The following is a 144,179-nucleotide window of genomic DNA, read 5'->3' as shown; positions in this document are numbered from 1 at the left end:
TTTTTTTCTCTAATGAAAAAGCTTAATTTATAGTCTTATCACTGTATGGCTTTCTCACATTTAATAAGCGAATCCAATAAAATAGGGTGCGATATACCACACCAAAAATAAGTCTTAACTGATAGGAGCAGTAAATGACAAGATTTAATGATGTTATTTATACAAATGGTACATAAAATTTAATCACAGGAGCTGGCGGCGAGACAAAAGCGGGGATGTATTTCATCAGAAGACTAAAGCAGATGAGTGATGTGCCACTATTACAGACACAAGGACACTCGGATTGGTTCTAAAGATTTGATCCAAGCATGTAATATTAATTTCTACATTTTGCTTTATTCAAATTACCACCGAACGAGTTGTACATTTCCACATGTTTAATGCTTGAAGTAATCTTGAAATGTTACAAATCTGAGTCACAGTTAATTGAATTACTTTTTTGCTTTTTGAATTACCGATGCATGGCATGTTGCAGGAAGGGAAATGTGAGCTATTCACTGGAACGGCTATCACAGCAATGATGAATGAGCTGTCACATCCAATTGTTCCACAGTCTTGCTCTCCACAACATTCTTCACTTCCAGCTATCACCAGAGTGCCAGATCACACAGGGTGGGGTCAGAGGTCAATTTAAGGGGTGGCACCATCCCTTGGCTCGTCCAGAAATATTCATAATCTTTTTATGATTTATCCCAGTTTCATTCCACAATGCAGTATATTTATTTATGGCAATTTTTCTAATAAACTTACTTAACTAGTATTCCATATCATATTTTGAACAGCAATGAAAGAAATCACACTCATTATGCATTAACATCTGGCTAATAATAAAAGGATAAATGTATTTTGCCAAAACACATCAGATATATAAAAAACATGGGATTTCAGACATTAAAGTTTTTTTAAACAATTTATATGCAGGACAGTTTTTTTGTGTGTGTGTCTGAAAAACTGTATTAATTCAATCCATGACATACAATTATAATTAAATTTCATTTCCAAACTTTAACCTTTCAAAATGTGGGAAATGTCAAATGAATACTTATTCATGGCCCATTACTCACTTCTAACAGTGTCCTCTCCACTTTTTCTCTCACATGACCTTCTTTCCATCCGTAGATGTTCACTTATGATGTACTGTAAAGTAGGTTAGCTACATACAGTGTATACACAGGTATATAGCGCATTTCATTAAAGAAAAACATTCACAATGGCACCTGTGAATTTGTGGGATATACTGTATTACTGTAGGCAGCAGGTGAACAATCCGTTCTTGAAGTTGACGTGTTGGAAGCAGGAACAATAGGCAAGCATAGGTTAAGGATCTGAGCGAATTTAACAAAGAACAGATCGTAACGGTTAGATGACCGGCTCAGAGCATCTCTAAGACTGCATTAACAGCATTTGGCATTTTCAGAGCAACTTATATTTAATCTCATTTTATACAACTGAGCAATGGAGGGTTTAAGGCCTCGCTCAGGGGCCCAGCAGTGACATTTTGGTGGACCTGAGATTTAAACCCACAACCTTCTAATTGGTAGTCCAACACCTTAACCACTAGGCTACCAATTAGTGTGTAGCCTCAGACTGATCAGATTGTCCATACTGACTCCTGTCCACCGGCAAATGCACCTAAATTGGGCATTTGTTCATCAGTCCTGTACCATGGGGCAATGAAAGAAGGTGACCTGGTCTGACTAGAATGTTTTATTAAACATCTTATGGATTGCCAGGTGTATGTGTATTACTTATCTGGGGAATAGATAGTACTTGGAAGCACTATGAAAAAAAGGCAGTGCGAAGCTCTGGGCAAAGTTTTTCTGGGAAACCTTGAGTCATGCCATTCAAAATGTTGTTTACTACCTTAAACTTATTGCAGCCCAAGTACATCCATTCATGACAACAGTATTCCCTAATTCCAGTATTTCACTTCCAGCACCGACATGAGTGGCAGCCTGTCCAGTAGCTCTGTAGCTCTGTCTGAATTTCCTCCAAGCTCAATAAAGTATGTGTATGTACTGTATGTATGTATGTATGTATGTATGTATGTATGTATGGATGGATGGATGGATGGATGGATGGATGGATGGATGGATGTATCTATCTATATATCTATCTATCTGTCTATCTATCTAATGACAGTGGCCTGTTTCAGCAGGATAACCCTGAATTGTTCAGGAATGGTTTGAAGAACATGCCACAGCGTTCAAGGTGTTGGCTTGGCCTCCAAATCTTCCTAGTCTCAATCTAATGGTGACAGACAGAGACAGACAAAAGCAGAAGTAAATGCAATATAGAATGTCTCGACTCTTTCATAATTTTAATGAAGTTCTCAAGGCCACAGTGGACAGATGCTTGAATAACAGTCTTTAACAAGATTGTTGAGCAGAACATTCTTTCTACCCACAGCTTGGGATCTCAACATGGCCGTTAAAGTGCATTTTATTAAAAAGAGAGCAATTTTTCACTTGTCAAATGTGCAGTATAAGAGAGTTGACATGGGCCATACAATGCTTTAATAGGCAAAGAGGTTGACATTGTCAACAGAAAAAAAAAACAGCCTTTTTAATTATTAGTTGTGTAGCAAGACAGAAGCATTCGCTATAAGAGAATAGAAGTATATCCAAAGTGATATGCTTCTTTCTTTCTTTTTTGATAGTTCTTTTATGTGGTCTTTATCACCAATGGTATTTTTTGGAGGTGTTAAATAATGAAATCTATTGATTTCTTTGTATATCAAGATTTTTTTTATTTATATAAGATTTGATTCCAAATATCTATATTTTCCTAAAAATCTAAAAATATATCTTTCACCCCACAACTCATATCCTGGTTACCTGAAACTGCAAGACAATGAATATTTAAATTTTACACATGCTCACTTTTTTACACATTTATTCTGTAGACTCTATTATTTTACAGTGGACATTTGAGGCGATGAAAAAAGGTAGGCAATGATATTTTTCTTCATTAAAATGTCCTGTTTGGATGATTTTACACATTCTGATGACTGATGTGAACAGTAACTGGAGCTGAACCCGTACCTGCCAAAGGACTGGATGACTGGGTAAATAAATGATGATGTAACAGATCAATAGATGTCTAAGTATTTCTATTAAAGTGGCCAAGTGTCAAGTGTAATTCTAACTAAATTAAATCACAGGAAGGTTGTAACAAATTACTGCTATACTGTTAATTACAATGTTATGTTAATATATATATATATATATATATATATATATATATATATATATATATATATATATATATATATATATATATATATACTTAGAACAAGAACAGAATTACAAAATTGTGTACATATACAGACCAGCAAGGTTATTCACTCACTTCCTAGACAAGGTGACCTGCTTTTTAATTTGCCATGATTCATAGTACACAAGCTGAACATAATAACCAGAGGTTTTTGTGTGATTGTACTTTTTGTAGCCAAAATAAGCTTTCTAACAGGTCATGTGATATTAACTAGATCATTATCAGTTTGATTATAGGTAGGACCATCCATTTGTTATATTCAGTTTATTAGTAAAGAGACATCAGTGTGGCTGTCAAACACCTTTATGAAGAAGACGCATTATGAAAAAAAAAAAAAACCTGCCGAAAGTTGAGCAAGTCTTTGATTGGATTTGGAGTAGGGACTCTGTTAGTCTTGCCTACTCAGAGATTTTGCTCAAACAGTGCCTCCCAGCAATATTTCACCCCATTTTTTTTATGGTGATAAATGTGGGTCATTGTTCTGTGATAGTGATGATGGAGCGAAAAAAAAGCCACATCTGTGTTTTGAGAAACAGTAAATATGAGTTTTTATGTGTTTGCACAACAATATATATATATATATATATATATATATATATATATATATATATATATATATATATATATATATATATATATATATATATTCTAATCTCATATGACAAGTCATAAAAGGTGAGGGTTAAATAAAAGACAGCCAACTTATCTTAATGGTATTTACAAGATGCTGGATGCTGAATTCATTTAAATAAAAAATAGAAAAAAATAATTGAATTAGATGTGTGTTGTATAACCTTCACTACTGCAGCTGTCCTTTTTATATTCATTGTCACAAAGAGCAAAACTAAACAATTAATTTCTGAAATTATCTTTTACAGCTTCCAGACAGTTTCAGTGCTTCAGACAGAAATTCCTCGGCTTACACTTAACCACTTTAAACTGACCCAAAACTTCTGTGAAATGGCAGCAGTGAAGGCACCTGAGTCCTTGCTGCCAGACCAGATCCACACTTTCGGATACCTTCGGCTGAAAATTTGGATTCTACACAAACATTCAATATTTATTACTATTGTTTTACAAGTTAAATGTAGTTGCTGATTTACAGTTTTACAGAATGGTCATTTTAGCCCTCTGTAATAGTGCCATTCCAAGTAACTGACCCTTAGACTGTATTTCTAAACTAATATCCATACAAATATGATAAATATAAAGCAGAATTATCAGATTTCAGGTAGACGTATGATCATGTAATATTAATTGTAATATCAAATCAAATTCAAATTGTATTTCTTACATACATAACTATACACAGTGCTTGTAATATTTAGGTTATGCTGCCAATCTAGAGGTAATACTTGTCCCCTTAAGACAAAAATGGCACCGATGTGAACATTAAGACTCATAAAGAGTCAGTCAGCTTTATTGTCAATTCTGCTGTATATACAGAACATACAAAGGATTGAAATTGTGTTTTTCCTACAAAAAAGACGTACAAAACTGAGGGGAAAAAAAAAGGAAAAAGTGAAAAAGAAAATATAAAAAATGTATAGACACCCATTGTGTGTGTGTGTGTGTGTGTGTGTGTGTGTGTGTGTGTGTGTGTGTGTGTGTGTGTGTGTGTGTGTTATATATATATATATATATATATATATATATATATATATATATATATATATATATATATATATATATATATACACACATATTATATCTATAATAAAAATGTACATAAAGTTTGATTAAAGTATTTACAAATGTTATCAACAAAGCACACAATAGCCTCCATCGGAGGGATCAGGTGAAAATGATAAGCATGATCTAACATTGGTTTCAGTCCAGATTCCAGATTGATCAGAGATGAAACCATGCTTGATTTTAAGGATTGAAAGCATATTTATAGTTTGTAGTCTTAGATATTCATTAAAGAATTTGCCCGACTGATCCAGTCAACAGCAAGAGGAGGAGCTTGACTTAGCTAGACAAAAAAAAGCTAGGAGAAAAAAAAAGTTATTCGCTTGATAAATCTTTAACCAATAGCAAGTATCCAAGATAAAATTGTCCAATGTGATAGATGGCATTAATCTCTCTCCTGTCAATCAAAGTGACACTAGCCAATCATGGGTGTTTGTGAGCTCATGTGTTTGGAAGAGGGCAGTTAGCATATTGTACTGAGTGTATCACACCACACTGTGTTGTTGCATGAACTTCACCTCGTTTTCATGTGCCATCGAGGTAGCACATGTGAGCCTACAGCCTTCCTGTCGATAACTGTCATATGACATGGAAGACATGGCTGGTGAGTGGGAATCAACGAAGTCTAAATTGGGGAGAAAAAATAGGAATAAACTTAAAATAAAATTCAGAAAGTCAAACAATGAGGAAAACCGAGATATACAAGAAAACCAGGACCGAAAACAAGTCACAACAAGAGAAGCTGAATTGCTAATGATTAAGTTGTTAGGAAATAGGAAATACATTTTGTTGGGCTTTTTTTTTTAGTTTTCTGTTTAATCACTTTTTTAAAAATGTGATTTTTTTTTTTGCAAACTCAAAACAACATGTGGCCCAAAGGAATAGAAAATGATGTTCCATTAAAAAAAAATTGATGTTAGGTAAATTATGTTTGTTATTATGACTTTATAAGCTGTAATGTGGATTCCTGGTTTTATCCACCCCAAATCAGTGAAGTTTTAAAATGAATTCGAATTATATTCAGGACTTTGCTACATGGTATTGATGGTATGGAATATATTAGTGAGACTTGATCAGGAGTGTGTCTGGTCTGGCACACTAGGTTCCAGCAGCATGTTTGGAGGTTGGGGAGCGGTAAATTAAAGGTCTCAGGCAATCAGGTTGCCTCCATGCGTCACCACCGGCCTCCTGATTCCATTACGTTCCTGTGATAAAGTGCACCTAGCAGTAGCTGTACAGATTCATGAGCATCATGAAACATTTTTCAGTGGCCTCACTGTCGCCTGCTGTCACCCTTGAGGTGAAGGTTCATGTTGCTCTGCCTCATCTCTTGTTTGTGAGATGTGCCTAGTTCTGTCCAGATCAATAGAAGCAATCTTCATAATACCATTCTTCCTGTTTCTGTCACAGATTGTCCTCCACAGTCAACTAGCATATTGACTAGACCTGTATAAAACATCCTTCACCTCCAAGGCCACAATAAAATGCTGCAACTGGCGAATGAAGGACACGGCTTTAATGTTAGCAATAGACAAATGCAATTCGGTCAGACAGGACCATACCTAAGTGTTCTACTTAACACTGTAATCCCATTAGGGATCTGTGCTTGTCATGGTCATCTCTGCTACGCCACTTCACCCTGTCTTTTCAGATTATTGAGCACGTATTCATTATTATGAGTTTGATCTCATTTTTTGGCTTAATGCTAGGATTTGTATTAGTGTGGCTCATCCATCTCAAGCAATCTGTTATCCCACTCCTCATTGTTCTTATATATTTTGGTATTAATAATCATTTTGTCTTCAAAGAAGTTAATATTCAAAGATAATATTGCTACACATTGTCATATTACAGTATGTAGTATGTCTGGTAGTATAATCCTAGATGTTACAGCTTGACTCAAACCATTTACATTTGCAAGCCCATGTAAATGCATTTGATCATCAAAACACCATCATTTTGGTGACCTTTTATGCACTAATTTGTGCTGGATTCGCTTGTCTGCTGGTATCTTAATGAGCATGCTTTTTGAAGCACCTAAATTATTTACTGCATTGTTGTCAAATTGCTTCCTCATGTACCACCTTAGTCAGTCCATACACAGTTCATAAGTTTAAAGACCACACTAACAACATAATAGATTTAATGAACTTTACTGAAGTATTAATAATAATTATTTTCATCATCATTTCTTGACTCTCTGTCAATGCCGCTTTGCTTGTTGCTGTATTTGTCTTGACACTTATGGATATAGTACACTGGTCAGTTCCAATCTTCTTAGGTGCAATTTGGAGAATATGTTCACAGCTTCATCCAGGTTGCCTGTGTGCCGGTATTGGCCAATCACAAAAGTGCACAGCCAATATCACTGAATATCCCACTATGTTTTATTATTATAATTACGGTATATTTATATGGATATTATATTGTAGACTATTGAGTGGATAATAGTAAAATATAGAAATCCTTTTAATGTGGCGTGGTGGTTAGCACGTTCGCCTCACACCTCCACCTCAGGGTTGAGGGTTCGATTCCCACCTCCGCCTATTGTGTGTGGAGTTTGCATGTTTTCCCCGTGCCTCTGGGGTTTCCTCCGGGTACTCCGGTTTCCTCACCCTGTCCAAAGACATGCATGGTAGGTTGACTGGCATCTCTGGAAACTTGTCCATAGTGTGTGAGTGTGTGAGTAAATGTGAGTGTGTGTGTGTCCTGCGATGGGTTGGCACTCCATCCAGGGTGTATCCTGCCTTGATGCCCGATGACGCCTGAGATAGGCACAGGCTCCCCATGACCCGAGAAGTTTGGAAAAGCGGTAGAAAATGAATGAATGAATGAATATATATATATAATCCCTCCCCCCCATCATTCAGAGGCTATGTTTCACTGTTGCGTTGAAAAGTGTATTGCAAGAACGCTCTCTGAACTGCACGCGTGGCACACATACACACACACACACACACACACACACACACACACACACACACACACACACACACACACACACACACACACACACACACACACACACACACACACACACATCCAGCCACAATAATGTATCATATTAACTTTAAACAGCAACCTAGAATATTTGTCCCAAGCATTGATTAAAACAATGATGACAATAATCACATGAAAAAAAGCCGACTTAAATTCTGGAACTTTGGCAGTGGGGGGGGTTCATTCAAACCGCCCGAACCCCACCTGCCTACAGGCTTGCCTGTGATTGGTCAGGGATGTGTTGAGATGTTCACGCAAGCATGTCGGAGAGGAACTATGGTGTTGAGCCCTGACAGGAAAAGGTGTTTCAAAAAGTCTGGAATGTCATTTTGTTTTTATTTTTAATTTCAGGGTTCTAGCTAATTCAAGTAATAATGATACTACTTCAGGCAAAAATAAATAGATAGACTGAAAGAGTGAATTTTTTTGTGCATAAACAACTGTGGAGTGGATCCTTCTGTTTGATACCACGGGGATGTGGTAGCTCAGTGGTTAAGGTGTTGGGCTACTGATCGGAAGGTCATGGGTTCAAACCCCAGGTCCACCAAGCTGCCACTGCTGGGCCCCTGAGCAAGGCCCTTAACCCTCAGTTGCTCAGTTGTAAGTCACTCTGGATAAGGGTGTCTGCTAAATGCCGTAAATGTAAATGTAAATGTAAATGTAAAATAAGCTTCCCTCTAAAAAACTCTAATGGGTTGCTGTCAGGGACGCTGGGGTAAAAACAGACCCAAATGCAGGATAGTGTAAAATAAACAGGATTTAGTAACTTAAAACACAAAACAGGAACCAAGACATGACACAGGACAACATCATGACAACGACAGAGGATTCCACGCTGCCACGCGGTTAAATACTCATGACAATCAGCACATAAGGAACAGGTGTGCAGAGGCAGGGAGGAAGAGACAAGGGCGGGGCAGACACGTGACACAAAACATAAACAAATGCACATGGCAAAAGTCCGGGCTGAATTCTGACAGTTTGCACATACAGTAGTTTCAACTAAAATCATGATCCAAGTTGATGCAATGCTTTAAGAATCTTGGAATCTGCTAATTCTAGCACTAGACCTTTGATATATTTGCATCTGACTGGGAATGTGGTAGCCTAGTGGTTATAGTATTGTGTTACCAATTGAAATGTTGTGAGTTCAAATCCCAGGTCCACCATGATATTATTGCTAGGCCTCTGAGCAAGGCCCTTAGTACTCTACTGTATAAAATGAGACAAAAATGTAAGCCGCTCTGGATAAAGGAGTCTGCCAAATTCTGGAGGAGGGAAAAGTGAATGGACTTTTTGTTTAGGAAGAAAAAATTAATTACATAACATATCTAAAACTAATAGATAGATCAGTGGAACAGGTTGTTTTTTAATAGCAATTTAATCAAAATGACCTCCCCCTAGGTGCATGAAGGTTAACTTCATGTCTTGGACTACTGACTTAGTGGGATGGTTGGGTTTGGACAGAGGATGCATGGCATTCCAGTCTGGCTCTGCACTTTTACTTGTTCTTCAAACGAAATGGCTTAAGCAGCAGTGCAGCTATGAATGTTAATTAGTTAAATAATGTCACCCGTAGGTGGTATCATTAGCAAGCTTTCTATACGCTTGTTTAAAATAAATGTTTTCCCATGAGGGTTGTCTTTGAAACAATCAGGTATAAAAAAATATCAACAAATTAGAAGAAAGCAAGAAGGGTAAAAGTAAATTATTTTTCATGCCACTGTAGGAGGTCTAGGTTTGTGTTATATAATCTGTATATTTTTTTTAGGGTAAGGATTCTTTGTCCTCGTTGTGCACATTCATTTTCTTCTAATGATCCTGGTTGTTTTGTTGTGCTGATTAATTTAGCAGGTTCTTCAGCGTCCTGCATTTCATATGGATTTATTGATGTGCCATTTTTCTTTTATCTTATTTGCTTTGTCTCTCTGATAAATTTGTATTTCTGCCTGTAAAAAACAAGCTTGGAGATTGTAGAAACTATGTATTTCTGCAAACTTATTTGACCTGGATAAGCCGGCAGCTAAAGGCTTTAAAAGAATGATATCTAACAATGGATGTAATTCCTGGATGGTGCAATCACATCCACATCAGGGGGCTTTCATGAAAGTCCACTTGGTCACATAGGAATTAAAAATCAATTATTAAATTCAGCTTGAAACTGTGAAAACCTTTCGTGAATTTGGGTTTGATTACAATTCTTTCTGCTCCACTCTCTAATCCTTTCCTGCTAAATGTATGCAGCTGTTGCATCACTCAATCCTGGTTTTCATCCCCAGTGTCCTCATAGCCTCAGTATCTGTGATGTCTTGCATAATTCATATTCCTTTCATAACACTTGTATAGCATCTAGAGTTGTGTGTCATGTAGAAATAGATACTTTAATGGTGGCTCAGTGCAGAATTTGCGGTACTGTCTGTGTAGAGTTTCAAAAATTCTAATTCTATTCATAATTTTATTTTTCACAAACACCAAAATACACAGTCTGTCATGCAGAGTGTTAAAAGTTACTGGGACAGTTCTTCATAGACAGCTTTTACGTTTGTTTTTCCCCCTAAGTGAGTTTTTTGCCCTATTGGTTGTTCAACTGTTTCTTATTTACCCTAATGTTTTGCCTTGTGTATATCAGCCCTTCTGTATCTGTCTTTGTCAGTCAATGTTTTGGTTATGCACGGTACGTTCGGATGTCATTCCAGGTTCTCACATCATTGTTAAAGCAATGCGTAATTTGTTCTGTTTGTTGTATTTGGTGTTGTCCAGAAAATTCCAGTAAAGACCACTAGAGATAGTTATCTGTGTTGTCCTGGTTGATGGCCCACAGGAAGCAGCTTCTCCTCATTCTGTATGTGTTGGCCTTCAGTAAGCTGAAGCACTTCCCTGACCACATCAGGGAAAAAAATCCTGAAACAATCGTCGCTATCACAGTATTATAGTCTCCTTCTGTCCATGTGCTTTTTCTCTGAGTTCTCTGGTTTTCTTCTACCTTTCAAAAACATACTGTATTGTTAAGAGGACCGACTATGCTAAACGAATGTGTGAATGCCTGTGCGTAGTACTCTGAAATGTTTTTTTCCAGAACAAGCTCCAGATCACATGACCAGAAAAAAAGACAATAAGTTCAGATTTGGTTTTACAGACAGCCTTTTATAAATAACATGTATATCATGTACAAAACTGATCAAAAGAACATTTGTTTTTAATGTAAAACCATTTTTGGCTTTCATCTGTGTATATTGAAAAGCATTCAGAGAGGATTATTTGCCCACATGGTTTCTTTTTAATGGCAAGTTCCATAAAGTGAAATTCCACTGCTTTTTAACAAGAATTTAATCACAGATTCAGTTAGAACAATTAAAGGAAACTCGGTTCTTTATGATTCTACTTTGTTTAAAACCAGCATTGCTTTCATTCAGCCCCAAATTACATAAGATCTTCTTTGGCTTAATTAGTTAAGACAAAAACAACTCAGAAAAAAAATAATACTCCAGAACACAGGCAAGGAGTGAAGTCCTACATCTTCGACGGAAAAGTACTAAGCTTATTGACTTACTGATTTCAGTATATTCATATTTTCAAATAAATAGTTTACAAATAGATTTGAAAAATACAGATTTTTAATGCAAACAATTCATATTTGATAATTACATTTGTATATAGATTTATTATCCTACAATTGATCATTTATCAAGACAAATGGTGGAGTTTCCAGAAATACAGTAATCCCTCGCCACTTCGCGGTTCAAGTTTCGCGGTTCAAGTTTCGCGGCCTCAGTGCATCGCTGATTTTTAAAAAATATTCATCGGGGAAAAAAAAAAACGGTTTCCCAGAATGCCAGACAAAGAGACAAACTCTCTCAGAGAGTTTCCCACGGGAACTCAGACAAGGCACATGATTGGTTCCAGGCCTGAGATCTGAGCTGATTGGCTGCGCATCATCGCATCCTCTCCCAGCTTCTTCCCTTGTTGTATCTCGGCACTCTTGTTCACGCTGTCAACTGTGTCTTGCGTATTGTGTTCAAAATTAACTTTTCATTAAGCCCTTACAATGCCTCCTAAGCACCGTGCCCCTGCGAAAGATTCCTCTAGTGAGCCCAAGAGGAAGAGGAAGATGATGACCATTAGTGAAAAGGTCAAACTTAAGGCCAATCCTACTTCGCGGATTTTCACCTATCGCGAGGGGTTCCGGTCCCCATAAACTGCAATAAACGAGGGATCACTGTATTCCAAATGTGGAAATTTAATGCCAATTTATGGGAATTAATTAGAAATTTGGAGAGATTTATATAAACTGTATCATATGCAAACATAAATATAAACATTTTGCTTGGACATAAGCTGACATGCATTCAATCTAATACAGATTTTTTTTTAAAAATGACATTTTGACAACACTAGCTGAGGTGAAATCCACACATGAGATGGTGTGCGTGGCATAGTTCTGTAGGATAAGATCGGAAAAAGTTTGTAAAAACACTTACGCAATGCAATGCACAGATATATAAATAATTAGTTGAAAAATCGGAATATTTTGAAATAATAAACATTTTACAATCAATGCACATGAATATTTTACAATCAATGCACATGAATCCTCAGTCAGCATGTTTGCTAAAATAACCTAATTTATACAATATTTAAGTCAAAGGTTTGGACAAATTACAGTGTCTTATGTTTTTGAAATCTTATGCTAATTTAAACCTAATTTATTTGTTCACATATAAGAAAAAAACAGTAATATTGTAAAATACTATTACTATTTAAAATGTAACTTTTATTGAGGAAAAAATTCAGAAAAAATTATAACAGGTTATAAAAAATATGAGGAACAGGATCGTGTGATACTGAAGACTGGTGAAATGGCTGTTGAAAAATTCAGCTTCAGCATTATATTTTTAAGTATATTAAATCAGAAAGACATAGCTTGTCTGGTATTTTTGATCAAATGCAGGCTTGATGATCATAAGAGACTTCTTTCAAAAACATTAAAAATAGTAATGTGTCCAAACTTTTGACCAGTACTGTACTTCTGTAAAATAACAGAAAACTGGCTAGAAGAAAGGATAGAAGAAAGAGCATAACAGCTTGAGCTAGCTTTATGAGCTAGCTAGCCTCATAAACTGATGATGAATAGTGCTAGCTTACATTTAGCATATTTGATTTACTGGCTTTCTAGCTACTGTATAAAAACATTATTTTATTTGCTAAATAAACTTTAACACCATAGATAAAATATATTTACCAAAGTAATCTAAAAATTTACTTGAACTTATTTAATCCTCAGATACAAATGTAAACCTGTGGAATCAATATTTCTGTGGTAATCAGAGCCTGGATGGGGAAGGGTGTGTGTGTGTGGGGGGGGGGGGGGTTTATATTTATTATCTCCCCTAAATGTCTGCTCAGTCAGTGTATTTGTATTCATAGTGTTATCATTTTGTTGCAAAATAACTTACACAAAGCACAAGGGAGTTTTAAATCTAACTTTATAAAATATGTAAATTCCTTACGTAAATACTCACCAAGATGGACACTTTTTTGAAATTATTCAAGAAATGATCTGTGTTATATTATGCGGTATGGCCTCAATAGCCATGCAGTAAAAATTCAACTGAAATTGAAGTAAATCTGGTTGTTATAACTAAGATTATCCTGCAAGTTGTTTCCAGTTCAATTCCCAGTTAATTCCTAAAAATTCCAATATATATTCCCATTAATTCCCATGGAATGTTACCAGCTGTGAATATTCCCTGAATTTTGCAACCGTACTAATAATTGATTTGTTATTCATTTTTAAACATTGTCATTTAAGTAATCAGTAGCTACATTCCAATAGCTACATTCCTGCCCCTTATGCAACTTGATCTTTACAGGAAATATGGGAAAAATTCAAAAGTAAATAAAAATATTGTCAGTTTTTTTGTTACATCACTAGCAAAATCTGATTTTTTTTGTTCCTTTGTTAGTTATCTTTAGTAGCTTGAACAGGGTGAATCTGGTCGGCCAAGTCAAACCTTGTTCACGTCATGGCTGACTTGCATGCATTTTGCATTAAGACTTTGTTTCAGCTGCTGAACCGGGTTTGGAAATACTCTCTAGGCCTGGCTAGTGTGATCTCATTTTCTTTTAATGCGTGTTTGGCTGATAGTCTTCACAAAAGTACACTCTTTTATTCATGCGTTTCACAAAAATATTCCTTTTAAACACAGAAACTCAATCACCCTCCTTTGTAAATTGCATTTTAGCATTAAGCCTTAAATAAAAGGAGATGAAGATTATTGATGGAGTAAAGCATTGTTGAGATCTGCATTCAAATCACACTCATTCTTACAGCTTTTATATGATTTTGATCATGTCTAGCATTTCGGTCGGACCCTGAAATTGAAGACTTCTTTATTCCCTCTGGGATATTATGTGTGAAGTGATGGAGGAGTCTACTCAGCCACCTGTGGCCCCTAGAAATTAAAAAAAAAAAACACCTCTTTCATTCCTTCCAGTGTCCTGCTGTCTACACTTTACCCTGAAAAATGCCAGTAATACGTTCCCTAATTCTTAAATACCCCATTTGAAAGGGATGAAATAGTATCAGGCGCATTTTATAATAATTTCACACTGCCGTAAATCATGAATCATGTCCAAAACAGACCGAATTAAGCAATAATTTCTCCTCCCAAGGAACGCAATAACACAGCCATCAAAAGTGCATTCTTGCAGTTTCTGTTTTGTGTAATTCCCAAAGGCAGTGTGAGGATGCAGTAACTAACTATTCCTTGAAGACTAATAAATGGGACTCATAATAATTAGGTGCTGTGATAGCATGGTCCACAGTACATGGTAATGGGTTTCTCACCTCCCTGTGAGAAAAGATGAAACCATGGGCACAAAATTTCTCCATTACTGTCAAAGTTAACGAGTAGATCTGCCATTATGGAAACTGGTTAATCAGAGCTAGCACAAGCCATTTTTCCAGACGAGCTCAGTCGGCAATTTCTACTTCCTGATAGCTGATATTTCATGCACCAATTACCCCCCATGAGGAAATGCCCCAGATATTAACCTTGCCCTGGTGTGAAGTAAACTGAAATTCTTTTTGACAAACTTGCAGGCATTACAGCGGTGTAGGCCATCAGCAGGAAATGTTATCATCAATGGTAATTGACTGTTCAGCAGTCCAGTCGTGATAAATGATAAAGGGAGAAGGTGAAGAGACAAACACTAAACACTAAAGGGTCATCTTTGCACTCTGGTGAAAAACCTCCTGCACTGTGAGTCTGTCTCAGCTCCACAGACAGGGTGTAATGTGTGCATGCTGTTGAGCACCATCAGAGCAGATGTGAGGCGTCAAATGGAGTCGTAGTGTCTATAAATTCACAGCATCACCACACCAGACAACACAGGCACAGTATTTGTAGTGATTATTCTGTTCATCATTGCCTTTGAGAGAAATACACAAATACACTTTTTAATGAAAAAAAGGTAGATGGATAATATGGAGAATGAACACAGACATAATTTTCCTTGTAAGGGTCAGATTGGATCTAGAGCCTATTCTAGGAACATTAGGCATGAGTTAGGAATACAGTACAGTCTGGCAAAGCTGTAAGCAGACAAACTAAGGCCAAATTCAAAATTATTATTCAAATTGGATTAGACCACACCCATGAATGCAGGTACAGAATGAAATATTTGGAGCACTAAACAGACACAATATATGATATTTTTGTTGTGTTACATCCCTAATGCATACACACATACCTACCCATACCTACACACATACACATACCTACCAGCATATTTTAGGAGGCTCAGGATCCAACCGGGCACCGAAGAAGCAGACACATATGTACACCTAAGTACTCATGTACACTTAATAAAATTGCTAGAAAATGGTTATCTGGAGTTAGAGAAGCATTTAGTTTAGTTTATCTAAAGAACCTTAGTTATTTAGTCATTGTCTGTTGTTGCTACAATAATAATAAATGTAACAATAATACAATAAAAATCCTACAATACTAAATTTCCACCACAAAGTTCCTTTCAAATAATGGTAAATTTAAGGTGGGATGTATTTATTTATTTAGTTAGTTAGTTAGTTAGTTAGTTAGTTAGTTAGTTAGTTAGTTAGTTAGTAATTTATTTATTGATTTGTTTATGTATTTGTTTATTATTTTGCATGCTCTTGCAAATCTATTAAAAATCCATCAGTGAAAATGTTCTATTCATGCATGCTTTGCATTGATTGTGTACTTGTATAGCAGCATATGAAGCCTTGTGCTTCATTACATAATAATGAAACCCCCGTGTGTATTGCAATTGTAATGAGCCTGTCTGTGTTGCCCTGTTTCTGTCTGCTGTCTTGCCCTGCTGTTGATTGTTTTGCTCCGCCCACTTGTTGGTTACCATGGACACTAATTGTACTCAATCCTTCCCTTAGGTGTGTCGTCTCTGTCTCTCATTGTCTCTGCTTGGTGATTGGTTCATGTCACATATATATTCACTGTTTGTTCACTTCCCCGTCGCAAGTTGTTATACGTGTGCTTTTCTGTTTGCTTTCAGCCCAGTGTTTTTGCCTAGTCCTACCTGCCTGCCTGCCTGCCTGCCTACCTACCTACCTGTCTGTGTTCCTGTGTCCTGTGTTGTTCATTAAAAGGATTTGGATCCTCATTCGCCTTTGTTTAACCGTGACAGCAATATTACCAAGAGTATATAAAGATAATTATCAAGACATCATACAGTAAATGGAAATGCAGTATCTGAAAACCTCTGTTTTCTGTCATCCGCCCACACCTCAGAGCTATTTCCCTTTCATGTCATCATGCAAACTTTAAATCAGCTTTGGGGATAAAGAGAGAAAGATCAAGAAGCCAGCTCATTAGTACATTTGCATTCTCTCCATATACATTAGACACTGCGCTAGGTAAAGTAAACGATTTTATTAAAGTAAAAGATTTAGTTAAACACTGGTATATGCCTGAATGAAAATTCTAGTTAACGTGGCCAGGCAAAATTTGGAGTAACTCAAGACCCGGGGCAGTTTCTTTGACAGGTCAATTATAAGAAACATAGCTGATTTAAAAAATAACCCAGCTCAGTGTAAAGTCAATTAAAAAAATTCACTATGTAAGAACCTGTTAATACTTCCATCACGTCAACACTTGTACATGAGTGGAATATTTGAGTCAGACATGAAGGGACAGAAACATTAACTAGCTGGCACAGGAAGCCTTTGGTTTTGATAAATGTTATCAATAGGATTTTCTTCTCTTCTTGTGAATTCTTTAACCGTTTCCCATAACCATTTTAAAACTGTCCTCTGTGTTCTTCCAAGAATAGGACAAATGCTAATCTAAACTCCAGCATCCTTTTCAGTGATACAGAGCTTGCCACTCAAACCCAGCTCACCTTCCCCAGAGCGCAAGGGCAAAAGAAACATTAACCTCAAGGTCACAAATTTGTACTGCTATATTCCCAGGCAGCTGGAGCTAGCTTACCAAACCTGCACACTAAATGTTGCACGGTAGCTTGTTAAGAGGAAATTACTGGAACTCGCTCCTAGATTTCTCCAAAAAATATTGATTCAGGAGAAATTACAAGGTTAAATGTTAAAAAAAAAAGTGATACAAACCGAATGTAAAGGTTATGTAAATAACTGGACCATTAAATGGTTGCAAACTTGCAGAATCGTGAAGAAAATGTGATCTCAGTGATTTTGACCGTGGCAAGACTGGAAATGCGTAACCTAAACCTGATCAGTCATGATTTCTTCTGAGGCACAAAGATGATAGGGTCGGAATCTGTCAGCAGCATGAATCCATGGACCTAACCTGCCTTGTGTGAACAAGCCAGGTCAGTGGAGGTTGTTTAATTGTGTGGAGGGTTTCTTGACACTTTGGGACCATTAATAATAATCATTCATTCTTTAATTCAATTGATTTTATATAGCATTGCTTGTCTCAACACAGCTTTACAGAAAGAAACATAGTACAAAAAGTTTAATATACAAAGATTAATATTATACAAAAGTTCAAGATTTATATTAGACTTATATGTGTTTGTATTTATCCCAAAATAGCAAGTCTGTGGTGACTGTAGTGCCTGTGGTGAGGAAAAACTCCCCTTAGATGGAAAAGGAAGAAACCTTGAGAGGAACCAGACACTAAAGGGAACCTCATCCTCATTTGGGTGACACTGAAGGGTGTGATTATAAACTGTTATAAACACTAGAGAGCGTTTTTATGAATAATGTCCTTTCTACAGTCATATACAGTCTGACAATTGTGTATTGATGAGGAGATTGTTGTCCTCAAAGACCACATGGAGTTGGCATCTCCTCTCTGAATGTCCAAAATCCTCATGAAGCTAAATCCACCTGGAGCTGGTACATCTCTAGCTGTATCAGGATCCTCATAGGGTTGGCCTCTTCGCACTGCAGGTCTGAAAACTTCGTGAAATACATAGAACACAACTAAAGCTGGAGGTCTCAGCATGGGTTAAAAAAAAAAGCAAGTGAAGAGGAATTAGCGTAGCTGCTGTTTATAATATTAACCAGCACTATATAATAACCTGCATTTAATCATAAGTACTGGAGCACAAGGTTATGGAATGTATTATGCATATGCCTGGCTAAAGAGATATGTTTTTAATCGACATTTAAACTGAGAGAGTGTGTCTGAGCCCCAAACGCTGTCAATCAAACTTCGCTTGACTATCATAGATTACTTGAGTACTGTTGCTAAATATGTAGCATCTTCTTATGGCTACTTCTAGCATGATAAAATATCATGCCACAAAGCAAGATCTGCCTCAAACTGGTATCATGAAAATGACATTGAGTTCGGTCTTCTTCAGAGATCTTCTCAGCCACCAGATTTGAATCCTCACCTAAATGACTCAGCATGAAAGTGAAAAATCGTGCATGATGCATGTCATCATGTCAACATGAACCAGAATCTCAAAGGCATGTTTCCATATTTAAGATTTGTACCACAGAAAACTGAGGCTGTTTTGAGATCAAAGTGATTCCCTAACCAATATTACTACAGTGTTTCTAATGAAGGGGACATACAGTACACGCCTATACACACAAACACAATTACACACACACAAACTTGCTCAAAGAACACCCTCGATTCTAAGCAACATGGTTTCCAGAGTATTGGATACATACCTTAGCTCTAGTCCATGTCGACAAGGTTGCATCAGATAATTCCTGCAGATTCAGCTGTACAGTCATGCTGAGAATCTCCTGTTCTACCACATCCCTAATGTGCTGTATTTATTCAGATATGGTGACTTGGAAGCCCACTGAAGTACACTGAGCTCACTGTCATGTTCAGGGGACCAGTTTTAGATGGCTTTGGGGCTTAGGGGTATGGCACATTATCATTCTGAAAGTAGTAGACATAGGTAAATTGTGGCCATAAAGGGATTGTGTGGTCAGCAACAATACTCAGTACACAACAATAAACTGTGTCAATCACATTACCCTTCCATTACTAGTCATGTATTAAACAACACCCCTGAAATCTTGCTAACATCTTTGTTTTCCAATGAACTCTCCGATGAACATCTTTTTCTAGAGAGTCTCATCTCAGTGTAGTAAGATTTTAATTCTAATGTCATCCAAAGATTTTTGCAAATTTACACATATTTAATTAGCCTCATATGCATGAATAAATATCAAGGTATTTTATACAAAAATATCACCAATGTGCTGGAAAATACCTTTTTTTGTTGCTTGTTTGTTTTTAATTAAATTATTCGCCTGAAGTGTCTTGATTTAATAAGACCATACAAAGATGTTTAAACCTCGCCTGCATTAAAATAAATGGTTCCTGGTCTCATATCACCTACATGAGTTTCTTGGAAAGGACCAAGCAGAGTGAAGTAGAAATGAAAAGGTAAAAAGATTATATGAAAAAGAAAAAACAGTTATAGATCAGCTTACACTGTTAAAAACATACAGAAAAACCATTACAACATAACATCCTTGAATTGCTGCCTTCCCTGAAATTCTCGTTCCTATTTCTTGAACTTATAGTAAAAAAAAAAATCAAACTTCTTTCGTTCTTTCCTGTGACATCAATGCCTGAATGTAATTTAGGGTTGAATTAGCTAATAGAAATTCTAAGATGCAAAGTGGTGTGGGTTTGCATTCATTACAGACATTAGCAGCTGTGCAGGGACCATCTAATGAAAGCGTCTGTGTGAGAGAGAGAGTGTATTTTCATGTTTAATGAAGATGCCTCTGTGTGTGTATAAGTGTCTAATGAAAGTGCCTTACACGTGCATTTAACCCAGGTCCCTGTGTGCACTTTAAGCATCTGCATGCCCTTGTATCACGTTTGCATGTGCGTCCGCAAGCAAATCACTTTGGTGCGATTAGAACCGTATCAGTATCCTTAAAGTTTTTTTACCCCTGGCTATACAGAGATGGACTCAGGGACCCAGGAGAAACAAGGCTGACTTTGAGGAACCTTCACAAGGACAAAGGCTTTTGAAATTCCTGTACACACAACAGGTTCGTTGATATTGACAAGGCTGACCCATATGTGAGAGCAAGAGATAAATGAGGCAGGAGAGGTGTCCAATACCACTGACACCACAGATGATTTACAGTTTGAGGACGTCTTGATTGATTCAGAGCCGTGACTGCTTCTAAAGTAGGCTGAGACCAACAAACACTTCTCATCTTATCCAGAACTAACTGACATTTTGGAAGAAATGTACCTACATATTTTATTATAATTTTCATCCAGTGAGTGCATTTGTAATTCAAATGTATTCACTGTCTATAAATGATAGAAAAAAATTAAGATTAAAAAAAGATTTAGTGCATGTTTGACATAAATGTGACTAGATAAGTATTTTAATTGATTTAATTGCCTTAATCTATTGGCAATTCATTTAATCTACTTAGTTGTGACTTCCTTTTTCATTATTCTGGCCTGCAAATTATCTACTAGATTTATTTTACCACAGACAGAAGAGAAAGCAGCCTAAAAATATAGGCGTTCTGACAAGAACTCACTGGTTGTGTCTCAAACTAGCATCAACAATATGTCAAAGGGGTTGTAGGTCTTCTAATTGCAGACTTATGTGAATGAATATGAACCTTTCATTTAATAGGAAATGTGTTTACAATATGAGACAAACCAACTTGACTGAGAAATTCAAAAAGATTGGGATTAGAGTAAAGTGTGAGTTTTTATCTTTTCTAATATTTTCTTTTGTATGAAATCTCAAGAAATTCATGCCATAATGAACTATAATAAGCTACAGTGTCAGACTCTCCTGAAGAGTGTTGGCATGAGCAGCCATGTAACTAAAAAGGACTTTCAGGTTTTAAACTTGTTTTGACAGGTAAATTGTGCTTATACAGTACTGTTTCTCAAGACATCATTACATGGTTCAGTGTAAGAAGAAAAATGAAGCATAGATCTGCTCATAAAATGTCATTATTCTCCTCTTTCTATCATGGAAATGTAATAAAAGTTATGAATATGGTAAGATCAGTTTGACGACAGATCTTGCTCTAAATGATTAAAACAAATATTTGTAGTCATCCAGCATTCAAAAGCGTGAGCGTTTGCCACACTATTCTATCTAAATGTACATATCATGTGGTGATTTTATTCTGTATATTTCCTCAGCAATCTATTTTGACCAGGTTACACCTATATTCCTTACATACTGATTTAACTCCAAACCATAAACAAGCCCAAAACTGACATGTATTCCTATGTAGAAAGTTTTTTTTCCATGTTGTAAGAGTGAAAAAAGTGAAAGAGATAGAAGGACAGAGAACAAAGACGTGCTATGAATTCACCTTTCACTCATAAAGCTAGCAGCTTCCACCATCACCATTTCAAGCAGGTTGCTAGGTTACCAAACTTCAGAAACTGGAAACTCTTTCAGATGAAAGACTTTCATTTCACCCAGTTTTCTGCCAATTTTATAATTTCTAAGTTCTAACCAAACTAAACAATCACTAGACTCTTAAAGGAATGCGCTAACTGCCTTCTTCATCATACGTGAGCTACCATACACTCATGATTGGTTAGTGGAAAGAGTAATATTGATTGTTTCAGGGCCAATAATGGTCCTGAATATGCATAACATGCTAAAGTGTCATCATTGGGATTCAGACTTATCTCTCAGTAACGAGGTGAACATATTATTGTCTTTATTTATTTTATTTTTTTCGATATTTTTTAACCCACTCCTTGATTAAAGCGAACACTGAGCCAATTGAAATCATTAATTTAAATAAGTTTGAATTTAGGCACAAATGGTAAAGCTGGAGCCTATGCCAGTAATACTGGTGCATCACAGTGCACCATGCATGCGCTGATCCATCAACCTGATATTTACATCAGGGAGCTCAGATGAAACCCATACAGACACAGATAGTAAGCCAAACAGCCATACAGACACAGATAGTAAGCCAAACCCACTTGCTGCATAATTTGTAGTATAAAGGGGATTTGTTACCCAAAAATATTTTCTTTTACCATGAAAAATTTGTCGATTTTAGTAACCACTTAAGGAGTCACAGGAAATCCAGTGCCCAGCCAGTCTCTCTCTCTCTCTCTCTCTGTCTCTGACACACACATACAGTACACACAGACCTAGGGGCAATTTAGAGTCACCAGACCACCTACAAGCCAGTTGGTGACAGGTGGAAAGAAACTGGAGCGAAACTCAGAGCCCAGAAGTTGTCAAGTGGCAGCACTACCCACTACACCACTGTGCCAACTGGTGCATTTTTTTTTTTTTTTTTCATTCATTGTGTTAACCAATAAAAAGTATCTGTGGCGTAGAGAGAACTTTATGCTTATGTCTCCATGTCTATCATTAAGTGTGTTATCAAACTGAATTATATTTTTTAATTTCCCATTAGCCATGAAGTGACAAACCAATGCATGATGAATATTTGGGTGAAATCAAGCACAACTTTAATGTTTGATTTGTTTGTATGTTTGTTTGTTTGTTTACTCTTGTGTGCTTGCGGAAATAATTGCAAAATGACGTGGGGAAAGAATGTAGCAGCAAACCTAAATGATGTATTTAAAAACACTCACTGTGTGGAGAGATAGTGTACGGTTTAGGACGCAGCCAATGGAAGAGTGAAATGGGAGGGAGCCAAAAGTGCAAAGAAACCTCTCTCTCTCTCTCTCTCTCTCTCTCACACACACACACACACACACACACACACACACACACACACACACACACACACACACACACTCACTCACTCACTCTCCTTTTCTCTCTCTCTCTCACTCACTCTCCTTCTCTCTCTCACTCACTCACTTTCCTTCTCTCGCTCTTTCGCTCTCTCTCACTCACTCACTCTCCTTCTCTCGCTCTTTCTCTCTCTCACTCACTCACCTTCTCTCTCTCTCTCTCTCACTCACTCTCCTCTCTCTCTCACTCACTCTCCTTCTCTCTCTCTCTCTCTCTCTCACTCACTCTCCTCTCTCTCTCACTCACTCTCCTTCTCTCTCTCTCTCTCACTCACTCTCCTTCTCTCTCTCACGCTCCTTCTCTCTCTCTCTCTCTCTCTCTCACTCACTCTCCTTCTCTCTCTCTCTCTCTCTCTCACTCACCTTCTCTCTCTCTCTCTCTCTCTCTCTCTCACTCACGCTCCTTTTCTCTCTCTCTCTCTCTCTCTCTCACTCACGCTCCTTTCTCTCTCTCTCTCTCTCTCTCTCTCTCACTCACGCTCCTTTTCTCTCTCTCTCTCTCTCTCTCTCTCTCTCTCTCTCTCACTCACGCTCCTTTTCTCTCTCTCTCTCTCTCTCTCTCTCTCTCTCTCTCTATCTCTCACTCCCTCTCTCACCCCCCTCTCTCTCTCACTCCCTCCCTCTCCTTTCTTCTCTCTCTCCTGACAGCATCTCTTCAGGTCTCTGAATGGCAGGACGAGGGCAGGACGGAGAGTCTCACACAATAACCTTTAGGACGCCCTACAGGAGGGAAAACAAGACCTCTGAGTATGTAATTATCCCCGTAGCGGTTTTTCAGCGTATATCCGGGACGTCACGCAAATAATACTTAGAAATAAAATAAAATAAATAGTTCCCTCTTGCCGCGCGTGCGTTATGGAGCGGCGGCGGCGGGCGTCTCTGGCGCTCGCGCTCAACTTGGCGGCGCTGCTGCTGGCCGGGTGCGCGCTCAGCACGAGCTACTGGTGCGCGGGGAACCGAAAAGTACTGAAGCCGTTTTGCACCGGGCCGCTTCCTCCAGCCCACAGACACGCGCACTGCATCCGGTACAACAGCTCGAGCGCTAACGACAGCCGCCAGGTGCAGTACGTGTGGGAGACCGGAGAGGACAAGTTTGTCCTGAGGAAGTTCCACAGCGGTATCTGGCTGTCCTGCGAGCAGAATATTGACCTGAGTGGTAAGAATAGCTTTCTGTTGTCTTCGTCCCACATCTGTACATCAACATCTGTATGCATTTATAGCACTTCTGTTATCTTATTATATGTTTATTATATGTTTATTATATATGTTTAATTATATATGTATAATTATATATGTTTATTCCTAGGCACCTTTTATACCTTTAGTGTGCATCTTTACCTAAAAATATGCATAAAGGGTTAAGTCAATTTATGTCATTTAACTCCTTATGAATGCACTGTAGCTCCGCATTTCCAGGTGAAAGCTCTATAAATGTACATGAGATAAAGCTGTCACACCGTTTGTACCCTTTTTTATGGAAGAGTGTAATGTCTATTATTGGAAGCACCTTTAATCCATGACTCAACTTCAATCAGACTAATAAGATTGATATGATGTCATATTTTAGTAATTAGTTGGGTTTTTTATCCTTGGCTCCAACATTTTAATTAACACATGGGTTATGTCATAGCATTTCCACAGAGGATTATATTATTATATATAATACTGCTGACACTGCAACTTTTATTTGATTGTGAAAGGAATTTTATTATGAACATTGATCAATTTTAAACATTAACATGCATGTGTTTTGCGGTCATTGCTTCAGTGGTCGTTCATGGTCACAAATTCACCCAACGATGTCATGGACTAATGTACATCTTCGGGAAAATCCTTGTGTTATTTTGCATATCAGAAAGTGTTAAATGAAGAAGGAAGATTTTCTGTGGACACTGGAATAGACAGACATCATAAATTAGTTTTGAAATACAAATGATTTCTTTGGAACCTCAAACATGAAATAGTGTCAAAAAATGAAACCAAGATCAAATTACAATGTAAAGAAATTATTTAAAAAAAAAAAAAAAAACAATAAGAATTTTTTTAGGAAAAAAGGAAAAATATAAAGTTGTAACAACCTAGATGAAGAAGCATGCATATTCCTTAACTAATACATTGTTAAAGCACCATCTCGGGTAAGGTCGGCGTCTATCAGTGTTGCATGTCATAACTTGGCAATATTTTCCTACTCTTTCTTGCAGCAACATTATTAAAATAACAAATTTTTAGTTGGATTATGATCTGAGCTCTGGCTAGTTCATTCATAAACATTGAGCTTGTAAGTATGTTTTGGGTCATTGTTGTGCTAAAAGGTAAAATTCCTTTTCATCTTTAGCATACTAACAGATAGCTGTAAGTATTGCACTAAAATCAACTGATATTTGTCACAATTTGTGATTCCCAGTTCAGGCTAAAGAAAAGCAGTCCCAAATCCTGATGCCGCTGCCACCATGATGCACAGTATTATTGATGATCCAGTGGTGACTTTTTTGCACCAATCATATTTTTTGGAATTTGTGATTGGTTGTTACACCGGTGATCAATAAATAGGAACAGTGTTTTTTAGATACAATGGAGATCAATGATTGGCTTTTGAAAGCACTGGAGACCAATGATTTTTTTCTTTTATAACATTAGAGATCAGTGATTGGTTGTTAGGAACAATTGTGATCAATGATTGATCGTGGGGATAAAGTGATGGGACTTGTTGTTGGAAACACTGGAGATCAGTGATTATTGAAAACTGTTCAGGTTGTTAGATATCACAAATGTGCTGATAAAAGCACAACTTAGTCAGGCTTTACACCCTTGTGGTGAGTGTATCTGCTCCCTCAGCTCATATAACCAGCAGCTTTGATGTGAGCTGGTGAGCTTTGTTGAGTATTGGCTAACATTTGCTCAATTTGTCACTTGACTCTTCTTCGAAATAATGTCATTAAAGTTTTCTAAAAAAAAAAAAATAAAAAAAAAAAGGGACCACAGAATTGAGCTTATCAGTGAAGGGAGGGTTGTACTGTGTATTGTGTTTGAATTTAAAGCTAACTCCAACTACCCTCCACACAAATTACTGCTTTAACCACTTTAGTTACTGCTTCGTCACGAAGGTAATTATAAAGATTAGAACTGTATTTCTGGTTGGATTTGTGGTTTTGGTACTGGAATAACATTGGTGTGAAATGTATTGTACTCTCCTCTGCTAATCGAGACAAAAATGTTAACACGTTCGGTCTTCAGGGTAACGACATGTACGCACGAGTGATTTTATATTAACTGGCCATTAAAGCTATACTATTTCTGTTTACAGGTGAAAACTGCAGAAGTTTCATAAGTATTCCCCCTCCACATGAAAGAGGTAAGTCCTTATTGTTTGATTTCTGCAGTTCTTTATGAATATGCAAACATATGACATATAATATGTCTAAAATTAAATATACTACTTTGATTTTTAGTTCATTTACAGAAATGATGTCTCCTCTGTCAAAACTTTTCACGTTTGACACTCTGCTTTCTGCTTGTCCTTGATTTGACCTTTGGGTTGTAATGCAGGGCTTTTAACATATAACTATAATTTTCTTTGCATTTAGTTACTCTAGACCTGGTAACATAAATTCGAGACCACATCGCTCTGGATTAGATCATTTATTTTCTATATATAGTTCACCCAGTAGAAATCTGTACTTCATTCATACAAGCAAAAAGACAGACCTATCTCTAGTGTAGCAAGTGTCCGAACTAAAATATTCATCAGAGATAATAACATAGTGGTGTTGTCGTGGGAGCCTACTGAACATTAAATAATAAAAGAGATGATGAAAAAGAAGGAGAAAATATATAGTTTTAGCTCAACTTATTTTTATGTAGTCGAAAAGCATATTGGTTATTTTTTGTAAAATTATGTATATGTATATGTCACACTAGCAAGAAACATCCATCCATCCCTTTTACCCAAAATCTAAAAGAATCTTTTTTCTCTTTTTTTCCTTTTATTCCAATTTTTAACACAAACATTGGAATCAATAGTGTTATCTATATATGTTAGGTTTTGTACTGCCTTTTCTTTTCCGCAAGTCTGGTAAGAACTAAAATTGTGACTGTTGTGAAGTTGTGAGACCACATGCACCAAACAACTTACTGTAGAAAAAATCAGGCAAAATTCTGATTTTTATAACAGAATTAAGAAAAACTCCATTTACTCTGGTTTTCAGGGTGTCTCTGAAATCATGAAGGGGTGTTGAACTACACTTCAACCCTAACACATCAATTGTCTCAATCACATCCTTGCCTGTGTCTTGTTTCAACATTAGCATCACTATAAAAGTTCCTGTTTTTTAACACCTTATTATCAAGCTTTGGTTGTTGTTGTTGTTGTGTTTGTGTGTTTCCTTATGTCCAATGTCTCTGTCTCCTCCAGGGGTCTTATGGCTGTGCATCGTTGCAGAATGTTTATACATCCTTCTCCTTTCAACTGGTGGAATCCTCATGTCTATGGAAGTCTGCCAATTTGGGAACGTCATAGATGGACTCAAACTCAACGCCTTTGCCTCCATATTCACCGTCTTGTCAGGTAACCACGTTGATTTGTTTGAACCGTATTCATCAGTGTGATCGTGCGATCTGTTTCAAAAAGCGGCATGCCCAAGCCTCATCACGATTCAACCGAAAATGTCACATTTTGCATATCTCTGTGATCACACGGCTGTCTGTGGGGACAGCTTGGTGTGTTAACAAGCGCGTGCGGGAGCTTCAGGATGCTGTTCAGATCTCGTGTCAGAACTTTGGCTATGTCGGTGACACTTCTCTCCGAGGATGGCACTGTTTGTGGTCTGAGGAGAGTGAAAGATTTAGATGTTTGTGCTGCAGAAGGCTGGCCTTTGCTTTTTCTGTAGACTAGGCCTCTAAACCGTGATCCTGCATTCAGATAGCATATAAAAGACCTGATGCAAGATACTCTGTGACAATACAATACAATCCTTTGCCAAACTTTGCCATTTTAGACATTTGAAGCTTTTAAATTAAAAGCTTTATGGTAATACATTTCTGACATGTTGTAGACACTCTTATCCAGTACTTACATTTATACAACTGAGCAGGTCAGGGTTTTTATATGAATTCTTAACAAAATTTTAACAGTATTTCTGATGAAGCTTTGCCCACTCTTTGCATCCTATGAACCAGCTTCATGAGGGAGCCAAACATCAAGTTCCCAAATTGCCCAGGTGCCCAAGTATTTGTGCCAACTTCTCAATTTCTGTATAAAAGCTACTTGTTTAAAGAAACTGTTTAAATGAAACTTATTCAATGAAACAACATAGCTAGAAAAATTTTGTTTCAAAAATATATTATTCCTGGAAAGCAAACATCACTTCACCCTCTGATTAACAGCACATTTTGTCATTTTTCATTGTTTATACATGGACAGTTTCATTCTTTTAATCCTAAAACAGTTGAAAATATACATCTAATGCTCATAACGCATAGCACTCATGCATACAAGCTAAATCCTTATTATAAATCCTTATGTTTGTTTGTCTTGAATCAGTTGCATTATACACTATATTATTGGCTCATGTAGATCTACAGCATAATGTTTTTGTTTGTTTTTTGTTTTTGTTTTTTTGTCAAGTCTGCAGTATCACTTATTACATTGCTGTGTAACTTGTAGCTGAACTTAACTGAAGCTGATTTTGTAGCTGAACTTTACTGTAGCTAAACTTGTTCTGATGAATAGGGTCTGTTTCTCTGACTTCTCCTATGGCGAACGCATTTTGTTACACTATTTGTTTTTTATTTATTTGGGCCAATGTAATGAAATCCTCACAGACTAAATTTCACACCCTGCTGGAAGGACAGATTTATTCATTAATCAATAAGACAATCTGATGTGAAAGAGAGAAAGTAATTGATAGAGCTAGAGTGTGAGTCAGAGGAAGGTTGATAGCAGGGATGTAATATGGAAGATATACATGGAAAACATTGCTGTAATGCAGAGATAAGAGCATTTTGTCACATCTACATTACAGCACATTGAAATTCTTTCTTCCTTTATTCCAACTTTGGAGATTGGGGTCAGAGCATAGATTCAGCCATGATACAGCAGCCTGGAGCAGAGGGGGTTAAGGGCCTTGCTCAAGGACCCAAAAGTGGCAGCTTTGCAGTGTGGGGCTTTAACCCTGATTCTCAAGTCAACAACCAGGAGCCTTAACTGCTTGAGCCACCGATCACCTACAATATCACATGCTGCAGTCTTTACCATGTGCTTGAATGGATCGCTCTACTGTGCGAATGTCACCAGAACCGTTTATATAATGTCATGCTACCACAAGTAGATGCATTGTTCTCTCAAAATAATTGTTTGTGGTGAACTGTGCAGTTAGTTAAGGAGTATAATGATTTGGTTTGCCAACACTGTTTACAAACACATCACTAATGTAAATTATACTGTATGTTAAATAGTAGAATAAGTTAACACGATGGTAATACATTACTCAGCATTATAAAAGGGGTATGTGTATAAAAATTAGGGAAAGCCTATCCAGCATACCAATATGATTTTTTTAGCCTCCTATTCTAGCTCTAACCTTTGCTTCGCTCTTATAATAAGCTCCAATCTTCTCGGAAGACTTATGAAGCCTAACTATTAGGGATGTACCGATACCACTTTTTCTCTTCCGATCCGATACCAGAGTTTGCCAGTATCCGCCGATACCGATCCAATACCTGTGTTCTTTTCTACCTTTAAAACTAAAGAATGTATACAACTCGTTTAGTTATTAAGATTTATTTGTTTCTGGCAAAGAAATACAAAAAAGCCCAAAAAAATGAAAAAAAGGAACCTTAACAAAAGTATTAATGCAGTAGCAAATAGAACTTTTAACAGTTATTATGTTTAACGTGCTGAGGTAAATGGAAAGGACGCCTGCTTAACTCTCCTGTCTGTCGCAGGCGGTTGTGCAACATATTTCCTATAAAATTTATTATATTTATTTACATTAATGTAATTTAACATATAAGTGTATTCTTCTTATAAGTTCAAGCAATAGTTAGTTAATTGACATTATTCAACCACCACAGGCATGGGCATCGGAAGCAAATAAAAAGTGGGCGTGTCCTGTCCCACACATATATAATGGTTCCGACGCCCATGGATTTCAGGAAGCAGGAGCGTGGTCAATGCTGTAGGGAAAACGCGGAATGGAGTTTAATTTATTAGGGCATTCCTCAAGCGGAATGGATTCGACTGGCGGCGCTCTGAAAAGTGCGATACCCATGACCACGGGTATCGGATTTGGATCGGTCACGCACCACCGATATCCGATCCACTCAAAATGCTTGGATCGGCGCCGATACAGATCCAAAATATCGGATCGGTACATCCCTAGTAGCTATGGGGATTTGCCGATTCAACCATAAGAGCATTAATGAGGTTAGGCACTGACTGAGGTCTGGGGTTCAGTTGGTGTTCCAGTTCATCCCAAAGGTGCCGGAGGGGTTGAGGTCAGGGCTCTGTGCAGGACACTTCAGTTCTTCCACTATTAACAGTGATCTTACAAAATGGCATTGTTAAGCTGGAACAGGTTTCGACCTCATAGTTCCAGTATTAGGAAATTCATTTCAATTCAAGTTTATTTGTATAGTGCTTTTTACAGTGGGCTTCGTCTCAAAGCAGCTTTACAGAATATAAACATAGAACAGAAGTTAAACATAAGGAGAAAAAGAATTAATATAGTAAAAATTAAAATATATTTAGTTCACAGTGTGTATGTATGTATGTATGTATGTATGTATGTATGTATGTATGTATGTATGTATGTATGTATGTATGTATGTATTTATCCCCAATGAGCAAGTCTGAGGTGAAATTCAGGTCCTAAACAATTTTGTGCTTCCAAATTTGTGAAAAACAGATTAGATTAGTTCCACATATGGGGCCATGTAGTGTATGTGTATTTGTGTGTTTGCAAATTCACTATCAGATATATTTAGTATGAAAAAAGACCGGTGCTCAATAATTATCTATCAAGAATGAAAAATGTTCAGTTGTTTCTGCTTCTGTAGCTCTATGTTTTTTTATGCAGTGGATAGACAGTTGTGCTTCATGTAGATAGATTGCACTGCATCGTTTGCTTTTGACGCAAGTTATTTAGAAGATGAACACCAAATGACCTAATGTGTTTGACTTTGTGTGTCCTGTATTCCTTACTCTGAGCAGCACTTACTGAAGTCATTCAGGGCAGACGACTGGGTCTCCAAAAACATTTGTGCTCTGATTCCCTTCTGAAGTGCCGCAAAAGTAAATAAGTGATAAACAATTCTCTTCATTATAACAAAGTTTACATCAGGTCCCTAGCACCCTTTTAACTGGAAGAGCCTTTAATGATTACATATTGACTCTGGAGTGCACTGAATATTAGATAACTTGGATGTTTAGTTAAGTGGATATTTATATTGTTTAAATATGTAGTTGGAGTAAAGGGTGAAGAGGGAGGAGAAGAGGTGACTCTGGAAGGGCCTTGAATTTCAGCCATTTTCTAATCTAGGTCTCATGTGTTTATGTGGTTTAACACTGTCCCCTAATGGCAACCTGCAGTCATGTCAACATGGCAGACGATTGGTAAAAATGCCAAAGATGCCAAAGAGAGACAGAAGTGTATGAATGAACAGACAGATATGTATGTTGCAGGTTATATAAGAGAAAATGACAGCCAGAGAAATTACAATAAAATAATAATAAGTCAAGTGATAGTGTCAATATATGCCATTGATTTTTTGATGTTCGAAATGAATATGGTATTAAACAGTATAGAGATGACACATAGATTTCAGAAATTAGTGCCAAAAAATGAAAAAACTTAAATCGATTATAGTACATGACAAGACAAATACAAGACAAAAGGACAGTGCAGAACAAAAGACAGTGCAAACAAAAAATTACAGGCCAATACAAAAAAGACAATAAACAGAAACAGCACTGACCAGTGTAAATACTGTATGTTCAACAATATTGTGTGCAGTAATACTATAAAGAACACAGTTTCATAGCAGCAGGTCCCTGAGATAATGTAAAGAATTGTGCAAAACAGCAAACGACTGAAATGTTAGACAGTATGTGCAGTGTGCAAAAACAGCATGTAAACAGGTTGATAGAAGTATATTGGAAGTGTCTGTATTTGGTGTAGGTCTGTGCAGTCCATACAGGTGATGTGCGTGTGTACAGTATGTTGTGCTCAGTACAGTTCAGTTCAGTTATTAGGGAGTCTGATGGATTGTAGAAAGAATCTGTTACACAGTCTGGTTGTGAGGGCCCGAATGCTTCGGTACCTTTTCCCAGACGCCAGTAGGGTGAAGGGTGTGTGTGGGATCATCCACAATGCTGTTGGCTTTGCTGATGCAGAGTGTGGTGTAAATGTCCATGATAGAGGGAAGAGAGACTCCAATGATCTTTTCAGCTGGCCTCACTATCCACTGCAGGGTCTTAAGATCCGAGATGGTACAGTTCCCAAACCAGACAGTGATGCAGCTGCTCAGAATGCTCTCAATGGTTCCTCTGTAAAAAGTATTCAGGATGGGGAGAGGGAGATGTGCCTTTCTCAGACTTCATAAGAAGTAGAGACGCCGCTGGAATTTCTTGGTGATGGAGCTGGTGTTGAGTGACCAGGTGAAATTCTCCGCTAGATAAACACCAAGAAATTTGGTGCTCTTGATGATCTCTACAGATGATCCGTCGGTGTTCCGTCGAGAGTGGTCGCTCTGTGCTCTCCTGAAGTCAACAACCATCTATTTAGTTTTATCAACATTCAGAGAAAGGTTGTTGGGTCTACACCAGGTAGTTACAGTAGCTGTTGCACATCCTCCCTGTATGCTGATTCGTCGTTCTTGCTGATGAGACCCATCACGGTCGTGTCATCGAACTTGATGATATGGTTTGCATTGCTGCACAGTCGTGAGTCAGCAAGGTGAACAGCAGTGGACTGAGCACGCAGCCCTGAGGGGCTCCAGTGTTCAGTGTGGTGGTACTGGAGATGCTGCTCCCAATCCTGACTGACTGAGGCCTCCCAGTCAGGAAGTCCAGGATCCAATTGTTCTGAAGAGCAGAGGTTTTCACCTGCTTCAGAACCATTTAGAGCATCTGACGAATGGTCTGTATTCTGGAATTAGCATAACAGAGATGTGGCCTGAGTAGGCGAGGTGGCTACAATGTCCTATCAAGCTCAATCTTTTCCTGTAATGTCTAATAAAATCAGAAAGTCTTTTTTAAGGGAATCATCGTCTGCCTTAAAGCAAAACATTTCTCAGTTACTTTACTTAAGGTTGTGTTTGCTCCATCTTTAATTTAGACTCCAAGTTTTCAGTAGGGCTTTAATAAAGAGACTGAGATGGTCACTTTACAGCATTGATTTTGCGTAACCATTTCCGTGTTGATTTAAAGCCGTGTTTAATTAAATATCTAGTTGAAAGTGTTGTCTATGGCCAATTCTGAACCTGGAACAGGCATTCAGGTATCGGGATGAAATTGGTACCTCTGGCCACAAAACAGCTCTGAAAACCGTTTCAAAGGTCCACCTCTATGTTTTATCAGCTGCTTTTCCTTGTAGCCCTGTTTTGCCATTAAACCTGCTAATGGTGTGACCAAAAAGGTTGATTTTGGTCTCAATTTGCCATAACATATGATACCAGCTGAAGCTGAGATAATCCTTGGTAAATATCTGGGTTTCAAAGCTGATTTTGCAAGAATTTAATTGTGCAATCCTAAAACTGTAATATTTGTGCTTTTTTTTCTCTTCTTGTCCTTCCTCCTGACTCGGTGAAAAGAAAGCACACTCAGGGGTCTAATCGTGCTGAATTGTTGTAACTGCTAATGTGTTTCTTTATATCTGTTACATGATTTGTGCAGCTCAGCACTTCCACAGTAGTTGGAAGTTCTCGGTTTGTTTGTTTTTTCATACGACAATGATGATTTATGATAAATTATAGATTTTACAACCTTATTTTATACTCCAGGAAACACAATTGCGCAAAAATATCCCTCAATAATCTGTTCGATCATTAGTTTGCATTGACATGATTTTGTGATAAAATACTAATATACGTAATAATATAATATACTTTAATACAGTATACTCCTACTAACTCATTGCTTGAATGGACAATTATGAAATTATCGCATGTCATTTAAGGCCATACTTCTTGAGAACTTTGTATATCATATAGTTTGTTATATATACAAATATTTTAATTCAAATTTCTTTAATATCTTGTTAACATTCCGAGAGGAATTTTCTTATTGCACAAGACATAAATATCCTGTAGGACCACTTCTACAAGACTTTTTTTCTAACAGGATCCATTTGGGTTCCAATTCAGAACATACTCAGAAAAAATTCTATCATTTAAAAAAACATCTTTTAGGATTTCAAAAGTCCAAATGCACCCACTGTAATTTCCAATAACTTTCCAATAACATTAGTTTCAATAAAATGTTGTAGTAAGATTTCAAAAAGATGGTACCAATAGAAATCACATTTTCTATTGGTAGAAATCATATAAGATTCTACAGGACAAACTGGAGTTTGGACAATTGGACACGTTGACAGGGGTTTTGGTGCATTGTATACTTACTATAATTTTCTTTTACTTATTTATTTGTTTGTTTGTTTGTTTGTTTGTTTGTTTTTATATATTTATTTCCAAATAATGTATCTTGGGTGTTGTTCTGCAGGTCTTCTTGGCATGGTAGCACACATGATGTACACAACAGCTTTTCAGCTCACTGTAAGTCTGGGCCCTGAGGACTGGAAACCCCAAAGCTGGGATTACAGCTGGTCTTACATGTAAGTACCTTTTATGTTATGCTTTTATTTCCTGGCTGCAACACGTTCTGAGTATCTGTGTGTTCTTTTTTGCAGGTTGGCCTGGGGATCTTTCACGGCCTGCATGGCCTCCTCGGTGACCACCATCAACAGATACACAAAGACTATCCTGGAGTTCAAGCACAAGCGGAGGAACATGGAGAAAAACCTGAAGATCAAGCAGCAGCTCCTGGAGCTGGATTGCCCAGAGCAGATGTGGGACATGTATATCAGCTCTGTGCCCAGCACGGCCGAGGAGCTGCTGGAGATGTCCAGTCCTAGCCGTAAGCTGTCCAGTCATGACATGGGTGATCAGCAGGGGGAGGAGTACTGCTGAGGCTAGCGTTACACCTTGTTTACTAAGCTGTGTGGAAATTCCATGTTATAAAAATATTTTTGCGAATGTGTTAAACTGGTGGTGAAATATATTTGCAAATGGCATTGGAAATCACAGCATTAGCCTGCTGTCCCGCTGGCGGGATGACCTCATTGTCTTTAGAGTGTTGCTGCATCAGTTTTTTTTTTTTGCGACGGTCCGGTTTGTTTCCTGTAAAATGTGTTATACTGTAAGGTATTTGTAAACTTAAGAACTATTTGTTGCTTCCTTCCATCAAGCTGCCAAAAAGTCCGCTAGTCCACCACACCATACATAGATTAGGATTGTTTTTATCTTTCAACTTGTAGCATCACAGCCAATCAGAGCATATTGTCAGAAGAACGACTCTAGTAATTAGTTGTATGGCAGTGAATCTGACCTTCTAGTGAATGATACAATCTGCCTGCAGTGTCCAGCGAGGTTCAGCACATTAATCGTAATGCACAATGTCCACAAAATTCAGGGCAAAAACATCCAGATTTTCAACAGTATAAACATTTCTTTACACGTTTTCATCCCTAATCGTAGTCTAGCTCAATTGTGAACAGTGCTCCTTTCCCACTGATATATAACATATCGTCCAGCTAAGGAATCTGTTGCCTTCTGGTGATTTTATGCATTTGTGCTGTTTATAAATGAGGCCCAAGAACAGGCCTTTGATTTTCTAAACTAAACCTCGCCTGCCGTATTGTATGAACCGCTGCTGCTTGTCACTGTCACGTGCTCTTAATGAACCAAGTCTGGCCTCAGATTACACTGAGGGCTTCCAGCCAGGGCAGACTATTATCTGGCTTCTCTACTGAATTTAATCAATAACTATATATGCTGACTGTTCTTTACGTACTGTGTTGTATCGTTGGCTGAAGGTGATGCTGTGGTTGTTAGTTTAATATTCATGTATTGATGTTATATCCAGGCAAGTGACAAATTAAAGGAAAAAAACAATACAAAAAGTGATTTATCATGGTGTTCAGTGATTATTAGATACCAGGACTGCTTCAGAACACCATGGCACCGATACTACAAGGAATTTCTGTAATAGTACTGGAAGAAGGAACAACATTTTTAGAGATATTCTTTCAAATTTCCCCAAATTCCAGTCCAAAATTGTGTCCAAGAACACAAAATCCGTGTTTTTGTGGGTGGCTATGAAGGGCAGAGCATACACACTTTTTCATACTCATCAAATCATCCTGTGAGCCCTTGTGTAATGGAGATGGGGTGGAACAGAAATGAGAAAAATGTTAGAGAAATGTTAAGAAAAAGGTCATTAATTAGAGGAACTTTGTATTCATTTGCAGTGACACTTCATAACAGAGCCAAAGTTTCCTTTAAATTGTCACCAGTCTATATAAGAACCACAATTACATCTTGTGTAAAACAGTTTTTACAACATTTGCCATATAATTATTTAATAATGTGTTGTCTATCGGGGTTTTGTTTTCGTCTGTTTTTTGTTTCCAGGTTTCTAGTCCTGGATCTTCTGGTTTTCACACTGGTTTGTGATCCTGATCATGATTTTGTTAAACCACAGCATGCGCAGTACAGAATATCTATTTAAACTCAATTTGCTGGGTTTGTAACTCCTATGTGTGTCAGATTGTTTAGTAACACAGGCTTTATATCAGTGTCGTAACTATTTTTCTACACTGACTGAGGATGGTGGATATTTATTTGTATTTAATATTACTTCATGTGAAAAATTAATGCTTTAGATTGAGTGCAGTCATTTTATTTCAGTAAACATGTGGCTCTGCAAATCTTTAATATATACATATATTATATCGAGCCATGCTCTCTGAGTGGGAGGGAGCGGAGTTACACTCTCCCCTGTCAATCAAAGGGACACGAGCCAATCATGGTTGTCTGAGAACTCAAAAGTCTGTGGTGGCTGGATGGTGTTCACAGGAAGCATCACGGTCCCCCTGCTTGTAGATTGTAGATGTGATAGAAACTGGCTAGTGAGTGGGATTTTGGTAATGAACAAATTGGTGAGAAAATAGTAACCAGTGTACCATATAAAAAATTTTAAACTTTTTTTGAAAAGTTTTCATCCTGATCTTGGCTGTGGCAAGGGTTCAATAGAGAAGGAAATTCCCCTGGGTTTTTCCACCACGCTATCACTGTTATCATGTACAGAGACATGAAAATAAATTGAAATGATGCAATAAAGTCTGCGTAATTACATTCCCAAAACGATCCAGATGTTGAGAAGTCTGTGACATCAAAACAAAACAAAAAGCAAAAAAAAAAAAAAATGTAGTCAATACAAATAAGTCAGGTTTTGTGTGTATGTGTGTGTGTGTGTGTGTGTGTGTGTGTGTGTGTGTGTGTGTGTGTGTGTGTGTGTGTTTGTGAGGTTACAGCAGAGCTTATTTCTTTATTTATATCTCTTTACTTTAGCTTAATTTTGTCCTAATATACTTGAACTTCCACTTTATTGGGAACACTTTACACCTTGTATACACAAGATCAGGTGTTTCAGTCTTCACATGTCCAGTTTGGGTGAGTCTGTGAGTCCATTGGAGTTTCTGATTGCTGTCCTTGACTGACAGAACTTGATGTGCTCTCATGTTTACCATAATTTTTACGCATGTATCCTATCAACAAGGTTTGACATATTGTGCAGTCTGAGATATTTTTCTGCTCAGTACAGTACAGTTCTATTTGACGTATGGGATTATTTGATATACAGTGCTTTTGCTGTCAGCTCGATCAAGTCAAGTCGTTCTCTTTTAAGCTCTCTTGTCGGATTTCACAGAATTGTCACGCAATGCATGTTTTTTTGGGTTTTTTGTTCTTATTTTATTTATTTTTTTATTTTTTTAACTTGCGAGTAAAAATCCCAGGAACAGTTTTGAAAATACTCAAATATTCAAACCCACAAATCGCCGTGATGACATTTTTGTCTACATTCTCATGTTTGATATGAACTTAAACTGAAGCTCTTGACCTGAATCTGCATGGCATTGTGCATTGTGCTGCTGATTGGATCACTGCATCAATGAGCTGGTGTACAGGTGTTCCTAATAAAGTGACCAGTGCATGTATGTTAGCTTTCCTTTCGTAATTCTGGAATAGGAATTTTTATTGCACACGTTTTCCTCAACAGTTCATGGACCAAAAAAGGGGACCAAAAGCGATAGATCCTTAAATGGCCACAAGATGGCACTGTGTTTATGTTTTTGTCATGCTGTTAACTGTATGCACTAAGATGACCCAGTATCCATTTTTGCTTATTATTTACTTCTTATTTATATCTCATTGTACAACTGTGCTACATGTGCTCTTTGACCAGGAGGATGTTTAAAATTCACAATTGATCAAAAGTGTTTTTGCAAGGAGTAAGAATAAAGAATAAGAATAAATAATGACCGAAGTTCAGGAAGCGTTGTGTGTCAGTTTGGCCCTGTTAATGTGCTTACACTCACACACTATTCATAAAAAATTTATTTCCCCATGTGTTTGTGGTTTCGAAATTGCATAACAAATGAACACAACCGTTTGAAAATAACTGAACAGGCTTTCTTAAAATTTGTGCAAATTCATGCAAGCAACACACGGGTCGGCTTTGTGAGCGTGTAACCATATGATCAATCACAGGAAGTTGAAAACTAGCTCTGTTTATCCCACACAAAGAGTTCATTATGCAAGACTAGATCAGCATGTCCCGCCCGGCCGCTTCTTTTGATATTCCCGTATTTCAAAGGGAGTGATGTTACTTATTGATTTATGCATAATGTATGAACGCATGTGTAATGTATGCATGTATAATGTATGATGCTTTCTATTAGCTCCATCGCTGAACACCGATGTCAGGTTACTTACAATTGTTCTCCTAACAATGTAAACATTTTTTCTCAAATAGCAAAAATTTTAGGTTAAAAGTGTGGTTTCTTTTACTTCCTTGTTCTCTATGATACTCCATGTCACAAATCTGTGATTTAATAATAGTATAAAAATGGTCATTTGGCTCATTTGGTCATAAGGCTGAAGCTCACCTCGGATAACCATGAACCAGCCTGTTTTCTTTTTTCTAACACAGCTCCAGTTTGTCTGGAAAGCAGTAGCCTTTGCACTTGATGGTGCACACATAAAACCTCACTCAGAATGTCACCCAGTCCTACAGTCCAAATGTTTTACAGCGTTTTGCGAATGACATCCTCTAATGTTTAGGGCTGGTGTTTGAACACTTTCCACTTTCCGCTGTGATCTTAAAGTGTTCATATTCACCTTTTTTTGCAGTCATTCTGAAGCCTGACACACGAGACGCCTTAAGAAAAACATTTCTTTTTTAAAAAGCCAAATACAAACTTGATTACTTAATCTTTTACCCTTGATCATAGTGCATAACCCATACCCCACTCAGAGTTTCACTAACTGTATCACAAATATAGTCAGAAAAGCAAATATACCCTCCACAGTGTCATGTGCTGAATGAATGCATGAATGAGATGTCTGGATTGAGAAAGCAAAAAAAAAGAAAATCACTTCCACCCGAAGTCCATTCCAGTCATTTGGTAGAACCTCAGGTTGTGCGGTTGGTAGAAATCCCTGAGGTTGTGAACGACCTCAGGTTCAACACGCACATGTGTCCTGCCTTTGGTTTTGCCCAAGCAGTGTGGCTCAGCGCTGCCCTCTGCCTTCTTCAGACATGGGAAGCCCTTGGTCTTGTTGAAGTAGAAATGCTTGTCCGTGATAATGCGCTCCAGGCCCAGGAAGTCCTGCACGCGGCCCAGCTCAAAAGCCGGGTCACTAACGAGACGCTCACCGTGGACAAAGTGGATTTGAGAAAGTGGGAAATAAGCGAGCCAGTGCTCCAGATGCTGAGCGTACAAGCCTATGTACAGTGGGCTCCACAGTGAGTTCACCTGACCTGACGATCTGTTCTTAAAAGCCAGGCTTTCGAAGCTGGAGATGCCTGGTGTCTTGGAGGCGATCTGAGTGTAATCGGAGATGGCACGGGTCACGGGGTCACGCACCACCACGATCAACTTCACGTCTCTTGACATGGCATGGACACGAGCCGGTGTCTCTGCTGTAACGAAGTAACGTGGCGTTTTCTCCATCACAATCTGGCCATCCAGCGCCTTGGGCATCATGCTCCTGAAGAACGAAAAGAAACAGAGCTTTAATATTTAACACCATGTTCTCTAATGAACATGATTGTGCAGTAAATACTTAACAGATATTCCTGTTCCACTCACATTTCCTTTATTTCCATGCTTCACTGTTAGAAAGAGTGTGATTGGTTGATTTAGGGCCTGTTTTGTCATGTCCATGTTCAGCAATTATCTTTTTTAACATGTCACACTTCACAGTGGTGTTTAATGGCTCATACGAATGTAGGTTTTTTATTTCTGTTTTTATTTAGCCTACTAGGGGAAATGTTTTCATAGAAAAGTTCCAAGAAACAAAAACCTGGTAGTTTTTTTTTACACACAAATTTTTATATCTTCAAAATAAATGGTGATATCAAACACATCTCTGTTTTCTGATATGCCTCAGGTGCTTATTCATCAGAGTCTATGTTCAAAATTCTGTGTACATTTATCTGAACAGAAGTAAACACCATCAGTTTCCTCATTAAATTTATATCAGACTTGTGGCAATAAAATAATTAATTTGTTTATTCTGATTGGAAAGTCACTCAGAGTCTCCAGTGTAGTGGTAAAAAGCGTTAAATTTTTTTCTTGGTCAGCCGTGTTACTTATTGGCTGTAAACGAGAACGAAGACTCTGCTGCTTTCCGAGCTCAACTCCATAAGCATGTGAGAAGTGCTGCAAGCGGCGCAGATGTGCTGGATGCATCGATCAGCTAAGGGTTACAGGCAGATAAGGCAGAAAAATAAAGAATGTGAGCTTGTGTCTTACTCTTCTCTCTCACTTTGGCCAGCAGATGGGACTCATTTGGCTTAAGTGCCTTGAAGGCCCTCTGGGCTTAATGATCCTCCTGCAATCCACCTGCTTTAGAGAGTGACTACACTCACACACTCACTCATTTTCTACCGCTTATCCGAAATTCTCGGGTCACGGGGAGCCTGTGCCTATCTCAGGCGTCATCGGGCATCAAGGCAGGATACACCTTGAGTGCCAACCCATCGCAGTGCACACACACACTGAGTGACTACATTTAACTTTTTTTTTTTAATCTTATCATGACAGGTTTCTTGGTGTTTTGATATCTGCGCTACATAGAAATGTGTACCATGAAAAAAGCATGAAACAATACGATATGATTCAAGACAAAGTCACTACATTTTAATCAAATCCCTAATAACCAATACTACAGACCAGAAAAAAGGAAAAGGAAAAACATTTAGCATTCCTTGTCTTATCGATACAGCGGCCTTGAGTCGATTCTTCAGCCACACTGCAGTATCGGTGACTTCATCAGGGAAAGCACTTAGCCTAAACACTCATAGGTTTACCTATGCTTATTATGGAGCCAGCAAGTCTATTAGAGCTGTCCATTAATTATTCACTTTCTTCTATTGAAGCGACCTGTTCATACTCTTAGCACAAAGACGTCCTGCTCCACCCCATCTACCATCAGCTCACTTTATATCGACAATTCCTGTAGATAACACAAGCGACCATACATTAAAGTACATGTGTGCGTATACTGTATATAATGGAAAGCGTGCACATCGGTAGCACTCAAGCACACGGTGAGCTGTTTACACTGAACAGAGAAAGACTGGGATAAGAAGCAAGCTGCCAATCGAAAGGTGCAGCTTCAAAAGCTCTGAGCAGCTTCTTGTACAATAGATTCTGGGGTTGAAGTTTGACATGTGAACATTGTGTAGAGAAAACGTTCATACATGTCACATTCCCTGTATTGTGTAACAAGCCTTTGAAACAAATCTGTTTGTATTGACTTGTTAATAAATTGAATTACTGTTGCCCAAGATGACAGCAAGCCTGATCTCAGAGGATTAGTAATACATTGTTAAGACTTGGCACAATGTTGACAGTTCTTCACATCACCCAGCGCAAGATGTACTTTCTCGAGAAGTGCTGAAGCTTCCCCATTGTTTACTGTATTACTGCTTTGTGCTGTGTGATATCCCATCAGACCTGAGGAGCCAGCAGATAGGTTGCTCCTAATTGAGGCTGCAGTTTGGAGCGCTCTCTCTGAGGTATTCTGAATAAACCAAATGGTGCTGGGGGTATTGATCGGGATGGGGGTATATGGTAATGTGGGTCTCAGCTGGTTTGAGGGGGCAGGTGGAGCGTGTAGATGGGCCATTCCACAGCCTCATCAGCTGCCTGCCGTGTACACACACACACGCACACACACACATGCGCAAGCCAATTAGTCTGTCTTCTGTTCAGACGTCACATTTTCTTACATCTCTGACAGGAATTTCTAATTTCTTCTTACACAAGAACTGCATTCTATGTTTGTTGTTACTTATGATTTCATACCCCATAAATGTCACATAGGAGTTGTGGTGTTGAATTTCTGAACAGAATATAAACTAATCATGAATATTCTATGTCTGTACCGAGAAAAAACTTCAGCAAACTGCAAGGGATCATTTGGAAAATTGTATAAACATGGAAACGTGTATTTAATAATAACGTCTGTAGTTAAGATGTCATTTGTTCTATTGCTTGAATGCATATGTAGAACTGTTTTAAGGAATTAAAAAAAAAAAACAAGCAAACACACAATGATGTAAACGATACAATACTGAAAACTTGGTATCATGAAATAAGTTCAGGAAAGCACTCCTATGAAATCACACAGTCAGTACATGAAGTGTAGACATGCAGCCAGACAGTGAAGCGTGTGTGTGTGTGTGTGTGTGTGTGTGTGTGTGTGTGTGTGTGTGTGTGTGTGTGTCTGTGTGTGTCTGTGTGTGTCTGTGTGTGTGTGTTTGGTCCCAGCCAACCAATTCGTTGTGTGATGGCCATTAATGTTCCAGTCAATTGTAACTCTGCCCTGTCCACTTCCCATAGACATCCATCATCATAGAGGGGTGCAGATTACACCCCTCCCATCCCCCACACACACCCCTAGCTCACAGTGGAACCTAATGAGAGCTGAATTATAAACCAAGTGTCTAGGCCTTATGGCAATTTCATGAACTATGGCATATTCCTGCTTTCAAACACACCTGCTCCCCTCATACACACAGGACGGATAGACATCTTAGGAGATATTTGCCATCATATTAAAGGTCTTGTTTAGAATAATAAATCGTACATATCATAAAGCAGCCAAACATATTAACAGATCATCCAGTTTGATGTTGAACTTGGTTATAAACTATTCTTCGGTCGTGAATGATTTAAATGTCAAATTCAACCGATGCCATTTGAACTCAATTTTGGTTCGTCTACGGGTTTCCATTTCCCTACAAACACATTTCTATAAAACTTTCTATAACACAAATCAAATCCAATACTTTTACCATAGGAGCGGTACGCACCCATTTGGATGTAAATATGCAGAAAATAGTTGTAGAGAAAGCATCAATAATTCATGAAAATCTCAAACAACTCGCATTGCCTCCAGCACAGACTTATCAAATAGTCATGAAGGAAATACTAAACTAGATTGAGTTGCTCATGTGAAATAAATCTCACTTCCTGTGTGGCGCAATATCAAATAGCCCGTCCTCAATTACAGAGCACGCAGAATTACCGACCAATTATGCCACGTCTGTAAAAAATGTGTTTATATGCACCCCAGTAAATAATGGGTATGAATTTAAATTTCCGTATTAATGTGTAAATCTATTAATTTCTATGAATTGCAAATGAATTCAGACAATGCAGTGACATCAGAAAAGTGATGATGCATGTGTATGAGAATGAAAAGACATTTTAATGACAAATAAATGTGCTCTCTTTTTACTATCTGCCTCAGTCTTACAGGTTAAACTTCCCAGCACATCCGGTGGGGCAAAATCAATATAACCCATTGGGACTGAAAGTGAAAATGTACACCTATGGGTGTTTTAAGACTCTTGTCAGGATCATGCTGCTGATTTAAGGGGGGGAACACACATGCACTTAAACGCCTACGTAGCAAAAAACTAAATTTCCCTGCAGGTTTTCAGGCTGGTATACCAATATCATGCCCTGCTGAGGATAACATTCTGGCAAATCGCTTCCTTACAGGAAAGTGACAGTGTTGCCATGTTGAAACATGAGCCAGTAGCCTGTGTGTGGTTTTATGCCTCAGCAGGATGAAGCCTCTTGCTAATTGTAACTGAATCTGCGCTGACCAAAGCTCACTGGATTCATGCTCACATCTAGCTCAAGGTCAAGAGCCAAGCAATCGATTGGAAACAGGCCGTGAGCTCAGAACTTCATCTATCACCCCGTCTCATTTACTATCTTAACCAGTTTTTTTTTTAAAGGCAATAGCAATAGCCCTTTTCCCTCTTGGATTATGCACCTATAGTTTTTAATCTACTCCTGGTTACATGATTAATGACTGCTTTGCTCTGTAGCTTTATCATTGCAGGCTGACTTGGTCGCAAGCTCCCCTGATCTTACGGAGTGCCTGGCACACATCATTATCGCCAGTGGAAAAAGTGACTTGGGTTAAAGATCAATTGACAAGGCTCACTATAATGTCAAGTGGTGTGGCCATGCTGTGGGGTCCATCTGCTCCTGAGGAGATGACAATCTGCCCCATCTCTGCTCATAGATCTTCTGTGTATGACACAGAGGGTGTCTGTATCCACATCAAACACACCCCATGTACTTATGACCATAATAAATATTAGAGCAAATAGTATTAAATAGTCGGTCAATAGTAGATCAGTTTGGTTGGTATGGTATCAGAATGCCTTATTTTGTCATCTGTTGCATCGCTGTCAAAGGAGAATTAAAAAATAATAGTAAGAATCAAGTACAGTTCCATCACAAGATGTGTAAAATAAATATGTAAAGATTCTTCATCAGTTTGTGTTTAATGGGGGATCAGTTACAATCATGGATGAATTAGAATTGACAAAACAATTAGTCAAAGAGCTAAAAGGTAAATAATTGGGTTTTGTCAACTCAAAACAACCAGAGATTTATGGCGTTAAATAGGCTATAAAATTCTTTGGCATGGATTATTGACTGAATATTCAATGTCCCTTTATTTCATTTTAATGAAACTCTTCACAGAATCTAGACTGTTTCAAAAGAAATAGTTTTTTTTTTCGCAATAAGATTTTAAAATTGTAACCTTGATCTGTTATAATCATGGAAAACTCTATAAACCTGATCATCCAGATTCTGTGACTCGAAAAAGTTGGAAGCTCTGTGTAATCTAACATCTTCCCCAAACATGATTAAAGCTAAGAATTTATCCTGTGTTTAGGATTGATACTGGTGAGATTATTCCTGTCTCTCATAGACGCTGATGTAATGTTATTTACTGTTTCAAGTTAATCCTGCAATATGGACCAGATGAGCTCAACTCTATAGATCTCTATATATCTGGAGTTCAGAACAGTGTAGCAAATTTCCTGCTCTTACAAACCTCCAAAACCTGGTCATTTAACATGGTGAGCTGAATCAGGTGTGGATGAGCAGGAATATTACCGAACTCTGCTGGACTTGTGATATACAGGACCAGTGTTTGGCTCACATGCTCGAGTCTCTGGTGGTGTGTCTCTTTTTAACCAAAGCAAGGTCAGATCTTGGCCCTGCATACAGACCTGCTGTGCACAGGAGAACCCACATGAAGAAACACCAACGGTGTTTAATTAACACCTACAGTGCTGAAGGAATGCTGAAAGTGTTATATTAGTCCTTACAACACTGAATTACAGTTACAGTGTTCACTGTAAGAAAACTCAAAATGCTGTCAGTCCTACCTTAGCCTTTTAATGCAAACATAATAATATGTTTAAACTTTTAACTTCTAACAATTTTTAAAAAAATGTGTCATAAGCGACCAGTTAACATGAGAGACACAATAAATCAGGGCAGATGGCACCTGTAAAATCAAGACTAACTACCCCAGCTATGAGGTAAAACCCCATCTCTAACAGGTCTCTGCACTCCTATGCAATTCATCCATATTTCATGAATTAAATCATTTAATAATGGCTGCAGTCTGGTTATAGTATCTGAACTAAATGCTTTGTTTATAAGAGAAAAAACTGTATGGTTAACTATAAAAAAGCAACTCAGTTATTCTGCACAGAAACTTTTATCCTATGAACGATGCAGTAAGTGTAAAGATGTTTAAAATACATGAGAATACTGTATGTAATAAGGCAATTTAATGGAATGTCCAGACCCCAGAGCAAATATTTAATCTTTTTGTACACATTAAAAAATTGGTCTCATATAAGCAGGAAAGCATAAAATGCCTAGTAAAGAGATATATTTGGGGGCATTTTGGTCCAGCCCTGTAATGGACATCTAATGGTAATGTTAGATCAGCCTTTCCCCTTTCCCCCTACATGTCTAACCCCTTCTACCCTCCCCATGTCTAACCCCTTTTACCCTTCCCATGTCTAACCCCTTCTACCCTTCCCATGTCTAACCCCTTCTACCCTCCCCATGTCTAAACCCTTCTACCCTCCACATGTCTAACCCCTTCTACCCTCCCCATGTCTAACCCCTTTTACCCTTCCCATGTCTATACCCTTCTACCCTTCCCAAGTCTAACCCCTTCTACCCTCCCCATGTCTATACCCTTCTACCCTCCCCATGTCTAACCTCTTCTACCCTCCCCATGTCTATACCCTTCTACCCTCCCCATGTCTAAACCCTACTACTCTCTCCATGTCTAAACCCTTCTACCCTCCTCATGTCTAACCCCTTCAACACTCCCCATGTCTGAACCCTTCTACCCTCCCCATGTCTAAACCCTTCTACCCTTCCCATTTCTAAAACTTTCTACAAACCTTCTACCTACCCCACATCTTACATCTTACCCCATACAATGAAATTCTTACTCTGCAGATCTTCCAACAGCCTATGACATAAATTACGGACACGAGAAAGAATAGACTATGCAAGCATAAATCACATATTACAACCTAACACCTAACTGAAACCCTAATTCCAGGTCTCAAACCTTCTGTCCATGTGTAAAATATTCTACACCACCCCTGCCTCAAACCTAGCAGCTAGTACATGTGTAAAACATTTTGCCCACACTCTAGGTGGGTTATAAGTGAATGAAATTAAACAAATTCACACTGCATGTGTGAATTAATCAAGTAAAGATTAATTAATATCTCTCTCTCTCTCTCTCTCTCTCTCTCTCTCTCTCTCTCTCTCTCTCTCTCACCTGTACCAGGTGAGGCCACGTGCGTAATGCCTGTCGAAGAAGTGCGGCTCTGCTCCGAGCGCGCGGATGTCCGGGTGAAGCCTCAGGAACTCGAGCAGCGCGCGTGTGCCGCCTTTCTTCACGCCGATGATGAGCGCATGCGGAAGCCTGCGCGCGCCCCTCCACTCTTTCTCCTTAATCGTGCCGTCCACAACCGCGCCGTCTCCCGCGCTCCTCTTCCTCCTCCTCCTCTTCCCGTCTACACCGACACCATCAACACTAACCGTTCCGTTGCTTTCACCGTCGCGTACCGTTCCCAGTGGCGCATCGTTGCCACTTAGGCTGAAACTTTCTGTCAGTTCGGATTCGCAGCATCGCATACAGTACAGGAGGAAAGCGCACACCACACCAAACCACAGCATGCCTACAAGTTTGTGCGCGAGTCTCCCAGGATCCGGCGGAGGTCCGCGAGAACTTGCCATCCCTCTGAAGGGAGACTGAAGGACGCCATTGTGTTCAAGAAGTTACTGATTTAACTTTAATGCGTCGTGAAAGTGAACGCCGCCGAAAAGAGCTGAGTGTCTCCGGGTCCATATCTGACCGCAGTACCTCTGCGCGTCAACGCTCGCGCACGGAATAGAAAAGCATAAATAACAAATAAATAAATAAATAAATAAATAATACCGCGCTTGTACTGAGAGATCTGTCGTTCTGTCTTTCTCTGGGTGACTTTCCCCGGGGGAATAAGTCTGCTTGTGCTGCACTCCTTTGACGCGAGCGCATCTTAACGCTCCCTTTGATTGGAGGGTCGCAGCTGAAGGCGTGTTTCATCTCCACTGTAACCTACTTAAACATTCAGAACCAAAGCATGTGTGGAGTATGTTATGTGGTCAGGGTGTGCATGCAATCAAAGGTCTTTTTCAAATAAATACGTAAGTAAATAAATTAATAAATAAAATGTTTAAAGAACTGGATGTAGGACATCAAACATAAGATGCACAAAATTAGGTTTACTATGCAGACTAATAAAATCACCCACAGTACTGAATAAACACTAATAGTTCCAAATTAGCACCTACAGTACTGAATCCACGGTGCAAAAGTAACAGTAATATGTGTCAATTAGCACCTACAGTAATAAATTTATACTATTACATCTAAATAAAAACCTATAGTACTGAATAGTACTGAATCCACAGTGCAAAAGTAACAGTAATAGGTGTCAATTAACACCTACAGTACTGAATTTATACTATTACACCTAAATTTAAACCTATTGTACTGAATCCACAATGCAAAAGTAACAGTAACATGTGTCAGTTAACACCTACAGTACTGAATTAACCCATAGAGTACTGTATACACACTGAGTTCTGAAATAAAATATAGTGCTGAATTAAAACTAAAACTTCAGAATGAACAAAGTATGAAACACTAAAAGTTTAGAATTCAGAATTAACACCCACAGTACTGAATTAGCACTAATTGTCCCACTTTAACCACTGAATTAACATCAGTGTTTCATTGCCATTATGATCCTAAACATGAACAGTGCTGAATTAACTTTATACTACTGAACTAACCCCAACAGTGCTAAACTAATTCTATAGCGTTCAACACCAGCAGAGCAGTGTTCGATAAGGACAGTTCTGAATTTAAGATATAGTTTTAAACTAACACCTACTGTGCTAAATCAATGTTAACATTATAGTTAATGACCATGATTCAGTGAAGTGCTGAATTAACACCAATAGCGATGTAATAAAGTGACAGTGTTGAAGTAGCAGTTACTGTTCTGAATTAACACTGACATTGTTAAATTCATACTCACAGCTTAACCTCTAAATTGCAAAATTAAAGAACACCATTACTAAATTAACACCTACACTACTAAATTAACACAAATGATGCTACATTAACATGTACAGTGCTGTATTAATGCTTCTGTGATCATTAAAGGTGCACAGTTTTGCAGTCACAAATGAACATATGAACTGATTGTGCTAGTAGGAATTTTGGGTCTCCAGACGTTTACTAGACCTTTTGCCCCAGACAATTTTTTTCTCCCGTACGATACTCAATTCTCATGTTCTCCACTGATCCATAATAGAGTCCTAAAACATACTGTAAGATTACAAGATATTTCTTAAACTGTAAAGGCTAATTGATCACTAAGAAAATCTCAGGTTCATTAAACATACACACAAAGCCAGTAGGATGTTCTACTTGTCCAACATTTTATTCCGATACATAACAGAAACAGAAATAATTCGGATTTGTTTGTTGACCAGAGTGACGAGAATGATGTAATTAATGAAATTACCTCTTGCAGAATCTAAAGCCCCTGATATTAATAGTCATTTGGAACATCTCAGAGTGGAGTTCCGGCTTTCTGTATCACTTAGATGTTGTCACTCAATTCTGCATTATGACAAATGCATTATTTGTCATCAGCATTCATCATCATGGTTCCTCGTGATTGATGGTAACAAAAAAACAACCACAACAACAGAACAGATCTTAATGATAATATCTATAATCTAAATATCTAAAAACGTCTGTCTGTTTCACTCATGTCCTACAGTGACATGCTGTTTATGATTCTATATATCTCTCATATATATTATATATACATTGCATGGCCACATCTGCTGTACGTTGTGATTTATTTTTGTTTCCATTCTCAGGGACCAGCTGTGATCACACCAGGGTCGAAAGGTCACATATATCCACTTCTTAATAGTGATGATATGTGTTAGATAAACCTAATATCACACATGGAGCATTTTATTGGTTTTCTAATATTGTATTACGTATTATTTGTACATTTAGTGATGGCTTGATGTAATATAAAATCTATAAATCAAATTTTCACACAATGCACACAATGGCTTTTTAGAATCACTTGGGCATGTGATAATTTTTTTTAAAATAAATGGTCTGGTGCCTGAAAACATATTAATTTGCAGTGAAGGCTGTTATGTATAATATGATTCACAGAAGGACTGGATGTAGGCTTGTTTTCAGGAATATCTTTGGTTCTTTTGAATCCATGAATGAAGATTAGGAGGCTGAGACGATTGGAGGTGAATGATCACCAATTACCTGTTATAAGCACTGAACAGCAGCTGTTTTCGTTGCCTTTTTAAGAATTTCTTGTTACACCAGCTCATACTGCAGCTGACCTTTGCGTAAAATGAATTTTCCTGTTTATTTTATCAATGAAAGTAGTTTCCAAGGATCATGAAACAAGGTCAGCTGAGCAGTTGGGTGTCTTTTGTGTGCAGTACAAGAGCAGATTGTTGGATGATGAAGTATCTGTCTATAAAAGCGTGACCCTGAGGTCAGGGCCAGTGAGCGGCACAGGTGATTTATTTCCTTCTAAAGCCAAAGCAATGTTTTTATGAAACCCTAATGAGCACTAAGGTTTTATTTGTGCTGACCATATTGTGCTTGTGCATTCCATGTCTTAAGATAACAGTGGCCATCATCCTTACTGCTGATGAGTTCCATCTGTAGAAGATACACATGATGCAAGGTAACACTCCTTTCCCAAGTGTTTCCAGCACTGGTGTATGCGCCAGTAGGCAACAAGATTACGTATGCAGACAGTTAATCTTGTGAAAGATGGGGCTGTCCAACAGTAGAATATAAGGTGCAGTGAGTGTTACATTTCAATTAGAACTTTTTCTGTACTCAGCCCACGCATTTTGCTTTAAGCAGCCTTCTTATTAAAGAAGAATTCTGCGCTTTGTGCCATGCATTGCATTATCTCAGCCATTTGAGATTGGATTAAAACAACATGGAGCTATGGAAATAAGTTAAGACTATTCATGCAGACTATTAGAAAAGTTTTTTAGCTTTTGGTAAATACCCTCAGAATTCACATAAGAAATAAAGAAGAACCGTAAGGAGAAATAGCTCTAATTGGGCAACATGCAATGGATAAAACTCATTAGCAATAAGCAGACAAGCACACGTCTTGCTCTTTCATGAATATTTAAGAAAGCTGATGCATTACAGAGTGTCTTCTTTTTTTTGCCGTGTTGTCTGATCTTTGTGTCTCCTGACATCTTATGTTGGAGCTAATGCTTTAGGGCAGATTACTCAGGGAGCTGCATGTGTCAGGAAGGAGACAAACAGAGAAAAAATACTGCTTAAATACATGAAGAAAATCTTTTAACGTGCATTGATGAAGACGAAACTGTATCTCTGGGACAGACAGTGAGAGAAATTCAAGGCAAATGTCTAAGTAAAGAAATTCAAAGAATTAAAAGAAAAGGGGAAAAAACATTGTTTATATACAACATTGACTACAGAGAACAGTGAGAAGTAATAAATAAATTCAAATCAATATTTTGGGTTTTTTTCCGTTTGTTTGTTTGTTTGTTTGTTTGTTTGATTGATTGATTGATTGATTGATTGATTGATTGATTGATTGATTGATTGATTGATTGATTGATTGATTGATTGATTTTCAAGCATCAGAGATCTGCCACAGTTCTTCAAGAGACTAAAACACTTGCGTTTGTTTGTGCAGATAAAACCAGACAGCCTTCAATATATAGATTTGATTATAGTTTTAATCTGTAAACTTAATAACTTATTAATAACTTAATAAGTTATTTTCTTAAGTAGTATTTCATATTTCAAGCATTTCTCTATAACATTTACTATTTCAATTTGTAAATTACATTTTTAATTATTCTAAGGAATTAACTGTGTGTACCTTGACTCGGACTAGGATAAGGCTTTGTATGGTCCTGTAATTTTTATGAATTAAATAAAAAAATTTCGGTGTAGGATTTACGGCCTTTTTAAACGTGTGTGGTCTGTGCAATAAATCATACTTACTTTTCTCATTTACCCCATTATGCTATGGTGGATTGCCATGACAAAGCTATAACATTTATAGGACAGGCTTCAAGATAGAGATCATGTTGTAAAATAACTGGCTGTGAAAAGATATGGCACATTATTTTCATTATTTTTGTTATGGATTTCAGATGTTGAGTGAGAAGTTTGATTATTGTTGAGACTATACATAGAGATCGTCTTTTCTACTAGTATGTCAAACTAAGATCATAATACTTATAATAATAAAGACATTATTTATGAGTATTACACACTAGTTTACATTTTGTCTACATGCCTTGACAAGTACTCTCATGTTATAGATATATAACTATTGTAGTAAATATTGAAGTAAACATATCCTATGTAAGTAAATATTATAGTAAATATATTATAGTAACTACTATAGTAACTATTGTGTGTAATTATAGTGTAACATAGAAAATGCTATATTAAAATATAGTGTATATAGTAGTGTAATATACTATAGTATCACCGGTCTATGGGTTAGAAAGAATAAATCATTTATTTTATTTCTTTTATATTCACAATTACACTCTGAAAGTAATTTAGTTTAAATCTAAAAGGGGAAAGGTCCAATGATGAGACAGAAAAAAAAGGCAACGGCTTAAAGAAAAAGAAAGCTACATTTAATAGAAAATATCAGAGTCGTACTTAAAATACTGGTTTATTCCGACAGGTGATTCTGATGCACCAAGCACCATATACCTCTCTGCATAATATGTAGCGATAGGCTGTCAAATGAGGCGAGTTTAAAACTGCTATGGCACATGGAGACCAAGCATCCTGTATTAAAAGACAAACCTTTGGAGTTTTTTTAAGACAAAAAAGGACAGAAGAAATTATTGAAGGTCACAACATCTGTGAAATTACGTCTTACACGAAACTGGTCTGTAGTGCACAAAAGTTTGGGGACCTCTGATATAGTAACTATAGACTAGAAAAGTACCTACTATAGTAAATATTTGTTTACTTTTAGAGGTACTTGTAATAAAGGAATAAAAATTGTTTGTAGTCAATTAAATAATCAGGTCTACGTTGAATTAAAGTATCCATTCAATATGCAGACTGCTAAGTAAAATCGACTCAATATATTTATAAAGAATTCTTCATTATAGACTTTATAAAGTTTTTTCTCCCACAAGTGGTTATTAATTGAGTGTATAGGTTGATATGGTGAAGTTTTCTGTGAGAAGATGTTTATTTAACATTTATGTAAGGAGTTTTCAGTGTCAACACTCTGTAACTGTCAGAAGTAAAGCTGTGACTTAATTTTTCTACCAAGAAAGTCCTCATCTATCAAGGCTTTGTAGTTTCTTGGCAACAGGACAAGCATTTATTTATTTATTTGTTTGCTTAATTTTGTTTAGAGAAAACAGAGGCTGGTGAAAGAATATCCAGCTTTATAGTCCCTATAACTTAAAAGATAACACAATTCAAGTTTCAATCCACAACATTGAATATAACGATAAATCAACAATATGTGATATATTGTCATTGTCATTATTAATTAAGTGAATAATATTAAATATAATATTGGTAATCTGCATGATATGCAAGGAATAAAACACTTCTAAAGATCCTGTTGGCATCATCTTCATTTCAATTATCATTGTCAATTGTCATGTATTTGAATAAAACATGGAATTTTAATAAGATATAAAACTTACATAGTTCATATAGACAGCCATTTGTAAGTTAACACATTACATAGAGTTTATTTTTTTCTCACAGCTGCTGCTCATGAGAACATATGAATTAATCAGCCTCACAGGACCAGCTCCTTGGATTTATTGTATTTCTGTAGCAGTATTGCATTTAATTCAGCTCCTTGGGTCAGTGCTTCATTGCCTTTGTTTAGTTTTGGCTGTCTTCTTTGTGTTGTACTCCTGCTGCTAGTCTGATGGCCAGACGGTGGGCTAATTGTTTAGGGCGATGCTAATCAGCTGCACCACCAACATGACATGACATCTTAATTTTCCAGTCAGATGTAATTAAGTTATTTACACCCAGTTAAAGTAAAAAAAAAAATAAATAAATTAAATGACAAGAGTGATCTGCAGTCTCACTTAACAACGGCCTGGTCTTACACCTCTCAAAAGGCATCCGGGGATAAAGAGAATTGAGAGCTGAGGCTTCACAGGCAGTTCCAGAAACATGAGTCCCATAAATTAACATAATCCCTTTGTGCACGTGTGTTTTCTCATCCCATCTCCCCACTCCGTAGAGGTTTAGCCACAAAAACATTGAGAGCGAGACAGAGATTACTACCTGCTGAAAGGCCGACCTGATTCCTTTCCATCCAGGACGCGTCTTGAATCGTTGTTTAATAAGACTGCTGTAAATTGTGGGGATTATGGATCACTTTAGCAGGGGTTACAGAGGTTCTACGGGGTGAAACATGATAACATGTGGCTAATCCCAAGCAAATCTGCCTACGTTTGTTCCTGGGATTAGTGAGTTTTGAGATAAGGGCTGGTAGTCTGTTGCATTCACCTTCCATGTGGCTCTTAATATCCTGCTCTTAATATCTTAACACCATTTCCTGTGTCCTCCTATTTGGTTTTTAAAAGTCGCTTATAATGTGTTTTATAATCATGAATAATGAAATAAATGCATGTCATGACCTGACTATGAAGCACAAAGCAGGTTGAGAAATATAAACAACAGTTCATATAAATAATGTGAGAATATTTAAATACTATGGTTTGACTCTTCTAATGTACGGTATCTCACAGAAGTGAGTACACCCCTCACATTTTTGTAAATATTTTTACAATATCTTTTCATGTGACAACACTGAAGAAATGACACTGTGATACAATGTAAAGTAGTGAGTATACAGCTTGTATAACAGTGTACATTTACTGTCCCCTCGAAATAACTCAACACACAGCCATTAATGTCCATAATCGCTGGACATTAAAAGTGAGTACACCCCTAAGTGAAAATGTCCAGATTGGGCCCAATTAGCTATTTTGTCTCCCTGGTGTCATGTGGCTTGTTAGTGTTACTAGGTCTCAGTTGTGAATATGGAGCAGGTGAGTTAAATTTGGTGTTATCTCTCACTCTCTCATACTGGTCACTGGAAGTTCAACATGGCACCTCATGGCAAAGAGCTCACTAAAGGATCTGAAAAAAAGAATTGTTGTTCTAAAAAAAGATGGTGTACGCTATAAGAAGATAAGAAGGTTCCACTCAGAACAGGCCTCAGTGGTCAGAGTCATATCCAGAGGCTGTGTTTGGGAAATAGACGTATGAATGCTGCCAGCAGTGCTGCAGAGGTTGAAGGGGCGGGGGGTTAGCCTGTCAGTGCTCAGACCATACGCCGCACACTGCATCAAATTGGTCTACATGGCTATTGTCCCAGAAGGAAGCCTCTTCTAAAGATGATGCACAAGTAAGCCTGCCAACAGGATTACTGGAACCATGTCCTGTGGTCTGATGAGACCAAGTTAAACTTATTTGGTTCAGATGGTGTCAAGCGTGTGTGGCAGCAACCAGGTGAGGAGTAGAAAGACAAGTGTGTCTTCCCTACTGTCAAGCCTGCTGGTGGGAGTGTCATGGTCTGGGGCTGCATGAGTGCGGCCGGCACTGGAGAGCTATAGTTCATTGAGAGAACCATGAATGCCAGAATTTACTGTGTGACATACTGAAGCAGGGCATTCAATTAAATTCAATTCAAGTTTATTCGTATAGCGCTTTTTACAATTGACATTGTCTCAAAGCAGCTTTACAGAACATAAACATACAACAAAAGGTTATTATAAATACTAATATATTTGTTCACAATGTGAATGTATTTATCCCCAATGAGCAAGTCTGAGGTGACTTAGGCAGCAGTGGCAAGGGAAAACTCCCTTAGATGGTGAAGGAAGAAACCTTGAGAGGATCCAGACTCAAAGGGGAACCCATCCTCTTATGGGTGACAATGGAGGGTGTGATTATAAATATACAGTCAAACAGATGTTGTATAGATGCAAAAGATCACATGGAGTTCACATCTTTTTAGTATAGCAGAGTCTAAGTGTAGCTGATAAATCTCTAGATGCCTCAGGATTCGCTGGGTCGGCCTCAACTCAGTGGTCCAAACTCTTCATCGCACGGAAGACGATTAGAGCTGTTCCAATTTCTGGATGCCTCAGGATGGGTAAAACGAGAGAAGCAGTGGAGAGGGATTAACATATCTGCTGTTCATAATATTTGCAAGTCTGATATAATAGTGCACAGTATTATGGGATGTATTATGTGTACGCCTGACTAAAGATATGAGTTTTTAAGCTACATTTATAGAATGTAGATTAAAAAGCATGATCCCTCCCTTCAGAGACTGGGCCGCAGGGCAGTATTCCAACATAATAACGACCCCAAACACACCTCCAAGACGACCACTGCCTTGCTAAAGAAGTTGAGGGAAAAGATGATGGGCTGGCAAATATTTACAAAAATGTGAAGACTCACTTCTGTGAGATACTGTAAGTCTCAAGTATGGATTTAAGTCTATTCAGGAAGTTAAATAAGTTATTTGGGGGTTAAATAAATCATCCATTGTTCTTTAAATAAACGCCGACATTTTACAAAGAGAGGTGCATTATTCTTTTATTAAAATTATACCTTGGGTGAAATACCTGTCTGATTGGTTGTGTGAATTATCTAATGTAGCTAAAATATAAGGATTAATTCTACTTCCTTGGATTAACACACATTCTGACCTGTGAGTATACAGCTCATTGAGCTCATCCTGCACTCATGCTAGCTTTTAGTGAAAGAGAAAGAGAGGAATATTGGTTTGTGGTGAAATCATAAACCTAGGTAACAGCGATGCATTACTGAGAGCAGAGAAAGCAGCACCAACATCAGACTTCAGATCAAATGCATTGTGTCTTTGTTTCAATCAATTCAAAGGTACACTTGAACTGTGCAATTACGCCCCACTAGCACTGACCACAAAAGGGAGATGATGCCATTGCATTAGATGGCCAGGGATATTGGCAGACTTGCAAAAGATCATCAAAATATCTTGATGCCCCATCAGGGACCTGAACCACCAGCTTTCTTATCACTAATGTATGAGTTGTCTCTAGTGAGACGTGGCCCAGTACAAAGCCTAATGCACTCTTGTTCATGACATGTTGGATTGGCAAGAAATGTTGTAGAAATTGCTCACTGTAAAAGAAAACATTACTGAAACAATCAGAATCTGTTTAAAAACAGAAAGAAGCTCACGACAATTTCGTTAGCACACTTAGACACATCCGGGCATTTAGCACGAATAGATCATTCATAATGGGTTCTTTAATTGGTGCTACTCTTCTGTTGCCCTCTGACCAGAGAGCTTTAGGCTGATGACCCTTTTCATTTAGATTGACTCAAGGGTGATGGAGTCATTGTTTTTAATGGATGTGATCAACACCCAGTTCATATGGCTGGAGGTAAACCTGCCTCATTGTGTTTACTTTTATGATACTGATTGATGTAAAGCACAAGCTTGATGGAGCCAATCAATTTTTCTCCTTACACTAAACCTATGCTGATTAAATCTTATTTGGGAGTACAGCTTTCACACAATATTTGCTTACATTATGGCAGACTTTGCTGCTTTTCATCACTTTATGTGTTCATGTTATCTCCTTATTAGCACATATTACCAATTATTGCCTATTGTATGTTGTATACATCACAAACCTAGTCTAGTATTAAACTCAGTCCTGCTAGAACTCCCCCAAATCTCTCCCCCAAATCTATCCCCCACTCCATCCCCACATCTCCACCCATTTCTCCTATCTGTATATAAGCATGTGTGCGCAGACCAGATGTAGATGCTATATTCCCTCTGAGACTAAAGCACCATCTGACTGAGCTGTGACATATGCTGTCTGACCCTAATGGACATCAAACGTCTCCCCATTAACTAAACATTATTGATAAAAGCTCTGGCAGCTATTTGATCATCCCATTCTGTGTTATGTTTTATATCACTTTCAAAAATGACATTGTCTAATGGAATCAAAGCCAAATCCTGTAAATTTTATGAATGAGATCTTAATAGTTCATTCTCTCACTGCTTTAATATATTTTCTTCTGATGAATACTTGTAAGTCTTGTAGTGAATTGTGAGAGTGTATAATACATACAGGCCTTTAAGCAAAGCCATGACCAGGACACGACTGAGACTTTTTGTTCTCCTGCCCTGTTTCCGAATCATGTTTTTCATGCTCCAGCCCATGACAAGTTTCGGATCAGTGATTTTGAAAAGAGCGTGAGGCCGCCTGTCGTGTTTCTGTTGTCAGAGAGCTCTATGTGACATGCATCTTTGCATACAATATTCATTTTTACCATTTTTTTCTTTAAACTAAACACTGCCTGGTTTTGGGTGCAATATTTTATGCACAACATTTTATATTGATGAGTTGCACTATTTGTCCTGCACCCTTTGTATTACAGCACATTATAGAAATAATCAAGATAGATAGATAGATAGATAGATAGATAGATAGATAGATAGATAGATAGATAGATAGATAGATAGATAGATAGATAGATAGATAGATAGATAGATAGATAGATAGATAGATAGATTGTCATTGCATAGTAAAGGAACATAGCAACGAAATACCATTGTCATGTGCAAACAATGTGCAAAGGTTCACATGCAGATAAATACATAATAAATAAATACAGCTATGGCAGGTAGAATGTGCATAAGAAGAGCATGTGCAAATCAGAATATGTGCCAGTGGATCATGCGGTTAAGGCTCTGGGTTGTTGATTAGAGGATCAGGGTTTAAGCCCCAGCACTGCCAAGCTGCTGATATTTGGCCCTTGATTATGGCCCTTTAGCCTCATTACTCCAGGGGTGCTGTATCATGACTGACCCTGTGCTCTGACCCCAACCTCTAAAGTTGGGATTATATGAAGAAAGAATTCCACTGTGCTGTAATGTATACGTGACAAATAAAGGCTTCTATACTATTCTTGTTAAGACAGTACAATATGTCATGCTGTGCAAATGTGTGCATTATGTACATTATATGTACAACAATAACCAAGAAATATACAGTGTAAGTACAGATAATATACATAAATAAATAAACTAGGGTAAGCAATTAATGTACAGAATTTACAGGGTGGCTCAGAACTACGTTAGCACTTTCCTGAGTGTGTGTGTGTGTGTGTGTGTGTGTGTGTGTGTGTGTGTGTGTGTGTGTGTGTGTGTGTGTGTGTGTGTGTGTGTGTGTGTGTGTGTGTGTGTGTGTGTGTGTGTGTGTGTGTGTGTGTTACACAGTCCTGTAATGCAGCATGAGCAGAAGTTCAGAAAGTTATTTTTGGGCAGTTTGTATATATATAAAGTCTGTTAAGTTCTCTTGGGCCATGAGTCATTGTCTGTGTCTCTGTTCTCATGCTTGTCACATCGATGTGAATGTTATTGTAGTCATGTGCAATCTGTTGGTATGTTTGCCATTTTTGTTATGTTTGTCATGCTTGTTATATTTGTGTTAGTTAGCTTTTCTCTTGTTTAATTAAAGAACGGACAGATTGGAATCTTGCGTTTTGGGGCTGTTCTCATTACTTTGGGCGGACTGACCACGCCATCGGTGGCGCAAATCCCTGTTTGTTACACCTGCTTAATCCTGACAAATAAAAACAAGCAAAGCATATGGTATAAAATGCAGTCAGTTTTTGATTTTTTTAAGATGACTTTGCTCATTAGGTAAAATAAATACGTAAAATCTTTTAGTCTGTGATAGCAAGCTTATAGTAAATAAATATATGCTGTCACACATGGAGATAGATGTACTTGTACTGTATATTGAACCGAACATTAAACTGACGATTGGTTTCTTAATAACTTAATACATTCTTCAAATTTGCCTTCTCTCGGGATATTGAGCTCATAAATCCAAGGCAATGAGATTTTCCCTTTATAGTGACAGGACTGGCTGCTCCAGTGAGGCCTCAGAAAGACAGCAATACATTTTGAACATTTTACAAACCATGAAGTAGGGAGGAAATTCATTTTAATCTGCAACACATTGGCTTCATCTTGGTAAGATATGAGAGCTGTAATGCCTGTGTGCTTTTCTGCTCTGCTGAGGGTTTAGTCCAGCCCAGCTTGTGTGGAAGATCATCTCCAATAAAGTGGACCTGAATATTCTGCAACCCCATTGTCGAGGTACTTGTTTCTGGGCTGGAGAAAGCTGACGTCCTGGCTGCAGAATTACCAGAAATACAGAGAACACTTCCTTACAGAATGCCAATGAAATACTTTCCATTAAAGGCTAGTTTTTAGTAAGACTTACATTGTCCTTTGTACGCATACTTAAACACACTCCCTCTATTGAAACACACAACACATATAACTTGACTTTGATAAGTAATGCCAGAATAAATATCTCGGATGTCTTTGTTGAACTGAAATTTGGCATCTTGCTATTATATATATCCACTCCAAGCCTGAAGATTAGATATCATTGCAGTATTTTTTAATACAAATGATGTGGAAGAATAGATTGGTTTTGTAGTCTAGTCCTAAGAATTGAGTCAATAAGCCCACAGGTTTGAGTAGGTTTGTGCTATTTCACCAGCACAGATTATTCTGTAGATAAGAGGGTCATCATAGGGTCACCATCTCAATCACTCTTCACGAAGTCAATAGCAGCATCCAGCACACGCGCCGTATCCCTGAGGGCTGGAAAACTGAATAATAAAACTAGTTTCTCTCCAACCTGGTAAATCATATTAAAAAATCCCATGTTGCTCTAAGCACTAACTCATACATTAAACTCTATACATATAATGTATGTTTATGGCATAAAGATACTTTCTGAAGGACATAAAAATATAACTGCCATTTATAGATACAACACAAAACCATAAAATATATAAATAATGACATATAACCCAAAATTACCTACAGAAATACTCTTTAAGATTGAGAAACATTTAAGTGAGGTCTTCCAGCAGTCTCATTTTGCCAGAATAAGCTTCGATGACTCTGAGTCCCAGGCTGTGCCCAAGCCCCTTCTGTTTCATTAGCTACTCCTCCCTTTTCACATTAAAGCCCCGATTTAATTTCAGCATGGGGAGAATGAGTCGCTAGCACACCAGCATTCCAGCGGCAGAATCTTTTTTTATGGCCTTGAATAGCGAGAGACCTAATGACCCCCTCTAATTACACAAAGTCAATATTGTTGAATTCTAATCCTATCCCGATCTGAACATACTGAGAAACGGCTGCCGAGCTCCACTGGTTCGGAGCTAGTGCCAAGATGCTGTGATCGCTTTGCCTATGTGTGTATTTTCATGCTTTATTTTATGCTGGAAATTGCCTCATGTAATTGCCATCATCACACACAATAACATGACTCCTGTTATCGGTTCTCAGTATTGCTTTCTTTTTTCTCCTTGGAGGAATGAGTAATTACCTTAGAACTGGTTCTGATAACAGAGTTTTGAATGTCTGAACATTAGAGAGTTCCTGTCTATACCGGTATATATATATATATATATATATATATATATATATATATATATATATATATATATATATATATATATATATATATAAAGCCTTGTAGATGTATTACATTCATTTAAATTAGAATACTAGTTGTTTTATTTTTGGCTAATAAATCCAACTAAAATTAACTGCAAGAGCAAGATTTTAAAATGCAGTCTTGTGCACGTCTATAATTAATATTTACTGAACATGAGTGGCGTAGCTATGGTTTCAGAGCCATAATTCACCTACCTTGCTGACAGTGCTGGCATTTCTACATCTCGGTCTTTAATCTCTGATGCTTTCTTGTAGGTCTGAATCCATTAAAAGTGTAGGTCTAAATCCAGTTTCATCCATCTACCTACACTAGTTCTTCAATGAATTGGGTGATTTTTACTCAATGGAAAACGAACAGAAAAGAAAAGAAAATTGCAGATTGCGAACCCCCAAACTTAGAGAGCCACCGACTAAGCCATCTGATTTAGTAACATTACTGTAAATATTGATTATCACTGAAAATTATGGTCCACTTGTTGAGATTTGTGCTAGTCATTTACTGTATATTACTAAAATTCATACATATAAAATTACATTATATGAGAAAATATAATGTATGACCAATGCTACAATAATTCCTTGGCTATGCACCTGGAAAGAATTAAACGTAGTGTATTCAAGACTTACGGGCGTAGAAAATATATAGGGTTCATTTGGGGTGCTATGCTCCAAAAGTTTGGGAATCCTTTTTTAAGTGGTAGAATTTGTATTTAATAAAAAAAAAAAAATACATAAAAAACGATAATAATTTATTCATTTTAAGATTTATCTTAAAATTTTATCATAGATTTAAAATAAAAATTTTTGGCCCATAGGTGAGAAATATCTGAGTATAGTGGGAGTATTTAGATAGATCGATAGATCGATAGATAGATAGATAGATAGATAGATACTTTATTGATACTGGAAGATGTGTAAAAGCTCACAGTTAAATCTGAAATGGCCCTTTGTCAGAAATGGCCTGGCAACACATTATAAAAAAACAGAAACACACACACACCCACACACCCACAGACACTCACGCACACACACACCCATCCATCTAACACATCTGTCCTCCTATGACCTACCACAATCACAATCGGATCTTGTGCTGGATTAATGGACTGAAAAATAAAAGCAAATCCCCTTTATTGTGCTATCAGCGGATTTACAAAAGGATCTCTTCCTGAAGTAATTTGTGCCTAAAGATTAGTACATTAGTATATACTTGATAACACAGGAAGACTTTTCAGACCTTCAGTCTCTCAAATCTCTGTATACAGTCAATGCAGCAAGCTACATCTAGGAAAGGATTTGAGGGTAAATAAAGTATGTGTATCATTTGCGTTATGTACATAAATATTTGTGGCACAATGAAAGGGATAATAACAATTACACAACTCCATTATTTCATATCTTTTCCTTTCTATGTTTTCCTACTTACAGTATAGAGTTATACTATCTTTAGAGATATTGTATGAAATGAAGCTCAGGAAATATTATAAACATCATATCATTACATCATCAACTTCATCTGCTTATTTATTATTGTCCCAAAGAGAGCCGAATCTGAGCAATTCGGTGCAGTAGAGTACATAATTCACTAGTCTGATTGTCCGGGAGCAGACATTGAAAGCAAATATGAGAAAGCAGATCACCATTTGTGAGGCTCTGTGGGAGGACACCCGGTGGATCCTTTCTGTCCAAATGGAGCGATTAGGCCGCCTGTCATCTCTGTCATAATGTCGCCTCATTAAGGCAATTAATCACAGTAATTAGTGCACGATCATTAACGCAGGTCTAATGACTCATGCAAGAGTAACAGAGACTTGAATTGCAGCAGCTGCTGTCATAATAGAAATGAATTCTTCAAGGGCTTTTTGTGTTACCCGAGCTAGATATAACAAAGAGTAAACACTCATTACACTTCTTACATGCTGTGTGTGTGCTATGGTGATAAATACACCGGGGCATTTTTAAATACCCAGAATCGTGATACTTTAATTTTTCCAAAGATGTGGTTTAAAGGGCAGGGTGGTGGGTGTTTACTAAGATGAATTTATCTATCCTTAGGATTAAGTTATTAGCTGTGGTTTGAAACTGGTACAGCTTGGCAAAACTAAAAACCATCAGTTTGCCCCAACAGCCCCGTTATAGCACTCTCATTTCCTTTGGATTTTATGCCTAAGTGATGTCTGATTTTTTTATTTTTTTTTTCTAAAACAAACCTATGTCATGGCTAATGTGTGTACTTAACAAAACAATCAATAAAAAACAGAGAAAAGAAGCAATGTAGCATTGTCAGTGGTTCAATCTTCAAGGTGGCACATGCAGGCAGGTGTGTAATCTCCCACTGTGCTTGATTTAGGAGCTGAAATTGGATGTTCACATTCCCAGAGCAAAGGAACCATTAGGCTTCATGCAGCATCACTCCTGTAAATCACTGCGCTGTCAATAAGTGTAGCGCTTACATATTAAAAAAAACTGCTCACATTCTCATATGAGCGCCTGCCGGTGATAAAATCTATCCCTCGGTGGTAGTTTCTGCATTAGTCATTCCTGCACCTCCAGCTCCATCACTCCACACGTACAATCATCTACTCAGCGCTTTTTAAGAAGGCTATTTATCCCAGACCGCATAGCGAATTCACTGTTCAAGAAAAGCACTTGTGTTAGATTGAGGTTCGAAAATGTTTATGTATTAAGGATTATATGAATTATATTATGCAAGCATCGTTACATCATTTGTTGGCAGTCATACTGCATTAGAGAAGAGTTTGGTTCATATACTATTACACCGCATCAACATGGACGGTCAACAATTACGACAAACCAAAACATCCATATTTGGATGTTCACCCAGAAATATTTTTCTACTAATTGCTCTGGTCATGAATTTGCAAGACAATCTGTTCTTAACAGTGGACTTATTCATTCCCATAGAAAGACTTTGGTGATGTTTGTTCCACTCGAATAGTGAGTGTAAATTCAACACTGTTGGGGTTTATTCATTTCAATACTTTGAATATAATCCCTTAAATATCCAGGGAATAATCAATATTTATTTTCATCCTTTTAACTACATGAATGATGAATGTAACATAAATATATAAGACATTTTGAACATAAGTAAATCACTTATTTGATTCAATACAATTCTAATTTATTTGTATAGCACTTTTAACAGCGGACATCGTCTCAAAGCAGCTTTACAGAACATAAGAAACATAATAAAAGGAACTGAATATTATATGAAGATAAATATAATGCAAAAATTCATATTAGACTTTAAATATATATTCAGGTGAATGTAAAAAGGACAATATTTATATTCACACTCTCTGGTGTCACCCACATGGCGATGGGTTCCCTTTTGAGTTTGGTTCCTTTCAAGGTTTTTTCCTCATGCTATCTGAAGGAGTTGTTCCTTGCCAAGTCTCCTCAACAACATCCATTGTTAAAGGCGCTATACAGATAAGATTGAATTCAATTCAATTGAAAAAGTTGCATCATTTAAAATTTCATGAAGATCATAAGAAGTAGAAAAGCATTTCCTCTTATTTTCTATCTTTATATTGGGTGATATTGGCTTATAAGGTCAATATCATGGTGTATATAGATGTAAATACAGGTTGATGGTAAATTAGTAATTGAACATTTAATCGTTAGAAAGTCTATGATGTCTCATACCATTATCATGGACATTTGTTACTCACATTTGGTGTATTTTCTCATTCTCTACTAAAAATATAAGAGCAAAAAGCAGACATTGTAATGAAAGAACCCTTGTGAAAGGAGACACTGTCATCTCTGATGGTTAAACATATTTATTGAAAGTTTCATTGCTCTTTTACTTTCGCACACAAATGAACACATCTGCACTTTATTCAAAATACTGTTTTGCCATCAATCCACATTCATTTACATATTTTTATTTATTTTTTTTATATAGATTTTATCTATATATTATTTGCTTGCACAAATAATTCAATTTCTACTTTTATTGTAATTCGGGATTTTCTTTCAATGAAGTGATAAACAGTATGACAGTTATGAAAACACCCACATGGTGCCATCACAAATATGAATGAATAAAATGCTTTAAGTTTTAAGTTTAAACTGAACAATAAACTGAGAATCATTTGGAATCAATTTGTAGTCAAAAATTTTAGACGTCGCACAAAAGACGTTGTTTCAGAGTCAGATGTTAATGCATACATTAAAGTTATTAGTAAATGGCCATAATTCATGCAGGCTTTAGTTAGAGGGTATTGTGAAAGCAGGGTCAGATCCGCCAAGGCTGACTGACCTGATGGATGAAACCCCACGGCGACCAGCTGGACCTCACCATCGAGCCATGCATGCTTCACACTCTGAAATTTACATAACAATAGCACACTTCATTCATTAGACTTCAGCAAGGCTGTGTGTGTGTGTGTGTGTGTGTGTGTGTGTGTGTGTGTGTGTGTGTGTGTGTGTGTGTGTGTGTGTGTGTGTGTGTGTGTGTGTGTGCGGCGGGTGTGTCAGAGAGAGAGAGAGAGAGAGGTGACTTAATATTATGGCATACATTATACAGGATAAGCATTGTAGATAGATAGATAGATAGATAGATAGATAGATAGATAGATAGATAGATAGATAGATAGATAGATAGATAGATAGATAGATAGATAGATAGATAGATAGATAGATAGATAGATAGATAGATAGATAGATAGATAGATTATTATTATTGTGCTTGTGTAGTTGAATACTTCATTTAAATATTACTATATTCTTTTATTTTGCGAGAGAACTACTTCCTGTCAATGATAAATGCATAGAAGGGTAAAACAAAGAGAGAGATTTCAACAGTATTGTATCTCATTATATGATTATGTCATTAGCAGTTAGATCTCAGTAATTAAGGGAAATTTGTTTTGTTTTCCAATTAAGTTAATTACAGCTTTTCCTAATTGCTTACACACAATTCTCAGAAATACACTTCAGTGTTACAAAACGATCGCTGCCTCCAGGCCATCAGATTAAAACGTCCTACGTAAACATTATCTAACTGTCTCAAAACGGTCTATAAGTTTAACTGTCTCAACGTACCAATAAAACAAGAACACTGTGTGATGTGAGAATATAATATAGTATTGTATACCTTTACACAGAGGCAATTCGGCATAATCATTCCACATTAGAGAACCTGAAAGTAAACCATGTGTACATTAGGAGATTAGTACATTAAGATGTCAAACTCCATAGAGTAACCCAAGATCAAGGTCAAACCCAAGACTTGGGACTAGGCGGCAAAGCTATCCAACGTGCCACCATTGGGATCAATAAACAATGCCTTGGTCTTTCTTGTCCAAGCAACAAGAAAAAACTCACCTACCATGGATAATACAAAAGTAGGATGTAGAAAGTGGAAACAGTATTCTTTCAGACCGCAGAGCTACATATCTCCGAATAAAGACAGAGGAATGAGTACTCTATACAACTTTACAGTGGGCTTTTTCTCACTTGAAAATTTCAACCCTGGTTCATTGAATCCAGGTTTATCTTTTTTCAGCTTTTAACAAGTAATAATATGTATTCACAATCTGACGTTTCACAATGAACATTCCTAAACCTTTGGTTAATGCTCTTATTTGCATATTTGCTGTGTTACTACCCATTACTGGATAAACACAGCATGCGGTTGTTTTAAATAATGATTTGTCTCACGCTTTCGCATAACGTCGTCACTTAAATGTCAGCAATTTTAAGCCTCCTGAAATGCACAATGGCAAAGGGCAAAAAAAAACTTTTTAACAATTGTTTATACAACACCCAGGGTTTCCTTGACTGTACAAAGCACTTGATATTAGGCACATGCCGTTCAGTTTCTGATTGGGGGTCTGTTGCAAAGCAGCTAGTGCCACAATGGTGAGTTGATGCCTTGAAAGCTCAAAAGTGCTACAAATTCTGGTAAAAAAAAAAAAAAAAAAAAAAAGGAAAAGCCATGCCAAGTTTGTCTGTTTATCAAAAAAAAAGTGGGGGAGTTAAATGCATGTTTTTAATGAACGTTTAGTCAAGCACATGCATTTCCAGCAGTATTTAGCACATGCCCTTATCCAGAGTGACGTACATTATCTGATTTATTTTCTTTATACAACTGAGCAACTGAGCCTTGCTAAGTAGCCCAACAGTGGCCGCTTGGTGGACCTGGGACTGAACTCACAACCTTCCGATTGGTATCCCAACACCTAAACCACTAGGCTACCACATGCCTGCATGTGTGAAAAGTCCTATTGTTTTATGGACTTCTCAGGAAGTAATCAATAACAGAAACACCTATTGCTTCTTTGTTTTTCTTTGTTTCTAATTCATGATCATCATCATGACCACCTTTTTGCCCTTTGTTTGGTTACTGCACCGTTTCTGTCTTACTTTCTTTCGCATCAGTGACCCTTCAAATCAGAGACATGAGAAAAATATGGTGGAGTTTGCTGTTCGTTTACAATCTTTACGTTTATCTGTTGAGTCATGTAGAAAGCGGAAGGATAACTATGTGTAGAAAAATGACAAAGGAATCACAAGTGAGTCAAAGCCAGTTCTGTTAAAACAGTTTCCTGTTGTTGAGGCTTAGTATATAGTAGATAAAAGAAATCGGACTGGCTGTGCATTTGAATATATAGTACAATTAGAGTAATCATGTTGGCTGGGGGGGGCACGGTGGCTTAGTGGTTAGCACGTTCGCCTCACACCTCCAGGGTTGGGGGTTCGATTCCCACCTCCGCCTTGTGTGTGTGGAGTTTGCATGTTCTCCCTGTGCCTCGGGGGTTTCCTCCGGGTACTCCGGTTTACTCCCCAGTCCAAAGACATGCATGGTAGGTTGATTGGCATCTCTGGAAAATTGTCCGTAGTGTGTGAGTGAATGAGAGTGTGTGTGCCCTGCGATGGGTTGGCACTCCGTCCAGGGTGTATCCTGCCTTGATACCCGATGACGTCTGAGATAGGCACAGGCTCCCCGTGAACCAAGAAATTTGGATAAGTGGTACAAAATGAATGAATGAATGAATGAATGAATGAATGAATGATGAATGAACGAATGAATGTTGGCTAGGGATGCAAGGGAAAAAAAAGGAATTAGTGATTCTGTTACTTTTAATAAACTTTATATTCTAAAATAGTTTTTATTAATTTTTTATTTATCTAAGTATTTTTTATTCATCTTTTAATCAATCAAAAGCCACACACACACACACACAATAAACTTTTAAAGGATTTTCCTAAAATACTTCAACATTTTCTCTGAAAACAATTTCTATTTTAATTCTTTACACCTCCATGTTACAATAAAAAGCCACATCAAAAGCAAAGTCCAGACTTTCCCTTTACATGCATGTCTTGCAGAATCCATCAAGTCGGCTGTGTCAAGTGGTTGTAAATGCGTATAACACTCTAATCCTTGGAGTTTTTTTCCCCTAAGATTGCAATTGTTAAATTGTCAGACAGTCGCAGTAATTCTAACTCTGCAGAGCCTACTGGGGAAAAGTTAATCTCCTTTGCTGTGTTGTAATGACAAGAACAAAAGACAGACGATTCTGCCTAGCATTCCCATGGAAGAGAAAGAGTTTGTGCTTTTACTAGATTGCAAACACCACTCTGAATGCTGAGAGCTATACAAGCCGCACCCAAAATGAGTTATACTAAACTCTGATGGTACCAAACTGGCAGAGAGAAATTGATCAGATGCTGCCTTCGGCCACAACTACAACCAGCAACCAGCAGGGAAATTTGAGCTCCAACCAAATCCCTTAGAGAAAACAAATGTCAACAACGCAAATGGCGAAAGAATGTTAAAGAAAAAAAAGAAAGCTTAAGTGGCATATGTACACTCAAACAGAAATGGAAGGATATACAAAAAGGAACAGCCGTGCAAGTACAGCCATCTCAGATAGTACAGCACTGAGTAGATAGATAGATAGATAGATAGATAGATAGATAGATAGATAGATAGATAGATAGATAGATAGATAGATAGATAGATAGATAGATACTCTATTGATCATGGAGAAAATTCAAGCATCCAGTAGCAACATACAGAGAAATAAGTGTGTTTTGATGTGATTATCAAAATCACAGTAACGACCCCCCCCCACACACACATACAGATATACATATACACACCCCCAAACATGTACAAATGAGGTTTTTTTTTTGTTTGTTTTTGTCTTTTTTTAATGAAGATGTCTGATAGGCTCATCATAAGCCAGCTTTTGCAAAAATAAAAGCAGATCCTCCACCCAGTGGTTGAACAAGTGCCTAATTCTTTTGGTAGTATCGTAGCTATGCTACAATATACTGATTTCATTAACATGCAATTCTTATGGGCATTTAAAAAAGTATTCAAGCTGTAACCTGATTAAAGAACTACAAGTAGGTACCAGTGCTAACTCTGTTAGTAGTACAAGGTGGTGAAGCCTTACGCATGAATCCACACAGTGTATAGCTGAAAACAAAAGGGCTGACATGCTGGATTGCAAAACAAATGATACTCTGGTGGGGGTAAGGTGGCTTAGTGGTTTGCACGTTTGCCTCACACCTCGCAACTTTGTCCTGTGTGCACAAAGTTTGCATGCCCTACCCATCCCCTGAGTACTTCAGTTTTCTTCCCAGTCCAAAGACATGTGTTGTAGGATGAATGGCATTTCTATATTGTGTGTAGTGTGTATAAGTGTGTGTGTGTGTGTGTGTGTGTGTGTGTGTGTGTGTGTGTGTGTGTGTGTGTGTGTGTGTGTGTGTGTGTGTGTGTGTGTGTGTGTGTGTGTGTGTGTGTGTGTGTGTGTGTGTGAAATTGTGCACCAACTTTGTCCCAAGTCCCCTGGGCTCCTGCCATAAGCGGTAATGAAAATAAATGGCTGATACTCTGGCATGTGTATGAGTATGTCTATCTTCAATTCAATAGCACCCATCCTTCTTGATCTTAAAGACCTGATGCCTGCAGTTGCAGAGGCATTGGTGCTGCATTATATGATATCAATCAGCTTAACATGTAATCTTATTTTTGGGACATTTGCTAAAATGCAATGCAATGTCACACTTTGCTACAGTGAAGACATTAATCTTTCACATAAACAGAATGAAATCTTAATTTAATCTTACTGATAATAATGAATACAATCAGCCTGGCTACGTAGTTCTACCAGCTAGGACTGGTGAGAGTGTATTTACAGTGTCCACAATGTTTACGCCACTTTGTGAAAGCCTCCTGTGTTTGCTTATACCTGATTTCTGTGAAAATATTCCTATAATCACTCTTCAAAGTTATTAATAGTACATTGATTCTGTCCAAAAAGTCAAGACTGTCAGAGAGCTGCTGCTGAACCCCGAAGTGAATTCTTTAACTCTAAATTTCTCATCTTTATGTTTGGATTGGATTTGTGTCCCATTAGCGAGTTGAATTTTGGTACTGTTTATACTCAGAATCAAAAGAATCATATTTATTAGCCAAGCGGTTACAGGAGCTCTAGTAAACATAGCGTATGCATTTCTAAACATAGACTAAAGGGTAAAAAGATATATTACAATTGTGAATACTGTACATTTATATAACCATAGAAAAATATAATATGTATTCTAGTTGAAGATATTGCACTCTACTGAATATTGCACTTTAACAGACGGGGCATGTAATGGTGGGTGTGCTAGTTGTTCAAAATGGAAATATCCTGTGAGAAGAAACTGTCCTTGTGACTAGATGGTTTAGTGCGTAGTGATCTATAACGTCTGCCTGATGGCAGAAGAGCTAACAGACTGTGTCTGGGGTGGGAGAGGTCTCTGATAATGTTACCTGCCCATTTCTTCACTCTGCAGTTGTACAAGTCCTGTAGGTTGGGAAGGGGCACACTAATAATCCTCTCAACTGTTTTAACAGTCTGTTACAGCCTAGTGATTTCTGATTTGGTGGCTGAACCTAACCAGACTGTAATGGTCCAAAAAAAAGACAGGAAACTAACAAAAGCAGAAAAACAATAGGAGAGCTCGACACTGCATCCATCTGCTGCGCCATCTTGGATAGGAGACCAAATGAACACATGTAAAGAGATACCAACAAAAATACACGGAAAATACCAACATTTTATTATTGTTTTTTTTTCTTTTTTTACTGCATGAAAGAAGGCATGTCACAATCATCATATAATATCATGCAGTAAAGCATAGAGTGCATTGTTTCCAAATTGGTTATAAATGAGAACTGTTCAGTAGGTGGCAGTAATTTGTTTGTCCCAGTATTGCAACATAAAAATCCAATAGCGCCATCTGTAGGATTCTGCAAACGTGTTTTGCTTTTTATGGCCTTAAGTCGAAGGAGCTCATCTCTGCCAGTGAGACTGTCAGCATGCAGCTGAAGGCAGATATTAAATTGTGTGTGTGTTTGCGTGTGTGTGTGTGTGTGTGTGTGTGTGTGTGTGTGTGTGTGTGTTACTGGTGAAAATTTCCAAAACGAATAAGCCAGAAGACAGAAGACCAGCATGAAAACATTAGATCTAAAATGTGAATATGAGGCCTTTGAAAATATCTATAAGATGCAAAAATATTTAGGGCAGATACTGTGGCATGTGGTATTTTACTAGCCAAATAAAGCAAATAGGTCATAAGTCTAAGTACTAAGCCTTTAAACCTCCTCCTCCAGATCAGCATTGTTCCTGTATTACATCAGGCTATACGTCAATGCGAGAATTATAGCTCAAAACATGTTTTAATGACACATTGTTACAGGAAGTCAATCAGTCAATCAGTCATTCACTAGCATGTGATGTATGGATCTATTTCAGCTGCTGATTCATAGCTGAGTCCTTCACCCCTGCTGCGACCACAGAAAAGAAGAAGCTGGGCACGATCAAGCGGATGTAGAGAGCAGCCCAGGGGATGGGGTGAGCTAGGAGCACCTCTCTACTCCTCCGGTTCACCACTCGCACAATCTCACTACCCAGGGCTTTAGGGCTCACACCATGAGTGGTTAGCTTGCTTAAAATGTCTAGAGAAGGAGAGCAATGAGGTGAGGCAGGGATAGTATGGAATTATGGACCCTCAATGATGCCATGCATTAATGTTTTTTTGTTACTTTTAGAAACAAAACCTGTTTCTATGGTGAAGTTGTGATGATAGGAAATAAGGGTATCCCTGTGACAGGAGTCATACAATCATTAATCCGAGAAGGTGCATATGATAAATCTTTAATTATAGGCTTTTAGAGATGCATCATTAGACCAATTTTGTGCCTTAAATTATTTTTTTAAAAGTTAAAGATATATATATATATATAGGTACATATGCTTAATGGTACCACTCTGGCACCAAGCAAAAGTACTAATGGTGTGCTCAGAGTGTACATTACTTTTAAAGCATTTAGCAGACACCCTGTTCCAGAGCAACTTACATTTGCATATAATTTTTTAAACAGCTGATGGTTAAGGGCCTTGCTCAGTGGCCCAGCAGTAGTGTAACTGTCAGGACAACACCTTAAACACTAGGCTACCAGAACATATTAGCTATTACCATATTAGCTATTATAATTTATCTAGAATAGTATAATATTAGCTAGCTACCTAGCCTTGTTTTATAATATTAGCTATATTATAAACATATTATAACATTAAATAGCTACCTAGCCTTGTTTATTTTGTGTTTATCTTTTTCATACGCTGGCTATCTAATGTAGCTAACTATTGGTTTACATGATATATTTTGGTAGATTTAGCCACAGTGTAGTAAGTCAGAAAAAAAGACAGTAGGAGAGAAAAAATACTAAAATCTAACTGGTGTCTTTTACAAGCATGAGCTAACTCACTAGCAGTTATCTAACAAGCTAGTTTCCAGGACTGAAGAAGCAGAAATTTCCACTCTTCAGATTATGAATCACTAATATGACATTTAGGAGTTGAAACAAGTGAGTATTAGTTTTCATGGATAAAATTTTTAAATCTGGGTACTTTGAATCCCATCACTGCCCACTGTTGAATCCATGAACAGAGCTCTGTGATCGGATTGTAATCTCTTCCGTTTGTACGTCACAGTGGATAAATGATGTCAGATTGCAACATGTTAACAAATATTAGAGTTTGTTCTGGCATATTTTGCCATAGAGGTATGAAGAAAAACCGGCATATGCCTTTTAAGACTTTGCATGAAATGTAACCGGAATGGTCATGCTGCTTTGTTGTATGTTTTTGTGTAGTGGTGTGTTACTCACATGCCCACAGGGCATTGGTGGGCTGAGACTGGGAGGGGGTGGCTTCCTGGGTTGTACCGTTGATGAACGTGTGGTTGATTGTAGTGACAGAAATGCCGTACTCCTCCACTTCTGCTCTCAGACAGTCAAAGAAGGCCTGCACTGCATGCTTGGAGGCGGCGTCTCAAGCAAAAAAATAAAAAATAAAATTAAGGTTTATTTCAGAAAAACTGTACATCATGGAGGTATTATGTAGTATTTTGGGAGGGTTTGATTAATAGTGCAATTTCTTTTCAGACATTAAAATATTAAAATCTTACAGGAGGTGCGAAATGGGACAGCAAGTCTCGCTTGGATATTGTTGACAATTACGAAATGACCCGTTCTCCTGGCAATCATTAACGGCAGAATACCTAGTAACATGAAAATACCATTCTAACAGACTTGCACATACAAAGTAGCAAAAATGTCTTGTGACGTATTGAATAAGTGGCATTAAGGTTCGAACACTCGTACCCTTTACCAAAGTGATGGGCCCAAAGTAGTTGACATCCATGATGATTTTGTCCATCTCCAGTGAAACGTTCTGTACTGGGGCTTTGACCTTCATGCTGCCATTACAGATCAGCACATCCACGTAGCCATAGCACTCGCTGATCTCTGTAATCACATCCTCCATGCTGTCTATATCACTGAAATCCAGCAACACCAACTTGGGTGGAAAGGTCTTCAAAAGGAAAGAGAGATAACAGCCCCCAGAGAGATATAAACCAGAAACCATTATAATGGGTGGAACGAGTCATAATGGGCCCCATGTGAAACGAAAATAGACTGATGGGCTCAAAGTTCACAGAAACTTTCAATCCTACAATGCAGCAATTATATTTGATGGGGTTCGTTGGAAATTAGTAATGTTTGATAAATGATAAATACAATTAATAATTGGAAAAAAGTGACTGCACATGACTGCAAATACAAACTTTTATACTAACAACTAGGCATTCTTATAAAAGACCATTTTTTTCTAACAGTGTTTCCCCAACATAAATCATTTTCTCAGCTTAGAAGTATTTAAAATAAATTTCTAATTTAAAATAAATCCAAACAAAGTGTCATCTGTGAAAAATTGCTATCTTTCCCCATATCTTGTTTCCTGGTGGTATAAAAATAATTGGCATATATAAGTCAATTTTAATTTGCAGGAAGAGGTTCAGGACAGTTATTTGTGCCATGTAAAGCTTAATACATGTAAAGCTTAGCCCATTCATTGGACTATATGTCTTTAGTTATATTTATATTTTCTGGGCAAATACTCAGGGTGCCAATATTTCTGGATGGAATAATTATAGCATGAATATGATGGAGCTAGTGATCATTTTATTTCTACAGGTCTTCCTGAATCAAAATCAGTTGAAATTCAATCGGCTCTAGTCATGTTTGTTGAACCTGAGATGAGGGAAATGGCAATAATATCTATGAGGAGTCCTGGAATTTGTTAGATAGGAGACAGCAAGCTGTCAGGGAGGAGGATATCCTGCCATTGTTCATCAAAGCAAAGGAAAAAGGTGACAGTGACACACGGTCAGAGTTTGCAGCCTTGTTGTCTTCCTGTCTTTTTATCTTATGTATGAGTTCAGACATCAGAATTAGGTATGTGGGTAAAATTATGAAGTCTTGCTCACTCTACTGGGGTCCGAGCCACTGCACAGCGAGTCCTGGAGAGACTCCAACTTATCCCAGTTGGGTCCACACAACACCAACTGTGCACCACCTTCATGCAGCAGCCTGGCACACTCTGAATCACAGGAGAGAGATGGAGAGAGAAAGAGATAGATAGATAGATAGATAGATAGATAGATAGATAGATAGATAGATAGATAGATAGATAGATAGATAGATAGATAGATAGATAGATAGATAGATAGATAGATAGAGAGAGAGAGAGACAGAGAGACAGAGAGAGGTGACTTAATATTATGCCATACATTATACAGAATAAGCATTGTTAGACATTGATAGATAGATAGATAGATAGATAGATAGATAGATAGATAGATAGATAGATAGATAGATAGATAGATAGATAGATAGATAGATAGATAGATAGATAGATAGATAGATAGATAGATAGATAGATAGATAGATAGTGGTAATGGAGAAATAAATCCTTTATTTTTTCTATTCTAAATGTTTAAAAGTAAAGACACACACACACACACACACACACACACACACACACACACACACACACACACACACACACACACATGCAGACAGACCAATATGTAGATGCAACGGTTGAGAAAAATAATAAAGAAGAGGACAGAGAAGATGTTTTATTAGTGAGCATTACCACTTCCCATCGCAGATACAGCATCTGTAATCACCATCACTTTGTTCCGCACTATGGATTTGGACATGAAGTGGATGACCTCATTGTAAAGGTAGTAGATTCCAGAGAACACCACCACCAACAGGGGCAACACCATCACAAATGGGACAGCCATCTTTGGAAATAGAAAAGCAACAGAAAAATGTAAAGATTCCTGGTGTAATAACATGACAAGACAACCACACAATAAATTAAGCTAAATGAATTCATTATTAATTCAACGATCAGTGGCCTATTTATTTTAAAGGAATTTTGGACTTCTTCCACATTCAGACTGATCCCTGATTATACTATACATTTCTTCTTATTTTGAATCTCTGTCAATTAACACTTTAATAGCTTTGGACTGATTTTTTTTTTCTTTTTTAATTTCTATGAAAGTTGTCATTCGATCGCATTTGCTTGAAAGTAATAGTGTTGCACGTAATATATACAATATGACAAATCTACGAAGCAGCACTTCTTTAACAAATTATTGCTGTGGTCATATCTGTGATCTAATCAGCACACCAATGAAACAAGTGCAAAGTGCCCCAATCACAAGACAAGATATGATTAACGGTTGCTCAAACTAGTTTTATCTTTTATCTGCATTTGGTGGGGTTATTCTGATAGCATGGCTGTCATTATTTCCATGTAAAGCGTGGCTGAGGAAAGGTTCTAAATATACATTGCCCTACACTAATCTGTTGCCCTGAATGCCACACTGTATGTCAGCTCCTCATACTGGATATTCAAGGAAAGTGATTTTCCATTATCTACATTCTGTAGATATTTCACAGTATTCTTGATAATACACTAAAATTTTTGTTTTTATTTTTATTTTTCTGCTGATTTTGAAATGCACAGAACACACATACACTTGTGGACATGCAAATAATATAAACACACACAGGCACACGGAGTTGTAATCGTATTTTCAGTCCACTTACAGTGCATGTGAGGAGATAAGCTCCCTGTGGAAAAGTCAGAGGTTTCTGGTTAGGTAACCAGCTTTAAACCTTTTCTTCGCCCTTGTCCATTCACAGTCCCCAGGCTCTCGCTCTGTCTGGCACCACGAAGAGCCTGTTAGGATCTGGTGTCTTTTAATAGCATTTGGCTGAGTCAGGTAGTTTTCATGTGTGTTGTGCACACTAGCTAAGCTTAGGTATGTGGATGACAACCAAACAAAGAACAAACGGTTCCTACATAACATTTCTAAAGCCGTGAATGAAGTTTAATTGAAGCAAATTGTTTTATGCACAGAGAGCACACATTTTGAGAAATGTTTTTCTATTTCAAGAAATAAATGTACAAACTGCACTTTTCCTTGTTGCTTGAGTGGCACCATCCAAGGTACACATTTAGTATGTATATGTACATTTCTGTAAGTACGTATATGTATAATTTACCCTTAAAATAATCAAAGTTATATAATTAGTCCGCTGATTGATGGTATTTACAGTGTTCATATTGTGCATTATTCTGACTTTAATAAAAGGCACAATGTTTAGTTTAAAAAAATAGTATTTAAGCAGAATGCTGTATAGCCTAGAACCTTAATAATAATCAATCGGTTGTGTATTTGTGAAATAATAGTGAATAACGGACACCTAGACGATTTATTACGTCTCATAAACTCATAAACATCTCATACAGATAATCCTTTATTGCAGGATCGTTTGGATCCCTTAGACAAGGATTGTCCAATCCTAACGCAGGAGATTATGAGGATAGCCAATCAGGATCCGTATAAACAACGTAGGGATTAAAAAAAAAACGTGTCTGTGTTGCTGCAGCGAGATCTCGCGAGATCTCGTGAAATTCCAGCCCGAGTGTGTGACCTGCCCCCCTCCCCTCCCTCCCCTCCCTCCATAGGGAGCGACCTCCTCTCCAACCCTAAAGAGGGAGAAACACAAGCAGTCACGTCGCCTGTTTAGCCGTGGGAATAAAACAACACGACGGAGTTAGGCGGTCAGGCGTCTGTTAGATCATGAGGTTATGTTGAGACCGTAGCGTTAGCTGGAAAACATGCGGTTACGGCGGCGATTTAAACGGCATCATGAGGGACTGGGAGCCGGGGTTCGCCCATTACAGTGCTAGGAGCCGTTAGCTTAGCTAAGCGGAGCTAGCTAGCGAAGGAGCGGCGGACTAGCGGCTAAACTTCGGAGCTAGAAAGGAGAATTTGCGGTTGTTTCAAAGTCTACCTCAACACTCGTCGTTACAGAGTGGGATTTATTGCTCTAAACCCAGACACGATATCGTTATCTTCAGCTGATGGTTGAACACGCGAAAGTATATTTAGTAACCGTTGTGTTTGCTGCTCGCTCAGTAGCTAACGGTATCGATCAGAGCAGCTTGTTAATCATTCGGGGTCGGCTTTGTGTTCCCAGGCCATGGACTAAACAGCCTTCTTTAAGAAAAAAGGTAGCTTGCGGTCTGGCCTTGGGTTAAAAAAAAGCTGTTTATACGCCCTGATTTTTTGTTTTTTGGACTGGAATATAAGGAAGAAATAAATAAATAAACCGCTCTGCTGGATCAAGTGCTTCGGGATCATGATTTGGATGCTCGGCTGTGTCCCAAATCGGATGTGAAGGGAGGAGGAAAAAAACGAACGGATTCTTCTTCTTTTCTACTTTCTCGAGTTCGGGACGTTGGTTTAGATAAGCTGTAAAAAATATATATTTGTATATAATGTCTACTGCGAAAGAAAACCCTTGTAGGAAATTCCAGGCGAATATTTTTAACAAAAGCAAATGTCAGAATTGCTTCAAGCCGCGGGAGCTGCATCTGCTGACCGACCCAGACCTCAACCAGGTAAACAAACACTGTCAAGGTTATACTGGCGCGCGCGCGCGTGTTTCTGTGTGTGTGTGTGTGTGTGTGTGTGTGTGTGTGTGTGTGTGTGTGTGTGTGTGTGTGTGAGAGATGATAGTCTCATTCCTGCTAGCCTTGGGTTTCCTATACAATAACATTCTATATGTAGAGTTTTGTTGGCTGTGGTTATGCTAAAGATGTTGGGATACCAATCAGAAGGTTGTGAGTTCGAATCCCAGGTCCATCAAGCTTGCCACTGTTGGGCCCCTGAGCAAGGCCCTTAACCCTCAGTTGTATAAAAGTGAGATAAGTCGCACTCTGGATATAAGGCTGTCTACCAAAATGCTGTAAAGGCATTTTTAAGCAAGTCCAAGATAGAAATATCTGGTTGAAATTTCTTTCTTGTCTGAGACGATCCAACTTCTTAGTTAATAATTTGTTTCTTTGATAAACTTTATTTTAGCCCTCAGTGGCCCATTTTTTTAAACTATAAATGAATTTCCTTAGTACTCCTGTGAGAGAGGATAAGATGACGATGAGATTGTGATGAATGACGTCAACGTGATTTTCTGAGATATTGAAAATACTGTGAAAGTTTTTGATCTTTTTTTTCATGTTTAGTTTACAGACAGACAGAAAAGAACCAGCTGATAGTGTTATTACTTATTATTATTATTATTACTATTTTTTTTGTGGTGTTCTGAACGAATTTTGTTCCAATCATAACACGTCTTGATGTATTTTTTTAAAATTCTGAAATGAAAATTGTCACATGCTTTTTCACAACTGTCTGTGTCATAAAAATGGACTCAAGAATAGAATTTCAATACAATTATAATACAAAATAGAACTATAGAATACAACATATGCTGGTACAGAATAATTAATATTTAAATAGTATATAAACAAATTGACATTAACATTAAATAAAGCATAATAAATTTTTTTTTAGAATGTCATCATTATTGCATCATTAATGCTTATATATTAGTTATATTATGAAAATTATTATTATTATTATTATTATTATGTTGTTTTGTCTGTTTGTTTTTATTAAGCTTGAATCTTCCACGTCCAGAAAACGTTCAGGTTCTTAATGGCTTTATTTGAAGGTTTACGTCAGGGTTAAATCCGTTCAGTTGAAGGAACCCTCAAACCTGCTAATCACTACAGGAACTCGATAGCTAGTAACTAAATAACATGCTAATGACAAGTAGTGATCACAAAAGGTCTGGATATGATTCACAGAGGTCCTCGGAGCTCATCTGTGATCCACAGTCATCTATAGAGCAAATAATTTGTGCTGTCAGGACTGCCAGATAAACAGACAGTGTTTCATCAGTGTTGTTAATCTTGACCTTCAGAATCTTAAGCATTTAACTTCCTCTATGAATCTGAGTCAGATCTGTTCAGATCAGTTTTGCATATACTTTGGATTCCCTAAAAGCCTGATAAGGAGTCACTGTTTCCAGACAGGACTGATCCTGAACTGGGGCTTATTTATAGTGTAGAGTCTTTTCTCATGATGATGACGATGACTTCATCCATTGAGATGAAGTGCATTATCCACGCCTTGGAAGTGCCAAGAAAGCCCACTGAAAAGTGTGCGGTTTAGCGCGATGTTGTCCTGCCAGGCTTTCTGTCTTACGACCGCAGTCTCTCTTTTCCTTTTTAAGCAATGTTCACTTCAGTCGTTGCTTTGCCTTCATCCCAGCAAAATCCATCCGATTTTCCTTTGCTGCAAGACATTCCTCACGCCACGCTGTATTTGTGTTTCATTAAAGTAGGAGCCACACACAAATTTGTCTCCTTTAGAGGAGTAATCGGAGCAGCCTGTCCAAAATCGCATCCATTTTGCGAAGCCGAACAAATGCCTCGCCAGATTAAGCACTTCAAGGGAAAAGCGTGTTTCTGCCAAGGTCTTTAGCTCGGAGGCTGCTTTGAAAACGAGCATCTCCAGATTTCTTTCAGGTTCTCTAAAACAGTTCAGCCTGTCTATCTACTGTCTGTACCGCTCAAGCTCAGGCCTTAATTGGTAATCCTACCTGCTTCTGTTTACTTGAGCACTAAGAGCCGGTTAGGTCTCATCTTTTACGTTAATGTGAATCATTGGAAACATTAAGCCTCGAACAAATGGGTTGCATGAAGGCATTAAGCTCTGAACACTTAGGAGTCATGAATTAGAGGAAGTTTTAGACCATTAAGGCATGTTGCATCCTGTTAATTGATCTCACACACACACACACACACACACCTTACTCAAACAGCACTTTGAGCAGAACCGGAGACGTCTAGCAGTGTCAGCATTTTGCATTGCACATGTAGGGAGGACTGGGTGTGATTAGGAGTGAGTGATTAACCCTTCCATCACCTCACTCATCTTATGGATTACATCATGTCAGTGGTGATGAACTCATCTACAAGTGGTTTTGTGAGTAGACACTAAAGGGCAAACACATACTAGTACTATGAGTACTACTAATAAGTCATAACATGGATAGTATTCTAGTATAGTTTATTATATTTTGTTTCGCAGCTCAGTGTTTCAACAACACGTTTTTATTATTATTATGAGTTATCTTGTAAAACTGCATAAAATGGCAAGCTTTGGTCCCCCCAAAAGATGAGCCATTCGACATATGACTCTGAGGCATTTCATAATGATGAAGTTGTTTTAAAATCCCCGATACTAGCCGATGTGGAAACATTTTTTTCTCCTATCTCGACTCAAGCTCATACAACTCGCTGTCCTCACTTTTTCAGCGCCAATGGATAATGTTTCGAGTTTCATTAATGTGAAAAAAAAAAATCGGAGTGCATGTTTGATTTGGCTAACGTTACACATGGCTGTACAAAAGGTCTTAACGGTAATAACAGTCAAAAGCAATCGATTGTTTTCTTTTGCTTTTCCATGACTGCTCATTATTTCTTTTTCAAGCTCAGCAGATCTGAGAAAGTAATCTCTGTGCATCACCAAATGGCCGTACTGGGGACGTTTACACATTTCTGCACTGCAGAGTTCAAACTAAAGCTCCTGCTAATAATAATAATTATTTAAAAAAAATTATAAAAAAAATACATGCAGCCAGAGTAAGTTTGTCTCTCTGCTTTCCACCAAAGTCAAAGTTAATTAAAGCACTGGGGTTGCATTATCTTGTGATTTATAGACTTTAGTAGATTACATGGAACACGGCTGCTCATCTGGTCCAAATTAATTTGTTTCTAAAGCTGTGCATCGTGTCATGATGGTTAAAAAGCTAACTAGAGCCATTTTGATCCAAAGTGTCCTTTAAAGACCAGCAGAAAGAAGAAGAAACTTCACTCTAACTTCACTCTCTATACATGTCCTAAATATGTCCCTTTTTATTGATTTTTCTCAGTAAGATAAAAGTCATTTGTGTGTACATGTACATATTTTGGCTTAAATGGGAAAAAAAAGGTGTCCTTGTGTCTCCCAGAGAAGCTGGACAGTGTTGTTGTGTCTCTCAGAGAAGCTAGACAGTCTCTGTATCCCGTTGTCCCTCTTGGTGGAGCCAGACAGTCTCTGTATCCTGTTGTCCCTCTTTGTGGAGCCAGACAGTGTCCCTGTGTCCCTCTTGGTGGAACCAGACAGTGTCCCTGTGTCCCTCTTGGTGGAACCAGACAGTGTCCCCGTGTCCCTCTTGGTGGAACCAGACAGTGTCCCCGTGTCCCTCTTGGTGGAGCCCGACAGTGTCCCCGTGTCCCTCTTGGTGGAGCCCGACAGTGTCCCCGTGTCCCTCTTGGTGGAGCCCGACAGTGTCCCCGTGTCCCTCTTGGTGGAGCCAGACAGTGTCCCCGTGTTCCCCGTGTCCCTCTTGGTGGAGCCAGACAGTGTCCCCGTGTCCCTCTTGGTGGAGCCAGACAGTGTCCCCGTGTTCCCCGTGTCCCTCTTGGTGGAGCCCGACAGTGTCCCCGTGTCCCTCTTGGTGGAGCCCGACAGTGTCCCCGTGTCCCTCTTGGTGGAGCCAGACAGTGTCCCCGTGTTCCCCGTGTCCCTCTTGGTGGAGCCAGACAGTGTCCCCGTGTCCCTCTTGGTGGAGCCAGACAGTGTCCCCGTGTTCCCTGTGTCCCTCTTGGTGGAGCCAGACAGTGTCCCCCTGTTCCCTGTGTCCCTCTTGGTGGAGCCAGACAGTGTCCCCCTGTTCCCCGTGTCCCTCTTGGTGGAGCCAGACAGTGTGTCTTTCTCGGTGAAGCTAAAAGACGTCATGTTTCTGTTTTGTTAATTTGTTTCTAAATCATGAGCAAATCATGAGCAAATCATTCTGGCTGAAGAGGCAATACATTGTTCATACATTTTTGCATTAATAAACATCTCTTCCCGATTCACTTCCGCTTTGATCTCAGATTGTGAAAATCAAATGGCACTTTGGCCACAAGTTCATTTTCTCTGCACGCTCCAGTGGCTTTAAGTCTTCCATCTGTTTGTGTTTGCTGTTTAGTAGTTTGCTGCATGTCTGAATTGGGAAACCTTCAGCACACTCGGCTGATGCTGGACCCCAAGGTTGTGTGTTGGTGACTGGATCCAGCACGGTCCAGGATGAATTTTATTTCCTTTTATTGTGTACTACACTAGCAGGGTGAAATAACGAAACGTCGTCGGTTTTATATCCGAATACTAACACTTTTAAAATATCCATTAGAATGCGATGCCATGTTGTCAGTCGCGCTCAGGTGAAGAGATCTAGGAGTGTTACAATGTGAACGTATCAAGGTACGATGGTCTAGACTAAATATCATCCCGATCATAATGTTCATCAGCTAGTGGTGAAAACAAGGAACAGTCGTTCAAACGTTTGTGCCGAAGTCTCTTTGTGCATCTTTGTGAGTGTTTTGTGTAACAGAAAGGTCCAGTCTCCTTTCTGCATGTTAACCATGGCTAGTTGTCATACTACAAAACTACACAGGTTTTGCACACAACTCTCTTAACTTTCAGACCTTTCTTCCTCAGTGAAAGGCTTATGCCTTGTCAGCACGTTGCACTGCATTAATAGGTCACATGACCACAGCACAGCTGTAGGCCGGACTTGTGGCAGTGGAAGTATCTCCAGGAAGTGTGTCTTTCAGTGTGAAACTAATCCGGTCTGCTTTTAGGTGGATCGTTTCCTTAAGGTTCATGTTGTGATGAGCTGAAAGAGAGAACGGTGAATCTGTGCTAGAAAATGCATTCCAATCAGGCACTGTGACTCCGTGGTTAAGGTGTTGGTCTACCAATAAGAAGGTCATGAGTTGGAATTCCAGATCCACCAAGCTGCCACTGCTGGACCCCTGAGCAAGGCTCTTAACCCTCAATTACTCAGTTGTATAAAATGAGATGAAATGTAAGTCACTCTGGATAATGCCTTCTGCCAAATGCTGTAAACGTAAATGAATTTAAATAAAAACAAAGAATAAAAACCCCACACATCCTGCAACCAACAGAATAACAGCAGATAGGTTTTGTTGCCTTTCATGCTATATCTACCCAAATAATACAATGTAAACGTCTCCTTTTGTTTATCTGTAGCCATCCTGGCAGCTCCAGGGAGCAAGATTGTGGTTTGTGGGAGGCTTTGGGGGAAGGAGAGCTTGTGAAAGGAAGTGTGGGTTGGGAAAGCGGTGCCCCCACCCCCCTACCCCCCAAAGGTCACTTCCACTTTAGAAGCACCAACAGAGCCTGCAAGAAAAGGGGGAGCTGGCCGGCCGAGCGGGGAGGGTCCTCCGCCGGCAGAGACCCGGAGAGTGCATCCAGGGGTGAAAGAGGGGGATGCTGGGAGAAAGAGTCCCCATGGGAACGGTCCGGGGGCCGGGAGGAAATTGGAAGTTTAGCACGATGCCGGTGGGTGAGCTGCGGGGTTTAGGAGAGGAAGCAGGCAGTCAACGTGTGGAGGAAAAGTGCAGGGGTGTGCCGCTGCTCTCCTGGGCAAACCACTCAGCCAACACTACACACGGCACTCACAGCTGGCTTTTGTTGTGCTTTTTCCCTCCTCCTCCTTCTTTTCAAAAGAGGAAAGGAGCAATCGGGCCCCGGTCTTTTTTTAGATTCTGTTAGTTTCATAAGCTTTATTAAATGGCCTTATGCCCGCCGTGTTGTCGGCTGCAATAAAGTGTAAGAGAAGAAAGTATTACTTCTAAAGCACATTTTGCTAAGAAGTAAACCAGAGAGTCTCACACAGATAATCCATGCCATTTAAAACAAAAAGCAGACCTGATTTTAAAAGTAAAGCTTTGGGAATTTCTTACTGAATCTGCAGCGTGTTATAGCACCGGCTCTCGGAACACATGCCAGCGTGAACCTGTCGAAATGCAGGTGAGGTGCTCGGCCGCATTTTTGTGTGAGCGTGTTGAGTTTCAGGGCCATTAACTGCGTTAATATTACACTCTGCGTTTCTGACGTGGCTGTTTGCACGTGAACTTGTCTGGTCCTGCGCTGAAGGGTGCCTCCGTGGCCTTCTTCATACAGCAGCCAGCATACAGGAATATTCTTGAGTACTGGAAAGAAAATCTGCACATTAACAGAACGTTGCATTGCAACTGCGCTGTATTCTCCGTGTCCGTATTCACAGCAGTTAGTGTACATGCACACAGTATAGCTGCAGCTTTGCAAATCTTCTGCAGATCTGTGTTTTTATTGAACTAGTTTGTGGGTTTTTTTTGTGTGTCTAGTCTAAAGCTGTGTTGATTGAATGGACTCCCATGTGACTGAAAATTCCTGTGTGTGCGTGTGGTTGTTGCATTATGCCAGCGGTGTTGTGTAAGTGATTAACTTTTCTTAGGAAATTTTTTTTTAAATTTGCATACACGCACAAGCACCTTATGTGATTATTTATTTTTTTTCTCCCTGTCTTTTAAAGGGCTGCATTTTTGTTTTACTTTCTTCAGATGAACTCACCCAGTATTACACAAGGTTTGCTTTGGTTACACACTGCATCTCAATAAAAGGAAATCGGGATATGAGCAGAAAGTAAACAACCCTTCATCAAGCATGCACACAAACACAAAGGAAAAAACAGTTCCATCCTCACATAAGTAATTAGTATAAGACATTTTGCCGATCCAGCGTTTTTCCATTTTCTGTTTCTTGGTCCAAATATCCGCAACAGCTCATATTTCCGCAGTGCACATTTCAGCTGTTTGGCTCGGTTTAGCAGCTCATGGCTATGACAAAAAACACCACGCAGCATGTGTGGTTCACCTCCTGTAGCTGATCACTTTCTCACTGCAGGCGACGTGAAATCTGGACCGAGCTGGAGTGCAATCACTGCGTTCACAGCCAGCTCGTGTGGCTCGTGATGAGGGAAAACAACAGAGTTCGAGTTAACAGACTAAATGCAAACATGAAAGCACATTAAAGAGTGAGCTGAAGTCCTGTATTAGTACAGAATGGTTAAATGATAGTTTTGGATCGTCCAGTAATTTAATCAGTGTTGCTGAACACCACATGATACTGGCTTTGAATAGATTGTTATTGTCAAGTGTTTTGCATTCGATATCAACGTAACAGTTTTTTACCACGAGTTTCATATCACATGCTGCTCCAAGCCCTTTTTAAAGGTATCGAACGTTTAGCGTCGACATGCAATTAAGGGTTAAGGGCCTTACTAAGGGGTGCAGCAGTGGCAGCTTGGTGGATCTGGGATTCAAACCCACAACCTTCTGATCAGTAGTCTAACACTTTAACCACTGAGCTTTTGTCTTTGTTTCAAGCTTTTACAGGAATATATAAATGCAGAATATAATTTATGGTTCAGCATGTGGGTCTGTAATATTTTCTACTACACATTGCATTTACACAGAAAGAAAATATCACAATTCAGGTTATAGATTCTTTGGCATGCCTTTGTGACATCTGTGAAAATGACACCTAAGAAAAGCGGTGCAGATCTGTCGACGAAGCCTCTCGTGCTATAAGCAAACCTCTTGTCATCGGATCTTGTTAGCATTTAGTTTCTTCATATCTTGCCCTGTTTTTCTCCCAGGCTAAACCGATCTATGGAGGCTGGCTGTGCTTGGCTCCAGAGGGAACGGATTTTGACAATCCGATGCACAGATCTCGGGTAAGTTGTTGAAGTCTCTCTTGTCTCTTGTATGCTGGCTTAGGTTGCTAGGTCTTTTTAAAGGACAGTCCTGTTGGTTAGAAATCCTCCAGAGATGCTGGTTGTAACGGTTGTGTGTAAAAGTGCTGTGTTTTCTAACCGGTCTGTTTGATCCTTCAGAAATGGCAGCGGCGCTTTTTCGTCCTCTACGAACACGGCTGCTTGCGCTTCGCTCTGGATGAATCGGTAAGCAGAAGCAAATCCTTTTTATTCACAACAGTGTTCCCATGCAGCAAATGTCGCACACCAACAGTTTTTCAAAATACTAAGGTCTTAGAGGTGAACGGGGCAAACCATCATGTGATGTCTTTTATTTATTAAGGTGCATGAATGCTGAAATGTAGTGACGGGTATGCTGTGGCCTGTGGTGCGATCACAGGGCTGGTATGAGTCTGTTGGATTTACTACAATGTGCCAGGAGTAAAAACTGGCTGCCTGATCAGGCCAGAGATTACAGCGTTTTGTGTATAATCTGTGAGGCCCACAATCTCACCAACGAAGCAACAAAAACTATGCTTCCTTGCCAGTGACCAAAGTGCTCCTTATAGCAGATCCAGTTTAATATTAGCAACGTATTCGTCGAATAGATGAGAAGACGAGGAGGAGAGTCACTCAGCTCAGACCACGTCATTATTTCAGAAGAAATTCTAGAAAGCTCAGTGTGAAATAACTTGTGTCCTGGAGGAGAAACCTCAGCACCAGGCTTGAATGGCTGACATCAGTTCAGAGTAGGATAGATTTTCCTTCAATTGTAGAGACATGAAGATTCTTTTAGTCCTATTGTCAGCACCGGCTTTTCGTCTGCGTTAAGACCCCTCAGGAGAACCTGGAGAATTAGGTCAGGGACGTGCGGGTAAGGAGGATGAGGCTGTTCTGTGGAACTCCAGTTATAATGAAGTTATGAGTGAAATGGTGATCGCAAGAGGCTCTAAAATTAAATATCAGGGTGGAGACAGCGCTTCTTTGTGAGATAGACCACAGACCCTGTACTACATTTTAACAATTATTTATTTAACACTAAATATAAAATATAAATTTAAATAAAATATAATAATAAATAAGAAAGTGCAAAACAACATTCAAAATTTTGTGGACACGCATTTTATCAACTGGCTAGTTTCCTCCAGTTGTCTTTCTCTCATTTCGTGTCTTTCTCTCATTTCGGCCGTGTGGCATGTGTGCCCGCTGACGGTGTGAAGCGCGTCTGTGCTATTCTCCGAGATGCACTTGACGGCCTTTTGTGCAGCGGAATTTTATTTTATTTTTTTGGACGACCTAGTTAAGGCCGCCCAAACTGCTGCGGGAAAGAGACCCTGTGGTCTCTTGATACACAATTCTACAGGATGTCTTTGCATGCTGTAGTATTACGATTCCCCTTTACTGGAGCCAAGAGGCTTAAACATGTCCCAGCATGACAATGACCCTGTGCACAAAGCAAGCTTAATGAAGACATGGTTCTCCATGCTTGAAAGAGTGAAAGGACTCGAGTGTCCCACACAGAGTCTCTGTCTCGATCGCTGACTGAACACCTTCGGCATGAACTCGAAAGCTGACCAGTCCTCCTCGCTCGACGTCAACGCCTGATCTCACTAATGCTCTTATGGCTGATTGAACACAAATCCCCCACAGCTTCACTTCACGATCTTCCAGGAAGTGTGGAGCTTATTCTAACAGCAAAGGACGACTAAAAACGTCTCTGTTTACGAGCGGGATTGTCAGGGATTCACATACCATTGGTCATGTATTGCAACTTTCTGTAAAGCACCCATTAATGATTTTATCCATAGTTCAGACACACATCTTGTCTTGGCTACTGATTTATCCACCACTGAATATCTTAAATGGGGTAAGGCGAGTTTTATTCGGTGAGATTTCAGCGAGTGTAAACCAACAGAACATTAAACAGTCAGATTTCTAAAGTTAGGCCAGTTTAAACCTTTGTTGAAAGGACTTTATTTACATTAACATTATTTCCTGTCCAGTGTCACCCAAATGAGGATGGGCTTCCTTTTGAGCCTGGTTCCTCTCAAGGTTTCTTCTCATATCATCATAAAGACAGGCTTTCCAAAATCTATTGTTTTCTATACTGCTGTAAAGCTGCTTTGCAACAATGTCACTTGTTAAAAGTGCTATACAAAGAAATGAACTATTTGATTGAAATATAGACAGATACACATGTTCATGGTTTCCATGTCCTCAACAAAATATTAATCGAAGTCGTGTCTAAATGTGGCCACAAAGAGCTGGAATGTTTATTTCTTTAATCCCACTTATCCCTCGCTTGTTTTCATAACGTGCCCTTCATCTAACGAGATCAGCTATAAACAGTACACGCATTTAAGGGCTCGACTCAGAGCTCTCGAAGTGAACTATTGTGGCTATTAGAGAGAGATGCTCTGACTGTGAAGCCTGCACTCATAAGAGCTTTCCCGTGAAATGCCCTTATTTGGTGAAACTGCGAAGAGGGCCATCGTGACGTTGCCATACTCTGAGAACATTAGCCCCCTGAAACCACATGGAAATGCAAAAAATGCTTGGAGATTCTCATTCCACCGAAGGCCCAACCACAATACCTATTTCTGTAACCAGAGCCTGTGTTTAGAAAGCTTAAATCAAATCATTTGCAGAAGACAGACGGCTAGAGGGGCAGAGGGTCATCGCTCATCTACTCTTAAACTCTTAGGATGCAGCAGTCATGCAGATCTGTTCATTAGCTTTAGCGAGCACTGAAGCAGAGTGCCGCGTGTCAAATGAAAGACTTCTGGGGGAGGTTTCATAGCCTGAAAAGTTGAAGGTGTTTCAGAGGAGGATTTGTCCTCAATCTACTGCAGTCATTTTCTTTCACCCTTCAGCTGCAATTTGATTAAATGCACTGCAAGTCAAGGCACATTCGTACCGTCTAATAACGCCTACAACGCCATGTTGTTAATCTTTTCCACTGGAAGACTTAAAAGTCTTAACAGCTTTTATTAGTTTGCTCACTTGGTTGATCAGTCAGTGAGTCCCATTTAATCAGCAAAACAAAAGAAATGGGTTTTTCCTAAAAAAAAAAAAAGATATACATAAATAAATATATAATATAATAAATATATTTAATATTTTATATAATTATATTATACGAAATATATAATAAATATAAATATTCTATATATAAAATTTAATTCCGAAAATAATCAGCTAGTTATCCAAGGCTGAGACTGTTATTTGATCCCTTGTTTTGGAAAGCTAATGTAAAGCGTATGAATGACAGACTTGGCAAGTTGAGCTCTCTGTCTTTGTGGTGTTAAAAATCTGATATTTTTACCCTGTCAGTGAAACTACACACTAGACCACACATATTTAACTTGTCAAACTCTAGTTTGTTGCTCATCTCTTAAAAAAAAAATCAGAAAAAAAAAGTTCTTCATCCCCAATCGAAAGTGAAGATAAGACAGCGGTGCGGTATAAACGTTAGTAACAGCATTTGTCTACAAGCTGTAAACTCCTCCTGCATGTTGGTGCACAGTATCACTTAGGATAGACGATATTACGGTCCGTGTCAACCGTCCTATTCTGTTCTCTCACAGCTTTGTGCTGAGCGATGTGCCATTATTCACTATGCACGTCTAACACTTGTGACCTGCTGGTGTCTCATTACGCAGTTTTTTTTCCTTTCCCCTCAGAAGTAGTCTGTCTGGTGAGAAAGAAACAGTGCTGCAGTTTTGTAGCTGTGACACACTGTAATTGCCATATTTGGCAGTCGCCGACATTTGCTGGCGGCTTTTAATAAAGCAAGATCCACATAAAATGGCCATAAAAGGAACCAGGACCAGACAGCACCTGGTTTACATCGAAAGGCTGCAAAATAACTGATAACAGCTCATGCAGAAATGGTGAGCTGTGCCACCGTGAATCCGAGCCTCTCAGCAGCTTAAACGTCTGAGAAGGACGCGCAGGTCACGTGTCACACTATTCGGGACAAGATTAAGCGTGTACACTAATGATTGTCCTTTTTGGGATTTGTCCTCTACATTAGCAAGATTTATTTTAAAGACTCCAATTAGGTCTGTATGTAGCTGCTTCCTGTATTCCCTCACATGGCCCCTAGCTCCATGAAGGCTTCCTCAGTTGGCCTTACGGCTAAGCACCGTGAATACATTAGAAGGAAAAAAAGGGTCATTTATATAGTGCTTTTCTCTAAAGCAAAGGTTTCTTTTACATTGTATGAAAAATAAACACACACAGACCCAAAACAGCGGGTAAACAAAAGCTGATCAAATTTCATAAATTACATTTTCCCTCACTTTTTTTTAAAGCAGCAGATGAATCCTGTCAAAGATCACATTACTTGAAGTTGTATATCGGAATTAGACTTTACCATGCTATTTATATCAGTTCGAACACGTAGAAAGATTGTGGCTTCTAGTTTTTAACAACCTCCAATTCTTATTCATTGTAGATCTCCAAAGATGGAGTCAGGTGCCATAGAAACTTTATGCCACTTTGTGTAAGATGCTTAATTGTTTAGAACTAATTCATTACAGCCATGAAATCTGATTCTGACAGTTTGTGGGCCTTTTTACACCTGGTCACTTCATGTGTTTTCTCTGAAAAACTTGTTACGACGATTATACTGCAAAAAACAGCATTTACTGTTTGTTGCATATCCGCTGGTGGCAGCAGAGCATTTAAAGACCCAACGAGACACGTGGGTGAAAGTCACTTGCGAGTGACATACTTCCGTTTGGGAGGAGTATAGCGTTGACGTATGTGGCTTGAACAAATACATTCATTTACACCTGTCCAGTTTCATCTGAAATGCGTCCCAGACCACCTCCTGAACTGGTTTGAACGATCAGATTTATATCCGTCTCAAAAACGTTTCAGAGGGCATTTAGACCTGGTCTTTTTACCATCGGATAGCTATCGGATAACAAAAAACGCATGAAGTGACCAAAAAAGTGTAAAAAGGTGTAAAAAGCCCCTGTCTCTCTTCCTCACACACACGCACACGAATAAATGTTTGGCTGCCAAAAAACACTAACGTGCTTAATTTGTGAGCTAGACTGGGAAAAAATGCCATTTTTCATCTGCTTCCTCTCACAGCCAAGCACATTACCGCAAGGAACTGTCAACATGAACCTGTGCACAGATGTGATAGATGCCGAACCTAAGACCGGACAGAAGAACGCGCTGTGTATAATCACACCTGAACAGGAGTACTACATTCGGGGGGACAACAAAGAAATTATCAATGGGTATGTCGGGCACACGTGAGATTTCTTTTTACTAATCGTTCTAAAGTGCAGTAGCTTAGAACTCGCAGCTTCTCTGATGTGAACTCGTGTTTTTATCAGGTGGAGCGAGCAGCTAGTTGTTTATCCAAGGACCAACAAACAAAATCAAAAGAAGAAGCGTAAGGTGGAGCCAACAACATCTCAGGTGAGTTGTACGACGGCTAAACATGACACTTGGATGTCTGGTATTCATGATTAAGAGTGCTAAGGAGGATTGTCTTTCTCTCAGGAGCCTGGTCCAGCCAAGGTAGCTGTAACTGGCTCGGGTATCCCTGAGGCGGAGAAGGTACCAGACTCCAGCTCCATCATATGGCAGGAGGAGCTGCAGAGCAGAGAAGCCGAGGTGTCTCAGGCATGGTCCTCAACAGACATGACACCCCAGGGCTCACTGCTGACCCCTGCAGGTACGGAGGACTTCCGGTACACTAATTGTAATTGAGTGGTTATAAATAATATATACTTGTCACTCACAAGCACTCTAGCCTCCGCTTTTCTGATATTTATTAATATTAATAATAACCATTAAATGTACAAGTGCCAGTGTTTTAGTTAACAAGCCAGTACACTTGTGTATATTTTACAATAAGAAGTTGGCTGAAGCAGTTTTGGTTCCTATTATTACCAGGGACAGTCTGGTACCCATAATGTGTAAAATTCTGCTATGTGGCATGCGTTAAACAACAATAACAGAATCTGCAGCTACTATTCATGGTGGGAGAGGAATGCAGGAAGGAAGACTCTGTCTATAGCAGGAGACCGGAGCATGAACATCCCTGTTCCTGGATGTTTCTCCACACCGCCTGTTCTGTATACACATGATTGTTCATTCATACAGTGTGTCCATCGTGCAGAACAACTACATGATCCAAAACTTATATACACTCTAGTTTTATACCATGGAAAGCTGTCCCAATGCATTGCTTAAAATAAAAAAAAAATACAATACGAGTGTGTGTACTAGCAAACTGACAGCGATTATGAAATGAAAACCGTTACTGATCTAAAATCCGTCCCCACTCTCTCACTTTCTTTCTCCCCCAAGCAGAGGAAGCATCTGTGAGTCGCAGTTTGGACCTGGGCTCTTTTAATGGAGATGAGGTGGACCGCTGTACATTCTCCTTTCCCCCATGTCTTTCCCAGCCCCCGCAGGACCTGGTTTCACCGACAGCAGGCTTGCTGGGCGGCATTCCACGTTGTCCTTCGCCCGCACACAGTGAACCCTTCCCCTCAGGCAGCAGTCTGCTGTCTAATGGCTCGCACATCAGCGGCTCCATCAGTTCGCTGGACTCGGACGCCAGCACAGACAGCCACGTGCCTCTCCGAGGACGCAGTAGGCCCGAGAAACGTAGAGAGAGACAAGACCGAGAAGCTGTATTCAGCCCAGAGAGAAGGTGAGCCAGGAAAACCTAGAGTTTAGTCTGTAGGAGAAGACGAGGCAGCTGAGTTGCTTCTTTTGGTATGGATATTTGAAAGAGATACGAAAGCTCACGTTTGCAATCCTGCCTTTTTGTCTGTCTATCTTTTTATACAATACAGAATGACACTAACTCTGCCAATAGCTATATTATTAATACTATAATATTCCAATATAACCTAGAACTTTGCTTGTTCAGTAAATATACAAAGTTCATATAGTATGAGAGTATATAATCTTGGCATTGACGGTGAATACTCCCAACACAAGACAAGACAAGACACAGACTACTGACAGTAAACACACCTACAGAGTTCTCCTATACGGCTGCTTACGATAAACACAAACAGTCCTTATTATTAAGGCATGATGTCTCTTAGCATTAAGGCTAGTTGTGTAGCTTTTGAGATGGGGATTAGAATTGTTTTCCCAATTTTCCAAATGAGTTTCCCAATCTCATTTCTCAGTTTTTCTCTTTATTTACGTTGGATATAAACACATTTGTGAATAAACAGCTCTGCTGTTCTTGAGCAGAGATCATGTTACTGGGATTCTCCTCTCCCACAGCTCAGAGGTCAAAAGCCCCAAAGCCAAGCATTTTAAACAAAGATGCTGCCGTGCCAGCGTGTAGTTGAGAACGCCTCCCATTTTCCTTCTCATGAAAACTATTCAGAGTGGCAAGAGAGCTCGAACGCTCTGAACCTGTTCAGTGGAGAGAGATGGCTTCCATTTGGGTTTAGGCTAATTTGGGTTTATGGGAACTGTGCCACTTTATACCCAGCAGCCAATGAGGATGAAAACAGTCATGTGACACACATACCTCACTGACTGGCTCTTTTGCTTCCTTTTAAGGAGGACCTTCAGTGCTATAAACACCCCAAAAAAGGGCAAAATTCAAAATGAGCAATTTAATATTTCCACCCACTGTTATGAACTCCAAATTCCTCAAGGCAAAATGCATGCTCTCTCTCTCTCTCTCTCTCTCTCTCTCTCGCACGCATCATCATCATTATTATTTCAAAGCCATCACCAAGAACTTTCATTTTTGGTGCTGTGTATAAAAAGCTTTTGAAGTGAAGAAATAATTACAATGTTCAGATTTATTTGTAGCTCACTTCTAATAATATTCTTTAAGTTTAATGGTAGGTTTATCCACTGGTCACTTGCAAATTTAAATGTATAACTTGTATAACACTGTAAATGAGTCAGGTTACTTTAGCAAAAAAAAAAAAAGCACACACAAAACTGGCACGATCAACATTCTGCTCATTCTGTGTGGTCAGTGGCCGCTCGAACGTGATCGAGAAGCTCGAAGCGCTGGAGCTGGAGAACGCGGAGAGGATGGAGGTCGAAGAGACGGTACGCGGCGAGGCCAGACAGGGCCGCAGCGAAATGAGACGTTTCAACAGACAGGTACAAGACAGAAGCTGGGTTTGTTCTGCTGTCAGTATCCTGTTCATCTGAATTCTGACTCAGTTTTCCACCATATATTTGTTTAACAGTTTTGACAAGCAACGTTTCACAGTCACGTTATTAAGTATTCCTCAATGACAGGCCAGATGTCAAAAAACAAGACATTTGTGCTGTTTCAGGATACTTTCCACTTCATATCGTTTAAAGTGGCCACCTTTTGCTTTTACTTTATGGTTCATTTCACGTTTGGTGTTTACTCAGGAAAGATGGCGATTTTGATAAAGAAACCGGCTGGTGTGATCTGAGCTGTGAGGGTTTTCACTTTTCCATGGAAATGAGGACTGTTAGAACTGTTTGTTCCCAGTTGTCAGTCAGCTTTATGAGTTTAAAGTATTCATCGGTACAGTACCGTCCACCAGCTTTGAGTTATTCAGAGTATCAGCAATGCTGGTTCAAGTGATTCAGTATCGATAAGAGTCAGACGTCTTAGAACTATAGGTTTTCTGTCTTACAGAAGCTTGATTCCGGACAGGGTCTGGACTTCCACCACACCACTATTCCTCCACTGAGAAGAGCCAAGTCACTGGACCGCAGGACAACAGAGTCAGTCATGACTGTAAGTACTCATTTTTTCCTTCTTCTGGTAGGCATGGATTGTTGACAGAAGATCATCGATATGAAAGGACATTGTCACCAAGGGTGTGAAGTCAGTGGATTGGGAAAGAATGCTATCACAAAGATTTTGTTGTTCTCCAAAGTTTGAAGGTCAGCAAGAATTCTGAGTTGAAGCCTGTTTTCTACAAAACAGCAAGCAGCTGCTTTGGAATGTTTTACTTGCAGGAACAGAGTGTGTCAGTGCAGGGTGACTGACAGAGTTTGAGATATTTCAGTAGTGTTGTTCTATCTGATAAGTGTCCTTTGTCTGGGTGTTGACATGCGTCGTCATACCTCTTGAAGCAGTTCTGTAAGCTTTCACTTTCATCAGTACTGATCTGGACTCATCCTGATTGCCAACTTGTTTCTTTGTGGCATTTTTTTTTCTTTTATTGTGAGAACACAGATATCCCAATCCTCCAGTGTGTGCTGCTGGGTGTAGCATCCTCCCTTCTCATACCCAGGTCATCTCTATATCCTCCCCGCATTCAACCACACATTCCAATCCCTTCTGTTTGGCTGCGTGGCTTTTTTTTTCTTTTCCTGACACGTTGTATGACTGTTTTAATCTTGAGTGAATGCGGGTGTGTGCATTTGTTTATTTGTATACAAGCGGTACTTTAGTGTTTGTCTATATATCTGTAATCTATTCCATTCTTTGCTCCCTACATTTCTGGCCACGGTGCACAAATGCCTGGTTTGAGTTTTACAGCCACTGTGTGAATCACTTACAAGTGTTTTTTTTTTTTCTCTTCTTTTTTTTCCCTACTCAACAAATGCAGATGCAGAACTAGATTTATTTTGTTTGGGTTTTTTTTGCATCATGATGGAAATCTTTTGAAGTTATTGGCAAACGAGTGTTAAACACCTGCTTAGGCAAGAATCGTGGACCAGAGCCTCGTTTGGTTCTCACTTTAGGAACATCCGAATGCCTGTTGAAGTTTGTTTTGTTCGAGGTTTCTTTTAGAGCTTAAGCTTGCAGGCTTGCAGAATGGAAATGTGCAGAACGGCCACCCGGTGCTTATTAAACTTATTGTGCATGTAGTATTGTGTGTGGTGTCACTAAGAGATGTAACCCGCACTGGATGGATTGCTCATGTCAGAACTTTGATAACTGTGATCTTTTTATTTTCTGCTTTACAGCCAGACTTGCTGAATTTCAAGAAAGGCTGGATGGTGAAGCTTGACGAACAAGGGCAGGTAGGTGACCTGTATTATATACAGCCGAGCCCAAGAGCTCTTTTTATCTTAGTTCCTGAGTGTATTTAGCGGTTTATGCGGTTTATTGTACGTAATTAAACAAGCAGTTAAGGTGTGTTAAGATGTCAAACGAGGGTAAAAACAAACACGTTCTTAATCATGCATTTATTATTTACAACATACTCTCATCATCTACTTTATTAGAAACACCTGTGCACCTGCACATTCATGCAGTTATCTAATCAGCCAGTCATGTGGCAGCAGAACAATGCATAAAAACCCTGCAAATATGGGTCAAGAGCTTCGGTTACCTTTCACATCAAACATCCGTGTAAAGAAAAATCGTGATCTCTTTGGACTTGTGGCGGGGTTCGTTGGTGCCAGATGGGTTGGGTTGAGTGTTTCAGAAACTGCTGATCTCCTGGGATTTTCACACATCGTGTCTTTTTTCCAAGTTTACACAAAACGGGGTGAAAAACAAAACCTGTCTGGGAAGCGACTAGGTGGTAGGTGGAAACACCTTGTGAGATCAGAAGCAAATGACAAGATGCAAATCTTTCAAGCTGTGTTGAATTATATAGTAAGTCAAATAATCAGTCTTTACAAATGTGGTGAGCAGGAAAGCATTTCAGCGTGCAAAGGCCTCCAGTGCAGCAGCAGAAACCACTGGGTGGTGGATTGTGCTCCTGTCAGCCCAGAACAGGAGACTGAGACTCTCCTAAACATAGACTTAATGAAATAGGATGGTTCTAATCACCTGCTCTTTGTCCATTCTTCATTAATCCACTTTGGGGAGTCTGCACCATTGTGGATCTCAGATTCTTGTTCTTGTCTGACAGTTGTAGATCCTCCTGTTGTAACCCATCCACCTCAAGGTGGTGTTTTGTGCATGCTGAGATACTTATCCGCTCACCACAATTGTAAAGCGTGATGATCTGAGTTAAGCAGCTTAATCCAATCTAGCCATTTTCCTCTGACCTCTTTTATCAACAGGTTTCCTCCCAAACTGTTGCTCACTCAGTGTTTTTTGTTTGATGTGTGACTGAAGCACTTGACCCGTACATGCACGATTTAGTTTTGCATTTGCGCTGATGCCACCTGGTTGACTGGTTAAGCTTAGTGCATGAAAGTGCATGCGTTTTTAATAAAGTTGATCTTCTTCATTTGCGGCATCATGCTTTTTGTCGCTTTTGCTCATCATATTCCCTTTGGTTCCTGACTATGTTAATGAACGTTGTCAGTGTTTGGCCCGTCTTTTTTTTTTTTTTTTTGAATGCATTTACTGCATAACATTATGCTTATGCTTCAGGGCTGCCAAAGCTCAATCTTGTGAGATTGAACGCAAAGTCTTTTTATATCTTTTATTAGATCAGAAACTAAAATGTATGCAGTATTTTTAGCTCCTGCCAAACCAGTAGAACAAGCCCTGGCCTTTAACCATGGGTAAGCACATCCTGAGAAGTTTGGCTAATAGCTTTCCCTGTACTGGGTAAGATTTAAGATTTAGACATGAAGATTTTCATGTGTTTGTTTATTTCTTTTTAAATGACGTCAATTACGTCACTCTCAAAGGGCTGACCAGAGCTCGGAAAGGGCAAAGCAAGCTACACTTTGATAGTCTTGCTTCAATAGGTAAAGGTTTAAAGGTTACCGTCCCTCTGCTCTTTTTATGGCCTTTAAAACTCGGCTAAACGTCTTTCTAAGCATTTATCAACCTAAACAACAAAGTGAGAGATTTTTTTTTTCATTCAGTCATTGTATGGTGATTTAGTTAAGTCCAACACTTTTTTTTTTTTCTTCTTTCTTCAGTGGAAGAAGTATTGGTTTGTACTGACGGACCACAGCCTGAGGTATTATAAGGATTCGATTGCCGAAGAGGTACTTTTTCCTGTCTTACGTCTGCATTTCGACACGATTGAACTAAACTCACTTTTTACTCTTGGATCTGTTTGTTCCTTTTATTCATTTTCTTTTCATCTTTGCTAATAGGCGTCAGATCTAGATGGTGAAATTGACCTCAGCACATGCTATAATGTTACAGAGTACCAAGCTCAGCGCAACTATGGCTTCCAAATTCATGTAAGTAGATCTCATGTGTAATAGACATGTCATACCTATAAAAAAAAAACCAAATAAATGATTTTGCTAGTATATAAGTATTTAGAGACACGAGTTGTAAAGCAAGGGCTGGTACTAAGCACCACATGTTATGCACGGTTATGGACTGTTTAAACATTACTTATATTATACATTATATCTGTGCTTAGGTAGAGCTCCTTTGTTTATTTATTTGTTGTTACGGTTTTATTGTGTGTATATATATACACTGGAGATCAAAATTAGAGAACAATTTATGAACAATTCTGAATGTCATCTTCACTGCTCAACAGTTGAAGGAGTTTTTGTCCTGTCTATACCATGCTACCAGTACACCTTTTCCACAAATTAACTAAGGCATTTCAAGAAAAAACATTATTTTGTAGAAAACACTGATCAAAATTAGAGAACACTTTCAGATACCTCCCAGCTATTGGTGTTAATCTGGCACCTGGTGTTAATTTCCTTGATTATTTGTCAACCCCTATTTAACTGGCAGCCTAACTTCCAGTTTCACTGACTCTGCAAGATGGTGGGCCGTTCTAAAGTGACTGAAAGCCTCCGGCAGCAGGTTGTCCAGATGAAAGCCAAAGGGATGACCCTAGCAGCCATAGCAAGACAAGTTGGTTGTTCCTAATCTGTGATTTCAAGAATATTGAATCTTTTACAACATCACAAACTCCTTCAAGTCTCCCAAGAAGGCTGGTCGTCCACGGAAGTCAAATATAAGAGAGGACAGGATACTGAGGAGGATCTCAATGGGCAATCGTTTCCACACTGCAGCTGGAATTGCTCACCAGTTCAGCGCTGAACAGGGTAAGGATCTCTCTCGTTATACAGTGCCTCGACGTTTAAGAGCATTTGGACTGAAAGCCCACTCTGCAGTGACCAAACCTCTCATTAGCAGAAAGAATCAAAAGGCTAGACTAAGCTTTGCTGAGGAGCATGTTGTGTGGACAGAGGAGAACAGGTCCAAAGTTCACTTCAGTGATGAAAGCCAGTTTAATTTATTTGGGTCCGATGGAAAACATTATGTTCGGCGACAAACTGGAGAAAGACTGAACCCAAAGTGTGAAAAGTGGAGGAGGAAGTGTCATGGTTTGGGGCATGTTTTCTGCAGCAGGAGTTGCCTCTTATACAGCTACATGGCAGAGTGAATGCAAATGTTTATCAGAACCTTCTTCAACAACATATGCTTCCTTCCCTGCGTTCATCACCCAATCAGCCCGCAGTGTTCATGCAGGGCAACGCTCCATGTCACACAGCAAAATGGGTAAAGCAGTTCCTTGAAACTGAAAACATTGATATAATGACATGGCCTGCCCAGAGTCCTGATCTCAACCCAGTGGAGAACCTCTGGAAAATCCTTGGCTGTCACTGAACAGTGGAGGAGACTGGAAGAAGAGTGGACCAAAATCACACCAGAGCAGTGTGAGAGACTAGTGCTGTCCTGTGGTCGCAGATGTGCTGAAGTCATTCAGAGCAGAGGCCTATACACTTCCTACTAATTACTGACTTTTGAAACCTTCAGAAATTTTTGTTGTAATCTTTTTCCATGCTACAGTCATTTTTTGATCAGTGTGTTTTCTGCAAAATAATGGTTTTTGTTGAAATGCCTTAGTTATTTTGTGGAAAAGGTGTTCTGGTAGCATGGTATAGACAGGACAAAAACTCCTTCAACTGTTGAGCAGTGAAGATGACATTATTTTAGAATTGTTCAATTGTTTATAAATTGTTCTCTAATTTTGATCTCCAGTGTGTATACACACACAGTCAAGCCCGAAATTATTCATACTCCTGGTAAATTCTGCACAACATGGACATGTGACATCTAAACACTCAGGACGATGAGGGGAACTTGCCACATGCAAGCACCATTCACATTTTCTTCAGGAAATGTACATTCTAGTTTATTATTATTATTATTATTTTATTTATTTATTTATTTATTTTTTTTTACACAAATCTGTTGCTATATACGTAATAAATGAAACATTTCAATTTAAAACAAATTCACATGTCGCTAACACGAGCTCCTTAAAAATAGTTTTGTTTTTGCAGTTTTTTTTTTATCAAAGAAGAACTTGAACTTAGCAAAATTGTACAATGACATGTAAATATCATATTACATGAGTTTTTTTGAGAAAGGTTTGGGTCACAGAGTTCTCACAAATACCTTTGGTGTAATGGGCCTGAGGTACCGTGTAAACCCCTGATCTTATTGTATGTTTCAGACCCAGGAGGGACTGCACACCCTCTCAGCCATGACAGCAGGAATACGCCGCAATTGGATCCAAGCTGTCATGAAAAATGTTCGACCTTCCACAGCACCTGATGTTGCAAGGTCAGTATCTGTTACATTTGCTGATGTAAATGTGGTCTTTTTCCCAAAGCCTTTGTCTTTTTCTTTGCCCTCTGGTGACTACTGCTATCTTTACAGAGAAGCATAGAGATTTGTTTTTAGGGTAGCCATGATGGTCATAGATAACGCCACTGCTAATCCGGTAGCCAGGATGAGGCTGTAAGATTAGCTTTAGAAACAAAAGTGGTTTAGGCTTGTAATGATTTTTTTTCTATTTCTATATGTGTTTGTCTAGGATTTCTTTTGTACAATTTCTCTTCAATTGTAAAGAATCTAAACATAACTTTGTGTACACAATTGGTCAGTCTGACAGATGAACATGGATCCTTTGGCCCCTTGGAGAATCTTACGCGGCCAGATATTACTCAAGACTCTCCGTCCTCCGAAGCCTCATCTGCGGAACGTGAGCCCAGAAAGAGCCGCGCACGTGAGCGGCGGCGTGAAGGACGATCCAAAACGTTCGACTGGGCCGAGTTCAGGCCCATCGCGCAGGCCCTGGCTCAGCAGAGAGCCCATGAAGCTGATGTGCTTCAGGCTCAGCTTAGCGACAGTGAACGCAACAAGAGGAGGGAGGAGAGACGGAGGAGGTATGAGTGTGTGACTGGCAGCTTGATCTTTGAGCCATGTCCGCCTGACACCAGCAGAGCGGACCCGGAGAGCACCCACACGGTTGTGGGTAGCGTCTGTCCGCCCTCGCCGGAGCGTCAGCAGAAAGTGGAAGATGAAATCGAGCGGCGCTGGCAGCAGGTGGAGAAAACTCCAATCCGAGAGGAGAGGAGAGTAGCACTGTCCTCGCCACTGAGGACCAGAGAGACGACTGACCTCGAAAAACTACTAGAGAGCTACAAAAAGGGGGTATGTCTGTGTGGTACATCACGCTTTAACTTGTCTTTGGGTTAAAGCACGAGTCTGTCATACATGCTTTTTTGTGTTGTTTCCTGCGTTTTATTTATTTATTCATTTTTAGCTACTCTGAACTGTTGTGCCTGTGCAAATCAGTCAGTTGTGATTCGAGTAGAAATCATTGTATAGTGCACAATATAATATTTAAATCTGTTGAAGGTAAGATGCATTTTTTTTCTCTCAACATTCTTTCATTAAAACTGAGATGTGTTCAAAAATATAATTGAAGCATGTTGATGATTTGTGCATTTTTCAAAACAACAATTTTCATAAAACAATTAAAGTCTGGACCAATGATTGGAAGTTTGTGATTTCAGTCCCAGTGCCGTAGTCCATAAATATCGGTCATGGTTAGCGCCTTAACCTTCGGCTCTGTCGTAGTCACTTTAGATAAAAGCACCAGCCAAATGATTCGGAAAAAACTAAATCGCAGAAAGCAGCACATTTTTTTCTAAGCTATTATAAACAATTCCTGTGGTATGACTATTGCCTTTGTCTGATGATAATAGTTAGGTAATGAAAGATGATGCTGAGTTTTACTTTGTGCCTTTGCAGGTAGAAGATCTGAAAGCACAGTTAGACACATGCCACCAGCATCTGGCGGATTCTAACCAGCACAAGCTGGAGCTCGAGAACCAGCTCAAAGCTGCTCTGGACCGAGAGAATCAGATCCGCTCTGGCTACATCTCACCGGTAAAGTCAAATTCTTTCCAAATTTGTGCTTTTTACAGTAGTCTTAAAGATTGATGCAGGCAAAGACCGCCTTCATTTCCATTAAACAGACTTTGCATGTCTTGGTTTGAGAACCAAAAAAAAACCAAACCTTTTTTTTCCTCCTTTTTTTTAATATATATATATATATATATATAAACTCAAAGCTACAAAAAAGTGCCTTGCATGTTAAGAGCCTTTTGCATGTAAACAAACCAATTTCTCCCCGATCCCTTTTTAGCTTCTACCTGTGTCTTCTCCTGTCGTTTTAGACATAACGGCAGCTTCAGCTTTCATTTTTACGTACAGTTTTATGCTGCATGTGAGATTGTCCATTATCTCTTCTCAAAAAGCTACATGTGTATCGTGACCTTCATGTATTATTATAATGTGTTTGCTCTTAAAGGTCTGCAGATATTCCATTACTTATAGTTCATTTTGCTTATTACCGTTAATTATTACTGATTAGTACTTATGTCAAATTTTAGACCAATAAGTATCTTCTATATATAAATTGTGTGCTATATTATTTATATACATTATTAGGAGCACTTGTACACCTGCTCATTCATGCCATTATCCAGGCAGACAGTCATGTGGCAGCACAAAATAACACAATTGGTGGTCACGAACTTAAGATAATGTTTACATCAGAACGGAGCAGAAATGTGAGCTCAAAGACTTGGACTGTGGCGTGGATGTTGGTGCCAGATGATTATAGAAATCATCTGATTTTCATGCACAGTGATTTCTATAGTTTCCACAGAATGGTTCAGGTAAAACCAAACAAATAAACATGGGAACAGCTTTTTGAGAGTAGGACAGGGGCAAACAGTTCGAATAGACTAGTCAGAGATGGGGAACTCGAGTCATATGACTTGACTCGAGTCAGACTTAAGTCCAAATTTGAGACTTGCTTGACAATTATTAAAAAAGGACTTGACTTTGACTTGACATTCATGACTTGAGACTTGACTCGGACTTGAGTTAAATGATTGAAAGATGGGGGACTCGACTTGACATTCATGATTTGAGACTTACTTGTGACTTGCACGTGTGTGACTTACTCCCACCTCTGAGACTAGTTAACATTTATAAAGACCAGGCGACACCTTTTCCTGTCTTCAACTGTCCAGATTCTGTAAACCGCTTTCAAGTTTCTGTTCTTGGCTGACAAGAGCAGAACCCGATATCTTGTTCTTGTCCACCCTCCTGAAGGTCAAACGTATCATGTTTTGAGATGCTTTTCTCCATACCATGGTTGTAAAGAGTTATTTAAGTTAAACTTTCCTGTCAGCTCGATCCAGTCTAGCCATCGTCATCTGACTGCACTCATTTAGCTTGTAGCTAGCAGATCAGATGCTCTCTGGATGTTTTTCTGAAATACTCAAACCATCCCGTCTGGCACCAACAAACCAATCCGAGTCCATGTGAGCGCTTTCTGAACGATTTTAATGATATTAAAAACCAAAATATATGAAGCTCTCGACCTGAACCTGTAGGATTTGATGCGTTTTGTTTGTGCTGCAGGATTGGCTGATTGGTGTTATTCAAGTAGCCATTGGGTGCACTGAGTGTAAATAATAGCATGGGGGAAACTCGCATGACCTTCATGTTCATGGTTAAATATTCATTCATCAATTTAAAACATGCTTCCAAATGGATTAGGTTAAAGAAATCTGCATTGTATGTCTGTGGGTGTTTGTGTTTGTCAGTTTTTGAAGCTTGATGGCTGCTTTTCTTGTAAATGGAAGAGAAAATAAATATTGTGTTTTGGTAAGACGTGTAGACTGTAACCATACCAAAGTAATTTGGCTTTAGTTACATCATCTCATTAAATCTGTAGGGAGACAAAATCAGACAGAATATTTTTTGGTGCTTTTGATTTTTATTCGACTGTAGCTGCTGGTTGGATAGCTATGTGGTGGGCTGCTTCATATTTAATCTTGCCAAATTCAATCTTTTTTGACCAAAATGTATGATCAGGCACAACTTGTTCTGTCTATCGTGGTCTATAAAATTAAATCCTTCAGGTTATTTGTTCAAATAGTCGTCAGGGCATTTTTTTTTCAAGAGTTCAGAACAACATACTTGTAGTAATGGTATGCAGCCTGTTTCAAATTAAAACACTAGCACTAATATTGCAGTACTTACTCCATGGATTAGCTCTAACCATTTAATGTGCATGCCCTATCGTGATTTACTAACCATAGCCATTAAACCTCTTTTTCCAGCGCACTAATTTGCATCATTAAATGAATGAAACTAGACATATCCATTCTTACTTTAACCTTAATAACTGGGCAAGGATAATGTAATTTAATGTAAATATACTTCGACTCTTCAGAGACATTATTGATGTGATCAAGAAATTAAATTATCCGTAATCACCTCTGCTAAAAAATTTTTAACCAACTGTCTGGTCCCCTTTTCCAAGCTGGAGTCACCTTTGAGTCTTGAGACAAAGACCCAGATGAAGAAGCCAGAACTGGTTAGTTCTCAAGCTCAGAGCTTAACAAAGAAGTACCAGGAAACCAAAGAGCTTCTCCAGCTGCAAGAACTGAAAAAGCGCAACATGCAGGCACAGCTTGGCCTTTCACTTTCACACTTGTGCACCAAGGAACCATACCTTTCTGACACCAAAACACCATCCACCTCTGAGATCCTTTCTTCTAGTCTTGTTACGAAATCTGTCACCTTTGTTCTTCTGGATAACGAGTGCAAGATAAGAGAGCTTGAGGATTTGATAGATTGTAGTAAACCGTTGTCGGTTAAGGAGTTGATCAAACTGCTGCACTGTCACACTGATCCAGTGCTGCACAGTTTCCCTCCAGACGCAAATGAACATGATCAATCGAGCGACCTAATGAAGTGTCAAAAACTTTTGGAAAGTCTTAAAACTCAGCAGGAAATGAAGAACGAGACCATGAGGATGAGTCTGGCCAAAGCCGGGGACAGCATTCGAGATTATGAGGCTCGAATTATCACAATGGAAGACATGTTAGGAAGGGTCCAGAAAGCTCCCTGTATATCTCCTTGTCAACAGGACGACTCAGCGCAGATGATGAACCGTGGTCTGTGTCAGAGGGTTGAGCTGCTAACAAGTGAAAATGAAGCACTGAACCAGCAATATCAGGAAATCGTCAACCAGCTGAGAGAGGCAGACCGAGAAATAGACAGACTAAAAGCAGAGCTTCACAGACTTCAAAGTGGCCAACAGTATCAGCAAAGCAGAGAGAATCAGGATGTGATTGAGCCAGGAGACAAAGAAGCTGTTAAGAATTTGTACGAGCAGGAACTCCTTGACAAATCTCAGAAGCTTGAGGAGGCACTAATCAAGTTGGAGGTACTTGGGAATAGTTTGAAAGACACAGAAAAGAAGCTGCAGCTCAAAGAGGCTACTCTAAAAGGTCTCGGGTTTCAGGTGCCCGAAAATGAAAATGATGACGAGTCAACAGAGTCTGAGAAAGACCACCTTAGGCATCATCTAGAAATAATCGAGTCGAAGCTTTCTGAAAAGGAGAAGTTGCTTCAATCTGTGGAACAAATGTGCAAAGAGCTTCAAGCACAGAAAATGGAACTCCAGACAGAAAAGCAAGAAGCTGAACAGGCTTTTAACCAAGCACTTTCAGAGGCTAAAGAGGACATTAGAATGTTGAAAGAGAGAGCTGTGGAGGAGGGGATGTCTGATAACGAAGGCAGAGTCGACAGTAAGTGCCGAGAGTTGATGAAGAGCGATAGTGTGATGGAGGAAGTGTTGGAAGGTTTCAAGAGGAGGTCTGATGCTCTTAATCAAGTGTTAGCTTTGTTGATGAAGTCCAGTGAGGACGAGTTTGATGGATCGAGCATTGACTTTGAAGAAGGTAAAGTGGGAAGGAATTTGACAGGAAGGATGATAGCGTTGTTTGAGTGTGAGATTTTGGGTAGAGTTTTAAGTGGCATTGAGAAAAGTCAAGTGGGTAAAGGAGATGGTGAAAAAGCATTTGTCGTTAAAAATATAGCAGAACGAATGCTAACAGAAAATAAAATCTTGTTTTCTGTGACCAAAACCATTGAGAGCATGGTAAACACCGAAGGTGCAGAGATGCAGACTGATAAAGATGCAGTAGGAGATAAGAAGGTTAATGACGTCATTATGAAACAGCTTGTTGAAAACTTACAAAGTAAAGTAGCCCTGTTAAATAAGATCGCTTCAGCTGTTAGTGAACCTGCAAATGAACAGTTCAAGTCTTTGGTTTTAACGCTGTCTAGTTGTGGCCGTCAGGCACAGTGGTCTCTGTGTGTTCGAGATGCCTTATTGGATGTAACTCGCACATATCTCCTAATACGGCACAGATTCCAAACCGAGTATGAAAGGCACTCGGAAGTCGAAGGTCCAACAGCTGATTGTGCTTCTTGTTCTCAGTTAAGAGAGCAAAACCTAGAGCTTCAATTAAAGCTTGAACAACTGTCGAGCACCCAAAACCCTGTCGCCGATGACTCCAAGCCAGTGACATACATCCACATAGAGGGTGAACCGATCGATTCGTTGGACAAGGCCATTCAGTTACAAGACATGGTGGCAAAACACAAAAAGGAGCTTCGAGAAGTGAGGGAGGCCTATGAGCGAGAAGCGGTCAATCTGAAAGAGGAAGTGTCCAAGAGCGAGGAAACACTGCGACTGAGATCTGAAGAGAACGTTAAAGAGATTGACTCCTTGACTGTATGCATGGAGAATCTACAGAAGAAGAATGAGGTGGAGCGCAACATGTTGGTGGAGCATTTTAACCAGGAATTGGCCGAGCTTAATGATGTGATAGGGTCTCTTGGAGCAGACGTTCCAGATGATGGCCAGCTAAACGCTGCTTCCCTCAAACGGCGCATTCAGAAGCTAGTGGTGCAGGTGACCGAAGAGACCAGGCAGCGAGATCGAGAGGAGGATACAAGGTTACTGCGTCTGAAATACGAGAAAGACCTGGAAAACCTAAAGGTCGTGATGTTCCTTGTAAATTTTTTTTTCCCATCCGTGATGGCTTGTGTACCCTTGTGACAACTTCCGACTTGCCCTTTTTTCCTCCTCCTCATCCTCTCCAATTACTAATCCTACCATCCTTTTCTACTTCACCCTTATAATTCATCTCCAGCCTTGCATGGTCGTTAACCGTAGGCATGCCTGTAGCTTTTGATGTTGGCTGTGTGTAGAGGAACCCATTTTGATAGCACATAGAACGTTTGACTTAATAAAATGGAGAGAGTTCCTCAAAAAGGTAGGGGGGCGGATATTTGTCAATCAAAAAAGAGCGCTTAAAAAAGGAATCGGAAAAAAACGGAAAAAACCTTGTTTGTAGTTTAAAAAAAAAGGATAAACCCTGCAGTGGAGGAGTTAAATATAACCTGTTGCCTTGATTAGATTCAAGATTAGAAGAGGAATGCTGTGCAACTCGCATTTTGTCTACGTCAGTCGGCACGAAAGTCACATGACATTTTATTTTCGTATGCTGGATTTAACGTTTCCATGTTTCTGTAGTTCTTTCTAAACTATACAACAGGCCTGTCTTTTTACTGACTCAAGCATTATTAGTAATACCTCACAATATTTGTCAGTTCAGGTTGATTTCAGTATTTATCACTATGCTAACGTGATGTCCGTCGGGTGACTTTTTCAAACCCAGTTTTGAATGTAAGAATTGAGCAGTTAGTAGGTGGGTATTTGTCAAGTGTTATCTTGTTATGCAGTGTCAGATATAGAATATGATTTCAGTTTGAATTTAAATGAAAGATATTAAAACCTTCTGTTTGTATATCACTCGTAAACCCTATGTCGGATGATATTCCCAACAGAAGAGGAAATTGGATTTTCCACCGAAGGGAACGAGTGAATAAACAAGTGCAGGTGTGTCTGTGATGTGGGGACAGGAAGTTCCTCTGTTCACAGTGGGAGCTGGCTGCTTTTAAAGCAGAGGTTCATGAGACAGGGCTCTATCCCTGGGACTTAGCCATATGAAAACAAACGCCCTGTATGCTCTTCCGATCAGGCCTGCAGAGAGCTGGACCGCTTCGATGACTGATTTCCAAGATTAGTGCCATTCAGTAGGCGTCGGAAGTAAGTTTGGCCTGACGCTTTTTGAAAGGGTTTCAAACCTTCTCGTGTGGAAACTTGCAATGTAATTGTAATAAAGTTTGCTCTGAAGGCGTGCTTATGAAAACATCGTCCTATAGATATCTTTTCATTGTTTGCAGATGGTTCATTGTTCATTCGTTCTCCAGATGGGCCGCAGCGCTGCTGATCTAGCGGTGTGGTTTACTGTTTACATTTTTTAATCTCTTGCTCTGCTTTCCATTAAACATGAAATAAAAAGGAAAAGCCCATTAAAAATGCTTTTCGGATTCTAACGACCGTTAGACAAAGAAAAATGTGAGTCATGTTTGAAAGTACCATTGGCAGTAGGATGTCATTTAGACCGAAGGCAGGCTGGAATAATTATTCTAATTTGGTGAGAACTATGTAACCTATACCAAGTATCGGTCTGGCTTCTATGTGCTGTCTGTGTTCAGTGTAGAGTATTAATTTCTAGCTTTTAGTGGAAACCTCTCTCTGCTCTGTGTGTGTGTGTGTGTGTGTGTGTGTGTGTGTGTGTGTGTGTGTGTGTGTGTGTGTGTGCTTGGTGTCCTTGTGAAAGGCAGCATTTAATTAGTAAAGCTGTTGAAATGGTACACTAAATGGCGCCCCCTATCAACTATTCCACATTCTTTGCCTGCTGTACAGGCTACATGTGAGCGAGGCTTTGCTGCCATGGAGGAGTCACATCAGAAGGTAATAGACGAGCTGCAGAGGAAACACCAGCGGGAACTGGAGAACCTGCAGGAGGAGAAGGAGAGACTGTTGGCCGAGGAGACGGCAGCCACCATTGCGGGTGAGTCATGATAACTTGTCCTAACTCCCAAAAGTGAAGTTTATATAATTATCAGAGCATTGTGGCTTTGTGTAGACGTATCTGTTTATTTTTTTTTAAGCTATCGAAGCTATGAAGAATGCACATCGGACTGAGCTGGAGAAAGAATTGGACAAAGCAAGGAAATCTAATAGTAACACTGAAAATGCAGACATTGAGGAAATTCGCCTACAACACGAGTAAGTGGTTTACTGAAGTCGTTTAGTCTTCTGTGCAGCTTCTCATTCTCAATCTGATCCTGTTCTCTGCATCACCATTGAAATGAGGATTATCTCCTCTGATGAGATGGTATTAGCAGTTATGTACTACTTCCTTTCCTGTACAAAAGAAATTGAACGAAGCGTTTAAGATGATTGCCCAAAGCCTGATTGTGTGACTCAACCTGGCTGCCAAATGTATAATAGAGCGGTGAGGTTAAGTGGGTGGTGAACCTGGTCACACCAGACTTTTTATTCGACAACTAAGCCACGATCTGCTCACAAACCTTTTATTGGCACCGTCTGTGTTTATACATATAAAAGAGTGACTTAGTAATGATTGACATGAGTCCTTTGTGTGCGTCAGGGAGGAGCTGCTGTCATTTCATAGGGAAATCGAAGTGCTGTCTGAGCAGTACTCGCAGAAATGTCTGGAAAACGCTCACCTTGCACAGGCACTGGAGGCTGAGAGGCAGGCCCTGCGTCAGTGCCAGAGAGAGAACCAGGAGCTTAATGCGCACAACCAGGTAAGCAGGAACGCACAACATGTTGCAAATACAAGTGGTGGTCATAGAAACCACCACCACTTGGCGATCTCTCTCTCTCTCTCTCTCTCTCTCTCTTTGGGTTTGTACATTGAACCTTTTGCGTGTTTTGCGTTCTTAATAGGAGCTGAATAACCGTCTGGCTGCTGAGATAACAAAAATGAGATCAATGACCAGTGAAGAAGGCGAATCTGGACCAGTCATTCAGGGGAAAGAGCTATACGAACTAGAGGTGTGTTCATTCCTCCATCTTCTCCACACTAACACTGTCTTCTGTATACCTTTTTTTTTTCCTGCACATTGAAAAACACGCTGTTTTGTTCAGGATGTCAGATGTACCAAGTTTGCTCTCTTAACTCTGCTCCAGGATATTGACACTTGTTATTTTCCCTGCTTAAAGGTGGGGTCGAGCCCACAAACAAAACTAACATGTAGCCAATGAGCAGAAAGGGGCGTGTTTTGTCAATATGGGTGGAGAGAGTGTTCAGTGCACATGTGTGACATTAGCAGAAAGCGGTTTTAACATTGACATGGAGGATAAAAACAAAGAAAGAAAGCAAAGAAAGGCTTATGATAAGGCAAGAAGTAGTAGGTGTTAATATAGGATCAGCTTTCCAGCGCTGGAGAGAACTGAAGGAGCAGGAAGTTGGCGCAATAACTCCTGAGCTAAATGCTGTTACTGCACAAATAATACCTCTTTTCTATTGTAGTAATGTAGAAAGGCAGCTACAACCGCGTTTTGCTAGTAACAGCGTTTAGCTCAGGAGTTATTGACTCGGGAAACTCCGATCTGTGAATATGCAGCCAACTTTACTTAAGACGCCGAGGCACTTTTTTCCTTCTCGATAGGTGAGTAACGTTGGTTTTGCTTTGTTACACAGAACTAATATATGCCGTTCTAATATATGCCGTCCTATACATCTAAAAAATTAATTAAAACAGCTCGACGCCGCTTTATCTTGGCACGAAGTTCTGGAATTAACCGTCTGCCCAGCATCAAAACAAGGTTTGCAATGATGCGCCCGAAGGCACGGGTTGAAGACCCAGTCAGTGACGTCACGATATGCTAATTTGTTTAAAGTCATGCCATCGTAATCACCATCACCAAAATTGTAATATTGAAACTTGGAAATATATATATATATAGACCTACCTACCGACCCCTTTTTTTTTTTTTTTTTTTTTTTTTTTAAAAAATTTTACTGCAAACCAAAATATTTTTAAGGATGGCCTAAATCCAACATCAAATTTAACATCCAGAAATACAGCTTAGCAAAACAGCAATTTTTCTGAAGAAAAATGAACATGTCTGCTTTCTCTGGGAGAAGATGAGACCTTTCCTGGCTTATTGTATCTCCAGCTGTGGAGAAAACCCTCTCAGAGGGGGTAGATTTGCTTCATTGTTGTAGCTTTCGAAATGAATCCACACTTTAGACCTTTTTTTTTTTTTAGACATGTTTAACACAGTACCTCAGCACAGCATTGCGAGTGACTGATTTCTGTGGTAAGCTGCGTTAATTTGGTTGCGTGACTGTAAACAGTGTAAACACTTAATATTCATGAGGTAAGACATGGCTATTTAAAGTAACCGCTCCCAGCGCTTTGCCAGTCATTGCATCGGAACCGCGTTTTGAACCGAAACTTAAAAATTCCACGCGGTTCCGGTTCCTGTTAAAAAACAGAAACTTGAAAAAAACCCTATTCAAATGTCCTATTCCAACCCTATTCAAATGTCAAAATTGGCTTTCAAACAACGGAGACCCCACCTTTAATTCATTCTATGCAGATGATAAACCAATTAACAGACTTGTTCCTGTGTCGTAGCCTGCATGTTCGTGCAGGACAAGGGTACTCAAGGACCACTGCCTTAGCAAACTGCAGCAAATTGAGTGATATTACATGTATTAAAACTCTGAAGGTGCATTAACTCACTGTTAAATACCTCCAAGGCTCGTTAAAACAAATTAGCATTACCACCAAGGCAGTAATTGTACAAACAAGCGAACATGAAGCAAATTGTTACTGAATAAGTAAAGCTCTACTATAGATATGTTTACCAGGCAGAGAATCAAATGACTTGCTGCTTGTACAATATATAATCTTGCTTATAGGTCATGCTGAGGGTGAAGGAATCGGAAGTGCAGTATCTAAAGCAGGAGATCAACTCATTAAAAGATGAACTACAAGCTGCCCAAAGAGTATGTATTTATCTAATATCAAGAATTTCGATTGAATTCAATCAAGAATTTCAAATGTATTCAACCGCTATGCTGTACTTCTTCAATTACCGTGCACTAGGATAAAAAGTATGCGACCGAAAAGTACAAGGACATCTACACAGAGCTGAGCATCGTGAAGGCCAAGGCCGAGCGAGATCTGGGGCGGCTTCGGGAGCAGTTACAGTTAGCCCATGAGGCATTGGGAGAGCCCACGCCAGAGGAGGTGCAACGGGGAGGATATGGTAAGTCTGTGTATAACCTGGATAACAGCGTACCCCTATCGCAGCACTCCACGATGATGATTGTATGATGGTATGCTGTTTTCTGCTCTGTTTATTGATTGAATTAGATCCATTTTTTTTCTCTCACCAAGGATCTTGTATACCTTTTCAGATATCATGAAATCAAAGAGCAACCCAGACATCCTGAAGATGGCTGCCGCGGCTGCAAAACGCTCCGAGCGTACCATGAGATCAAAGGTACAGGTGCTGAAATAGAAATGTTGCTAGGGTAGAAATCTGTCTCCTTTCATTTTAGACGTCCCCCACGACAAGCGCAGATACTTCCAAAGTAGTACTGAGCAATACATTTCACATCATGCTGCTCTTGTTAGCATGTTACAATACAGGGCCAAAGGTTTGTAGAAGTGTAGACTATGACACCCATATGTGGGTCTTCTCCAGACTCTTGCATACCATCGAACAGGATGTCTCAGGATATCTCTTAACCCTATATAAATAAAAAGTTCTAAGCAGGCTGAGGTGATCTCTAGCTTAGATCAAGACATATTTTGTATTGGGGCAGCTACTATAGTACTGATGCCAAACTTTCAGTAGGAACAGTGACTAAAGTTTGTTCATTCATTCATCTTCAGTATGTATCTTATCCCCGAATGCTGAACGGGATTGTTGGTTCATCGCCACGCACCACGCTTTTGCACTCACATTTATGCACTCATCTTTTTAGCACTATTGGCACTCTTCTTTCAAATTCCTGTATCGATTTATTTTATTATTAAGGTGTTTAAGAGCTCAGTTCCATATACCTTGTAATATTCCGTTCTAGTGATCCAGTTTATTTCTGTGTTGCTTCCTACAGGAGAAAGCCTGGTAAGTAATGGTGAGAAGTGTGCTTTTGAACTTTCCCTTCTCTAACGCACAGTGGTGTGGCTGATCTGTCTGTTTTATTTCCCCTTCCTTTCACCCTGTTTGTGAATTGTAACTTGCTGTGGAATAATTCTAAACTTAAAGACAAACCCGCGCATAAAGCCAAAAAGACAAAGTCAAAAGCCGTGCATGCGACGGACTGACCGAGACATGCTGTGAGACGCTGCTTGATAAAATAATAGCAAACTGTGACCATGTTTTGAGTAGTTTTTGAAACTGAAACTTCTAAGCAAAGGTGATTTTCTTTTTATTTCTCTTATCTTGTAAATCTCCCTACTGTCTGTAGAGTTTATTTGCAGCCATAATACAGCATACAGAGATTATGGTCCAGGATGCTCCCTTTAGTTGGATTAAGTGTACAAGCCTCGCCGGAGCTGATTTCTACAGTCGGGAATTAAAACTTTTCCCTCCTGCCATTTCTAATATCCACCTAGGGGGGGAAAAGATAATGTAAAGACATTTCTTAAAATATAATGTATTTATAACATTTGTTCTATTGTTCATTAAAAATTTAGTCTCCCCATTTAGTCTGGCAGTTGTGTAGTGTTTGGAAATTGGAGATGTTTGCATGTAAACCATTCAAATTAGTAGGACAAACACAATAACGTTGTGTTAAATGTACACTCATTAAGCACTTTGTTAGGAACGCTATACTTACACTGGGTAGGGCCGTGCTTTGCTCTCAAACAGCCTGGTGGCATGTTTGTTTTTTTATGGCATGGATTCCACACACATTTCTTTGAGATTCTGGTCCATGTTGGTGCATCAGAGTTCCTGCATGCTGCAAATCTCCCAGTCCACCAGATCCCAAGGTGTCCCAAAGGAACGTCAGTGCACTCAGTGAAACCAGTTTTAGATGTTCAGCCCAGTTTCAGCAACAATACTGTAATAAGCTGTGGCATTCAAACAATGATTGGTATTACTCAAACTGTGCAAAGAAAACATTCCCCTCGCCATTACATGACCTCCACCAGCCAGGACTGTTGACACACAGCTGGTTGGGGTAATGGTTTAACACTACTTGTGACGGATTCTGGCCCAACCGTTTGTGTGCCTCAGCAGAAAACATGCTTCATCAGACTCTAGACTGTGTTTTTTCAGTATTAGTGAGCTCCTGCCCACTTGAAGCCTTAGCTTTCTGTTCTTTCTGCTCTTCGAGAAGTCCACCCCAACATGGGCTTCTGCTGTTGTAGCCCGTCCACCTCAAGGTTCAACGTTCTGTGTATTCTAACATGCCTACCTGAGTTACATTGAACCAGTCTGGCCATTCTCTGTTGACATCTCTCCAACAATTCCTTTATATTCACAGAACTGGTTGTTTATCTTAATATTGCACCATTCTGAGTAAACTCTAGAGACGTTTGTGTGTGTGAAAATCCCACATCAACAGTTTCTGAAATATTCAAACCAGCCCATCTGGCACCAACAATCTTGCCATGGTCGAAATCAACGAGGTCGTATTTTCTGCCCATTCTGATAGCTGATTTGAACACTACCTGATACTGCTGGCCTGTTTCTGCATGATATTATTCATTCTGCTGCTGCTGCTCCTCAATCGGCTGATTGGTTACTTGCATGAACGGGTAGGTGTGCAGGTGTTTCTAATAAAGTGCTCAGTGAGTATGTGTTAATGATGACGTAAGTAAACAGGAGTTTGCCAGACATGGTGATTTTCGAAAACTGGCTGGTGGTGTCAGTTTAACACCCTAGGGTCAACTAAGCCTGGTGTAATGCATGTTCAGCTGCAAAAATACATTCATTCGAAGATCTGCATTTGCAAACACCTCGTCCTTTAGATCTGGAACAAGGGACAAATACGTAAGGAATACAACATGACTGGGAACGCTGTAACAGAAAAATAAACAAAGCTGAGGAGGTGCAATGCTGATCCATTTCATAATTGATTATTTTTCAATAACAGTGTGTCCCAGAGTGTTTGATTCCTCTTATAACACAGCAATATGTCAACAATTTACCATTTTTAATCTGTTCAAAGTCAAACTGTTGTTCATTTCCAGGTATTTTTATATGTGGAACATTCACAAGACAAGTTAGTTCCTGTTACTGCTCACATTGTAGCATCTATAAACAGTCACCTCCTATAACCTGTCTATAAACACATACACACACCCTTTCTTAAAGTAAGTAATAAACCAAAAATTAAAAAGCCATTTGCCATGATTGAAGAGGAACCAGAAAGCTCAAAGTACACTCAGTGTTAAAAAAAACCCAAAAAAGCTTTGAATTACAGCTTGCACTGTTGAATAATACCATTAGCCAATTCTTTAAATTCGTCTACAGAGAAGTCTACAGTGCTGTGGTATAAGAGATCATAAGTTCACGCCTCACAGAAGCATGTCACTAAATTTCAGCATGTCGGATCAGGTTATTGTTCACTTATCATTGTTTCTCATGGCATTGACCATTCCTTGTCCTGTGTCTCGTCTCGTCTCTTCTCTTCTCAGAGTCTTAAGGAAGGCTTAACAGCTGAGCAAAGACTCCACTTGTTTGACAACAAGGACACAAAGGAGTTCTGAAACTTGACGCCTCAGCCTGGCTTTGCTGCATGTTATAGAGGTCCACCATATTTTATCCCAGTAATTAATCACTTAGAAACACACTGGTCACGGCACACAGCATATTATAAACGTGGTATGAAGTTTGAATTTTATGTCTGTAGTCTGCGTTTTGTGCACTTCAGTTACTGTGACTTTTTTTTTTCTTTTTTAAATCATGTCTTAATGTAAATAGTTGTTTTTAATGAAGCATCTATCATTCATAACACTAAACATGACTGTGTCAGCTACTGTTTTAACTCTAGTATGTGTGAATAGCCAAAGGATGGAGAAATATGTAATGACTCTAATTACACTTCCTTAATAAAGAGTAGAAACAATCATACCTGCAGATGTGCTTATTATGGTAGATTATGGTTATGCACATCACATATGTCCCTCCAGCTTCCTGTCGATTCTGATGAAATCGGATGGCTGGCAAAGTGAAAAGGAAACACTACTTGATCCCTGGAAGTGTTGGTTTGTACATGGAGATTACTGAATGTTGCTGAATGTGGACCAGTTAAAAGCATGGTGTTTGTATCTTGAGGGCTTTTTTTCCTAGTGTAAAATATATAAACAGATTTCTATAGAGGGCTTCTTTATGTAATCATGATGGTCAATCCACTGATTGGGAGGTTTTTTTCTTTTCTTTTCTTTTTTTTTTTTTAAATTTCATTTCCTCTTGCCCTTCAAGTTGATAATGTCTGTAGTGATGTCCAGTCACAGTCTCTTGTATTTATTTAAATGTCATATTTGTTTTTTTTTTGCTCACAATTTCATTCCTCTATACAATGCTATTGTAAATATACCACAAATGTACACCGACTGACAGCAGGTTTATTAGCAATAAATATTTTTGCACCCTGTATTTTTGCCCGTGTCTTAGTCGAGTACACACTACACATGACTAAATCAAGTAGACGTCTGAGCTAGATGTTACAACACCTTTAACATTGTTTAAAAATAAGAAAGCCTGTGATTTGATTGGACGGCAAGCAATAATAATTGATCGTTGTTCCATCCATTTCTTCAACAACAGCCAAATTTCTCCAAGTCGGTGTGGTTATAGCTTCTAAATATATGCAGTTTCTTGCAGCTATTTTAAGTTCTGAAGCTGACGTGAGAGAAGATTTGTGTTGATCCAATTGTTATAAGGTTATGATTTTTTTTTTTACTCAAAATATTAGAACTATTTTTAAAATAATATGAAGACTAGGAGTTTTACACATAATAATTACAAATTTATTGCTACTTTTTTCTTTGTAAGGGCTTTTTTTCTCAGAATATATTTTATGACAAAGCCTGTGGCCCTAAAATAAGAATTTTTTAAGCACGTTTTGCACATTAGTTCTTGACATCAAGCGTTTCTTCTGTATATAAGAGTTATTTTGCCCTGAAAGATTTGGCAAAACACCTAATAGAAAGTTTCACTTACAGAAATAAAAACAATTCGTGAAGGAGTACATTTAAAAAAGCGTATTTTCAACGTGTAAACAGTGTGGATTCTTCCTACATGTCCCATAATGCTCCATAATGGCCTCATCACTGACAATAATGCTTGAACATTAGCACAGCTTTGACAAAGCTAGCTTAGCTTTACTATGGACACAGCACTTAGTCATTGTCTCGCCCAAAGTCAGCACACTATTATACACGTTTTTAACAGTTAAAATATTCAGTTAATTGGTGTCGAAATGGAGTTTAGATTATTTCATAATTCCTTGTATTAATCCGAAGTCTCTTTGTGGGTAAGTTTTTATGTAGCCGCTTGCTTCTTTGTTGTAGCTTTAGCTAACTTAGTCATTAGCTTCAGCTAGCACAGGATGATGACTAGTGTCACAGTATGAACAGCGTTATTCACGTTTGGCGTTATTAATTAGCGTCGTGTGTATGGGTTAGCTTTGTGTACGGCTGTATTCAATTTCTGGGACGTTTGTATGGTTTAGAACGCTAACGAGCTATAGCTATCTCATTTAATTAGCTTAGCTTGACTTGCTAGGTTAGTCAGCTCTGTCAGGGGGAAACAATAGCAGACAGATGTGAGAGGCAGATGTGTGACTGTTCACAGTAACACCTTGTAACTAGCTTTCAAAACGAGCGTCGTCTGATAACATGGGTAACATTGCTAAACTAGCTTAGCATGGAAAACCCCGCCGAGCTAGTTAGATTGAAAGTATTAGCCTGCTAATTTAATCGAGTTGTTTCTCATCTGAGTTTTGACTCTTGATGGACGATAACGTTTTGTCACGTTCCGTGTTCAGAAAGTGGTACAAGACCAAACGATTTAGTCTAATGCTAATCTAGCTAGCTAGTGGCAGCTAGATAGTTAAGTTGGCATGTCGTAACCATTCTCTTTAACAAATCCGACCAGCTGTTATCCATCTTGTCTTTAACTTTATCTTGTACATATTCAGTGTGTCCTTTCTTATTTGTGTTTATTTAATCTGTTTTTTTAAACAGCTGATAGAACATACCTCCAGATGTTAGCCAGATGTTGTAGCTGCTGTTTACTATAAATGCACATTCACACTTAAGAGGACACGTATATTTTAATTCCAGTACCTTATTTCAGATATTTCTCAGACCTAACTAAAACCCAGTGCTCCTTTACTGATGGACATAAGGCGAGCACTACAAATTGAACACTGGCTGTTACAGAGGTCCTTCATTTTACTACTAATACTTATCATACATTCAGGGTTAGTAAGTGCTTTATCCTGGTCAGGGTTGTGTTGTTCCTGAGCCTGTCCCATGCACACCAAATTCAGACCTAAGAGGCAATTTGCACATTCTTATTGGCTGCTTTGTGTGATCGTAATCTATTTTCTTAAAACATTTTCTTTACAACTCCTTTGTCTTTTGCTTGTATTTCAGCTGATATGGAACAGCCTTCTGACAACTCAGATGGTTTACAGCCTCAGGAACTCTCGACCTCAGCCTGTAGCCTTCCTCACGTTTTTGACCTGACGAAGAACAGCGAAGAATGTTTGTTGAAAACCAACTCGATTGAGGCCTTGCATGTTGTCCAGCCGCCAGGCTGGTATCTAAGTTCTGGGACCAGCAACGGGTCAGTGCTTCCAGAAGACAAGACTGATCCTTCACCGCAGCCCAGTGAGCAGATACAACCAGACAATGCTCTTTCCAACACTACAGTTACTCTCTCGTATGTGACCAGGTCCCATGTGTTTTCTGCCCATGACTCACTCTCACAGCATTCACAGATTTACAGTGTTCCAATAAGCAAGGCTTTTTCTCTGCACCCCACTGCGTACGATGCTAGCCAGCTGGTCACAGATCCAGGAGGAGGGCCACTGTGTGTGGAAATGGACCAGCACTGCCTCCAGCAGGTGACCGTGCCTGTCGGCTTAGCCGCCTGTGCCAGTTCCTTCGATTTTGTCACGTCAGGACAGGTTTCAGAAAATGTTGCAAGTCTATGTCTTCTTCAGCAGGCACACAACATCAGTGGTATACAAGATGTTGAGAGCCTTGCTCTGGAGACGCTCAGATCTTTACAGCAGAACAGCCCAACCGAATGTAAGATCCCTCTCAACCTGGACGACATTCAGAACGGTGCCATTGGGAGCTTGTGGAACACAGGATCTATTGATGGGAGCTTTCCAGCTGGCCACGTTGAGAACTTGGTGGATCAGCACAAGAACGGCAACCCAGAAGTACTTTTCCTGATCTCCAGAACCGATGAACCAGTTATTTTACCGGACGATCAGGAGACAGCAGGCCTCACTGTTGCACTAAATCACGAGTTTATAAGTGCACTGGAAGATTCCCCCGCCTTTGCCTCACTGATTGGGGTAAAGGATGCTTCCATTCTGCCCCAGACTGCAAAACCCCAAAATGAAGAGAACTTTCTCACTGAAGAAACTGACATCAGGCAAAATGAATCGAGTAATGTGGAATCTGATCTTCTCCTGAGTGTGGAAGAGAGAGATTCATCATCTGCACCAGAGGCATTAAGTGCAACCATTAGCAGTGAACTAACAGACAGTACTGTTGACACATCCAGTATAGAACAGTCTGAACCGAGCAGGATATTATCTGAGGTACAGAAGGAGACAACACGTGTACATAATGTGACACATAATGTGAAAACACAAACTAGAAGCTTAATTGCCAAAAAGGAAACACTAGTAAGAAAAGAACTTCCTCCAAGAACTACAAGAGGGATGAGGTTAGAGGCCATTGTTCAGAATATCTATCCTTCCAGGTACAAATCCAGTCATGTCTCATCTGCAAAAAAATGTCAGCGTTCTGACACCCAGCCAGATAAGACCACTCATCTGGGATCTGGCCAAAATGTGTCATTTGGCAACGGCGACAGCAATGTTTTAGAGGAGGAGCGTCCTCCAAAGGTCGGGACTGAAGCTAATAAAAAGACAGCTCAATTACAGGAAGCGTCAGAAGAAACAGATGTAGCTGATTCAAGCAAAATATCTACCTCATGTTCTGAAACTGTTTCAAAACATTCATTAACTGTCCCATCCCCGGGGTTGTCACACAAACCCATCACATCTGTCAAGAAATCAAAGAAACAACAGAAATTCTCAAACACCTCTTCAGTAAGGGTAGGAAAAAAGACTGCACTGCCTAGATCGAAACAGACAAAAAGCCCTTTAAAGCAACCTACTTTAACTACAAGCAGCAAAAGTCCAGCAAGAGTGAAAAAAGTCCCTACACCTAAAAAGAAAAGGAAAAAGCATAAAGCGGGGCAGTCTTCCATGTTCTCTCTACAGGAGCCGGAAATAAAGCTCAAATATGTCAGCTACAAAGAGGAGAAAAGGGAAAAGAAAGATGAGACCTTTTCTCCTTTCATACATGTAGAACTGAAAGCATATCCTACCTGTACAGTAATCAACTACCTTGATGAGAGTGCCAGGCTGAGCCGAGGGAAGCGGCCTACACCGGTCGTGTCAGGAAAAATGCCCACCACACCGTGTCTGCAGTACGGCCGCGTGTCCGTGGAGGGCACACGCTGGGACGCTCTTGTGTGCTGCCTTTGCGGATGCTCAGCGAACGCTATGGACCTGGGTGATTTGCATGGACCATACTATCCTGAGGGTTTCCGGCCCGAAGCAAAGCTGCCTACTAATCCACAGGAGCCAAGAGACGACGACTCCAGTGACACTGATTCATCAAGCAATCAGACTCGAAAGCCACATCACAAGCTGCAGGCAGCTGCTCTAGGGCCCTATCAAATGTGGAGCAGTGATGGTGAGCTTTCCTGCAGCCATGCAGCTAAGAGATCCAGAACAGACACTGTGACAGACTGGTTTGCCCCACCCATAGTGCCCTTAGAAGCCAGCGAGTACTGGCTCCACGAGGACTGTGGCATATGGTCAGCTGGGGTCTTTCTCGTGAGAGGAAAGCTTTACGGGCTAGAGAGAGCCGTTAAGACGGCAAAGGAGACGGTACGAGATTGTTTAATATAACGCCACATGAGCAGGGTTTCCATCAAACTGTATTACACAGATTTTAAATTAGACTGAGTGGGTGTCGGAAATAAGCAACAAAACGCGGTAAAGCGTTGCTGAGGTAAAAGAGTTGCTCTATCCATAAATAGATGTGATGAATGGTTTTATGTGAATCATTTAGCGGTAAGCAACCAAAGATTTCTCCGCTTGGTCATCTGCCATTGCTTTCTGCTAAAGTAGGTGGTTCTTGGCCGTGTTTTATTTACATAATCTAAAGTTATTAACATATACATCATGGTTTTCTCAGTCACCATGACGAAAGGTCACTGCATGTAGTTACATCCATAGACTTTAATTAGCATGATAAACATTAGGCCACAGTACAGTATCTGTAAACAGTGAAGAGTTTTTCTCACTGGACAAATTATCTTCTTTATACCATTACCCAGAGTGCATCGGTACATCCAGTGTACAAGGGATGGACGTTACCTCTGCACTAAGTACCAGAATACTAATTTCCTGAGACATTTGTCAAGATGGATACTGTCACTGCAGACTCACCAAGTGTTGTCTAAATTCTCTTGTTACTGTTATTGTTAACATTTAAGGGAGTGGCTTTAAGGGAGACACAGAGTTAGTGATCAATGCGGAGTAGTTGTTGTTTTAATGGTTGGTTGTTTCCTCGCATTGTTTTTGCACCGAGCAGGAATTCTATTGCAGAAGCTTCTAACATTGCTCAATGACTTAATGTCTGCACCTGATCGGATGCACACACACACTCACTGATACTGAGCATGTAAGCAGTGATAGTTTGTAGTATTCCTTCATATATAACACACAACATCCTGTACATAACTACTGCTGTAAAATCACACTTTGAACAAAGCCAGATGTTATTTAACTGTTGACTCGAGTAATCCATAAACGATCTGCAATAGCAGCGATGTGCCGTTTCTGTTTCTGGCTATTTTAATTATACACTTAATGGAAGGAAACTCAACAGCTGATAGTTGAAGTAACGGCTCTGATCGATTATATTCCATCATTTCTGTTGGTGCATCTTACGGTTTCATTTTCAAGTGCTAATATTTACATCTTTGCAGATTTGCTCCTCTTGCCACAAAATGGGAGCCACATTGGGCTGCTTTTTCAAAGGCTGCCCTAACAAGTATCACTACATATGTGCAATGCAGTCAGGTAAGTGGCTTTTGACCGATGATTACAGACAGCTGTTTCCTCTTCTTTTTTTTCTGTGCAATTTAACAGGTCTTCTTGAAAGACATGCCGAGCAGCTCTCGGTGATGCACCGCCTGCCGAGACGACTGCGTCGCGTCTGTTAACAGCTGCACTTTTGGCCATGTTTGCTGTGCAAACTTGTGCAAGCTGGAGGGTGCAGAGAAACAAGACTCTTTTCGGGGGGTGGGGGGGCCTGGTGTTGAAATGTGAAAGGAATGTGTTTGAGCATGAACAGAATAATGAAACAAAGATTGGTAAAAGATTTATGGAACCTGTCTGTAAATCAAAAGAATGTTTGGCTACCAAGTTTGGACAGCACCTGTAGATCAAGTCCATATCGATTCCATCGTGAAGTTTTAGCTTCGGTGTAACAATATTTTATTGCCAGCTCTGAACTTGTTTATTTTCTCAGTCAGGCTATTTCATTAGTGTTGCCTTTTATCTCCGCAGGTTGTGTCTTATATGAGGAAAACTTCTCAATGAAATGCAGAAAGCACAAGGTAGAGGTTTTTTTTATTTATTATTATTATTATTTCTAGGGTTTTGGAATAGAAGTTCAGTTCAAGGGCAGTCTAGCTTTTCTTTAGAGCCCTCTGCTGCATGCAGTCTGAATTACAACTGAAGTAATAATATGGAAAAACCAGCCTTCTCCATCCATCCATCCATCCATCCACTAACTCCTCTTTCCCTTAGCTCAGGGCTGCATAGAAACTAAACCTAATACGTCTCATGGTACAGTTCTGAATCATATGTAATGTAAATAATATATTGGTGTATATCAGCACAGCAGGTTTTGTTAGTGCCTCACAGCTCCAGGATCCTTGGTTTAATACTTTGATTACGTTACTGTCCGTGTGGAGATGCAGACCATCTCTCCGTGTTCTTGTGGGTTTTTTATGGGTTCTCAAGTTTCCTCCCACTCCCAAAAACACACAAATAGATGTATTGGCTATGCTGAATTACCCACGGTGTGGATGTGTGTGTGAAAGTGTGTATACATAGTGGACTGGCATCCTTGTGTCCACCCTGACCTTTATAAAGCGCTTACTGACAATGAGAGAACAAATTGCTTGTCTAGAAAAATGCCAAAAGGCGTCTTTAAAAGGATTTAAGCTTCATGACAGTTTATAAAAGTGAAATAAAAGCTCTTCCAACTCTCTCATGTATCTCCAATAAAGATTTCTGTTGTATTCCACTGTTTATCTTGGACTCAGTCAAACCATTAAGAAGGTCTGCTATGGTTGTCATGGAAACAGAGTTTTATTTATTATTTAATCCTTTGTCCATAGACCTTTCAGCTGTTAATTTTCTTTTATTTTCTCTGCAGAACAAATCCATTAAGAGTTTATTATCTAACAAGCAAAACAACAGGTGACAGGGGAAGAGGATGCTGCTCAATGGTACTGGTTTCAGATTATGAGTTGTAGAAAGTCAATATATCAGTTTATTGTATTAAATAACGTCTAACACTTATGTCTTCCTGCAGAACCAGAATCCTGTCTGTTCAGGACAAGTTCAGCCACTATTCTGCAACACCTAGAGACCAAGAGCATCTGACAGAAAAGTCTCTCTGGGACTCGGACACCACATACCTTAATGCTTTCTCCTGCCGTTTCACTGTCACAGACTTCTCTTTCAAATGTCAGCTGCAGCGACTGATTTCTGACACGACTAAACACAGCTTTTGCACGTTTGCGACTGTTTACAGATGAAGCCTAGTATCTGAAAAGTATCCTTCAAGACAGTGGGATGTAATCTAGAACTAGACTGATTCTCTCTCTCTCTCTCTCTCTCTCTCTCTCTCTCTCTCTCTCTCTCTCACTCACACCTTCTCTGTCTCTCTCTCTCTCACTCTCACTCACACCCTCTCTGTCCCTCTCTCTCTCTCGCTGTCCCCCTCTCTCTCTCTCTCCCTCTCTCTCGCTCTCTCTCTCTCCCTCTCTCTCTCCCTCTCTCCCCCCCTCTCTCTGGGAAGATTTGTTCAATGTAACCACAGCACAAAGCCAATCTACTAACGGTGTAATGATTTCATGGACTTTGTAGTGTAATCATCTGAAACTTATTTATTACGTTTGGGTTCATTTCATTTGTAAGCTTTCGGCTTTTTTGAGCCGCAAGTGTACATGTTAATGTAAAACAAACAAAAAAAAAATGGTTCCTCAGAGGAATTTTTATAGACTTTGTGAAATGTCTAATGTATTGAAGCAAATCCAAGTCAGCAGGTCGGTCACCAACGTGACAAACATCAGCTGTCGGATGTCAGCACGGTAGTCGTCTGTCCTGTGTCGCTCTCCTTCGTTCACAACATTTATTTTTTTTTACATTTGTGAGTCATTCGCACAGTCTTTTCTGTATATTTGGGAATTTATTTGTAAATGTTGTTTCTTCTAGAAGGCTGAAATGAGGGAACTACACTTGATGGTGCACATCACGTGTATGTTTAAGCCTGTATCCCACGCTGGGACAACGGTATTGTCCTTAATTTTTTAACTCCCAAACTCACTGATCCCGGCACTCCTGGAAATACAGACATAATGAAATAGTACTGGCAATAACGCTATTTGTTATTTTGGCACTATGCAACTAATCCCATTAGCATGTGTAAGTAATAACTGCTGAGCTGTGTACTGTTAAACGGTACAAATCAGCAACCTTAATTTTCAGCATAATGTAATTGCCAGTTATTTAACATTAATATTTAAGTAACTTGATTAGAATGTAATAAATTAAAGGAGCACTTTGCTCAGAACGTCTGCTGTCCTCACGACGTTCGGCTTTGATGAAAAAAATCGATCCACGCGGAACTCTGCTTACGCGTAGCATCGAACAGACGTGTGACGTCAAATCCAAATGCTCTTTCGCTTGAGCTCTGAGTAGTCTTCAGAGCGATTTGGAAATCAAGGGTATGAAACGAACGTTAAAACCGTGTGCACTTGTTAAATGACCGTGTTTATCACGATCCTGACCCCATGACACTGAGCCATGTTGTGTGCCATATTTTTCTTCAGCTATGTTCTCTTTGTATTTCTTTGCAAGTGTTGCTGTAATGTCATGTGATTTAGGAAATTCTGTCCCAGACAAAATGGTGTTGAGCTTTATATTACCACACAACCATGCAAGAAAAATTACCAAATATGTTCTCATTCATTTCTTGTTTCTTGTACTTTATGAATCCTATTCTCAGGGTTGAGCCTTACATTCTTTGTCATGTTTTTACTCCCAAATTTATTTATCCAGGACTGACTACTAGAACACTGTCAGCGCTAAATAATAAATCGGCTTCTTTTATTTTCTCAAACGCACCGCCGCACTCCTGTCTTATGTCTGCTCTGACACCGTGATTTACGATGCTTTCTTATTGGCCGTTTAGTGCGGAGATGTGATTTATTTCACACAGGAATAGTGAAGTCGTACATTTTTTTTGCCGGGCAAAAAAAAAAGAGACAAGTACGTGTTTTACTGTCTGTTTCTCCTCAGTGTACTTGTATACTTTTCTGCACGTGTTCAGGTGAGCCAGAATACGAACGAAGTGCTCTGAGAAGAAATGCAACTTTCCAGCCAGAATCTTAACCGTTGAGCTCGTGTTGGGAGCAAGCACACACTTTACATAACACAGTAACATAAAACACAGGCAGAAGGTGCACATGTTGGTTTACTTTTAATAAATCAGACCTTACAGGAAGACAGTAGTATTGCAAAGACATTAGTGGACAGAAGTTCAGGGGTTTGTAGGTAACAGAGTTGATCGCTCTCGGATTGTGTTTCCAATTCCACTCCTGGGTGGAAATAAGGACAAAAAGATACAGCTGGGCATCGATGTGCCTAGGCTCTTAAGGGTCACCATAAAGCCAGTGTATATTCTTTATCAGTATTCACAAAAAAAACATTGGAAAAAGTAAAGTGTGTGCGTTAGTCTGTGCAGATTGCTACGTTACATCCATCCAGCTTCTACACGTCTACGAAGTAATACTACAACGTTAAACCATGTTTACGTTTTTGTTTAAAAAGCACGTCATAAATTCATGCAGGGGGGAAAAAAACAATACACGCGAAACACACGAGTCTAAAGGATTAATTCTATCCAAACCTCAGGGGTGCAACAATAATCAAATAATCAATTCTCACTGAGGCATAAACTCAAGTTGATCCAATTTCGTCTCAATCATGTCACTCCTTTACACAGAACTCTCCACCGTAACAGTACTGAACAATTTTTCTCCTTATTTTGAGGAAACAGAAACACAACAATAACAACATGACAGCACAGTAATACAACACAGTGAAAACTAACTAATTATCAATTGCCTTGATATTTATTTGAATTTTATTTCTTTTCTCTTTTTTTTTTAGCCCTAACTTTTCTAAATTGTAACACGGATCCAAGTCTGGAAAAGTCCCCAATAAACTGTGCTACAGCAAAATAAACTCACATTACAACATTCTCACATAATTACAACAGGGTTTTTTTTTATGACCTAGTTAGGATGCTTATTTCATGCAGTCGGTAGATGTCCTTGTGTACACTCTACTTGACAAAGTTCAAATCAATATACAAAAAAAACATATGTAGAATTTGTAAAGAAAAACAATAGAAAGAAACACTACAGAAACAGCAAAAAATACTTCCTTTGTACCCGCAAGTCTTAATAGAATAGATATGTTGGTTTGACATCGAGGACTGGTTGACAAAGTGCAACCCGTTGATCCGGCAGTGGATCTCCAACCTGGTTGCGATCGACGGAACCGGTTTGATTGACGCTGGTCATTGGGGCTTCAATGTGTAGAGAACGTAAAAACACAAATCGTTATATTTACTCGTTTGCCAAACAAGGCACAATCCAATTGAATATGTGAGAAATTGAAGGTTAAAGGGCTAAAAGCGGCTTCGGGATTTGAACTCATAACCTTCATCGTGGGCAGCGAAGCTTAACTTCTACACCATAGTAGTTTTATCCTGGTGTGTGTTTGTGTGTGGTTGCTGGGAGGGGGGGGTGATAACATTGACAGCCGGTTTGAGGCTCTGCACTGTCTCATTGGCATGAGATCTGTTTTACTTGTCACTCCTTTGAGCCAAGTACAATAAGCAGCCAACCTCAGTGCCACTTCTCTATCCTGTTTTAAAGCTGTCAGGAATAAACAGTCGTAGACATCGCAGTGAGGCTGCACAATGCCAGCTGGGCTTGGCACAAGAGCTTCAACAGTGTACCAAAATAAATGAAATGTAAACCATTAAATTACTTTATAAATCAACTGTAAAAATATACTTCTGAAAATAGACTTCAAACAATTGAAAAAAGGAAAGAGAAAGAACTCAATTTCAAGTTACTACAAAATACACACACACAAGCGCACACGCTTTTAAGCAACATCCTCTTTGCTCCCTAATGTATGATGACATCACAGAGAAGTTCTAGCAACATTTCATGTCACCACTTTCACCCCAAAAAATGGATCAAGACACCATGTCGAGAATGTAGATCCCAACAGTAATCTCAGTCCACATCCATTTTCTTTTTTGCATCGTATATTGCTTTAAGGAATATGTTTTGGTCTAGCCCTAATCGTTACTCTTGATCTTCTGCCAGAGCTCAATTCCATTGTGTAGCATTTATTCATTTACAGATCTGCTTTAGTGGTGCATCTTTACTCTAGTTTACAGCTTCTGTGCACTTCCTTTCTTAAAGGAATTCCACTAAAGACAATCTTTCCCAAAAAGAGTGCAATGTGTCCTCATTGGAGAACGAAAACCAAAAACACAATAATCACAAAACTAGTTCAATAAATTAGAGGGTGTATCTAATTTTTTTTTGCTTCATTCACACTCAACGGTGTTATAATACCCTTAGAAGGTGGTTTACTTATGTAATTAATCTTTTATGAAGGCATGAGAAAATGTATCGGTTAAGGAAGCCGTGTTACGGTTTATGTACAGCGGTGAGATCTACACACAGATCTCGATCGGTGTAGTGACAAGGATGCGGCCGCTGGTGGCGTTGTCTCTGGGCATGCGCTCATAGCTGGTAGTGGATGACACCGAGCTGTTGGTGGACACTGAGCTGAAGTGATGAGCGGCCATTCCTGACTCCACCGCGCTGTTCTTGCTCGGAGATAGGGTTTGCTGTTTCATCCGGTCCACCAGCAGTTCCTCATCTGAAGAAGAAGAGCTGTGCGCCACCTGGTGGTGTCCTCCTCCACCGCCTCTTCCTGCTTCCCCATCCAGCATCCAGCGCTGGCCAAAATGGGTGAACACCTCCTTGACGGTGCAGCGGCGCTCCCTCTCCAGAGCAAGGAGTTTGCGGAACATTATTAACACCTCGTCGCTGAATCTGCGCCACTGTGAGGGGACCGTGCCTGTTGGCTTCCGCTGCCAGCGAGCAAACTCGTCATAGAATGTATCCGTGGGCACTGCTTTCTCCCAGGGAAAGTTGCCGGTAAGCATGCAGAAAAGGAGAACACCCAGGGCCCACACATCTGTGCTGTAGTCCACACAGATGCCATCACGCTGGGAGGCATCACTCAGCTCGGGAGCTGTGTACGGGATTGTGCCACTGACACGCTTCACCACAGAGCCTGCGCACCGTGCCATGCCAAAATCAGAGAGCTTCACCCTGCGGCACTCCCTGTCAAAGAGCAGCACGTTCTCTGGCTTGATGTCGCGGTGTACCAACTTCTTACAGTGCAGGTAATCCAAGGCAAGGGCCACCTGGTGGACACAACGCTTGGCCACAGGCTCCGGAAGTCCCACCTGAATAAATCAACAGAAAAAAGGATTAGAACCCGTTTGAAAATTGGAACGCAAACACACTATGTCCAAAATCTGTGGGCACCTGACCATCACACCCATATACTGATCTTCCCCATACTGTCACCACATGGTTTTTAGCACAGGTACAGGATGCCTTTGCACGCTGTAACACATGGTTAACACGTGGTTTGCCGAGGTTGGAGTGGAAAACCTTGTGTCCTGCACAAAGCGCCGACTCTGAACACCTTTGGGATGAACCGGAACACTGACTAAACACCCAGAACGTCAGAAGTTAAATTGAGGTGTTTGTTCATGATCAGACAAAGCTATCCTCATTTTTTGCCAGTGTTATAGAAATGCATCAAAATATGAAGTAACCTTTGCTCATCACTAGCACTTGTGAGGTTGCACAGGTATAACATTGAATCTGACTAAACCTACAATATGCCAATGGTAAGTCTATTAAATGATGACTGTAACCTGATGGGCTGCTGTTCAGCATCACGTAATAAGTGAATCTATAAGAATCATGATCTATTGGGTTCAGAGAGTATAGTGTATTTGACCTAGGGCTGTTCCGTGTGTTTGATCAAGTGTTTCATACCTATATAAATAATCAGTGTCTGTTCATACCATGCTGAAAGTATTGTAGAACAGTGCAGATCATCCAGCAGGGACTGAATGAGTCACTGTGTGGATGGGATTTTGATTACCTGTGGAGGAATGATGTCAAAGAGATCCCCAGCTAAGGCGTACTCCTGTGCAAACACGTAGTAATCCTCGGTCTCAAATGCAATACCGAACATGTTGATTATAAAGGGACATGGGGAGAGGTACAGTGATATGCTATACTCCCTCAAAAAACTCTTTAGTTTAGTGGTCTTCTTCTTGAGGAATTTTAGTGCCATCTTGGTACCTTGGTTAAGAAGAGGACAAAAATAACAAAACCATGTATATGTTTGATATGTGCATATTCTTTAATAAAGGGTTTAATTAGGATTAATGATCAGTGATTACCTCTAATTTTATGAATGACAAGGTCCACCTTGCCGTAGGTGCCTTTGCCCAGCTCTCGGATAACCTCATAGTACTTGTTAACCTCAAGCTTCTCCAGGTTCTGAGCAGCGAAGAGCTGAAGCTCCTCCAGGATGTCGACAGACACTCGAGACACGACAGGAGAAGAGCTCATTTTTTCCACAGGAGCAGGTGTGGAGAGGGAGAGTGCTGGCAACCACTTAACGTTACTGCAGTAACACACACACACACACACACACAGACATACACACACACACACACACACACACACACACACACACACACACACACACAATATATTCACACTCAGAGAGGGACTTGAAATTCTAGAGATGTGCTTTTTTATATTCCCTGGAGTCCACTGAACAGTTAATTATCTGTACATTTTGTATTCTCTCAGCTCAACCCTTTCTTCAGGCAAAGTAATTAGTGTGAAGATATGCAAGATGGTTTGTGAAGACAGAGACTTCACATATATCGAAGCCGCCAGTCTTTATGCTCGTCATACAGTACAGCTCAAAATAGCCGCAGCAGCAGCTTCTGTCATGTTAGACTGCATCTGAGTGTCACTCTTCATCACTCTTCAAGAGAAATTGCATTACGGCGTACAGCAGAGTAGCACTGTTTGCCCTAAAACGAAGAGACCGTTCTAATTAAATCACTACTAAATAAGTCCAGATAGTATTATTGAGCAGGAACACTGCAGAAATCCTGTGCTTCTCCTTTTGACCTCTGTTTTGCAGCGACTCGTTTTCACAGAGTATGGATATCTAATCCTGTTAAGGCTGTGATGGTGAGCACCTTCTCTCTCTCTTACGTTCTTAGCACTGCGGCGGATGTAAACACAGAGGACCATTTGTTACTGCTGGCAGATCAAGAGTGCTTAGTTTGCACTGCAGGTTACAGCATACAGCTGCAGTTCCTATTTTATTCGGTTAGGCTGATGTGATATGTCATGTCCAATTACTCTCTCTCGTCAGTTTATCACAGGGAAACGTCCCACTTTGTGAATCCGGTTCAAACTTTGTCTTTGCATCAGGAGAGCAATCCACTAGGGTGAAAGCAGGGATTTATGCTTTGAGAGCACAAAGCATGAATCTTTATTTATTTATTTATTTATTTTAGCTTTGAGAGCTGTGAAATCCAACATATTCTCCCCACCATTCTGTACACAGAGCCATGCAATAAAATGGAAGCTGAAGCAATATCTCAATAGGTCAAACACAATGTCAGCAAGGCTGTGTTAAGATTAAACAGATGCAGACGCAGAATGTGTCTCCTGCACCGTGGGAAATGATCTTACAGGTGTTTAAACATAACTGGGTTTTATTACTGGCCAGTTAATAGATGAAATAGATGAAATATTTGTACTTGCTCACTCATTTGGATTTGCTGTGTCTACAGCTTGAGTGTGACTTGAGTCTACATCCTAGCAGCCGCTGACAGGTGCACACAGTTCCATATGATTCCTGGCACTAAATCTTTATCATCGCTTCTTAATTCCTTAATCAGTGCTACTGTCAGTGTGTATATAGTCATATAGTCATTCAGTCTTGGTCTCGAACCCATCAATACATCTTGAAGGAACTAAACTTAAATATGGTCAAGACAAGCATGTCGGTACCCACAGAAAACAGTGCATATACAGTGTTGCTTGAAAGTTTTGTGAACCCTTTAGAAATTTCTAGATTTCTGCATAGATTTTCACACAAGTCCTAAAGGTAGACAAAGTGAACACAATCAAACACATGAGCCAACAATATAATACTAATTTATGTATTTATTGCATCATTACAGATCAGTGACTTGCAAAAGTATGTGTGCATTTGCATCAGTATTTGTTGTGACTTCTTGTGCAGCCATAACCGCAAGTAAAGTTTCCGGTAACTTTTTATCAGTCCTGCACAACGGCTTGGATGAAATTTATTCCATTCCTCTGTACAGAACAGCTTCGACACTGGGATTTTTGTTGGTTTCCTCACATGAACTGCTTGCTTCAGGTCCATCACCAATTTTTTTTTTTTGGAATTAGGTCAGGACTTTGACTTAGGCAATTCCAAAACCTTACCTACCAGACTCGGGGACCCATTGTCATGTTGTATGACCCATTTTCCCTTGAGATTATGCTCATGGACAGATGTCTTGCCATTTTCTTTTAGAATTCACTGGTATAATGCTATATTCATTGTTCCATCAGTGATGCCAAGCTGTCCTGGCCCAGATGCAGCAATACAGACTCAAAGCATGATGCTACCGCCACTGTTTTTCAAAGACGTTATAATGCTCTTATGCTGGAATTAAGTATTTTCCTTACTCCAAAAATAATGCTTCTCATTTTAAACTAAAAAGTTTTATTTTGGCCTCCGAGCAATAATTTTTCCAATAGTCCTCTGGCTTGTCCATGAAGATCTTTAGCAAACTTCATGGGCAACTTCAATGTTCTTTTTGGAGAGTAGTGGCTTTCTCCTTGCAACTCTACCTTGTACACAAAGGTTGTTCAGTGTTCACCTGATGGCTCATGAACATTAACATTAGCAAAAGTAAAAGAGGCCTTTAGTTACTTAGAAGTTACCCTGGGTTCCTTTCTGACCCAACAGATGTCTTGCTTTTGGAGTGACCTTTGTTGGTTGATCACTTCTGGGGAGGGTAACAATGGTCTTAAATTTCCTCCATTTCTACAGGATCGGTCTGACTATAGATTTTTGGACTATAACTCTTTTTTGAAGTCCTCAGAAATCTCCCTTGTTTTTGCAATGATCCACTTCAACAAACACAAGTCATGAACATCAGACTTTATCATATCTCTGGTTTTTAAGTAAATTTGGGAACTCACTGAGACCTGATTGTCATAACATTGACTGAAATCAGATGGACTCTAATTCGACCTTTAAATTAAAAACTAATCCTAGAGGTTTACATACATTTGCCACTCACAGATATATAATATTGGAACATTTTCCTGAATAAAAAATGATAATATATTTGTTTGATGTGTTTGCTTGGGTTCACTTTGTCTGCATTTGTGAAAATCTGATGATGCTTTGGGTCATATTTATGCAGAAATATAGAAGTTTTCACAAGAAGGGTTCACAAACTTTCAAGCGACGCTGTAGATGATTTTTCATATTATTTTTAAAAATCTACTTAAAGTGGTACTACTTGCATTAAAGTACCATTATAAAAAAGAATAACACCAGCCAGATGGTGTTTAATCCAGTGTAGTCTGATTTTTAGAGACCTTGTTGTCACCAAGAAAGAAAAACACAGACCAGGGTGCCAGATTTTTGACCTTGGTGAAAAACCTCATTCCAGTCATTTCTTTATTCATTTGGCATTGCTCTTGCCAGATGTGTGGCTCTAGAGGCTGTGGAAAAAACTCTAAAGCCACAATCTCTTGACAGTGAGCGTTTTTCCGACGATAATGTTTATGTCACTTTTTTTTTGTCTTACTGTTACATATTGTGATGCTGGGCCACTAAGATGGGTACCAACATTTCCAAAATCCTACCAGCCTGGGCCCAGCAAGACCACTGCTTCACTTGTGCCTTCCAACATCTTTGAGTTGTGTACAGTTCCACATGAAAGCCACCTCTAAAAAGATCACCAAGGAGCTGTTCCAGAGAGATGAGCAAGTTTAGCATACTGACAACTTAAAAAAGTCAACTGAGCAGTAACTCTGCAGTATCAGTATGTGAAACTTCAGTGGCCGTGTGTTTCTTTTGCCTTTACTCAACCACTCTATTTCATCACCTTAAGAGGAAAAAAGAAGCTTTAATGAAAAACCCCCAGAAGCCTACAACAAAACCTGAGGTACATGTCCTTCTTGGGGTTTTTGGATATTATTACAAAACCTGAATAGAATGCTGGTGCCTCCATTTTAACAAATAACTTCCAGCTGCTTGGAACAACACAGAACTTCATTAGGCCTGCATGCATGCCAGCTCATCAGAGGTTATGCTGGAATCATCCCAGAATGGCGTGACTAAGTGAATGACAGAAGTCACTTCACCTATATTCCGAAGTGTGTAGCGCATTAATGGACGGCCAGTGTGAAAAACATCAACTCGCCATCGAATCAGCACGTGGCCTTTGGTATCATCACTGACAGCACAGAAGCTGGCAAACCTTCCACCTGTTCAACCACACAAACCTCATCTTCTTTAGTCGCTGAAATGAGTCATTGATTTTGCTTCAGACCACGATATACTCATTTACACAACTAAAATTCACAAATTAAAAAGGGCAGAGCTACACATGCTTTGGCTTTTAGATGTTATAAAAAAAAGAAGGATGATTATCTGCAAAACACAGCGTTTTGAATCAAAGAAGCGATACAGATGAGCAGACAAGTTTTAAACGATAAGACATCAATTCAGTCAGTGAACACTGGAAATGTTCAAAGAACTGATATCAGCCCTCTAAACCCAGTTTATTTAGCTTTTCATTCTACTAATGATCCAAGGAGTTATTTAAGCATAAACTAATCCTTTTCAAAATACTATTAGATACTTTAAACCAGCACAAGGTCTCTCCATTGGGTTTGGCATTGGCAGTAGTTAGTGGTTAATACCTGTCAAATTCACAATCAAAGTATGTTTTATTTACTACAGACAAATGTTTATTTTTTTGTAGCTAGTCAAGGTGCATAGTATAATAATTCCTGTGGTGAATATCCACCTCCTGAATCATTAATGCAAAGCTGTTACTCTCTCACCTTGTGTTCAAACTGCAGGGGTGTGAAAACGCGGATCAGAGCAACAAGCGCACATGCAGACACACACCTGCGGATGCTAGGAGCACACACAGTTTCCATATCACTCCACACATGTGAGATAGGCAATTGCTTATGTTTGACTAGTCTAGCATGGTTTAATTACTGCATACTCTAACGTAGCTACTAGACCTGATGATTAACTAAAGAGTTGAATGGGTGAATTCAAAGCATGCACTCTCAGAGAAAGGCTAGAAAACTGTACCATGCCTTAAGGTGGACTCTCATAATGAAACCTTTTGTACCTTCATATATTTTAACTTTACAGTGTTATGCTAAACAGGGATGTAAAATTTAGACCCCATAAGCTTTCTAAGATGGTGTTCAGAATCTGTGTTATAAATTTATATCATCCCAATGGATGTAAATGAATTGAATCATTTGAATAATTCTGTTATTCCACTTGAGGTTAAACTAGAGCTCAGTTACTAACATGCTAATAACACAGAAGTGTTCATTAGCAGTCGGAAATATGTAACCTTACTAAAGAAATCATTGTGGGGAATGTGGGGAGTGAATAATTTTGCAACCATAACTTTTATTTTTATTTATTTATTTTTTTTCCAGATTTGTACCTTTCATATCATTTGTACCACTTCACACCAGACTAAGACTAATGTTGCCTCTTGCCTATGACATATTTGACAAACCTGCTCTAAAAGGTACTTACTCTATAATTATTAATCATTTATAAGGATCTATCTAAATGTTCAGGTGAAAAATACATATAAATGGTACAAAAGATAAGAGTACCCTAACCATAGTAATAAGGAACAGTACAGTTTTTGTTCTTAACCCTCAATTACTTAGCTCTAAGCCGTGGATTGAAATCTGCCTTATTTGTAAGCCAGTTTATTTAAAAAAAATTTTTATAAAATCTGCCAGTGGATGAATGTAAACGCAACATCGAATGTACCAAGATGTGTCTGAAATGATTTCCAGACACAGAGTGTACTGTGAAAATGCATGTTTTGTTCCAGGCTTTGGAAAAGGTCCTCAGTTTTTCATTAAAGTCCTCATATGTGTATAATGAGCTCACAGCATTAAAACAAAGTCGAGGATTTGTTTTTAGAAAAAACAGTATTTTCAGATCATGTTCAGACTGTGAGCAGTAAACACACAGACAGACACGGCTCTGTGTGTATGTGTGTGTTTACTGCTCACAGTCTGAACATTATCTGAAAGATCAGATGAGAGAGAGCCGTGTGTGTGTGTGTGTGTGTGTGTGTGTGTGTGTGTGTGTGTGTGTGTGTGTGTGTGTGTGTGTGTGTGTGTGTGTGTGTGTGTGTGTGTGTGTGTTGCAGGCCTGTAGAGGCACAGGTAGGAAGACTGGACCGCTCATCTACATAATATTGTTAAATTCAGACTGAATGAAGCCACCTTTATATTGTGTATTGTGACCTGGGTCATGGTGAGTTGTTTTAATGTGATGTTGTAGCACAGGTGACCTACAGGGTGTGTGACTCATCCTGCCCTAAACCCAAGCAGACAGGAACACAGACAGCTGAGGCGCTGCTGTTAAACCAACAGCACAGGATATTCATTATTAATAGGAATCATTCACGACCTTGGTCAGCTTTTTCACACATTTTTATAATAGCTACGAACTCATACCAGGTGAAACACATCAGAAACCATCAGGACATAAAGCACATCAGCTAGAAAGATGAAAATATTCAACGATTTCTGCGTTTTTACCATCAATAAATAAATAAATACTCAGTGCAGTCAGCAATTGTGTTGACACTCCAGTGATCTCTTGCCTAAAACCCCAAAGAACCGAATCCCCATCATGATCATGTATAAATAATCAAATACTACTGCACTTTTTTTTAAATATTATTATTATATTGCATCTTTAACGATTATTATTATTATCATTTTACACTCACCATTAAATCAGTCCGTGTTTCTTATTCTGCTTTTTCAAGCCACAAATATATATCCCGTGCTCAATAAACACCACACATTGTCTTCTTTCCCAAACCCCGGCGTGTGTTTGTTTTGCATCTATCCGCATTTGTGGTGTTTCACAGCTCCAGACTGTGCAGTGATTTTTCTCTCCGCTCCACCGCTATTGTCCTCCTCGAGCCGAACATCAAGGCTTCCGAATGCTGATAGAAGCAACGCCTCTCCGTTAATCAGCCAATAGTAGCGCATCTTGCAGGTGTCGCCACGCCCCTCTTATCCCTGTAGAAAGTGGCTTGGTGTTGTTTGTGTGATTAATGTTGCAAACATATTACTCACCAAATTTAGACTTTCTCCTTTTTCAGTCTGAAACATGTATATCCTTACAGGGAAACTTCATACTATTGTTTTCTGTACATACTGTACAGTGTGTGAGTGTGTGTGTTCGTGTGTGTGTTCGTGTGTGTAAATAGACAGTATCTAAGTGTTCTAAAATTCTTGCAGCATTTCAGCATGGATTTTTTGTATAACCTGAATATAAGCTGGTGACGTTGGTTAAAAAACCCAAAAACGAGACATTTTAAGCCCTCTATTGCAGCCGAGTGCCCTAATTTAGCTAAAAGTCATATTTATATACACAGTATGACAAGAATTATGGACATGATGCTTTTGTACACTGTAGCATTATTTCCTTTCACTGGAACTAAAAAGGACAACCCAGTTCCAGTGCCCATGTGCACAAAGCGCACTGCGTAAAGACGTGGTTTATCGAGATTGGAGCGTTCTGAATAAATTTATGATGAGGGACACTGACTAAACCCCAGACCTGCTAATACTACAGCAGCAAAGGAGGACTAAATCTGGTAAGGCATTTTCAACATAAAAACGTGTAGGTCAGATGTTCACAAACCTTTGCCATATAGTGTATTTTCTTTACTTCATGCCATTAATTCATTTGCTTATTCTAACTGCTGTCCCAGGAACACTGGACACAAGGCAGCGACACACCCTTAATAGATGCCAGTAGAGAAACCAGAAAACCAAACTGTTCCTATATTGTTTAATATTGTTCAATATTGTTTAAAAAGACAATCACAACAGTCAATAAAGTCTTGGTAAAGATTAATGGATAATGAGGAATGAATAATGAATGTAATTTCTTGGTTAATGTTATTTTAAAATTTTACATTTTACATTGACATACATTACATTTTTACCCTTAAAACATCTAAAATGAAATGTGCGTATTAAATTAGCATTTTAAATTATAAAAGATATAAAGGACTTGAGTTGAAGAACTCAAAACAGACAGGTATAAATAATTAAAAGTTCATCCGGTAATTGAACTTTTCTACCACACCCAAAGGTAGACAGTGCAAAATGTTACTAGTGCAAAAGGAAATTACATGTTTAACTGCTGAAATATTTTCACTCTAGACAAATAAAAACAGTTCCAGTGTTTTGGAATGCAGATGCTGGGCAAGGTTCTTGATGCGACAGAGACGGGTAAGTTGTGAATGTCCGGCGCCATACACTCTGTATATGTGATACTTTTCCTTCTCCTTCAGTGCAAAGTCGAGCTCGTTGGCCGACAGGTGGATAAAGTGCTTCTCCTGCTTGACTGTTGTCTTGACCTCCACAAACACCTCGCGGGTGTTGTTACAGCCGCCCGGGAAGATCAGTTTGAAATCGTACGGCTTGCCACTCTCACCCTTTTCATTGGACCAAGCGATCTCCCGTGGTCCTTCTCCGCTTTCTCGCCAGCGGTTGAGGAAGGAGTGAACCAGTTGCTCTCCCCATCTCCCGATATCAGCATTGTCTTCATAACCGTTGGACACCTGCAGGAGGTCGGGTAAACTGAAGTCTAGGGCAAGGTCCTCCAGCACTGCTTCTGCAACTGTTGGTTTGGTCCATACTGCATTGTCCAGAGGCATGGGTGGACGGTGAATAACGCTTCCCTGGAACTGACTTGCCATGACTTCTGGAGCCTGGACTGGTTTCTGAACCCTAAATATAGAGGAATTACAAAAAATTACAAGGGTGTCACATGTAGAGAGTAGAGCATCTATTCAGAAAGACAAAAGCAAAACAGCATACTGCTCTGATGGTTGCAGTGTTGATTGTTGCTCTTCTGCTGAAGATGGAGTGCTGTTGCTCTCTGGCTTGGACTCAACGTGCTCACCAGGAGCTACACTGGACCCATGGGCTTCATTAGGCGCATCGACACCCTGGACCACCAGCACAGTGGCTTTATGAGGCTGTTCTGTTAAATAAGAAAAGACATTTTAGCTAGAAAGCCTTTTTTTTAGATTGGAAATAAACCTAGATTTTTTTTAAAGAAGCTTTCATCAAACACCAGTAGCTATAGAGAGCTTATAAAGCTAGCTAGATAAACGCAAACGAAACAACACAATTGGTCTTGTTTGAAATGTTATGTTCTAGGCTTTGTATTATCAAGGACTAGCAACAATTACTAGAATTTCCCTCCAAGCTTTATTTTTCTTGGAGGTCATGACAGGATAAGTACAATTAAAGGTCAAACAAATAGGGACTGAATGCAGGTAGGACACTGGAGATCAGGCTGTCTGCTCTTGATCTTGTCATTTGCTAACACAAGCACTAACCTTCCGCATGTGGGTTGCTGACACTTGACCTGGGACCCTGAATTCCCTGAGTACTTGGTGAGCCTGGCTCTCGGTGTATGTGGAGTTCTGTCGTATTTTCCTGAGCGTTCAGACTGGCAGAGCTCCTCTCAGCTCCAGAGCCCCAGTGACCAGGGGGTGCAGGAGAAACAGGAGCTGAAGAGGTCAGAGGTGCAGGAGGAGGCCACATCTTCATTACTGCCTCCACCGCCTGGCTTCCTTTTCCTGCGTACACACAAGTGGACAGACGAGGAACATAAATCATTTAGTGCTGGCTACAGAGACATGGCATATCCTGGATTTTGACAATAAAAGTTGACTTGCATGAAGCATTCATATATTTACACTTACAGAATTTAACAGATGCTTTTATCGAAAGCAACGTAGTATAACATTTCAAAAAACCATCCTCAAGCTTGTACAAGTCAAAATCTAACATTAATCTGAGATGCAGGACCACAACCAAACAGTACATGCTGTGGGTTTTATATAATTGGAACTGGTTCCTTTTGGATTTCTGTATTTAAAGCACAGCAACAGTCTGTTTGCCTCCGCATGGTCACGTGATCTAGCAGATAGCGACAGAGTCTCGGCACACACCTGTGCTTCTGCCTCCTGTTTTGCTGATCGATGGTTTTTTGGGAGGCCAGCAGTGCAGCATATTGTCCTCCTCCTCCTCTGTGTTCATCTCCACTTCCTGTCCACTTACAGTTGATGATGAGCTGACGGCAAAGAGCTCTAACAAAAAAAAGGGGGAAATTGCTAAACAGCAGAGCAAGTAAAATTAGTTTATTATATCTCTGTCCTTAACGTCAACTTGGTTAGAGTAATGGAATGTGTGTGTGTGTGTGTGTGTGATGCTTATTAATTCCTGTCAGAAGGAAAGGATGAGCGAGAGATGGTTCCCTCCTTCCTCTGCACTCCTGCAGCCCATAACAGCTGCTCTTTCATGTCAGAAAGTACTGCACCCAACAAATCCCTATTAGCATATGAGCACGCTACGCAGTCTGTGTGTCCACGTGCACCGACACATGAATAGAAGATGAAGGAAAATAACAGAGTGCTAGGTAGAGAACGCCGCTAAAATTAAAGCAGTGGTGCATGTCAGTGCTGCAATGTGCCGTGTGTGTGTGTGTGTATATATATATATATACGTATATATATGTATATATATATATACGTATATATATATATATATATATATATATATATATATATATATATATATATACACACACACACATACATACGAGACTCCTCCTACACCAAATAAAACAGGGGAATGTTTGACCACGCTTCACTTCCTATGACTGTCATTCACAAACAGGCCTGGAGCTTACTTTTGGGTTCGAGTGTCTCCAACGGTGCTGGAACCTCCCACCTCTCTTCATCCGGAGGAAGCTCCTGAATGTCCATACTATCCAGTAATCTTTTCAAAGAATCTGTATCCTAGATAAGACAATAAAACAAAATAGCATTTCAATTATTTTCCAGGTCGAAAGCTTTTGAAAATTGAAATGAGAAAATAAATCTGATACAGACTGCCAGATCTCTACATAGATAAGGAGGATGCAATAAGCCTGTCATGCTATGATTCACGCTCAGTCACAGTAAGTTATCTCCTCCAGACGTCTCCTTCTCTGGCCCCCTGATGCGATAATTAGAATGTCTTTAGGCGTGTTCAATCAGCACATCAGTTCTAGTTGCCAGGTGACAGTCACGCATCCCGCAGAGACATAACCCACTACTGCAGAGCGTCTGTGGAGCCACAGATGTGATGACTCACCTGTGTACTGAGGAGTCAGACATCCAACTTAACAAATACTTTCTTTCTGAGAGTGGGACTGAGGGATCTAAAGCTTGCCTTCATTCATGAATGACCTTCCGCCTGATTTTGCGGCCTACACTAGCTAACCAGAAGCCCTGGGTTGATCAGAAGGTCAGGCTTCAAGCTCCAGTACTGCCAAGCTTCCACTGTTGGGCCCTTGAGCAAGGCCTTTAACCCTATTCAGCTCCATGACTGACAATGCACTTTGACCCCAACTTCGTAACAAGGAGGGATGTGCAAAGAAAAGCAGAAAAGACTGTGATGGTACCTGAAGTAAAAGCTCCTTTAACTATCAAATTTACTATTTTGTACTTCAGGGTTAAACAGACTAAAATGCTAAGACTTTAGTTTTAAGTGTATCTCCATGTGCATAAAGAGTGCTTAAAGCATCTGTATAGAATGACGACTACTACTGAGACACTGCAAAAACCGATGCTCTCACCTATTACAAAACTTAGCTAAAGTAATTCGACAAATTTGTGAAAATTTATATGGATTTCAAAAATATTTCAGCAGTAATTCTTCGTTTAATTGAGATTTTTACCTGCATAGATTCTTGGAATGATTTCTGCATAAAAAATCTACTACAGCAAGGAGCCATACTGAGAGTGTGGTGAAAGAGCTTACGTTGATGCGGACAACAAGTTTCTCCAGAAAGTTTTTCAGTTCCTCCACAAAGCTCTTCTCAGTGGTGAACAGTTTCACTAGCTCTCTGCAATCAGAGCAGCACAAGAAACATGTTAACAACAAAGCAAAGAGTTTCGGTCTTGTAAAACAAAGAGAATTACGTGGTCTTGTGTGAAAGAAGTACTAAAGAAATACCCGCAAATGGACATTTTGGATGACAGATGGTCTTTCTGAATGTACAGATCTTTCCTGTCTTTCAGGAGACAGATGATGTCATCACTCTCTATAATGGGGCTCTCATCTGGCTGTTCCAGAAGGTAATAAATGTACAGCTTTCCCACCTGTGAAAAAAACAAACAAAACAATCCTCTCTTCAAGCTCTTCACTAAAAGGACATGATGCAATAGCCAGCAATGACTCAGCAGTCAGTGCAGCCAAGCCAGGAATATCAATTCTAGGAGGTTACAGACTAAAGGGCGAATGCTTACCTGACCAAAGCTGAGGGACTTGATCTCCTGGGCAATTCCACTCTCGTTGAGGTCTTCGTATATTTCTCCGAGCTCGTCATGGTGGTAAATAAACCTCTGGATGTACGGAATGAGGTCACGCACCAGGTTCTGCATAGCTGGACACGGCCTGTAGTTCTCTGTCTGGGGTTCGGTGGTGACACACTGGGAGAGTTTCTTCACGCCGCAGATCTCCAGGAAGAGCTCTCGGTCTCGTTCACTGAAGGCCAGCTT

At 39.3% G+C, this 144,179-nt stretch overlaps 7 protein-coding genes across 11 annotated transcripts in view; 3 read left to right on the top strand and 4 right to left on the bottom strand.

Annotated features, from left to right (window-relative positions):
* The first annotated feature begins 23,791 nt into the window (after positions 1–23,791).
* gsg1l2b (gsg1-like 2b) lies at positions 23,792–37,603 on the top strand. Its single transcript, XM_027177475.2, has 5 exons — positions 23,792–24,369; positions 26,518–26,565; positions 27,625–27,777; positions 34,930–35,041; positions 35,117–37,603. Exons 1-5 carry the CDS (start codon positions 24,069–24,071, stop codon positions 35,394–35,396), a joined length of 894 nt encoding a protein of 297 aa, XP_027033276.1. The 5' UTR covers positions 23,792–24,068; the 3' UTR covers positions 35,397–37,603.
* Positions 37,604–37,729: 126 nt separating this feature from the next.
* hs3st3l (heparan sulfate (glucosamine) 3-O-sulfotransferase 3-like) lies at positions 37,730–48,432 on the bottom strand. The gene is made up of 2 exons (XM_027177474.2): positions 47,697–48,432; positions 37,730–40,541 (listed from the first exon to the last, which is right to left on the bottom strand). Exons 1-2 carry the CDS (start codon positions 48,155–48,157, stop codon positions 39,923–39,925), a joined length of 1,080 nt encoding a protein of 359 aa, XP_027033275.1. The 5' UTR covers positions 48,158–48,432; the 3' UTR covers positions 37,730–39,922.
* Positions 48,433–72,180: 23,748 nt separating this feature from the next.
* dhrs7cb (dehydrogenase/reductase (SDR family) member 7Cb) lies at positions 72,181–77,778 on the bottom strand. The gene is made up of 7 exons (XM_027177701.2): positions 77,618–77,778; positions 76,647–76,800; positions 75,976–76,088; positions 74,810–75,020; positions 74,614–74,706; positions 74,315–74,476; positions 72,181–73,099 (listed from the first exon to the last, which is right to left on the bottom strand). Exons 2-7 carry the CDS (start codon positions 76,798–76,800, stop codon positions 72,888–72,890), a joined length of 945 nt encoding a protein of 314 aa, XP_027033502.1. The 5' UTR covers positions 77,618–77,778; the 3' UTR covers positions 72,181–72,887.
* Positions 77,779–78,521: 743 nt separating this feature from the next.
* Positions 78,522–118,087, top strand: LOC113662670 (myosin phosphatase Rho interacting protein). Of its 3 annotated transcripts, none has more exons than XM_047817512.1 (24): positions 78,522–79,481; positions 87,458–87,535; positions 87,695–87,760; positions 92,660–92,811; positions 92,911–92,995; positions 93,083–93,254; positions 93,893–94,241; positions 95,548–95,677; positions 96,192–96,293; positions 97,475–97,531; positions 99,341–99,409; positions 99,521–99,610; positions 101,863–101,972; positions 102,296–102,845; positions 103,449–103,586; positions 106,042–108,573; positions 110,350–110,497; positions 110,598–110,715; positions 111,101–111,260; positions 111,403–111,510; positions 113,390–113,476; positions 113,577–113,739; positions 113,891–113,976; positions 117,129–118,087. In XM_047817512.1, exons 1-24 carry the CDS (start codon positions 79,359–79,361, stop codon positions 117,198–117,200), a joined length of 5,745 nt encoding a protein of 1,914 aa, XP_047673468.1. In that variant the 5' UTR covers positions 78,522–79,358; the 3' UTR covers positions 117,201–118,087. The 3 variants fall into 3 exon arrangements, with proteins under 3 accessions (XP_047673468.1, XP_027033511.2, XP_047673467.1); XM_027177710.2 differs by having other exon boundaries at positions 93,080–93,254; positions 93,896–94,241; XM_047817511.1 differs by having other exon boundaries at positions 93,080–93,254.
* Positions 118,088–118,761: 674 nt separating this feature from the next.
* Positions 118,762–127,185, top strand: si:dkey-94l16.4 (transcription factor 20). 3 transcript variants are annotated; one of them, XM_027177712.2, is made up of 6 exons: positions 118,762–118,969; positions 120,096–122,644; positions 123,751–123,844; positions 124,334–124,383; positions 125,211–125,283; positions 125,370–127,185. In XM_027177712.2, exons 2-5 carry the CDS (start codon positions 120,101–120,103, stop codon positions 125,256–125,258), a joined length of 2,736 nt encoding a protein of 911 aa, XP_027033513.2. In that variant the 5' UTR covers positions 118,762–118,969; positions 120,096–120,100; the 3' UTR covers positions 125,259–125,283; positions 125,370–127,185. The 3 variants fall into 3 exon arrangements, with proteins under 3 accessions (XP_027033513.2, XP_027033512.2, XP_027033515.2); XM_027177711.2 differs by lacking the exon at positions 118,762–118,969 and adding an exon at positions 119,066–119,337; XM_027177714.2 differs by lacking the exon at positions 118,762–118,969 and adding an exon at positions 119,367–119,920.
* A 332-nt stretch (positions 127,186–127,517) lies between these two features.
* On the bottom strand, positions 127,518–138,554 carry bsk146 (brain specific kinase 146). Its single transcript, XM_027177756.2, has 4 exons — positions 138,327–138,554; positions 131,646–131,872; positions 131,342–131,544; positions 127,518–130,628 (listed from the first exon to the last, which is right to left on the bottom strand). Exons 2-4 carry the CDS (start codon positions 131,815–131,817, stop codon positions 129,825–129,827), a joined length of 1,179 nt encoding a protein of 392 aa, XP_027033557.1. The 5' UTR covers positions 131,818–131,872; positions 138,327–138,554; the 3' UTR covers positions 127,518–129,824.
* An 834-nt stretch (positions 138,555–139,388) lies between these two features.
* wu:fj29h11 (protein NO VEIN) overlaps positions 139,389–144,179 on the bottom strand; it is a 36,700-nt gene continuing 31,909 nt past the window's right edge. Inside the window, exons 40-47 of the mRNA XM_047817472.1 lie at positions 143,928–144,179; positions 143,635–143,780; positions 143,440–143,524; positions 142,325–142,433; positions 141,585–141,722; positions 140,967–141,209; positions 140,440–140,605; positions 139,389–140,349 (exon numbers count right to left, since the gene is read on the bottom strand). The exon at positions 143,928–144,179 is cut by the window's right edge and continues 17 nt beyond it. Of these exons, the coding sequence (XP_047673428.1) occupies positions 139,776–140,349; positions 140,440–140,605; positions 140,967–141,209; positions 141,585–141,722; positions 142,325–142,433; positions 143,440–143,524; positions 143,635–143,780; positions 143,928–144,179 (1,713 nt within the window). The 3' untranslated portion in view covers positions 139,389–139,775. The remainder of the gene's footprint in view (positions 140,350–140,439; positions 140,606–140,966; positions 141,210–141,584; positions 141,723–142,324; positions 142,434–143,439; positions 143,525–143,634; positions 143,781–143,927) is intronic.

This window comes from Tachysurus fulvidraco, chromosome 8, assembly GCF_022655615.1.
Source record: "Tachysurus fulvidraco isolate hzauxx_2018 chromosome 8, HZAU_PFXX_2.0, whole genome shotgun sequence".
Lineage (NCBI taxonomy): Eukaryota > Metazoa > Chordata > Actinopteri > Siluriformes > Bagridae > Tachysurus > Tachysurus fulvidraco.
The sequence above is the reverse complement of the archived record's forward strand: the minus strand, read 5'-3'. Positions and strand labels throughout refer to the sequence as shown.

Excerpts from the sequence above, each read along its gene's own strand:
- gsg1l2b (XM_027177475.2), top strand. The coding sequence starts at position 24,069 with ATGGAGCGGCGGCGGCGGGCGTCTCTGGCGCTCGCGCTCAACTTGGCG. Across the intron at positions 24,370-26,517 it reads GCAGAATATTGACCTGAGTG|GTGAAAACTGCAGAAGTTTC; the intron begins GTAAGAATAGCT and ends TTCTGTTTACAG. Across the intron at positions 27,778-34,929 it reads CATATTCACCGTCTTGTCAG|GTCTTCTTGGCATGGTAGCA; the intron begins GTAACCACGTTG and ends GTTGTTCTGCAG.
- hs3st3l (XM_027177474.2), bottom strand. The coding sequence starts at position 48,157 with ATGGCAAGTTCTCGCGGACCTCCGCCGGATCCTGGGAGACTCGCGCAC. Across the intron at positions 40,542-47,696 it reads CGTGGCCTCACCTGGTACAG|GAGCATGATGCCCAAGGCGC; the intron begins GTGAGAGAGAGA and ends TTCGTTCTTCAG.
- dhrs7cb (XM_027177701.2), bottom strand. The coding sequence starts at position 76,800 with ATGGCTGTCCCATTTGTGATGGTGTTGCCCCTGTTGGTGGTGGTGTTC. Across the intron at positions 75,021-75,975 it reads GTGGCTCGGACCCCAGTAGA|ACCTTTCCACCCAAGTTGGT; the intron begins GTGAGCAAGACT and ends TTCCTTTTGAAG. Across the intron at positions 74,477-74,613 it reads TGTCCCATTTCGCACCTCCT|ACGCCGCCTCCAAGCATGCA; the intron begins GTAAGATTTTAA and ends TTTTTGCTTGAG.
- LOC113662670 (XM_047817511.1), top strand. The coding sequence starts at position 79,359 with ATGTCTACTGCGAAAGAAAACCCTTGTAGGAAATTCCAGGCGAATATT. Across the intron at positions 99,410-99,520 it reads AGGATTCGATTGCCGAAGAG|GCGTCAGATCTAGATGGTGA; the intron begins GTACTTTTTCCT and ends CTTTGCTAATAG. Across the intron at positions 103,587-106,041 it reads GCTCTGGCTACATCTCACCG|CTGGAGTCACCTTTGAGTCT; the intron begins GTAAAGTCAAAT and ends CCCTTTTCCAAG.
- si:dkey-94l16.4 (XM_027177711.2), top strand. Across the intron at positions 122,645-123,750 it reads TTAAGACGGCAAAGGAGACG|ATTTGCTCCTCTTGCCACAA; the intron begins GTACGAGATTGT and ends ACATCTTTGCAG. Across the intron at positions 123,845-124,333 it reads CATATGTGCAATGCAGTCAG|GTTGTGTCTTATATGAGGAA; the intron begins GTAAGTGGCTTT and ends TTATCTCCGCAG.
- bsk146 (XM_027177756.2), bottom strand. The coding sequence starts at position 131,817 with ATGAGCTCTTCTCCTGTCGTGTCTCGAGTGTCTGTCGACATCCTGGAG. Across the intron at positions 131,545-131,645 it reads TGTCATTCATAAAATTAGAG|GTACCAAGATGGCACTAAAA; the intron begins GTAATCACTGAT and ends TTCTTAACCAAG. Across the intron at positions 130,629-131,341 it reads TTGACATCATTCCTCCACAG|GTGGGACTTCCGGAGCCTGT; the intron begins GTAATCAAAATC and ends TGATTTATTCAG.